The 144,179-nt window shown below is 43.9% G+C and overlaps 1 protein-coding gene, 1 long non-coding RNA gene and 1 other non-coding gene across 3 annotated transcripts; all 3 read right to left on the bottom strand.

The window, feature by feature from the left end:
• Nucleotides 1–14,078: 14,078 nt before the first annotated feature.
• On the bottom strand, nt 14,079–19,396 carry LOC140694517 (uncharacterized). Its single transcript, XR_012070139.1, has 3 exons — nt 19,329–19,396; nt 14,319–14,466; nt 14,079–14,150 (listed from the first exon to the last, which is right to left on the bottom strand). It is a non-coding gene; the product is annotated as an uncharacterized lncRNA (long non-coding RNA).
• Nucleotides 19,397–37,820: 18,424 nt separating this feature from the next.
• On the bottom strand, nt 37,821–37,894 carry TRNAV-AAC (transfer RNA valine (anticodon AAC)). The gene has a single exon. It is a non-coding gene; the product is annotated as a tRNA-Val (tRNA).
• Nucleotides 37,895–60,543: 22,649 nt separating this feature from the next.
• On the bottom strand, nt 60,544–132,457 carry LOC140694412 (serine/threonine-protein kinase Nek7-like). Its single transcript, XM_072957670.1, has 9 exons — nt 132,244–132,457; nt 116,231–116,371; nt 109,612–109,674; nt 108,026–108,136; nt 92,333–92,441; nt 91,325–91,432; nt 78,216–78,310; nt 73,967–74,080; nt 60,544–61,203 (listed from the first exon to the last, which is right to left on the bottom strand). Exons 1-9 carry the CDS (start codon nt 132,298–132,300, stop codon nt 61,093–61,095), a joined length of 909 nt encoding a protein of 302 aa, XP_072813771.1. The 5' UTR covers nt 132,301–132,457; the 3' UTR covers nt 60,544–61,092.
• Nucleotides 132,458–144,179: the final 11,722 nt, after the last annotated feature.

Genomic DNA, 144,179 nt, shown 5'->3' with positions numbered 1-144,179 from the left:
GGAATTCATGAAGATAAATTTCAGTATGAGAATGACTTTTCAACCAGCCACCTAAATAGACCCACTTGGGAGGCAGATGGAAGAAACAGTTGAAGGAAACCCCAATTTTCCAGTGCCTCCTCCCTGCCAACCTTTCCACTACGCAGTAGGGAAATGGCTCTGACTCTGTTTCAGGAACACTGTGGAGATTTTATGAGTATGATTTGGGGCCTCAAGTATACATTAAGAAGCATTTGTGTTGTTCAGAATACGTGATGCCACGTACATAAAAATTTCACCACTGTGCACCTCCTTTGGAAGATGATGTTAGAAGGGCCATGGGCTAAATCTGTTCTGAAGGTGATGCTTGTGTTAAGAGCTGATCTAGTGCCCAAAGGAAAGTTTTCATAGTTCTCAGAAAGTCGGAGACGTGGGGAGGGAGGGGGGGTCCCACATAGCCAAGAGGAACAGAGGCTCCACACAAGGACACTCTGTGACCCCCACCCGAAGGGAACCGTCCTTCACCAACACACTGAACTGACAGGACACCAGGTAGCTGCGGGGTTTCCTCTTTCTCTTTTCCCAGTTTTACTGAGAAATAATTGCCATTCATCACTGTTACATTTGAATATGTGCAGCATGAAGGTTTCATTGGCATTTATGGTGGAATAATGACCATAGAAGGTTTAGTTAACAGGCATTATCTCATGTAGACTCAAAAAAAGAAAAAGAAGAAGAAAAAAGTGTTTCCTGGCAATGAGAAATCTTAGGCTCTGCTCCCTTAACTGCCACATCCTGTGTCACAGGGCAGCGTTAACCGTGGTCACGCTGCGGTCCATCACGTCCCCGTACTGCTTCCCTCACCTCTGGACATTGGTGCCTTTTGACCATCTTCCTCCAATTTCCTTCCCCCACCCCCACCTCTGGTGACCACAGATCTGCTTCCTTTTTCTACCAGGTTGGTGGGTTTTGTTTTTCCTAAGATTCTACCTACAAGTGAGATCACACAGTATTTGTCTTTCTCTGTCTTATTTCACTCAGCAGAATGGATTTTCCACAAAGACCCAGTGATGTTGCAAATGGTAGGATTTCCTTGGTTTTTATGGCTGGATAATATTCCTGTGTGTGTGTGTGTAACATATATGTGTAACTTCTTCATTATCCATTCACCCATCAGTGCACACAGGTTGCCTCCATGCCTTGGTATTGTGAATAGCGCTGCTGTGAGCAAGGGATGCAGGTACATTTTTTTGAGTTGTTTCTTTGTTTGTTTGTTTCTTTTGGATAAATACCCCAAATGGGGTTGCTGGATCACATGGTAGTTTTAACTTTCTAAGGAGCCTCTATATTGAGTTCTGCGGCGGCTGCCCCAGGGAGCTGGTCCTTTCCTGTCCCCTCATGTCCACCCACCCGAGGACAGGGGGACACAAAGGAGGAGCAGAAACAGTGAGGTGTGCCCAGAGACTGCCACGCCTGTCTCCGCCTTCCCGAGAGAGCCCTAGGAGACAAAGGGAAAGGTTTGGAACCAGCTAGCAGACTGAAATTCTATTCAAACTGCAGCTCAGAGAGTTCTCAGTCACTAGCAGCGATCACCACATCAGGAGGCTTCTGGGGACTTGGCAGAGAGCAGGGCCACCAGCATCAGACAGGTGCTAACGAGAGCAATCTTCCAGCCTCTTTCCTGTCCTGGGATCCTGGGTTTGAAGTGCTCTCTGTCGCCCAGGCTGGTGCCCTTCGTGCTGAGGTCTCGGTGAACGTCTGCCTGCCTTGCTGGGAACTTGTAAATGCTCAGCAGCGAAAGGTCCTCTTATTCACTCGAGCATCAACATCAGACCAAATTACACCCATGTGAGCAGAGTCTCCTGATAATTTTGACAAGCTTGTGCAGAGGAGAAGCTGTGTGTGTGTGCGTGCTTTCACACGTTCACATGGCCAAGCCCATGCTCTGGGACACACACGCTCTGCTAAAACATGCTGTCTGCGGAAGAGGGGGGCCACTGCGCCAGCACAAGTGTGTTACGCAGAACATTGGCATCGGCAGAGCTCCCTACCACCCCAAAGCCGTAATCTGCTTGGCAGGCATGAGGGATGCCACACAACCCCAAGGTTAATTGGGAACAAGGTGGTAAGCACTGGCCTCTCCTGGGCACACTTCGTACTTAGAAGCTGTCTGAGAACAAAGTCCACTTCATCATTAACAGATAGAACTGCGATCTGACCTCTGAAAGGTATAGAGAAATGATGACAAGTTGAACAAAATTTTTAGAAAATTGCACAGCCTTTTTATTTTAAAACATTGAAGGATGTAGGGAGTTGGATGGTCAGTCACCCACGACTCCCAAACCGGAGGGAGAGGCGTGAGGTCATGGAGCCACGCAAAGGCCTTTCCGACCGCCCTGACATTGCCCACATCCTGACCCTTGTGGGGTCTCCCTGCCCCTGAAGCTCGTTACAGTCTTAATATGCAGGCTTACCAGCTCTGCTGGGTCCAGGATGGATACACCACATTACACAGATAACCCCCAAGCCAGAGTCAAGAAACAAAGATGCGGGTTGTACACTGAGGATCGCTTCAACTCGTTTCTTAAGTTTGACTTCAGTAAAACAATGCACAGTGGAAAAATAAGAGGAAGGAGGTGGGTGATGGGGGGCAAGTGAAGGAGGAATATAGAAAAGCATTACCACGAGGGACATTTTGCAGCAGCAAATGCGAATGAGGATGATGACTAAGATAAACTGGTGAATAAACAGAGTGAAGATTTAGTCCAGAGCAAACGGGAAATGTTTGAACAGAATGAAATGAGCCCCCAGAAGGGAACTGGGGACGCTGAAAACAACCGAGCCACGAAAAGAGAAAGGACAGGTGATGCAGGGAAGGAAGGAGATTGACGAGGGATCGACAGGAAGGAACAAAATCATTGTAAACCGTAAGAAGACGTGGAAAAGCTTTTCTAATCAGTGGTTGCTGCCTTTGCCCCTAAGAGCTCAAACAAAGGAAGACGAGATGCCCCAAAATGATGATTTATGCATTCCCCTTGCTTTGGTGGGGCTCTCCTGGCGAAGTTCCAGCAGCTTTGCCATTTTAAAGAACAGGGATTTGAGAGTGAGGCTGCTCTGAGGATTTGGCCCTGTAATCTCCTTTAATGTTTCTGTTGCAGCAAAGGTCACTCAATTCAGCTATTTATAAAATTGCCATTAGTCTTGGCGATCGGAAGCCACGGCAGACAGGGGGTGGGGCGGCTGTGACGGAGACCACGCCTGAGACGTAAAGGGCCCCTCCGGGTTCCGTCACCTCTGAAGGTGTGATCACCGCTCGGCTGCACCAGGCCTCCCTCTTCCTTCCGACTCTGGGTGTCCATCCAAACACAAACCAAAATTTCAGTCACAGGCCTTAATGGTTGATTTAAACAAAGCCGTACTCTGCTGGACGTGGTATCAAAGGATGGGGGCAGAAATGTCAGGGCCTGTGCTGGGCCCCCGGTACATTATCTATCATTTCACAATAGCTTAGGCTGCCTCTCTGCCCTGCAACTCATTGCCCCGTGACAGTTCCCGCTGACGGGGCCTCTGCGAGGTCCCAGGTCCTTTCCTGATGGTGATACTGTCTCTCCTGGTGATCCCAGCCCTGCAAGTTGATCTCAGTATCCCCACCTGACGTCTGAGACAGCCGGGCCTCTGAGGGTTTGAACTATCCGAGGACGTACACCTCATAAGTGTCGCGGGTGAGCCCGGAACCCAGGGTGACCCAGGGCCAACTGCCTGCTTGCTTTCAGCCTCACGACATTAGCCAGATCTTGCAAGTTATGTTTCCCATATTTGCAACCTGCTCTAGACTAAACTAGAGGAGACGACTTCAGCAGATTCAGGGTGTTTTACCACATGCTGCGCTATGCCAGGCTCAGGGTAGAGACAGGAGGGAGAGCATGGCCGTTTCTCCCTTGAAGACGCTCGCTGTTAAAGGAAGGCCGCAGACACTGAGTGTCCCCGTGCACTGGGGCCCCGGGGAAGGCCTCCCGGGCCTCCTGAAACTGGTTCACACTGGCCCCTTCAGAGCCAATAAAAACATGTTTGTTTGTTGAATAAAAATTCTTCTTTTTCAAGGAAACTCGAAAGCTGAGCTAGTCTTCCCAGCACCATCCGCACCCCAAATACCAAGCTGCCTCTGCCAAGCCTCTTCCTGGGGCCCCGGGGCCAAGCTGCACGCGGTTCGCTAGACCGAGCCTCAAGTCCTGGCTGCCCCCTTCCCAGCGAGAAGCTCCGTGGAAGCTGCCTCACCCCTCACCGAGGCGGGGGGGGGGGCAACGGCGGGGGGCCCTACCTGCCCAGGCTGCCTTGACCTCAGCGCAGCGGAGGAGGGGCTTTCCGCGAACTTCACTCCCAGCCCAGCCTCTGTCTGTCCCCCCGGGTCCTGTCCCTAGTCCGGCACGGCCATGCAGGGGGACAAGCAGGCGCTGCCCCACCAGGTGACGCACGGGTGCCGACAGGAGCTTTCCTCCCAAAATGCCTCCCTCGCGGGCTGGTCTTGCTGCCAGAAGGGCCACCGTTTGGAGGGACAGGGGACAAGGGTATCTTGTACTGACCTTTGTCATAAATGGATGCCCACGGAATAAAGCATGGAAGGCCCTTTTTGCCATCCTTTCATTCCACACCCACAGGCATCTCCAGAGGCAATCAGCACTGGAGGACTGAAGTGCCCCCTCCCCAGTCTTTTTCAGTGAATTTAGTTAAGCAGTCAGGCTTTTGTAAAAATGGACTCAGTCTCCTGTTGGTGAGCGTTTCATTGGTCTGTGATGTTTACAATTACAGAAAAAGTTGCAACTCACGTGCCAGCATATAAATCCTTAAGCACCTATGGGAGTATTTCTGAAAGATAATTTCTTAAAAATGGAATTGCCAGGTACAAGGACTATGCATTTCAAACACTCAAAGATTCTTGTGGAAATTCTGTAAATCAGGGGGCTGAATTCCAGTGAGTTCACAGAAACTGACTTACCATGAAGCCTGCCTCTCATGCACTCAGTCCAGAAAGATAGCTGGGTACCCCATCCACCAGGCATCCGAACACCGCCTACTGCGTGTGTCCTGTGAGTAAACGGTGGCTGATCACCGTTGCTCTGACTCATTCTCAACCACTTGAAAGTAGGAGCTGGACATAGTCAGTCACAGGAAGTGTTCATTGGAGGGGTCGTGGGACCAGGGTGCGGAGAGGTGGTGGCGTTAGAGGTCTGGGTGCTGGAAGGCAGAGCAGGCGGCACTGACCGCGGGTGACGAAGGGAAGTGTGACAGAAGAGCGATGCCTACAGTCCCCTCACAGGCTGACTGACAGCTACCTGCCCAGAGCCACCTCCCTTGCATTTTCTCCCTGACAGAGATGTTCTCACAAGACCGTGGAGGCGGAGGGGGACAGTCAGACTGGAGGTGGAAGGCCATCACCACAGGAGAGGAAAGCACTGTTTCAGAGCGGTTGTCTCCGCGCTGATGGAATCTCTTAGTGAAGTGCTTCATCCAGTGAGGGTAACTTCCTTTCCGCTCCCTCCCCCAAGCCTTCTGAGAGAGCCTCTGTGCGAAACACAACCAGTGGACCCTTGAAGGCACTGCCCCTCCCTGTCCTTCTGACAGGCCACTGTCACTGCAGCCACCTCCCCGTCCCCGAGTTTAATGCACAGTGAGGGCCAGCCCCCTTTCCAGGTCTGTCCCTTTTCATACCCTGCTCCCTGGGCCAGGAGTGCTGTTCCACCAACCCATCATCCCCACCCCCGGGCCAACGACTCCCATCCCTCGAGTCTGAACGGAAAGGCCAGTCTCCCGGGATGCTGCCCCGATCCCTCCCCAGCGTGGCCGCTCAGCTCCTCCCACCCAGTAGTCTCAGGGCCTCCAACCCCCCTGCTCCAGTGGAGCGCAAGTCACTGTCTGATGATGCCTTGCCCGTCTACCTCCAGATGAAGGAAACCGGGACAGAGGCCGTGTGCCTGCCTTGAGCAGCAGAGCCCCGACAGCAGGGCGCACCACGGGGACAGAGTAGGTCGTGTAGAGTGAGCAGACAGAAGGACGGCTGGAGAGACGCACGGGCAGAAAGCTGAAAACCGGCCATCAGAAACGATGAGCTGTGTCGAAAACGCTGACTAATCCGTAACCAGAAAAATCAGTTTCTGAATATTAGGAGTTTAGCTAACTGGTCTTGAACTAGTTTGGTGAAAAATTATGTAGAAGAACATTCAGAAATCACCATGAGATAAGGAACTCTCACCGGTCAAAAGAAAACCCTGCTTGCACAGCCACACAAAATATTTTAAAAATTAAATGTATCATAATTCAGACACGAGTTGATCAAAAGTATAAATACATTTAAATATATAATAAAACATTAAATCTATGGTGAGGGCAGTTTTATTCTTCAATGGAATTCACAATTAAAACTAAAGAATTAGTTTCATGACAACAAAGGGTTGAAAATATTTTGGGATCTTTCATGTATTAGAGCAAGAAAGCTATTTCAAACTGATTAAATCATAGTCTTCCATTTATAAAGAATTAATTTTAACATTCCTGGAATGACAGAATCTTTGAAACTTTTGATCAAATAAAGTATTAAATAAAATTTAATAATGATTCGAGTTGAGATTTATCTTCATTTTCAACTCTAAGTTTATTTTACAGAAAATCGTTTTATCTAAGACACTCAAACGTATTAATTGTAAATGAAACATTACCTCTCTGATACAAACGCAATTAGCCCTTCCACTTTTTTAGACGTGTGTATTGTATTATTTACCTGAGAAGCTGGAATGACTTAAAACTCTCCATGTAATTACATAAATTGGGTGGTTTCTTTAAATGAGGCTCACTCAAACAAAAAAAATGGCTGTTTTATCATGCCAATATATTATCAAACTGTAGACATTCCAATAAAATTCTGGCCAAGACTCATGTTAAATATACAGAAGATGCCATTTAGGTTTTAGTCTAATAAGAATTTGGTAAACATTACATCAACGAACTTCACTAGCGAAAGACTCACCTAATATTGCATAAATCATAAAGATTATATACTGGGTGATGAAGTAAAAATAAACCTTTTCTCAAAAGCATGAAAAATCAGATCGACCTAAAACATTTAAATTTATGATAGAGTTGCATCTAGCTTCTGGAATTATATTCTAGTCAACATTAAAGTCGTCAGTCACTCTCTTGATCACAATCCAGTTACGGACTTTCCTCTAAGCCATCAAGGGTTGAAATATCTGTAATATTTTTATAAAAGTAGATTTTATAATATCTCCAGCCAAGAATTTCTGTGTGGATAAATAGTCACTTATCCTACCACAGATGGTCCCTTCAAAACCCTTCACCTTTTAACTTAGAATTATAGATGGATACCAGTTGGGTTGATTTTCCAAGAAATAAATCAAAAAGCACTTCAGAGCCTTTAAATAGATCTTTTCTAAAATCAGTTCAAGAGTTTATTTTTATGAGCCACAAAAAGAATGACTGAATCTCACAAGATTTAAAACCTTTTAGACATGCCCTATGGCGAGAGCGACTTGTTTTCATGAGGAGTGGAAACAAAGCACCAAGCAGACAATAGACATTTTTCCCACCAAATGACAGAGTCTGTGTGCTGCTGTCTTCCCGGGTTAAATATGTTCCATGTTCTTTTCACCCTAAACTCATTTGGCTTGAGTTGTTGATCAAAGAAAGTTATGCATGAGAGACCATCCTGTTCAGGAATGAGGGTCTGTCATGCCCTGAAACGTCTCTGTGATTTATAATATATGAACTCTGTGTGAAAAGAGGTAAATAAATTAACGCAATTTCAAAAAAGCAGGAAAACATGCTGTGTGTACAATTTATTGGTCACACAGCCATGGATGTTATATTCTGATCCAATTTTAATTTTTAAAAATGCTTGGATGACACGGGCAGAAACTGTCCTAAATGTAAGAACACACACACACACACACATGTCAAATATAACAGAATCACACTGGAGAAAATTTTTTTCTGCTTATATGCCTTTTAAACATGAATTTGATGCTTTCAGGTTCTTGTTGGTGTAACTAAGCAGCTTGTCCTTAGTTAATATTTTTCACTTTTGGCTTTGATTCCTGCAAGTAATTTGCAGTTCGTCAGTAACTTTGAGACAAAAAATTTTCTCCGCTAAACTAGGAGAAGTTTAAGCCACATCAGTAACAAAGAGAGAGAGAAAAAAAGAGATGTCAGTTCAGTTCAGGATATTCGTGTGCACTGAAAGTCTGGACCATTCCCCTCCTTTGTGGGAAAGAGGAAGGGGCTTGCTAAACCGAGGGCAACAGAAATTACTGGAATAATTTTACAAGTCCTCCTAAGTCAGGGTTGTATAATGGTTTAAAGGTTGTTTTTTGAAATTTTTAAATGAGAACTCAGATGAACTCAGAGTTGTAAGTAAATGGCAATGCCTATTTCCAGCCAAATACAAATAAATTATTTGGGGACTGCTTGTGATTTGAGATATCTTTGTACATTCTTCCTCTCCATTATGATGGAAAATCATGTCAGTTTGAGACAGTGAAATTAAAAATTATTAGGAAGGCTTGAAATAAACTTGCAAGTATTGCAAGTCTTGTATATTATTATTAAGTTAGGAAATTGTCCTAAAAATTAAAATGTTCGATTATTCTTGTGAATTGGGTCACATTTTCTTCAAAGAGAATCTGAGAGAGTTTATTTAAAAATGCAATCAAGACTTAAAAAAAATAACAGTTGGAAAAAGTTGGATAGAAAGAAAATGAAGGTCAAAAAATAAGGTGAAACCAGTGTCAATAATAATAAATGTGGTGAATCACGTAGAGACATACATATTTTCAGAATTACATTGTGAATTTGACCCTGAGCAACCTGGCAGCCAAGGCAACATTGCATCAGCCAAAATCTAGCCAGCAATCCAGGAGGGTAGATTTTGGAAAGGACTAAGAAAAATTCCTTCCCTGAATCTTCATAAAGGAAACACTAAGGGACAGGGTAACATCCACAAATGTCAAAAAGTCCTATTTTTGCAACATCCTCAATAAAAGCCATATATATAGTGTCCAAGTTCCATTCATTAAAGAACTCTTTGTAAGGGCAAGTTTATGTCATCCATGTTGTCACTTTCTAGTAACTTAACTACTGGGGTCCTGAGGGATCCGCCATTCTTCAGCACACATTCTCCAATGGAAATTAAATACCATGATGTCCTCAGTTCAAGACGTCTACAATTCTTCCCACTTTAAATGGAATTTAGAACCTAGTTTCATGTTATTCTCCGTTTGGAGCTCTGTCGCTAATTTAAGCATAGCTCATCACCAGAACCTATTTGCCCAGTGATCAAAGGATGACTTTGGGGTCATTGCTATAGAATTTTCCATTCCTAACTATTCAAACTGCAAGACCCCCAAAATCGGAGGCTCCCTTTCATGCCTTTGAGATACAACTCTTGGGGATATGCCATTTATTGAGAGCTTGAAGTACAGAGCATCAATAAATAAACTGTACTGAAGGACAGATGATTCTGAAAAGACCTCCCCACTCCTGCTTCTTGACATCTAAGTCAGGGTTTGGGGCATAGCGTCCCCCTTGGAAATCTTCAGAACGCTCCCCTTCTCCAGGCTACCCCACTCTGTCTGGACGTAGTGGTGGAGGGTATATGTGGCCACTTCCCCACCAGGCATTAAATATTAATAATAACCTATTCATTTTGGTGAGTTGGGGAACACAATGAGAATTTAATTACTCTGCTAAGAGCAATTCAAATTAGACTATCAAAAGACATTTTATAAGCTTTTCATTTCTACTCCCAAGCTCTTTAGTCTGGCTAATTTAGTCCAAGACTCCAGCTGGAAGGCAAACTTTTAATTTGGAGGTAAGTTGGGCTTTCCAATTGAAGTCCCCCTCCCTCCCTACTTTTTATTACAGCCAAATGCAACATGCTGTTTTAAGATTCTCTGGATTGTAAACATTTATGTCCAATCCTCCTTTAAAATCATTTTTCTTTTCCAAACCGTGAGAGGCTAGACCTATTAAAAAGTTTAAAATTTCCGAGGTCTTAGTTTAGGAGGAAGAACAAAAATGGGTCCTCCTAGTCAACCTTTTGCAAGCACCAATTCAAGGCTCTGTTTTTACCGAAGAACCTTTTTCTAAATTTATTTCCAGCTACTTTTGTTTTCCTTGAGGGACCTTTGAAACACTATATTGCTACTTTTCATGTTTTTTATTTGCCCTGTGGAACAATAAAAGCTCAAAGGTTCATAAATATGCATTCTATAAATGCATTATGCTGACAAAGTGTTGCTCAGATAGCTGTTTTTGCCCTTGGGGAGTGAATGAGTTTACAGCATGCTGAAACAACACTGCGAGGTGGAAAGAGAGGAAAGAGAAAAGGAGAACAGAGGAAATGGAAAAGAGGAGGAAGAGGAAAACCTGCAGAGAAACACAAAGGAGGAGACGGAAATGAGGGAACGCTGAAAAGCCGCAGCAGCCAACGGGGGCCAGAAGGAATCCACGGCGAATGAAAACTGCACAGGAAAAGTCAAGGCAGAAGTGCCGCCATGTTTTATAAACGTTTTGTGATGTCAAGAAAGAGAAAGAGACATTTTTCTACCGAAGATTCACGGTGGCTTCTTTCCCCTGAACGTGAGTTGCATGGAGCAATACGCGGCATTGGGGCTCTAATCTGCGCCAGGCTTTTATTACAATAAAATTGGAACACAAGCTTTTTGTCCTTATTAATCCTGATTCCCTCTGGAATTAATCCAGTTCTGCTTCATTCAATTCAAATTAAGTAAACCATAGGTCCGATGATCAGCACTACGCAGGACCGGAAGGAGAAGCACGTGTCAGCGACAGAGGTGAGAACACCCAGACACACACACCTCCAGTGAAGGGCGGGATGGGCCCCGCGCAGGTGCCAGGGGGCGAACGCTCTGATCTGGATTGAGCTTGTCGGGGGCAGAAGTGGTTACTGGTCAGCTCTGTGCTAATTTCCATCCTCAGGGGAAATCAACAATGAGATTTAGAAAGTCTTTACATTTTTTAAAATAAAAAATTAATTTTTATACCCAAAACAATAAAAATTGGAAAGAAAAGTAAACAAAATAACATTTGCCACCTAAGGAAAAATATGTAAAAAATGGTAAAATTGCCAAAAATATTGAAGATAACAAGATTCATTGGGTAGTTTCCAGTCTGTCAGTGATTATGGCCAGTCGTTTTATGCCACAGACCTTTCTATTAAATGCTCAGTGAAAACACTGAACATAACAGGCATCTCTGACTTGGATTAAAGACAATGAGTGTTTTATGTAAAAGCTATTCACCATCAGCTAAGCATCACGGTTTACCTTCTTGACCTCTTACTCCTCCACAGAATTCTCAACCACTGTTAGCTGGGAAGAAATTCTCTCCCAATCTACTGCCTTAATTATTTTGCTTTCTTCAAGGTTTCCTCAAAATCCCATCATTAGGAAGCCAAAATATCTTTTCTATACTTTATAAGAGTTATCATTTCCTTTGGATTCCTGCTTTGCTGGCGGAGCAGACACTGAGAGCCTGACACAACAGCACAGAGCTCTTCTCCGAGGACAGCCTTCCTGCAGAGAAAGGACACACTAACCATCACGGGAGGCGGTGAGCACTCTGAGAGCGAGAAATCCAAACTGCAACAGGAAGTGCTTAATTCTACCCAAGAGGAACACAGAGAGGTTGATATTTGAACCAGATCCTAAAGGTTCACCAAACAGAGAAATGGGGTAGAGACACCAAGACGTAGAACACGTCCAGGGAGCTGACAGGAGCATAAGGCAGTCAGATCACAGGTTTAAAAGAATGAGGGGCAGGAGGGACAAAGCTGGACGGCAGAGAGGAGGCCACGGGGGAAAAGCTCCATAAGCCACCGGGGTGTGGCCTGCACCCTAAAGGCCAGTGGCTTTCAAATGTCCGACCACAAGGCACAGAAGGACACGCTTCCTACATAGCCCAGCTCAAATGCGTGCGTAATCACTAAAATACAAGTTTTACATGACATAACTTACCCTTTCAATGTGTGAAGCATGGATATTTCTATCCTATTTGATTCTATCCTATTTCATTTTGTGAAGGTCTGTTATAACCCACCCAATGGACTGTGACCTCGATTTGAAAAAAAAATGGCTATAGGCGATGGGCTTTAGAAAGTAAATAATACACTTAATCTGAATTTTGGAAAGAGAGCTAGTGACAGAGGAGGAGTTTGGGAGGTAGGCAGGCTGGTTAGGACAGCCAGGAGAGCGGTCCAGGCAACAGATTCAGAGTTAAGACAGCGAGAAGCAGAGTGTTCTTAATGTCAGATTAAAGAATTCATTCACATGAAGGGTCAGGTGGTTTTCTACACTGCCACTCCCAGGATTATTTACATTTTCAAAGAAGACCTTTAAGAAAGGAGATTCTTAAGACAAAGGAATAGCTCCTCAAGAGGGGATATAACTTAGAAACACACCTTCCTAGAGCTACTCAGCATAAGCTCCCAAGGGGAGCCTCTGTGCGTGATCTGGGCTTTGATTAAGCACAGAAATTGGGGGCAGAAGGACTGTTAATAGAAATGGGTATAAACAAGAAGGATAAATTCATGGTAATACGTGGCTTTGTCTGCAGTTCCATCTCAAGGAATCTCATCTCTCCCATGTCAGGGCTGGGGTTGCCTCTGATGTACTGCAGTCTGAGATACTGTGGTCTGAGAAATCTGTCATTTATGTATTTTCAAACTATGTGTGAAGTGAGGACTTGACAAACTGTAGGAAGAAGACAACCTCTCTGCATCTGAATTTCTGTGTGTCAATTTATCTTTTACTCTAACATTTTTTTAATTGTATGAATTATGTTAAAATGATACAAAGGAAAAAAAACAGTCATTGTCTCTACCATATCAATTATTTCCTCTTTTCTCCTTAGTTGTAGTCATAATATAAGTACAATTTGAATTCCCTTTTTCATGACCTTCAACACGTCCACATTGCTATATGGCCTTTGTAGAACTGAAGCCACAGACATTTTCCAGTTCCCACTTACAAGTGTTTACAAATCTCCCCCCATTTTTCTCAGACTCAGTTTTAAATTCACACTTCCATGCAAGTCCCAATTATCAAAGGAGGGGATGAATTTGAAATGGGAGAAACACGTTGTGATTCGCCTAAGGTCTCTCAGAAAGTTAGTTCTGGAATTTGAATTCAATGCTGCGTTCACATCAGATCCTTTAAACTAGGGTTCAAGGTTGAGCCTTTTCTGGATGGCAGGTGTGAGGAGCGATTTCGAGGTAATGCTGCAATCCACAGACACGAAATAGAGTGGAAATTATTCTTCATTTCACTGCTTCATCTAGTCTAAACGAGTATTTAGATCGAGCGCAAACCCTCTTGTTAAGCAAACAGCCTCCTTCTCTCCAGGTTGCCAGACCCTCTTCAAAGGCCTTTTGTTTTATGTGGTCTTCAGTATTTCCCCATTTCACTCACAGGCTATTCCCTCAGCCCAAATGACATTCCCGTACGTGTGAGCCTTTTATTATAATGCTTTCCCTTCTTTCTTACTTTGATTTCATCCCCTTTTACCTTCTTCCTGCTTTCTGAAGAGCGCCCTTCTCTTCTGAAGCAGTTTCATCTCATCGCTGAGGCTCCTTTAAGGAAAACGTTAAAAGCCGGCTTTCATGTGCTCCCTGCCCACCGTTCCCCGAGCATCCAACATAATCAGGTACTGCGGTAGCTAAAAACAAAGCAAAATAAGGCCCCCGAGTGTACCTTGTTTATTTTTTATATTTATTTATTTATTTGTTATGCTTTGCATTTAGAAGGTTGATTCCGAGAATTTTTCTTGATTCTAGGGCAGTCGTGGGTATGGATACTGAAATAAAATGCTACTAATTGGAGAAAAGGAAGAAAGGTGAACTGTCACGCAGGATTCTCTCAGCCAGGAATCTCCGTTAACAAGGACCTGCACACTCGGCGCGCTGATAATCTGCTACCGTGATGACAGGTCTGGGCTGCGGCGGGCTCGCTGACCCCCAGTGGAGAAGTCAAAGACCATCGCGCGCAGCAGTGCCACGAAGACGCTCCTGATTCCTGGAAAACTGGTTTTCCCCCGACGCAGTAGGTGAGAACTGTACATCAATTCATCATCCACACAGTCAGAAACTTTTGGGAAAATCCAAAAATACCAACATCAAAACATATCACGTATCCCGTGCCCATGGATTTATTCATGAATTAAGTGGTTACGCTTGCGTCTGTTCTCTGCTGAGATTCGTGCTAAAATCTTTAAAGGTAAAGATCTGCATTCTGAGCTCACCCGCATGCTCGTACCTCCAGAGCCGGCAGTTTGCTCTGTGCCCTCAACTCTGGCAGAGTCTCTGTCATCTCCAGGCTGTAGCCTTCATCACCTCTGCCCAGAGCTCCCTTCTGCCACCTCTCCCGCTCCTGCTGTGGGCTCCTGCTCAACTGGATTCCTTCACTGGTAGAAAAAGTATAAATACATATTTTATATAAAATACATGTATGTAAAATTATCTTTCAATATTTTATGAAAAATATTTATATTTTATTATATCTAATTTTAGATGTATTTTATATTACTAAAAATTTATATATACACACGTATCTATGCCATCCTTAGCTTCTCAGAATGGGGACAGGTTCCACTGGGCTTCCTCTATTATTCCTCTCACCACATATCCATTATATAATATATATGCCACTATATATTCCTCTAAGTATAGTGGCATTTTGAACTTCCATTCACAAAGTGTTCACCCATTCCTGCCCCACCCCCACTTTCTCAAAACTGGCCTTAAATTCACGTATCAGTGTAATGCCCATGCCTGAATCACGACACGTGTAACATAATCACTGGCCAAGAAGCACTATGGCATAAAGATTAAGAGCTGAGTCCTAACGTGAGGCCACCATGGTTCAAATCCCAGCTGTGTGATGTTGGGGGAGTTGCTTAACCTCTCTGTGCCTCAGTTTCTTCATGCGGAATAAGGATATGAACAACTCACCTCACGGGGTTGTTGAAAGGACTAGGTGTGTTAACACACGCTGTTTAGAACAGCTCCTGGTACATCATGAGCGCAGTAAATGGCAGCTTTGATTAGAATTTTTTTTCTGGTAAATGGTGAGCCCTGCGAAAGTTGTGATGCTGTCTGTCTGCCCCACCATCCACCGTGTCTGGCCCAGGTCTTGGCGCATGGTATGCTTAATGAAGGAACACAGCTGAACCCCAAACCCCAGAAGCTTACAGCCAGGAGGACCAGAGGAGCAGCTGCAACCAACACGCCGTGGTGGAGAACGTCACCGCTGAGATGGGTGCCCAGGGCCGGGGTCGGGGGGATGGCTAACTCAGGTGAAGACTGAGGGTGGGCTATCTGCGGGCAGGGGGTTGGGGGGATGTTTAGAATACCTCTTCAGCATCACAGACGTTGGGATTTCAACCTCAATTGCCTCCTGGAATCATCCTCCTCAATCCCAAATCCACACAGGTCCCCAGCATGCAGGTCCCCTCCACCCCAGAAATGTTTTTCTTTCAAAATACGTCCCATGCCACAGTCGTCTGAGATGGAGGCAGAGCCAAGGAAAAACAAGCAAAATCTTTCTCAACATGACAGAACCTTAAATATCATCGAGATCAATACTGAATGTTAGTGCTAGAAACATGGCCACCCTCATGGCACCTCCCTGTGACGGCGCCGTTCCCTGCGTGAGTCCGGAGCACACGCATGTCTGCTCCCGTGCAGACTGTGGGGCATTTTTAATTTTAGTATTTAATCGGCTCACAATGTTGTGTTCATTTCTGGTGTCCAGCAAAACGACTCAGTTATTCATACACATATATGTATTCTTTTTCACATTCTTTTTCATTATAGGCTATTATGAGGCATTAATATTGTTCCCCATGCTCTGCTGTAGCCATCATTAAAAAGTCCACAAACAATCAATGCTGGAGAGGCTGTGGAGAAAAGGGAGCCTCCTACGCTGCTGGTGGGGATGCGGTTTGGTGCAGCCGCTGTGGAGAACAGTCTGGAGTTTCCTTAAAAAAGCTAAAAATAGGCTCTATGACCCAGCAATCCCTCTCCTGGGCATAGATCTGCAGGAAACTCTGATTCAAAAAGATACTGACGTTTAGCGTGCCTCCAGGGAACACCAGACACAGAATACGATGTGCACGGGGCCTCTGGAGTTGGGCAGCGAGGAATGCTTGACTGGACCTTCCCCTTCAGTCTTCAAAGAAGAGAAGTTAAAGGGCTCGAGACTTCTTGGGGATTAGAAGTTAATTTTTTTTCCTAAACGCAGCCATCTTCCATTTTTATTCATCACGTCTACGTTTGCCTACAAATCAGACAAGCTGCATATGCTCCACATACTACGTGGAAACCTCACCATGTGAGCCCCACTGTAAAACTGGTGACAGACCCTGCTAAGCACTTATTTTAAGCATAACACTAAACGCGGTGCCAAAGGCTACAAAGAAGCATTGTCTCTTCCTTCGAAATGCCTGTGGTAGGCTGAACACAAGCCCTGAAGACAGCCAGCTCCTAATTCTGGAGCCTGTGACGCTCACATTATGTGACAAAAGGGACTTGACAGGTGTGGCGAAGTTACAGACCTTCAGGTGGGAATATTCCCCTGCGCTATCCGGACGGACACTGAAGGTAATCACCAATGTCCTTGTAAAATGGGGACCAAGAGATTGACTGCAGATCAAAGACAAAGGGCCCAGAAATTGGAGCATGGTGGCCAGAAGCAAAGAAATGCCAGCAGCCACCAGAAGTTCGAAGAGGCAGGGAAGCAGACCCCCTCCCGGGGAAAGCAGCCCTGCCCACACCTTGGCTGAGCCCCGAAGGTGTCAGCCCACATTTCTGGTCTCCGGAAGTAGGAGAGAACACACTTCTGTTCTTAAGAGACACCAAGGTGCCGTGATTTGTTAAAGCAGCAGTGAGAAGGCTCACAGGATGCCGTCCACGTTGAAGGCATCAGACAACAGTCTAGGAGGGAAGCCAACGCGTCCTCCCCAGGAGAGGAACGAGTGATCCCGCTCCTGATATGAGCAAATGAAGAGGCGTGGGAAGCAGAGGGTCCACGAAGCCGCAGGCAGGAGAGAGCATTTAAACTGGGTCTGTTAAACGGGGCCAAGAGGGTGGTGCTGGGAGTGATCTCAAACCAGGGAACGCGGCTTGCAGCCCGCCCAGTCTGGAGGGAGAGAGGTGTTTGCACAGCACCAGCTCACGTGATACTCAACGCAGCTGCTGCCGGCTGGGGGTTGCAGAAGGCTCGCATCAGAGACAACCGGCCACAGATGGAGAACTCGACCTCTGCAGGTATCATTACCATGGTGACCCTGTCTGCATTACCATTATCACAATAAACAATACCAACCTTCTTTTGGAACAGTGCCTTTAGAGCTGGAGAAATGTGGCTTTTAAACGGCTCCCTTCTACACTAGGCTTGTAATTACCAACAAGTCGCTTCACCTGGTTTCCAGACAACGCAAATTTCCAAGGGCTGCTGTGAGGATTACATGACAGGGTAGAGAGCACGCACCTGGGGCGAGGAGCGCCTGTGGCTGGTTCTTAATATTACCCATCCTTCGACAAGCCCATGAGGTAGCTCTACACCGCCAGCCTCAACAGGTCCCCCTTCCCTGCATCACTGGATTGACCACCGCTGCCCACTCCTCTGGCACAAATAAGGACCAGGGCCCAAGGCACACTGCGCACTGGTGGGTAAGCGTGGTGGACATCAGCCCCACGTGGACACTGAACATTCACAACGTGGCCAGTCGGAACCGGGATGGGCCTCAGGTATACAGTACGTACCAGATTGGAAGACTGCATGTGAGAAGGGAATGCAAATACCTCAGTCATTTTATATTGATCACCTAATTGAATGCAATCAATGGAAGATACGTTCGGTTAAATATAAGACATCATTAAATTCATCGCACCTTTTCCTCTTTCCTTTCTAATGTGGTTTCTAGAAAATTTAAAATTACAGCAGCAACTCATCTTTGCAGTTGGGCGGCAGCATGGATCTAGAGTGGGGCCCTTCTGTTCCTAGCAAGGGTGACGTGCCCCGAGCAGGGATCAGCCAGGTTCCTCCACACATTGGCTCGTCACCCATTGCACTTGTATTGTCAAGCATGACGCAACTTGATTAAATATTAAAATGTAAAACAAAAAGAGGCTTTTATTTCTAGGAGATACTTGAAAATGGCAAGTTGCTCAAATAAATTACTACCAAGTTAAGTGTAGATGTGAAGAATGTGAAAGATGGAGACAAATTGGAAGTGTATCAAGGGGCACTGTATTGAGTTTCTTACATGAGGCACTTTGTTATTTCCCACTTGACAAATAAAAACTGGAAGTCTATCTAGTACGTGATAGGCATGATTTAGGTCAGAAAGTTCATGCTAATCAGCAAAACCTATCCAGAAAATTGACACTGGTCTGGCACCAAAAGCTTGTTGAATGAATGCACTATTAGACATTTGAAATAAAATTAAAATTTTGTGTTGCACAGATCTCATTTTTATATTTTCCCACATAAATTACTTTTCTCATTAATTAACAACCAGTCCTAATTAGACTGGGTTAGAGGACTTCTTGGTCCTCTAATTACTGATAATATCTTATTATTTATTAAGAGAAAGAAAACCAAACAGCTGAAGACACTTGTTCAAGATGGCATCGAGCATAAACACTTTGGGGCCAAACTCAGTCACAAATCTCTGTGAACCCAAAGCCAAAGATTCTTCCATTTTGCTGCACAATCTCCTGGTTTATAAAAAACAACTTTGGTCAAGATCTACATTTGAATGAAAATAACCCTGTCATCGTAATTCCCCTAAAACACGATCGCTATGGGATTAATTCACGAGAGCAAAATCAGCCTCCAACCACATTTTCAAAAGAGAGCCTTCATTTGCCATATACCATTAAATTATCCTTAAAGAAAACCCAGCTTACTCCAGGTGCAATTAAATTTTCCCATTTGGCCGTTTCCTGCTCCTTTAGGAAGCCCAAGCGGTCAATACGGAGCATAACGAAGCCCGGCTATTGACCTCTGCCGGTCGATACGGGCGCTCGATATTCGTCAGACAGAGCTCAGCTGTCAGATCTGCACTTGAGGAAAAGATTACTGCTTCAGTCCTCCTCACTCACTCCAGGAACCACCGGACCCCCGGGGGCCTTCTGCGAGGCCCACCTGTCACACTCGAGGCGCCGCGGCCGTCACAGGCAATACTGACCTGCGACGCCGTCCTGCCGGGCCGAGAAGGTGCCCCCGGCCTGAGAGTCTGTGCTCTGGCCCCGGACTTACCCTCATCCTCGCCAGTCGGCTCCCTTGGGAGAACAAGAGACTGCGACGAACGTCCGGGCCGGGCGGGGTGAGTCTGACCAGCGATGGCGTACAGAATCCCACGTTTATCCCGTCATGAAGTCCGAGTAGGCCTCTCGTTCTAAAAGACAATGAATACTTGGCGTTTTCAGTGGCCAAATGGAAAGACGATGGAAGCTATTCAGACAGACCGACGAAAATGCGCCCTCACCCGGTGGCCGCCTCGAGCAGCAGGAAGGGGGCGCTTTCTCTTCCACAGGCACCGTGTTCCCGCTGCGCCGCTCAAAGCAGGAGACAGGGGGGCGCCCTGCGCCCCGACTCGCCAGCACGGGCGAGCTCACGGCCACCGCGCGCAGGCGGGGCCGAGCAACACAACGCAAAGCAAATGTTTAATGGGGAGATCCTGGCAGAAAACTGTGCACAACAAGGTAGCTTCACCTGTGAACTGTAGCAGAGTGATTAAGATCATGTGCCGGGTTTTGATGGAGAAAACAGCTGAGTTCGGGAAGGCACACGTGATGAGAAGGAAACGCAGGTTCTAAGATTTGTGCACCCAGAGATCGCCTTCTCCTCACCTAGCCCTGCAAGTAACCCTGCCTCCCCCAGTCTGCCTCCATCCCGTTCTCCCAGACACGTCAGACGCTCAGCAGCAGCTCAGCCCTACCAGTCAGGACAGGAAAAGGGCCGGGAACACCTCCCCAGGTAAAGTTCCATCATCTCAGGGTCTTTGTGGGACCCTGGTTAAACAATTCCACTTACGTGGGATAGTTATTTAAAAATCAATAATAAAATCATCTTCTCTGTTAGTTAAGCTGTGAAAACACATTTGACAACTGATTGGTTAATAAGTGAAAACAAACTAAATGTCAGTTCATCAAGTCGCTGAGCCCATGTTCGGTTTGTATTGGGCATCTCATATGTGCTAGTGATGAGACAGATATGGGGACACAGAAATGACTGAGAGGCAGCCCCAGGCCCCAGGTGCCTGGTGTCTAACCCAAGTGGTATCGTGTAAATGAAGCATGATGGTGAGAAACAGGCATGAAGCAGGTGGGGAAGTGGGATAGACTTCCACAGGGAAGAGGGAAGCCTGGGTCAGAGGAGAAGTAGAGCTCCATCAGCTGGAGAATCGATGACAAGCACAGAGACTGATCTTTGAAAAGACTGAGAGCGATGGAAGGGCTGGTAAGGGGAGATGCGCCGAAGACTGACCGTGAGGGGAGAGGAAGGAAGGAAGGAACGAACGAAGAAGGCGGAAAAAAGAAAGAAAAAAGTCGGGGCTTAGTCTGAAGACTATCTAGACCACGATGAAGACCCTGACATTGAGCTCGGAGGCTAAGACAACCCACCAGAGGTTTATAAGCTTGGAAAGTGGGAGACACGATCAGACTCATGTGCTAGAAAGGTCATTCTAGCCCAGCGTCTGGCACTGTCGGGCGCTCGGTACGTATGTGATAACGGAGAATGAATGTGAAGTCTGTCCTGGAGGGGAGGTGCGTTTGGAGAAAGAGACTAGTTTTGTAATTATTGAAAGAGAGGTGAGAGGAAGAATGATGTCGCCTGGGCAGGAGCAGGGGGGAGGGACGGGCGGGAGTGGCCGGCACGTGCTAGGGAGTAAAACTGTCTTCTCTAGTTCAGAGGCTGGATGCTAAGGAGAGAGCAAAGAGGCCTGTCTGGGTGGTTCAGCGGTCCTGGGTCCCTCTCGGAGGGAAGGAGGGTAACAGAAGGATGCAGTTTCTGCGGGAGAGTCCTGAGTCTGTTACTTATCTCTGTTGTAACGACGTATGTATTTATGGGATTGTGTGTTTATTTTTTTAAGGTTCTTTTTTTTTCCTTCTTTTTTTAAATGGAGGGACTGGGGATGGGACCCAGGACCTCATGCATGCTAAGCACGCGCTCTACCCCTGAGCTCTACCCTCCCCCCGGAGACTGCACCTTTAATAGGTCTCCCTGTAGGGTTTAAACTGTGTGAACGCCATTTAGCCCGCAGTAGGCTGCCTGGTGCAGAAGCAGCACTCGGCTTTATTTTGGGAATAAAGAAGAGTTGAGGGGGGAGAAGAGAAGTGGAGACAGGGAGGGAGAGATGGAGAGAGGCAAGTGGGTGGCTAGTACAGTGGGTTTAGAGTCCAGGGGAGGCATGTGTGAGTCTGCAAATAGACTCATTCACACGAAACCCAAATTTGATTTCAAAGACATTGAGTTGCTGACGCACACTTGCAGTTTTCCCTCCTCCATCCCAATACAGACTTTCTTTAATTGAAACATAGTTGGTGTACAATGTTGTTAGTTTCTAGCACACAACAAAGTGACTCAGTTATCCCTTTATATATATATTACTTTTCCAGCGTAGATTTTAAACACTGACAAATTGCTTGTCGGCTAAAGGGCATGTTCTGCATGTGCTTATGTCTGTTTCCAGCGAAGCCGCACCTACGTGATTAATTCTAAGTTAGTGTCTGTCACCGAGACATCATCCTCTCTTGCTTTCAAAGCGTCCTGCAAGTGTGGTGGCAAACTGATGATTCTTCATTTGCACTCCTGTGTGGAGCACCACAGCGTCTCCAGGAACACTGTCCCTGCCCCACTTCCAGCAGTGAGGTGCAACTTTTCAGAAAATCTCAGGCGTTCCAACAGGCGCCGTCCGTGCGGGGGCTCCCTGCAGCCAAAGTTGTCAGGACTTACAACAAAAGCACCCAGATTGCGTGACAACAGCAGCCATCACTGTGCCAGTTTGCTGGCCCTGTTGACACTGTCGTCACCCACAGTGTCTAGAAAAAAGGCTGAAAATATTAGTTCATCACAGGCAGGAACCCAAAAGGAAAAATTACAGAAGGCCGGCAGAGTCCGCTTTGCACGTTTTAGCACAAGGAGTCCGACACCCTTTTGCACTAGGCTCAACGTTGCCTCTCATCGAGGCCTGGCTTAACGGCAGCCGACCGGCCTGCTTCCCCTGTTTCATCTATTGTAATGTTCTTCAACCGCCTGAGCAGCCCTTAATCAAAAGAAGAGTTTCTGGCCGCCCTTGGACATCAAAGGCGAAGCTTTCTACAGCTATTGCCCGAACCAGACTTCTCCTTTGGAGAACCCAAGGTGAGACGCTGCAAATCGTTTCGGAGGGCAGATGAAATCTGCCGCGCGCGTGTTCCCCGAGAACCGGTGCCACCGTCAAACGACTCATGAAAACGCAGGCCCACGCCTGCTACGCGTCTTCACACGTCCTGTTCTTCCCTCGCGCGTTCTGGGGGCTCCCGATGTCCTTGTCCCTTCGCTGGCGTGGTGGGAAGGCCTGCCCCCATGAACGAGTCAGGGGAGGCAGTGGCCTCCAAAATGCCTCCCTTTCAACAAACCTTTCATGCTGAGGAGCCCGGCCGGGGCGGGAGAGCCATCCCCACAGTAAAGCAAGAGAGACGCGACCCTCGAACAATAGTAAGACTGCCAGCGTTCAGGCACGTCTTATCTGTGGCCATAATGCCACTGGGTAGAAGTTATTTAATTACTCTGTTCTGGAAACCCACGCCTTTTGGGTTCAAAAGAAGGCATTCAGAAATCCTGCTGGGAATTACGGTCATTAGCACAGACCCCATTATTCAAAAGCTCAGCCCCGTGAGACTAAATGATTACAAAATTCAAGTCAGAAACAACTCGATGTTCTTTATGCTGTGGTTGGCAAATGAAGTCTGTTCTAATTTCTTTCCAAGGTGGAAAGCTACCTATTGGAAAATAGGAGTTGTTAATTTGCCCCTTGAATTTAACATCTGGTAACATTTTCATCTTTCGCAAACTAGTGAAATGTTACAGTACTTCTGACAGTGGGAGTTCAGTGCCAGAAGAAATTTTATCAGTACAAAGAGACTGCTAACTAGGCTGCTCACCGGGCCACGGGGGGCTCTTAATCCTTATCTTATAGCATAAAAAAAAAGCACTGCGGGGAAGGTGCTATTTGCCTGTAATTTCTCTAGGAATTAATTTAGGGAGAACTTAATGGTCAAAAAATGGTGTGCCCCCAATAGTGTGTCAATGCACAGAGTGAAATCTGCTGGTGTTTGAACGTCTTGGCTATAGAAACCCTCAGTGAGTACAGCCATTTCACTGGACTCAAGTTCACCACTTTTTCTATCAATTACATCTATCTTTTTATGGGACCACATTGATCATTCATCAGTTTAGTTTGTAAAACAACCTTAACTTTTATTACCACGTGGTGGTCAAAGACAAACACATTAAATATGAGCAGCAAACTTTTTAAGTGGAAAAATGGAAACACTGGGGCACCGAGCAGAGCCCTCTCCGAGTGTCCCCGGAGCTCTCCGTGCTGTGTGTGCACAATTCCAAATGAGCAGAAATGTTTCACATGGTCATAGGACAGCGTGGTGAACAGAACGCTGGCTGTGGGCGTAGCCAGGGTGCTAGAGTCTGCTCCTGACACCTGTAATTCTAGAGACTTGCTCAAGTCCTTTAATTCCCCGAACCTCCACTTTCTCATCTGCAAAACTGAGGCAATAAGATGTGAGAATTAAAGTCACAGATGAAAAGCAATGATGGCTGTGACTGGCAGTGAGAGGGCTCACTGAGAGTCAGGGCTTTTCCCTGTGATTCCTGTAGAGGGCACTGTATGAAGCTTCAGTTGATCAACTGACGGGATTTTGTTCAGGGGGGTTAATTTTTTATTGAAGTGGAGTTAAGTGTATGGCAAAGTGATTCAGTTATACATATACATTTATATGTTTTTTCTTTTCAGATTCTTTTCCATTACATGTTATTACAAGAAATTGAATAGTGTTCCCTGTGCTGTACAGTAGGTCCTGTTGTTTATCTGTTTTGTATACAGTAATATGTGTCTGTTAATGCCAACCCCTAATTTATCCCTCCCCGTCCTTTCCCCTTTGGTAACCATAGCTTGTTTTCTATGTCCATGAGTCTGTTTTGGGTTAGTAAATAGAATTTGTATCATTGTTTTTTAGATTCCACATATAAGTGGTATCATATAGTATTTGTCTTTCTCTGTCTGACTTACTTCACTCAATATGATAATCTCTAGGTCCGTCCATGTTGGACAGGAATTACTTTAAATTTTCAGCCCCCTTATGATTTGGAGCAGAAAGAAGTTAGAAGCACGTGTGTACACACATACACACACAAACACATACACACACGCACACACTCATCTTGCGTTTACATTTGACCACAGCTATAGAATATAAAAGTGAACCATTTGTCTACTCAATGTTTCGAAGCCTCTGAATACAAATAAATTATTCAGCAAGGACTTGGAAGTGCAATTCCTTCTCTGAGGACAAAGGAGGTCGTGGCCAGTAAATGCTCCAGTTCAAAGGTGCTGGCTGGGTCTGATTTATCTGTGGTTTTATAGAAACAACTCAGAGGTCAGGAAGAGAAGTAGCATCTTTTCAAAAGCAAAACAAAACAAAAATCACTTAAAAACTTGGTTAAGGGAAAAAAAGTGTTACCCTCATCCAAGTGTCCCATGTGGTACTCAGCAGCACTCACAGCAGCGGAAGGGAGGAGCTTAGCAGGTCTACATACAAAGAATATTACTTTGCTGTTATTAAGGTAACATAGTTGCTAATTTTTTTGAACACCTACTGTGTGTCTGGCACATGCTAAATGCTTTTCATGGGTTGTCTTATTGAACAACACTGGAAGGAGATGAAAGCTTAAAAAGATGAATAATTTATCCAAAGCTCAGCTACAGAGAGAAGAGCCCAGTGCTTGCCCCAGTGCTATCTGGTTTCAAAGCTGACCCAGCCTCGGATGGGCCTCTGAGATCACTTTTTTTGAAAGATTTTGTAAGATGAGAACAACTCAGACATCTCCAAAAACCTCTTTTTAGAGAAAAAGGAAAGAGTATCTGGCACTTCCCCATGAAGGGGAGGATGTATGTACACATCCCCACCATGTCATGGACTACAGTCAAAGACGCATGTTCAAGCCGTGAAAAGTGAAACTCTTGGAAATACGCAGTTACGTTTCCACACACGGTAGCCCAGAACGCACGTCCCCAAGGTGGAGAAGGGGGTAAAGTCAAACTCACCTTCAGAATGTCACACCATGAGTGGTAAGATGGATGAAACCCAAAGCTCTATCAAAACCATCCACCTAGAATGATGCATCCCCGACCTGTTTCAGCAGAGGGAACTTCCCTCACCGATTTCACAGCACAAGACAGAAAACGGTGTGCACTTCAAGCCTTGAGCAGAGAGAAGGAGGTGACAAGATTCTTTTTCTGCTGGAAAACTGAGAGGTCACTGCAGCTCTGCGGCTCCTTGCCAGTGACCGCATCCAGGTGAGAAGCAGAGCCTGGCAGCCAGCCGTCGGCCCCTCTGCCCTCAGCAGATGCGTCACCATTGCAGGTTACCTGCTCCTCTTTCTGTGTCAGTTCCATCATTCATGGAATGAAGAAAACCATCTCTACGTATAGATACTAGAAACAGTGTCTACGTCTTGGGGTTTCAATCAGGGTCAAATGATTTGCAGAGCACTTAGAGCAATAATCAGCCCCGGGTAGGTTAGTTTTTTGTTAAACAAATGCTTTTAGGTTCGTATCTAAATAGAAATATTTGACACTAATCGCTAAAATGTATTGATTGCTTACCCCACACCAAGTACTGGAATAAATTCCTTCCACGGATTAATTTATTCAATCCTTGCAATATGGTTTGGAGGTGGGTACTGCTCGGATGAGAAAACTGAAATGAGATAATTTGTTCCAGGTCATGTGACTGATAAACTGTAGAACTAAAGCCAGACCATCTGGCTCGAGTCCCTGATCTTAATTAGAAAGCCGATAATTATTCTCCTAAGTACAGGAAGGACATCTCGTCATTAAAGAACTAAGAATTGGTTAATGATGAGTTCTTAAAGTAGCTTATTTTAAAATTAATCAAAACAGAGACAACATCGGCTATTGTCTTTGTAGAGGAATGGGGGTGTGTTCAACTTGTCAGAGATCATTTCTGGGATTCCAAAATGTTTCTTCAAACACTTACACTTTCAGTATTGATTTAATTCACTACCAACAGACAAAAAAAATAGCCACATAGATTAAGTATGACCCAATTATGTTAGCCTTGCTTTCTACAGGAACATTCCATCTTAATTATCAGCTCTATACTGGACAAAAGACCCCACCTTCTCTCCTTGGTTGTCCTCAAGTTGTCCCCAGAAGTCCACAGATGATGGCTATTGTTTACCCAGATCTGTCCTGTTCCACCTGCTACACCAGCCACCGCTCCCCAAACATGTGAAGGTCAAGGTATTCTGTGGGGAGTCATTAGATGACCCAAGAAAAACGAGGTCCCAAACAAATAAGTTGCTATGTTCAACTGCTAACCAGGTTCCCTCTTCACCACGGAACTTTCAGAGCTGTGAATCCACCTGCCAGTGTGTGTGCTGGAACCCCCGAAGGGGACTTAGCGAAGCCGTGTCCCCCACACGTATCTGACCAGAGAGGCTGTAGCTGTCAGAGCACAGATTTCTGTCTCCTGCAGGAAGTGATCTGCAGGACACCCTCGAGCACGTGGCCCTTGAACATGGTCCGCGTTTCACACCTGACAGTTTTCAAGGTAGGTATTGTTACCTCTGCTATGAGACTGAAGCCAAAGCGAGAGACACCAAGTAGCTCGGCTGAGGTTGTAGTTCTTCCGTGGCTGTGACAGGATTCGAACTCAGGTCGACCTGCTACAGACGGTGCAGCTCTCTCCGCCCACCATGGTGCTCCTCAGGAAGCAGTGCTCCCAAAGGCAGAACCCGGAGCCCACCCCGGCCACCAGCCTGAACCCGACATCTCGATGAGAAGAAAGAAAACCACTCCCTGCGTCCTTGACTTTCTTTCCTCCTATTCCTCATCCTCTAGGGGAAAGCGGGTCTGAGGTGGAAGATTTCTGTAAAAAACAAAATTTTGATCCACCAGAACATGAGTACAAAAATCCCTTTCAAAGACTGCTAGGAGCCCCCAAGCTTCCCAGAAACATCTGAGTGTGGGTTGAATTTCCCTTTGGAGAAATGTAGGTCCTTCAGTCTGTTTGGACCATAACCTTTTTTTTAACTGAAGTAGAGTCAGTTACAATGTGTCAGTTTCTGGCGCACAGCACAACGTCCCAGTCCTGCATATACATACATATATTCATTTTCATTAAAGGTTATTACAAGATATTGAATAGAATTCCCTGTGCTAGACAGAAGAAACTTGTTTTTTTTAATCTATTTTTATATATAGTGGTTAACATTTGCAAATCTCAAACTCCCAAATGTATCCCTTCCACTGGAGTGGGGATAAACTGGGGGGGGGGTGTGCAGAATGCAATCTAAGTTCATTTAGGAGCTCAGGAATCAGATTTTACCTTTCTCAGCTGCAGAAATCTCGCGTATACCTACAGATACAGCGTGTCTCTCCTGGGGAGAAATGAACGTAGCCCCTCCTTCCCCCACAGCACAGCAAGACTTGTCCTAATGTGCTCGTAAGCTGATCTGTTGCGTATACAAGAATCACATAAATGATTTCATTCACTCTGATATTCCCCAAACGTGTCTTCTTTCTACAGCATTCATCCTCCCCTTTAATACGACATTAGCAGTGAATTTATTGAGTTTGTACTGTATGCCTCACTTATTTTCTCTAATCCTCTCTACGAAGCCGTGAGATGCATAAAGAAAAAGGATTTCTTAACCCCTCTGAGTAAACTGGGATTTAACTTACTTGTGAAAACCTGTTCTTGATATTTAATACTTGATACTTAATCTCTTCTACTCCAATTCAGGATCTTTGTGATTGTTGATTACAAAAGAGAAAATACTTCAGATCCTTAAATGATTTGTAAAAATTAAAAACACAGGGTTTTTTTTCCCTGAATGAAGCAAAACTTGCGGTCATTTCTACGCATACAGGTAGTGGTTTGCCTTTCTCGGTAACTGGTGACGTGGCAGGGAATTATTCAGAATTTAAACCATGCACACAGTCCTAATTAAAAGGTCTCCATCCCTTAAACTCCCTCTCAAGTTTTCATCGATGTATTTACATTGGTCAAATCAACATAGTCCTTTCTGAGCTGCAGGGTAACAAAAACCAGACCTGAAACATTATGTAATAAAATAAATCATTTCCTTTGTGTTCGGTTCTGGTCTTGTGCGTCTGACATGGCTTCACCATATAAGGAGGTGGCATTTCTTGTCTCACACCACTGATCTGTCCCCAACTTCTGAAATTTTTGACCGCAAAGCCTCTTGAAATTAGATTGGGAGTAAAAACTGGGAAAACATTTAAGCAAGCCAACTAAAAACAAACCTTTTTTCTAAACGCTTACTTCTGAGTCGTCATCTAAATGTCTCTGGGTCATAATACACAGAAGAAGTTTTAAAAAAACAGAGAGTCTGGACTCCCTGAAAAGTTAACCCTTAAAATATTTTAAAATTTATCCAACAAAATCTAGTACTTTATATTTTACTGTATTTGGATATTTCCACAGGAATCAATCATTCTGTGAATACAGTTAAGGGAGGTACTTTTCATAAAAACTATTGCCAACATCCATGCATTTTTGGTAACTAATAAACATGACCCAAAGAAGCTTCTTTTTTCATTTGCTGATGTCAGGCTTAGAGAATAAAAGATGTTATAAGTCAGGATAGTGTTTGAACTTGCTCAAGTGGGTGGAGAGGGAAGCGGCTGGATTCAGCCACAGTCTGAAGAAAGGTTGGAGCCTGTGTTCCGGATCGTTGAGGTGAAGGATGAATAAAAGTCGTCAGGGGAGCTGGGAGATGGAAGGCTGAGAGAAGGCACAGACTTCAGCCAAGGATGGTTTCAATTCCCACTAAAAGCTCCACATTTAATTAATAAACTCCTCCACTCTCAGACCTAATAAGTCTCGTAGGCAAAATTTTACTTTTAAATAAATTCATGTCCAAATATAAACATGTATCAATTAATGGTAACCGTTTCCTTCATTTCCCCCAAGAAAACATGTGAGCCGTTAATGATAATCTAACTTTAACTTCCTAACTGGTATGTTCCAAACCCAAGAGAGATTTGACATTCTGGCCACTGACGGCAGGAGCAGACGGAACACATTCCTTTCAAGAGCGCCCACTACAGCTCACAGACCCTGGGAGTAAAACCTACGTCTCTGGAAAAATAAAACTGAGGAGCAAGAATTTTCAAATGAAAATTCCTATTTTCTTCACCGGAGGAGATCCAGAAAAAAATGGGACATGGGTAAGCGGTGCTGGGGGTGGTAGGTGAGCAACAGGAAGGGCAGCGTTTACTTTTTTCTGGGATTTGGTGAAATACCACACTGACCCCAGGATGTCACCAAGTTCTGCGATGACAGGTCATGTCCTGGCGCAGTTAACGGGGACACCATCAGCATCTTCTTACAGCAAGTTGACAGTTGAACTCAGCATATGGGAAAAGATCAAACCCAATTCAATAAACAGAGGAGAAGAAGGGACATAAGGCTGAGGTAGGGATGAAATATTTAGGAAAATTAGAAATATATGCTTTCTGGGGTGAAATCCACTGACAAAGATGGTTATACATACAGCTTTAGATTTATCGTGAAGCCCAGGATTAGGGACCCCTCCCTGCACGGACCCTTCCGAGGGCCGGGGTGGTGACTCAGAAGTGTGTTCACAGGGTCATATAATCTTGCAAAATTCACAAAAGCTAGCTGTTTTAAACATAATGGGGTAAGAGTCTGATCATCTCCTACACCAGTGGGTCCCCCCTTCCTGTCAGATGCCGTGGTGGAGCTGTGTACTTCTCTGGGGTGCAGCTGAGGGGACGCAGAGGTGGGGGCACATTAACCTTTCTATTTTATTTTTTTACTGAAGTATAGTCGGTTCACCGTGTTGTGTTAATTTCTTGTGCACAACATGATGATTCAGTTGTACATATATATATATTCCTTTTTATATTCTTTTCATTATAGGCCATTACAAGGTATTGAGTATAGTCCCCTGTGCTGTACAGTAGGACCTTGTTGTTTATCCATGTTATATATAGTAGTGTGTATCTGCAAATCCCAAACTCCCAGTTTATCCCTCCAGCCCCTGTCCTTTCTCCCCCAGTAACTTTAAGTTTATTTTCTATGTGTCTGAGTCTATTTCTGTTTTGTAAATAAGTTCATTTGTATCATTTGTTTAGATTCCACATGTAAGTGATATCATACAACATTTGTCTTTCTCTTCCTCTATCTGACCTACTTCACTTAGTACAACAATCTCTGGGTCCATCCACATTCCTGCAAATGGCATGATTTCATTCTTTTTCATGGCTGCATAGTATTCCTGTGTGTGTGTGTGTGTGTGTGTGTGTGTGTGTGTGTGTGTGTGTGTGTGTGTACACACAACATTTCCTTTATCCAACCATCTGTCGATGGACATTTAGGTGCTTCCATGTCTTGGCTGTTGTAAATACTGCTGCTATAAATACTGTGGTGAATGGACTCTTCAAATTAGAGTTTTCTTCAGATATACACCCAGGAGTGGGATTGCTGGATCATAGGGTAAGCCTATTTTTAGTTTTTTAAGGAATCTCCACTCTGTTTTCCACAGTGGCTGCATGAAACTACATTTGGTGGGAATTCATTTAATTTGGAGTATTGGTGTGAGTCAAATCGGGAGATGAAAATCACAGTAATTTTAGGTGGGAAGACTTAACATAAAGAATTGTTAACTGTGAACGTAGATTGGAGCAAAAAGGGGTTGGCTGGCAAAAAAAAAAAAAAAAAGAGAGAGAGAGAGAGAGAGAGAATGTAAAAAGCACAGGGATGACGGGTATAAGGGACAGCCATGCCCAGGGCTGAGATCAAGTGCCCAGAGGAGGGCCTTCCTTAACAGAGACCCGTCTTGCTGGAAAGGGCATGGCCCTGGTTCCTTGAGGTCCAGAGAAAGCATCTTGGTGCTGTGTTGGTGGATCCTGCAAGAAACTGCCCTCCAGGGAGCCAGGAAGGCTGTTTATGGGGCAGCATCCTGCTGGAAGCACGCCGGGGGTGCAGGCGGGAGAAGCCGCTAGCTGCTTGTGTTGCTGAGCCCTGTGCGCCGCAGGAGGCTGTTTCTGGAGAGGCTGCAGGAGCCGGCGTGGCGAGGTCTCTGAGCTGCAGGAGCTGAGCGCTAAGGAATCCACCCAAGGAGGAAGCAAAGCCCTTCTGTCCTGTGATGTCTCTCCAGCGTCCTCTAATGACAAAGCGTAACATTGCACCAGCTGGCAAAGAAAAAAATATAAATAAGGGGCCCGGGTCCATTCGTATAGAGCAGGCAATGAGTTTGGAACTGAGAAGTGATAAACTGATAACTAGCACGGTCCACCCCTTCGGCTGCCGAGCCTCCATGTGCGCTTTCCTTTGTACACGCACTTGAACTCGTGTACAGCAACGGAACAACTTCCTATCTCCACCTAAAAGGAGCGATCGACCTCATGACAGATCCCTTCCCCCGAATGAGAATGACGGTCCCAGCAGTCACTGTATCCACTGTCGCGTTTATTCGCTACTCCCCGTGCTCAGTCCCCTCCCAGCGCAAACGCTACCACCTTCAGCTGAGTCTTCAGACTCGGCTGGAAAATGAACATCCAGCAACCTGGATATGAAATAAAAATGGGAAGGAGAAAAAAGGAGCAAATGGCACGGACGTGCAGATAAAGCTGCCATGTGAAGAAGGGGAACTGCGGGAGGCTGCTGCGGTCCCCGTGTCTGTGCGGGGCCCCGAGGCAGCGGCCGCCCGGGCTGCTTCCTTCGTTCCCCACCCTAACGCCCCTCAGCTGCTCTGGTCCTTCAGCTGCGGGGTGACGCGTCCCTTCACTGCATGAGGGTCTGAGCACTCCATTGCCCCGTCCTTTGTTGCTGTTTTTGTGTGTTTGTTGGTGAAGGTTTCCATCACCCTTTGCTTGGGTGCGGAAGCGCTAAAGACGCCCCGAGAGTCCCCTGGGCCCCGGTTGTCCTCGTCGCCCCCCCCACCCGCGTTGTAGCAGTAGCCCGAGTCCTTGGTAATCAGGTGCAATCACTTAGCCGGAAAATTAACCCGTTTCCCACGGCCTGTCGGTGCGGTGCGTCGGGAGCCTGGCGTGGCCGCGGGCGGGTCTCCCCGTCCAGCTCAGCGCGGCGCCCCGCGGGGAGCACGTCCCTCTGAGGACCGGGGCCCCGAACCGGCGGAGCTCGAGGCTTCCCCAGTCTGCTCAGGTCGGGCAGCCAGGCGGGCGCCCCTTCAGGCGGGTCGAAGCAGTGCATTCAGACAGGATCCGTAGTGTCGTCGGCGGTGCGAGGCGCAGCCAGGCGTTTCCCACCGTGGGGAGGGCAGAGCGGCAGGCTCCAAACCCGCAGACTTCCCTGACATGGCAGGACCCCGAGTTTTTGTGGAGTTCCACCCTCTCCTCCACCTTGTTTCACTCAGGCTTTGAAAGTACTTACTACCGCCTGCTCGTCGAATCCGGTCCACATAAGGCTTGCTTGCTGCCAGCGCAGTGGGCCAGGTGATGTGTCGTGGAGAAGCCAGATGTGCGTGTGGGTTCCCAGGCACCTCCGTGGAGAGCTGACTCGCCGCCAACGGTGCCTGTGCAGGAATGACTTTCAGGACTCCCTCTGCCTGTTCGTTGAACTCTGTAACACAGAAGGGCATGAACAGATACCCCACATGGTGTGAGTTTTGGCAAGCGGTCCTAGAGGTGCGTGGGCAGTGAAAAGTGAGGCGGAAACAAGGGATGAAGCATTCAAGGCAGAAGCTAATCTGCGGAAATTTCTCAGCAGCCCTCACGTGAGCACACCTGTAGGCAGGGCGCTGGGTCTCCACTCAAAAGAGAACAATGGAGCTTCTCTTTACCATTTGATAATGAAGCATATAAATTACAAAGCACTGTGCTATTTTTTTTTCTTTTTTGATGGGGGAATCAAATGAAATAGAATCAATAAGAACTCCTTTGGTTTGCAGAGCACAGACCCGTAGGGGTGCTACACACAGCACGAATGTTTGTGAAATGCCATGCTTTCCGCATTCCATCTGACAATAATCAGAAACCAGGGTTTATCAACTGTAGGGAAAAGAGACTGAATTCGTTTTCTATTTTCTCTACTAGAATTACAGCAAAATGTTTGTCGTTACAAGAGGAAAACCAAGAGTATGCAAGCAGTTAATTAATAAAAAATATTGTTACTTGTCTGGATTTTGTGATATTTATGGTATTTGTCATTTTTATTTCTTGTAGTTTCTTTACTCATTCTGGACACGTACCCACTTTTGCATTTGACTATATATTGATAATTTTGTACATTTCTATTTAAATTTTCCAAAAGCATGTAAGTATCAAGTTCACCCAAACTTGGATCCACCCCGCGTTGGTGAGACATACAAAGAGTGGCCTTGTAATGCCTAATGCAAATCTGACCACTTAGTATTTACACGTGTCTAAAATCAGGCATTGTTCAGTTACTAATCTGAGACTTGGGCTTTTTTATCCTAAAACGGTAAAAGCACATCTAAGACTTCTAACTTACGAAAATACCGTGTTCTGTCAACAGACTACCCTCTGCCGAGACAAACTCACAGAAACAAAGGTCTTGGCGCTCATTAAGTTCCTCATGTGATGATGTCACATTTCTTAAAAGTAAAATTTAAACTTTATTAAAATCTAAACTAAAACAAGGAAAAAAGTATGTTTTCAGCCTCAGTTCAGGGCCCCAAAAGGTCGTGAGCCGTTTATTGATTTGCATATTGATTTTAATATTTTCCCAGCAGGTGGCAGTAAAGAGTCTGGTTCGAAGTCATTTAGCATATTACAACAATTAATGCCAGGCAAAAATAAAATATCTTGGGGACAGGGATTCTGTCTTTCTGACTTGGACAAAGGTGCTATATGGGCCGGTGGCCCTGCTGAGCTGTTTAAGTTCTATGTGTATATGTATGTGTATTGATTTTGTGTCCTGCACCTCTACCGAATTCACTGATGAGCGCTGGTGGTTCCTGGCAGCGTCCTCCGGATTTTCTGTGTATCGTGTCAAGTCGTCTGCAAATAGGACCGTTTCACTTTTTCCTTTCAACTTGGATCCCTCTTACATTCTTTTCTTCTCTGATTGCTGTGGCCAGGACTTCCGAAACTATGTTGAATAAAAGTAGTGAGAGTGGACATTCCTGACTTGTTCCTGATCTTCAAGGAAATGCTTTCAGCTTCTCACCACTGAGTGTGATGTTGGCCGTGGGTTTGTCATACGTGGCCTTTATCATGTTGAGGCACGTTCCCTCTACACCTGCCTTCTGGAGAGTTTTTAATCGTAAGTGAATGTTGAATTTGATCAAAAACTTCCTCTATGCCTATTGAGATAATGTGGCTTTTATTCTTCAGTGTGATAATGTGGTGCATCACACTGAGTGATTTGCAGATACTGAAACCTCTTTGCACCCCTGGGACAAATCCCACTTGATCACGGTGTCTGATCCTTTCAATACATCGTTGGCTCCGGTTTGCTAGTATTTTGTTGAGAATTTTGCATCTGTGTTCATAAGTGATACTGGCCTGTAATTTGGGGGGGATTGTTTCGGAAGGACAGGCATTAACTCTCGTGTACGTGCCTGGTAGAATCCCCCTGTGAAGCCGCCTGGCCCTGAGATCTTGCTGGCTGGGAGGTTCTAAATGACTGATACAGCGTCATTCCTGGCACTCAGTCTGTTTGTATTTTCTGTTTCTTACCAGCTCAGTCTTCAGGAGCGTGTGTCTTTCTAAGAATTTGTCCATTTCTTCTGGGTTGTCCATTTGATTGATGTACTGATGCTTGCAGCCTCTTCTGATCCTTTGTGTTTCTGAGGGGTCGGCTGTAACTTCTCCACTGTCATTTCTGGTATGATTAATTTGGGCCCTCTCCCTCTGTTTCTTGATGAGTCTGGCTAAAGGTTTATCAATTTTGTTTATCTTTTCAGAAAGCCAGTGTTTAGTTTCACTGACCTTTTCTATTGTTTTGCAGGCTCTATTTTAATGTCTGCTCTGATCTTGATGATTTCTTTCCTTCTACTAACTTTGGGTTTTGTTTGTTCTTCCTTCTCTAGCAGCTTTAGGTGGAAGGTGAGGTTGCTTATTTGAGATTTTTCTTATTTCCTGAGCTAAGCTTGTATTGCTGTAAACTTCCTTCTTAGAACTGCTTTTGCTGCGTTCCGTAAGTTTTGGATTGTCGTGTTTTCGTTTTGATTTGTCTGTAGGTATGTTTTTATTACTTGTTAGATTTCTTCTGTGGTCCGTTGGTTGTTTAGTAGCGTATTGTTTATTTCTAATCTCTTAGCCTTGTGGTTGGAAAAGATGCTTGATATGATCTCCATTTTCTTAAGTTTGCTGAGGCCTGTTTTGTGGCCCAGCATGCGATCCAACCTGGAGAATGTTCCACGTGCACCTGAGAGGAGTGTGTGTTCTGCTGCTTTTGGCTGGAATGCTCTCTAGACATCATTTAGGTCCATCTGGTCTAATGCGTCATTTAAGGCCTGTGTTCCCTTAGTGATTTTCTGTTTGGATGGTCCGTCCATTGATGTAAGTGGGGTGTTAAGGTCCCCCACTATTTTTGTGCTATTGCTAATTCCATCACATTTGAATGAGAGTCTTGCTGGGCAGAGCATCATTGGTTGTCAGTTTCTCCTTTTCATCACCTAAATACATCATGTCACTCCCTCTGGCCTGCAGACTTTCTGCTGAAAAATCTGCTGATAACCTTGTGGGTTATCCACCCACAAGGTTATCAGCAGGTTATATATATTTTGCCTTTCTCTTGTTCTTTTAATATTCCCTGCTCATCTTTAATTTTTGCCATCTTAATCACAATATGCCTAGGGGTGTTCCTCAGGGTTAGTCCTGTACAGCACTCTCTGTGCTTCTGGACTTGGGTGACTGTTTCCTTTCCCAAGTCAGGGAAGTTTTCAGCTATTATCTCATCAAATATTTTCTCACTGGAATTTGACACAACATTGTAAAATGACTATAACTCAATAAAAAGTGTTTAAAAAATATTTTCTGAGGCCCTTTCTCTCTTCTTCTGGGACCCCTAAAATGCAAATATTAATGTGTTTGATGTTGACCCAGAGGTCTCTTAATCTGTCCTCATTTTTTTTCATTCCTTTTTCTTTTTTCTGTTCTGTGTTACTGATTTCCACTGCTCTGCCTTCTAGCTCACTGATCTTCTGCCTCATTTAGTCTACTGTTGGTTCCTTCTAGTATATTTTTCATTTCAGTTATTGTATTCTTCAGCTCTGGTTGTTCCTTATATTTTCTAGCTCTTTGTGCTAACTTCTCACTCTGTGCATCCGTTCTCCTCCCAAGGTCTCTAACCGTCTTCACAATCACCATCCTGGGCCCCTTCTTGGATAGATTGCCCAGCTCCACTTCACTTAGTTCTTCTTTCTGGATTTTACCTTGTTCCCTTGTCTGGAACATGTTCCTCTGCTGCCTCATTTTGTCTTAATTTCCATTTGCATTTTTATGTGTGTGGCAGGTTAATTATGTTTCTTGACCTTAGAGAAGTGGCCCGCTGTAGGAGCCACCTGTACTTCCCAGCAGTGCACTCCCTTCTCATCACCCGAGGGCTGGGGGCCAGCTGATTCCAAGGCAGAGTCCTGCCTGTGTCTGTGGACTTAATCCACAGGCTGTGGGATCATAGTTTTCTAGCTTCTGGCATCTGTCCCCTAGTGGTGATGGCCTGTAGGCTTGTGCAGGCTTTCTGGCAGGAAGGGCCGGAGCCTGCCCACTTGTGGGTAGAGCTGGCGCTTGGCCTTCTGGTGGGCGGAGCCGTGCCTAGCAGCATGTCTAGAGGCAGCTGTGGGCTCAGAAGGTCTCTAGGCAGCCTGTCTGCTGGTGGGTGGAGCCCCACTCGTTGTTTGGCCTGAGGCACCCCAGCACTGGAGCCCACAGGCTGTTTGGTGGAGCCAGGTCCTGGTGCCAAGGATCCAAGTGAGGTGTTAGCCTCAAGGAGAGCTCATGCAGATGACTACTCCCCACTAGTCCACCACCAGCTTTTATGTCCCCAGAATGAGCCACAGCAACCACCCACCTCCCCAGGAGTCCCTCCAGGACCAGCAGGTAGGTCTGGCCAAGGGGCCTGTAAAGTTACTGCCCTTGCCCTTGGTCCTGCCGTGCATGAGAGCCTCTGTGCGCCCTGTAAGAGTGAAGTCCCTGCTTCCCCCAGTCCTGAGGAGCCCTTTCAGCTAAGCCCAGCTGGCCAGCAAAGCCAAATGCCCTGGGGGCTCCTCTTCCTGCTGGTGGATCCCCCCACCCCCTCCCAGGCTGAAGACATGACACTGGGCTCAGAAGTCTCACTCCTGTGGGAGAACCTCTGTAATACAATTACCCTTCAGTTTGTGGGTCACCCACCCAGGGCTGTGGGATTGGACTATATGGCAAATGTGCCCCTCACTGCCTCGCAGTTCTTCCTCCTTTATATCTCTAGATACAGAAGATCTTCTTTGATAGGTTCCAGTCCTGTTTTTTTCCTTCTTCGTTTTTAATGGAGACACTGGGGATTGAACCCAGGACCTCATGCATGTTAAGCATGCGCTCTACCACTGAGCTATTATCCTCCCCTCTTCAGTTTTTTGTTGTTGTTGTCGTTGTTTTTAATCAATGGTTGTTTGGCAGTTGGTTGTGATTTTGTTATGCTCATGAGAGGAGGTGAGCTTAAGGGCCTACTCTGCCATCTTAATCTGATAATCTAGAAATGTCTAACCAAGACTTCTTGACATCATCATCTTTTTCCACTTCAGTTTCCCTTCAGTCATCTTTCATCCCAGGTTGGGGGGTGTTGGGATGTAGCCGAGAGGAAATGGAGTTGGGAATAGACACAGCCTGGGGTCGGTGGGATGCACTCCCATGGGCCTCAGTCACGTGCATTCATAGCTGGGTTGTTGCTGGCCCTGCTCATAGAGGAATGACCTCCAGGAAAACTCCTACCACTCGGTGTCCTCATCCGCCCGAGGTTCTGGCATGAAGGCGTCCAGATGGCATGAGGGCCGGAGGTCATGTCATCACATGAGTGTGTCCTACGTACTCATCACAGAAGGTACACGAATAGTGGTAGAGAAACAGTTTTATTAAATGTTTGGAATCAGAAGCTACGTGTAGAATTTTTCTACCAAATACTATAGCTCATATTTAAAGGAAAATAGGCAGATGACTACCCTCAGATGTACTAGATGTTATTAAAAACAATTCAGTTTTTAGCAATATCAGGCTAAAGAAGGCTTTTCTAAGCTATCGATAATTTTTTAAAAACTGAGAGAACTTACAATATTGAAAAATGAAATACAAAGTCATTGTCATGTAAATTACTGAAGATTATGAAGCAAGAAAATGAAGAAAAAAGTTATAAATGCATATTAAGCAGTTGAGAACAAAATTACATATTTTCCCTGAATTCCAGCGTGTTTGCGGTTTTCATCAGCTCTTTAATTGTCATAATTTGTTGTGATTTCTCTTCTCATGTTGTGTAGGTATTCACTTCCTCATCCAATTTTGCATCCTTTTCCTTAAAGTGGCTCTGCAACATTGTTTCGGTCCGCGGCTCCCATCAGCGGGAACTCCCACTCGCTTGTCCTGTGAAAGCAGCGAGCGCCAGTCAGCGCTAGGGGAGAGGTGACGGTCCACAGAGAAGACCACCAACCTGAGTCCTTCAGGGACACGCGCTGCCTTCCTCCCCGTCCCTCTCCCAGCAGCCGACATCAGGCGGGTTCGCCTTCGGTGAGGAGGATGTGTTCTCCCGCCAGACTGTGTCCTCGCCCCCTTGACCCCGAGGAGCAGCAGTGGGGAGATGACAGAAAGAGAAAACCACGCTCTCTCTCTTCCTTAGATCATCGCTGCGACCTCGCTGGGCCAGCGGCTTTGCACGTCCCACATTTTGCGCTTTCTGAGCAGACCCACGCCTCTTCCTGAAATTCTTCCTCCTTTTCTGTTTCACATACTCACCCTTCATGACTCAGCGAAGTGACTCATCACCTCTGAATAGTCTTCCCAGGACACTCGGGGACCGTTCTTTGTATAGTCAAAGCACCGTGTGATGTGTCTTTGGTACAGCACTTATCTCATTGAATTGTCAACACTTCTTGGCTTTTCTGCCTCTGTTGATTGGCACCGAAGGCTTTCAGATCTGGGACAGAACCTGGTGCTTGGTAATTGCTCAATAAGCATTTATGTGTCAGATGAGCTAGTGTGGGAGCCTGGAGAGCAAAGAAACCAACAGTTAGCCTTTGTGAACGATCCTTGCTTGGGTCCTGGCCCACAGCAATGGCTCAGTGAGACTGGAAAGGTTGCAGAGATACTTCTGAAGGAAGAGGTAAAGTCCATGAAAGGAAATGATGTGGTGCTTAAGAAGAGAGGGAAGTTAGGGATGATGGCATTTTTAGATAAGAAGACTATGAGGGGCGTTGACATCATTAAATGCTACAGACGTAAAAGGCAGAATGCAGGTGTGGGCTTATGACCGATGAGTGTACATCTGGATATGCTGACAAGTTCTTTCATCTTATCTCATTGTCTTCTGGTGGCCTCTGCAGCTTTTTCCAGTCCTTGGTCCTACGATCACTCCCGCTCATTAATCTTTCTTTACTAAACACACCCTCAGTGACTCATGCCCAAAACCTACGCGACGAATGGCCAAAAGGGGACCGCACGCCCAGAAGCACCGGCTGGGCTGCGCTCAGGAGCGCGGAGATTCTACCTGCGCGTTTTGACTTCTCCTCTGAGTCATTAGTTTTATGCTCTGAGGTGACGGCAGTTGTCACCTCCTAAAGTGAATGATGCAGTCATTCCAGCAGAAGCTAAACACCTGGTCAATGTCTATGCTCTGTCTGCTCCCTGAATACTCCAAAACACCAGTCATCCTCGGTGAACGCAATAACCACCCACCGACTGAACCCGAGGTAGTCTGGAGGCCAATGTAGGCAGTTCGCCTGGATGTGGTCCCCAGAATAGTACCTAACAAAGAATTGGGGCGTGCATGGTGGGTTGACTCTGGTCCACATGACCTACCTGGAGAGCAAACAAGTTGCTAGCTTTACCAATGATGCAGCAGCTCCTGTACCAGGGGTCTGATTTTGCCCTCGCAACCTCTCTGTGAGGTAGCGATTTTTTAATCTCTGCTTTAAAGATGAAGAAACTGGGGCTCAGAGTGATGACCCAACCCAGACGGCTCTGGGCGGCAGAGAGAGAAGTGAAGTTCAGGCTCGCCTGAGGCCAAAACCCTCGCTCCTCCTATTACATCCTATTCGAAGTGTTCGGCTGATGATGAAAAGGGCAGAGTTCCCGTGTCAGTGACACTTGGAGAGTACTACTAACCACTTGAGTCAACTGCTTACTTTTACTGATTCACTCTAGTTCTGAAGTCACTCCCAACCATAAAAGTTTTGCTCTAACTTTCCCACTGAACCTATTTATAGAACCCAAAGCATTTTGATGGCACCCACAGCACAGTACAGTCATTGGAGGATGTACGTAAATTATTTTAAAGGCTCGATAGATCTCCAAGGTCATCCTCACAGATTAAGTGTCAGAATGAAATATTACATTTCAGCTCCATAGGCTTTTTGAAGTAGATTTGAAGACAATAACTGAGAGTCCTGAAAAGTGCAATTTGCACTACCGAAATCCCAGAGGCCAGTCATTTTTAGTTGCCATTCAATAAAATGTGTGATTTGGCTTCCTGGAGTGGACTCTGTTTCAGATCTGGCCACCTGATGGTGACACCACAAGCAACCAGACCACATTTGTGAATTTGAAGGATTTACACCAGTGAAATTCACCTCATCGCAAAATCCTCTGTGCTTTAGAAAAAGTGTATAATCTGTAGCAGAGAATTAGGCAAACCACTTGACCTCACCTACGTGAAAGGACATTTTCTCTAGAGACACTGATGCAAAAAAGTGTGGTCAGTAGTAAGGGGGGGTTGGCTCTGGCTCACGGGCTGCTGCTCAGTGTGCCACTCCCCCGCCTAGCCCCGCAGATACAAACAGGTGGGCGCGTCAGAGAAGAAAGCGGGCCGTTCCAGCCGCCACCTAGCAAAGCACATGATGCAGGCCTGCCCGCTCAGCGTCTCTGCATCAGATCAGGCCACAAAGCCCTGCCGTCTCTGGGCAGCGGTGGTCTGTCATTTCCCGCGTCTGCGTGGCTCTGCTCTAGGGGCTGGTGTGTTGAGCTCTGGAATGCTGCTGTTCACCATTTCCTCTACTGCTTCTTAGCTCTTCAAAGAATAAGGAAACCAATAAAGCCTCTTCTGTGTGTTCGCTGCAGTTCAGGGCACGGGCTCCGGGCAGAGGGCACGGGCGGGTGGCGGGCATTCCTTTCTCCCCAGCGTCATGATCTCGGCCCCTATTCCCCGAGGCTGAGGACGGGGTGACTCAGCCAACACCGCACGGTGAGGGGGGGTCCTGACGGCTCCTGACACCCCCTGCCTGGGAGCAGAGCGAGGCCGGGGTCCTGGTGGCCACTGGTCGCATGGGAGAGGGGGCAGGCGAGCCCTCAACACCGGCACTGTGCGCCAGCAAATCTTTGCTTCTTTTGGACTCGGGAAGGTAGCATTTGCAGCAGTAATTTTTCATTTGTCTGTGTAATCAGGCTCTTCAGCCACATAAAGAACCATTTGTGACCGTGGCTGGGTGCTCTGCTGGCCGGGGACCGTCAGGGGCGTCTCAATAAAGCCAAGCAGACGGCTGCTCTTTGTAAAACTAAGCTTTTTTCCCCATAGGATTCTGCTTTAAGTCAGAGTCCCCTTTCCCATTTGAACTTAAAAAAAAAAAAAGGCAAATCTGCTCCTCTGAAGGATTCTTTCTCTGAAAATAACTACATATACTTGTGTTTAACCTCAAGTTAATTTTTCACTAAAAAACAGGGACCAGAGGAGGGACCATTGTTCTGCAGTAAATCTGTAGGAAGAGGCAGAGGTGCTTCCTGGATGCAAGGACATGACACTTTCCACAAAAACAAACAAACAAACAAAAACCCTGCTCCTATATTCAGGGATGGCAGCTAAATGTGAAGAAAAGGAAAGGAAGGGAAGGGAAGGGAAAAGAGAGCAATTATTCCCCAATAATTTAAGGGGTTTGTTTGCAGAGAATAATAACTGAATTTTCTCTGCCATTTCTGAGAAAATATGAAAAAAAATTTAAATTAGTCTTGCCCATTAAAGCAACTTAAATGTCCATCGACAAATGACTGGATAAAGAAGCTGTGGGATATTTATACAATGGAATACTACTCAGCCATAAACAAAAATAAAATAATGCCATTTGCAGCAACATGGATGGACTTGGAGATGATCATACTAAGTGAAGTAAGTCAGAAAGAGAAAGAGATGTCTCATGATATCACTTATATGTGGAACCTAAAATACAACACAAACCTATTTACAAAACAGAAACAGACCCACAGAAATAAAATACAAACTTACGGCTACCAAGGAGGAAAGGGGGCGGGGAGTGATAAACAGGGAGTTTGAGGTTTGCAGATACTACTACTGTACATAAAACACAGAAACAACAAGTTCCTACTGTAGAGCACAGGGAACTATATTCAATATCCTGTAGTAACTTACGGTGAAAAAGAACATGACACGGAGTATATGTCTGTATGTGTATGGCTGAAATGTTCTGCTGGACACCAGAAAGCGACACAGCATTGTAAACTGATTACACTTCAATTTAAAAAAATGAAATAAATCATAATTAGAAAATAAAATAAATAGGATACTCAGAAAAAATATTTATAGATGCAACAGAAAACTTGGAAAAATCAGAGGCAGCAAGAGAAGAGGAGGCACCAGTCTCCCATCCGTCCGTGTCCCCTGAGTGCGGGGCTGCCTTCCAGGGGAAGGTCGTCTACCGTTTTGCTGCCTTTTATAAAGCAAGCCCGAGGAAGCGCCTAGTCAGAGATGCCAGACCGTCTCCCTGTGGGGTGTTGGCTGCTTGCAGGAGTATCTGGGAATGCCAGCTGCCAAGCAACTCAAGAACGCGGGGCTCGTGGGATGTTGCCCCTCTCCTGGGAGGAAGAAGACGATGGAGAGTTGATCTTGGGGCAGCCCTTCTTACCGGGACAAGGTGGGGATGCCCACTGTCAGTTCACAGTCCAGGCAACACAGAAGGCTTCTGGAACCACCTTTGGACAACCCTCTTCCGCCCTGACCCAGGCCAGAGAGCAACTCAGCAGCCAAGCCAAAAAACAACTCTGCACAGTTCTTCCTCCAACGCTAATGACATGTCCTTTGAATCGGTTTTGTCAGCATGTGGCTGGCCCCCTGATCACCTAAAACCCTGTGCTCGATCCAGGCCCCCAAAGTTCTTCACCAACTCTACCAGCCCCATCAGAATTCCTGTTTCTGAAGAGCTTGATGCAGGTTTGGTCCCTTGGTCATTACACACACTGAAATGCGAAACCAGTCCGAGCTTTCTGGAGGGCGTTAACCCTGCTTATCAGACAAAGCCTAACACTGGGCTCTCACTGGAAAATCCCCAAGATTTTTCTCTAAGTTACAAAACGCAGGATCTGTTCTGAATTCTGCAAATATGGGATAATGTAGCATCCACCCACAGACCACAGCGCACAGCACAGATTTCGCAGCCCCGACGAAGCAGCCCCACGTGAGGCCGTGGATGGTGAGACGGGGTCTGGGAGCTGCAGGGCTGCTCGGCTCTTCCTGGTGACAGCCTTCTCTTCCAGAAGCTCCAGCCAACTCTGAGTGGTGGCGCTGAGGGCAGGAGCCAGAACCTAAGGTTCCGTGCAGTTGCAGGGTCTATGGCCGACTTACCATGTCTTCCAACCTCTGGCTGCAGAAGGAAGACAGAAGTGGTTTTTCCACTTACCAATATTTCAGTCTAGTCATACGTAATTAGTAATTACGTAACCTGTTTGTGCTTCAACCAGCACCTAAGCCTCTTCCTGCACTCATCCTCAGTTCCTGAGCCGGGGTCTTCTAAAGCCTCACTCTCCGTCTCTGGGGTTCTCTCTTCCTCCCAGCTTCGATCCCACACTTCTACCCAGTGGGACTGGTCAGGATTTCTAACCTTCTGTCTCTGGTCTTCTATGTAGTTCAGTTAAAATTAATCATGTTTCTTCTGCCTGAAATCACGTTCATTTCTCCAAATGCCCCATCACCCTTGAGGCTCAAGTCAGATGACCTCTCTTTCATGAAGTCTTCCCTGACCTTAACAAGGTTCAATGGCTACGTCCATCCTTCTAAACTTCCAAAGCCTCTCGTTTGACCCCCTGTGACGGCACACACATTCTTCCTCTAAGCGTACGTTCTCAATGTACGGGATTATCTCCTGTGGTGGGAAAAGCCCTTGCCAAACAAAGCCATGCCTTCTCCATGTTTGAAATGTCAGAGCACCGAGAAACATCTCGCCCAGGGCGAGGAGTCAGAAAACGCTGAGTGTCGTTCTATAAGAAGCTTACTTACCCAAGTGTGTCACAAACGAGAAAAAATACGTGGTAGAAACACTGAGCAGAACGTGTGAAATGTAGGCTTCATCATTGTTTGGATGGGGTGAGACCAGCAGATCAGGGCGTGGCTGCTGTGGGAAGGGCAGGGGCGCCCACTCAGGGACTGCCCGGGGACGGCCTAGAGGGAGGCAGGGGGGCTTGCGGGCGAGGAGTTTTACTGTGGCTCTTTCGGGAAAGAACAGTGCCTGATTTGGGTATGTTGAACCATCCTTGTGTCCATGAGTTGAATCCAACCTGATCATAGTGTATATTCTTTTCTATGTGTTGTTGGATTCGATTCGTTAATATTTTGTTGATAATTTTTGCATCTGTATTCATCAAAGATATTGGCCTATAATTTTCTTTTCTGGTGGTGTCCTTGTCTAGTTTTGGTATCAGGGGGATGCTGGCTTCATAGAATGACTTTGGGAGTGTTTCCTCCTCTTCAATCTTTTTGGAAGAGTTTGAGAAGGACTGGGTATAAGTTCTTCATGGTGTGTTGGTAGAAATCCTCAGAGAAGCCATCTGGTCTTGGACTTCTGCTTGCAGGGAATTTTGTTATTGTTGTTGCAGATTCTGTTTCACTTTTACTGATGGATGGATCTGTTCAAATTGTCTGTTTCTTCTTGATTCAGTTTTGGTGGGTTGTATGTTTTTAGAAATGTATCCATGTCTCCTAGGTTGTCCAATTTGTTGTTACATAATTGTTCATGGTATTCCAGTATTCATCATTTTTTGTACAGCTGTAGTATTGGTTGTTATTTCTTCTCTTTCTTATTTTGTTTATGTGAGATTTTTCTTATTTCCTGAAGTAAGCTTGTATCACTATAAACTTCCTTCTTACAACTGCTTTTGCTGTGTCCCATAGGTTTGGAACGTCGCATTTTTATTTTCCTTTGTCTCTTAGTGTTCTTTCATTTCCTCTTTGATGTCTTCAGTAATCCACCAGATGCTTAGTAGCATACTGCTAAGCCTCCACGGGTTTGTGGTTTTTGCAGTTTTTTTTTCTTGTAGTTGATTTCAAATCTCATAGTGTTGTGGTCAGATAAGATGCTTGATAAGATTTTAATTTTCTTAAATTTACCAAGGCATGCTTTGTGGCTCAGCATGCCATCTACCCTGGAGAATGTTCCCTTGCACTTGAGAAGAATGTGTATTCTGCTGCTTTTGGATGGAATGCTCTATAAATATCAATTCATCTGGTCTAATGTGTCATTTAAAGCCCACGTTTCCTTACTGATTTTCTTTCTGGATGGTCTGCCGGGCGGTGTAAGTGGGGTGTTAGGGCCCCTTACTGTTTTGTGTGCTGTCGATTTCCCCTTTATGTCTGTTAATATCTGCCTTAAATACTGAGGTGCTCCCATGTTGGGTGCACATATATTTACGATTATTGTATCTTCTTCTTGGTTGGATCCTTTTACCGTCACGTAGCGTCCTTCTTTGTCTCCTGTAACAGTCTTTATTTTAAAGTCCCTTTGATCTGAGGTAAGTACCACCACTCCAGCTTTCTTTTGACTTCCGTTTGTGTGCAATACCTTTTTCTGTTTCCTCACTTTCAGTCTGTGTGTGTCTCCAGATCTGAAGTGAGTCTCTTGTAAGCAGCAAGTATACAGGTCTTGTTTTTGTATCCATGCAGCCAGTCCGTATCTTTTGGTTGGAGCATTTAATTCCACTTACATGTAAGGTAATTATTGATACGTATGTTCTTACTGCAACTTTGTTAACTGTTTTGGATTTGTTTCTGCAGTCCTTTTCCCCACTCTCTTCTTTTGTTCTGTTCTCTTATGTTTTGGTGGCTATCTTTAGTATTATGTTCAGAATCCTTTTTCTATTCTGCGTGTTATGTATTACGGATTTGGGGTTTGCAGTTACCAGGAAGTTTGGGTATAGCAGTCTATGTATATATGTGATTCCCTTAAGTTGCTGATGTCTTAATTTGAAACACATTTTAAATACTCTGCATTTGTACTCTCCTCCCCTCGTGATTACCAGGTTTGGGGTTTTTTGGCATTATGTTTCACCTCTTTTACTTCACCCTTCAGTGTGATAACAGTAACCTGTTATTAGAAGGCTTCAAAGCCCAGTGATGTCCAATAGGCAGGCGTTGTTAACGATCACCTGAAATTTGGCTACTGGAAACAGAGGTGTGCTGTCAAGTATACCAGAAGTAAAACAGTATAAATAAAAGAATGCAAAATATCTCATTAGTGCTTTTTAAAAAATTTTTGACATTGAAATAATATTATTTTACATTTCAATTAAGTAAAATCCATTATATTAATTTCATCTTTTTAATTTCTTTAACTAGAAAATTGAATACTGAAAAAATTCTTGTTTGCTAAATTTCTTTTTATGTGAAAGGGTATGGAACTTTTATCAAATGCTTTTTCTGCGTCTTTGATGTAATCTTTTATTTTCTTGCATTAATCAGTTATTGTGGTGAGTTACATTGATAGACTTTCCTAAGTGTCAGCTAGCCTTATACTTTTTAAAACCAAAGTATAGTTGTTTTACAATGTGTTAATTTCTGGTGTACAGCACAGTGATTCAGTTATACATATACACCTCTTCCTATTCTTTTTTATTCGAGGCAATTACAAGATACTGGATACAGTTCCCTGTGCTGTACAGTAGGACCTTGTCGTTTGTCTATTTTATATACAGTAGTTAGTATCTGAAAACCCCTAATTCCTAATTTATCCTTCCACCCTCCCCTTTCCCCCCAGTAACCATAAGTTTGTTTTCTATGTCTGTTAGTCTGCTTCTGTTTTATAAATACATTCACTCGTGTAACTTTTTAATATTCTACCTGTAAGTGGTATCACACGGTATTTTTCTTTCTCTTTCTGGCTTCACTTAGTACGATGATCGCTGGTTCTGAGGCTGTAGCTCGCGCTCAGTTGTGGTGTGTGCGCCTCGGCTGCCTGCTGCGGGCACAGGTGGTTTCATCGCTCTGGTCTTTACCCGTCTTCCTCGTTCGTGTGCTGTTGATACCCTGCCTTTACTGCGTGTCTGCCTTTGCCAGTGAGCTTTCCCATCTCATAACTTTCTTGTCTCAAGTTGTGACCTTTCCATTTCTGCCTAGAGAAGGTCCTTTAGCACTTGCTGTAAAGCTGGTTTGGTGGTGCTGAATCCTTTTAGCTTTTGCTTGTCTGTAAAGCTTTCTATTTCTCCATCAGATCTAATGAGAGACTTGCTGGGTAGAGCACTCTTGGTCGCAGGTATTCCCTTTTCATCATTTTAAATATATCACGCTGCTCCCTTCTGGCCTGTAGAGTTTCTGCTGGAAAAAATCAGCTAATGGTCTCATGGGAGTTCCCTTGTATGCTGCCTGTTGCTTTTCCCTTTTTGCTTTTAATATTCTCTTCTTATCTTTAATTTTTTCATTTTAATTGCAATATGTCTAGGGGTGTTCCTCTTAGGGTTAACCCTGTGTCGGACTCTCTGGGCTTCCTGGGCTCGGTGACTATTTCCAAGTTAGGGACGTTTTCAGGTATTATCTCTTCACATATTTTCTCAGGCCCTTTTTGTCTCTCTTCTCCGCTGGGGACCCCTACAGTGTGAATGTTAGTGTGCTTGATGTTTCCCAGGGGTCTCTTAAACTGTCCTCATTTCTTTTCATTCTTTTTTCTTTTCTTTTCTGGTCTGTGGCAGCAATTTCCACCATACGCCCTCAGCCCCGCCCCAGTGGTGGGGAGCAGGCAGGCTGCCCTGCTGTCCCTCACACTGTGCTCTCAGAAGCGCTTGCTGAAGTCAGGCCCCAGGCCCCAGGCCCCACCACAGTTGTTCACAGTCATGTACCTGGGGGACAGCCTGTACTCCAACTCCACCTCCGGGCGTGTGAGCCCACAAAGCCCGCGGCTGCTAGGATCAGACCCGCCCCAACAGGCACCAGTAATCTGCTCAGATATCCCACAGGTGCTCGGCTCACAAAGACACCAGTGGCATTAAAAACCTCCAAAGCTGCCTGGGACATAGCTCAGGTTTCAGCCTTGCTTCTGAAGTCGCTGGGCCCTGGGGAGTGGGCTCTGATTTAAGCCCCACCTCTGCTTGGGGGCGACCCACCAGGCCTTGCACACTCCCAGAGCGCGAAGCGGCCGTAAGCTCACCGAGGAAGAGGCTGCCATGGTGGCTTCCCGCCCCTCCCTTCTCACATGTTAATAGTGGGGCTTTGGTTGCACACATGGGCTCCGTCACACACTCAGCTGTGGCCTGTACCACACTCCAGCCCCTTTATGCTGTCTCTGGACTTTTTGGCAGAGGACATATTGGAGAGAAAAGGCTCGAGTGTAGAACGCCCAAGGTGAGCTGGCATGGCAGTCCCACTGTTGTAGCAAGGTGTCCTGGATGCATCGCAAATAAGATTAGTTTCTAGATTTCTAATCATTTTTGGAGTCTCACAGCATAAAGTTGGGGAAAATGTCATTTATCGAAAATTTTATTGAAAGAAATGAGCATCCTAGGTTGACAACTTGGCAGAAGTACAGGTTTTTAAAAAGTCATCCCTAGAGAGGAGGGTACCGCTCAGTGGCAGAGTGTGTGCTTAGCACACTTGAGGTCCTGGGTTCCAGTGCGCCATTAAATCACTCAATCATTCAGCCAACCAACCAACCTAATTACCTCCTCCCCCCAAAAAATAATTTAAAAAAAATTTTTTAATCATCCTTCTCCACACTTCTCCAAATACACAAAAAGGGGAACACAGTCTTCTGTAATGACATGGCTCAAATTGAAGCTTGTTCATCTTATGCCCCTGACGTTAGATGTGTGATCCCGGATTTCAGGGTATAATAGGATGTGTAAAGAATGCTAATCTCACTTCTAAAGGGTGAGTACATTTTGAATTCCTCGTTTTTAAGTTACCAGTTGAATTCCTGTGGTTTAACCTATGGGAAGGTTGGATCTTAGCACACAGTGCGCACACCACACACACAGACACACACACAATCAGGCTACACGTTCTTTTTGCCCTTAGGAGACTGAAATTTGATTTGCTAACCTAGGGGACAGGTTGGCAGTTGAAAGCAAACTGCTCTCTGCTTCTCAAAGCGCCAGTCATGAGGGCCGTTTCTTCTGACTGGCTCTCCCTGGAGAGAAGTGAAGCGCAGAGGGGGGGATACGGCGGCCACATGCACCTGCGCGGGCTGCAGGATCAACGGTCAGCATCAGCAGGGCTCTGTTTAATGAACCCTCCAGCGGTGTCACCGCCTTGCTGACAACAGCACCAGTGCTGGGGAAGTGAAATCTATTGGAAGACAAAATAATTGCTTCATTTCCTGGTACAAAGACAGAAACCTGATTTTTGTGTGCATAAGAGCGAGCTTTCAATCCTCCACTGGAAGAGAGCCTCGCACAGAGCGCAGAGCGAAACACGGACAGACCGCGACTGGGTGAGGCAGCCTGGTTCCCGGGACTCCAGGAAAGCAGCTCAGGGCTCTCTAGGCTCTGGAGGCGAACACCCAGCCCAAAGGGGGCTGTCTCAGTCAGAGAGAGAAAACAGTTATTTTCATTTGTGCTTTTCCATGATAAAGTGTTTTGACAAATCAATAGGAGCAGGGAAAAACCCCACTGATGTGATTCACACCTAATTTATCTCATTATTGCCTCATTATTACGGGGCGGCAGGGCAGCTCTCCCAAATGCTGTGTCTGGCACACCCTTGAGAGTTAAGAGGAAAACGAAAGTGACACACAGAACTCAGAATATTCATGTCACACGTACGTTTTCTTCAATTTCCTTGAACTGTCGGTGCTGGTGAGTAAGATTATGAGGCGGGCGTCCTTTTAAAGGTGTTTCTGAACGTTGCTAAGGTTAAAAGTAAAGCTCACTTTCTCTGAAACATGAACACAGTGCAGCCTAAAATTAAGGCATTCGGGTTGTATCTGTAGCATTCAAGTGTATTCTCAGATTTCTGCATCATAGTCCACCTTGTGTCTGATTTAAAAATGCATGATGCTTGTTTACAAGCACTAAAATAAATTAGTCCTTCACTAGGTACCTGGCAACTCACAAAACAGACGCGAAGAGCTGTGAGACAACATTTGCAATAAGCAGAACAGTGCCGGAGAATTCTATCTGCTTCCACATTCTCAGCAGAACGGAACGCGAATGCCAGTCGACGGCCACCCGAGCTGTCCAGCCGCAACGCTGAGGCCCAGCTGGCACATAGAGCCATTCTTCCTTTAAATGAACCACTTCCCTTGAATTTCGGCCAACTTCCCAGTATTCTTTCTCAAATTTCTTTTTGGCCCTTGTCTTCCTAACATTTTTCTCATCCACTGATTTTCCACACGAATATTTAGGGTGTATCTCGGCATGGAGATATTTCCTCCCACCACTTCCAGGCTGTGTGACTCTGAGGCAGTCAACACTGCAGGTTAATTTGTCTAATCTTGTTCAAAATGGACATAATATAAACAGCTGCTTCATGAAATAATTATGGCAATTTACAAAAAAAAAAAACCCTAAAAAACAAAGGTGGGGATCTGTCTCGGCATCACGGCTAGAACTTTGTGCCCCACTGAACACAAATTAGATCTAAGTACACTCCATCTATCTCGACCACCGTGAACAGAGATCTTCCAGGATGCTGAAGAAGGGTCTTCGTGGGCCTCCCTGTCATCCATCCCCAGCCCCATCCATCCCATGCTGCTGGCTCAGCACTGAGGGCCCCCCCCCATCATTCATTCATCAGTTTGTTTTTGCTGAGTTTACCCATCAGCAAAGCACAACGGGAGAGAGACAGTAAAACAACGTCTTAACTTACTGATGTTTTAGTTCTTCAATGGACAGGTGCATCCTGGAAACAGAAAAGAGCCTCAGTGCAGCTGCAGCAAAGTGAATGGGAGAGAACCAGATGCATTTTCAGGCCATGATAGAGTTTGGATTTTATTCTAAGGGCAACAGGAAGTACCGAAGGATTTTGAGCAGAGAAAGTGACATGATGTGATTGGTATGATAAACAGTTCGTGCCGACTGTTGCAAAGAAAACTCTGGGGGCAGGTAAAGCAGTTGGGAGATTAGGGTTATTGACAATTGATGAACCAGGCAATATTCGAATTTAAAAAATCAAGCTTAATGTGATGTCCTGCTGGTTGGATGTGATGGCACATCAGTCTCTGGCTAGGGAGAGCCCAGGGTCCTTTCCCTGCGCTGGGGTTGCCTGCTCCATAGGTATCCCTCTTTGGAAAGATGGCAGGTTCTTAGTTCAGGATGTGTTGCTCATGAAATAGTCTAGTCTTATTAAGGTGCCCTGCTCGCAGCAGCAGGGCGGGGATGCCCACCGATCTGCGGGAGACAGAAAGAAGGATGTTTTCTTGAGAAGACAGTGACAGGAGTTTTATGAACTAGCCAGTAGGCAATGTTAGATGAAAAAAGAGCACAGAGGTGACATTTTAACTTTACAGAAGATAACAGAACAAGAATCAAGAATCACTGATACAAGAGGTGGGAACAACTCTCTTGGAGTATTTGTTGCATGTTGGCAGATGACTAAAAAACTAGCTACTTACTGATGTTAAGGGGAAATATTTGAGAGCAGCAACTTCTGGTCACATATTAGGGATATTACTGAAAGAGAAGCTACCTGTTTAATCGATGCTGGGAAAAGCTTCCAATTTAAGTGACTAGTTCTCCTTGCTGATTTCAGCTGAGCTGTGCACACATGTGGGTTGTTGGTTGATCATTTCACCTCTGTTATATGTTTGAGTCTAAATGTTTATTTTACAAACATTTAACATATCTTTTTCCTTTTCCTTTTCTGTCTTCTAAAAAACTATATATTGTTTCATTTTCCTTCCACTGAGACAGACGGGGCCGGAGGGGCCCGCAGGGTGGGACATGGAGGCAGACTGAGCCAGGGAGGGGTCGGTGGGATCAGGAGACTGGTTACAAACTGTGGGAATGAGCAAAATATTGATAGTGAGAGACAGGTTTCCCACTGCCAGATAAGAGTTAAAATTTGGGGAAAAAAAAACAAGTGGTGTTGGATTAGAACTGGGAGCACTGGTGGGACCTCCTAATCTTTAAAATACTGGCAGATAGATACAGAAACAGATGTGCGTGCGCACGGGCCGACCTTGTTTTATCCTGCTTTGCTTCACGGTGCTGCGCAGACACCACGCCTTTTACTGAAAGATTGCGCCACCTCCGTGCCAAGCAAGTCTTCCAGCGCCACTTTCCCAGCGCCATTTCCTCATTTCTTGTCTCCGTGTCACATTTTGGTAACTCTCATAATATTTAAAATCCTCCACCAGCAAAAAGATTATGAATCACTGAAGGCTCAGGTAATGGTTAGCATTTTTTAGTGGCAAAGTGTTTTATAATTAAGATGTGTATATTGTCCTTTAAGACAACATGCTATTGCGCTTAGTAGACTGAAGTAGACTGTCAACCATTTTTGTGCGCACTGGGAAAACAAAGCATTCATGTGGATTGCTTCGTTGCACTACTCGCTTTATTACAGTCGTCTGCAACTGAACCTACAACGTCTCTGGGGCGTGTGTGTGTGTGTGTGTGTGAGCTCGGACGTACATCACCAGCTCTGTCTACTGGAAGGGCTCAGAAGCAAGGCCATCCCAAAGAAATGAGTACACTTAGCGCCCACATCCTGATTTCTGAATACCATTATCCAATTTAAAAAATCCCAGTGCCCCCGGAAGAAGGGACTGTTTCTAGAACCAGAGAAGGGAAAACACAAGCTGAACATTTAATACCTTTTTGTGCCACAAAGGAAGGAAGTACTAAAAAATGATGAGGATTTACCAAAAAGACACAGGAATCAGTTTGCAGGGGCTCCTACTAAGCAAATACAGGACAACTTGTGCTTCAAAATAAATGATGCTAACAGATTACGACCCACTGAGTAATATAGGAATGTATGTCCATCCTGACCTAAATCATGAAGGAACAAGAGACAAACAGAAGAAAAAGAGAAAGTTATTCCTTACAATACCATGCCGACTAATAAACACAGAAGAAGTAACAACTGGAAAGTCACCATTTGGGAACCATAATAGTAATAATTAAAACAGGCAAGAAGGATCACTTAATGCTAAAACCAGCAAAAGTCTGTTGAGAAACATGATTTTTTAAGTTGAAGCCTGGTTCATTTACAAGGTTGTGTTAGTGTCAGGGGCACAGCATCGTGATCAGTTATACACACATGTACGTACACGTTCATACTCTTTTTCATTATAGGCCATTACAACGTGCTGAATAGAGTTCCCTGTGCTGTACAGTAAGGCCTTGTTGTTTACCAACTTTATATGTCGCAGTTTGCACCTATAAATCCCAAACTCCTGATTCATCTCCCCTTTCTCTGTGGGTAACTGTAGTTTGTTTTCTATGTCTATGAGTCTGTGTTTTTAAAATGTTCGTGTCAGTTTCTTTCTCAGATTCCACATGTAAGTGATAGCGTACACCATCTTGTTCATTTTTATGACTGAGTAGTATTCCATTCAACTTTTCAGCCTTGAGTATTATGTTGACGATGGGTTTGTCATTAATAGCTTTTATTACATTGAAATATGTTCCCTCTATACCTGTTTTGGTAAGACTTTTTATCATGAATAGATGCTGAATTTTATCAAGTACTTTTTCTGCACTTACTGAGATGACCATGTGGACTTTGTCTTTCCTTTTGTTGCTGTGGTGCATCCCACTGGCTGATCTCTGTGAGTGGAGCCTCCTTGTGACCCTGGGAGGAATCCAACTTGATGATGGTGTATGATCTTTTTTATGTGTCATTGGCTTTGGTTTGCTAATATTTTGTTTAGAATTTTTGTATCTATATTCTTCAAAGATACTGGCCTATAATTTTCATTTTTGGTGGTGTCTTTGGTTTTGGTATCAGGGTGATGGCGTCTTCATAGAATGACTTTGGGAGTGTTCCCTCCTCTTCAAACTTTTGGAAAAGTTTGAGAAGGATCAGTGTAAGTTTTCCTTTGTATGATTGGTAGATTTCCCCAGCGAAGCCATCCAGTCTTAGACTTGTTTGCAGAGAGTTTTTTATTTTTTAATTATGGATTCTATTTCCTTTTAGTGGCTGGTCTGTGCAAATTGTCTATTTCTTCTTGATTCAGTTTTGGTGGACTCTATGTTTCTAGAAGCTTGTCCATTCCTCCAGGCTGTCCAGTTTGTTGGCATATAACTGCTCATAGTATTCTTTTTTTTTTTCCTTCTGTGGTATTGGTTACTATTTCTCCTCTTTCATTTCTTATTTGATACAGACTGGCTGAATGGACACAAAAATAAGACTAATATATTTGTTGCCTGTAAGAGACTCACTTCAGATCTTGAGACACATACACATGGAAAGTGAGGGAATGGAAAAGGTATTCCACACAAGTGGAAATCAAAAGAAAGCTGGAATAGCAATTCTTGTATCAGACAAAACAGACATTAAATTAAAGACTGTTACAAGGGATAAAGAAGGACACTAAATAATGGTTAAAGGATCAATCTAGTAAGAAAATACAACAACTGTAAGTATGTATGCACCCAGCACAGGAGCATCTCAATACATAAGGCAAATGTTAAGAGACATCAAGGGAGAAATTGACAATGACACAAAAATAGTGGGATTTCAATGGACAGACCATCAGGACAGAAAATCACCAAGGAAACACAGGCCTTAAATGCCACATTAGACCAGGTGGGCCTAACTGACAATTCCACAGCATCCCATCCAAAAGCAGCAGAACGCGCGTTCTCCTCAAGTGTATCTTCCGGTCGGAGCATTTATTCGTTTATGTTTAAGGTGTTTATTGACATGTATGTTCTTACTGCCATTGTGTTAATGGTCTTGGGCTTGTCTTTGTAGGTTCTTTTTTCCTCCTTTTGGTCTCTCTTGATTTCGTGACGATCTATAGCGTTACGTTTGGACTTCGTTTCCTTTTGTGTGTGTGTATCTGTTACAGATTTCTGGTTTGCAGTCACCACGAGGTTTTGGCCTAGCAGTCTGCATAAACACATGACTGCTTTAGGCTGCTGATCTCTTAACTTCACATGCATTTTAGACTGTCTGCATCTGTATTCTCCCCTCGTGATGACTATTTTTGGTATCGGATTTTAAATTTACTTGTTTTGTGTGTCCCTTACCTGCTCATTGCGGATACCGGTGATTTTACTACTTCGCCCTTAACCTTTCCTCCTCGCGTGCGTGTGGATGGTGTCCTGCCTTTACTCTGCTTGCCTTTACCGGTGAGCTTCTCTGTTTCGTAGTTTCCTCGTTCCTAGTTGTGGCCTTTCCTTTTCTGCCTGTAGAAGTTCCTCTAGTATTTTTTGTAGAGCTGGTTTGGTGGTGCTAAATCCTTTAAGCTCTTGCTTGTCTGTAAAGCTTTGACTGCTCCATCAAGTCTGAGCAAGAGCCTTGCTGGATACAGTTTTCTTTGCTGTAGCCTTTTCCCTTTCATTACCCTAAATGTATCATGCCCCACTCCCTGCTGGCCTGTCGTTTCTGCTGAAAAATCAGCAAACAGTCCACGGAGCTCCATTGTATGTTATCTGTTGCTCTTCTCTTGTTGCTTTTCATATTTTCTCCTGATATCTAGTTTTTGTCACTTTGATCGCAGTATGTCTCGGCGTGCTCCTCTCAGGGCTAACTCTGCATGGTCTTTCTGTGCCTCCTGCACTTGGGGACTGTCTTCCTCCACGTGCATCACCCCTGCTTGTCCCCCAGCTTGTTTTCTACTCGTCTCCTCCTGAAACGGCCACCTTGAACATTGCCGTGACGTCTACTAGGTCCAAGGTTCCAACCTTAATCCTTGTTAACTTCAATTTCTTTGTAACTTATGGTGACTGGTAACTTCACATTTTTCTTCTGGTTTAGCTTCTTTCAGTTTTTGATTCTTTTCCCTCCTTACTTGTCCTTCCTTCCCTGACTGCTGTCTCTGCATCCATGCACGGTCTCCGGGAGCACTCAGCTCCACTCATGGTACCACAAGCACCATGTTACTTACTAATTTGAGAAAAGTAAACTGCGTGACTCCCCTGTGGGGGGCACTGTGTTAGGTGCAGACCAGCACACTGAACACAGGATGTACTTGTCCTACTAGAGCCTGGGGTCTAGTCTGATTAGACTGTGAGTAAACAAAGGACCACACAAGTAATCATTAGGGTGCAGTGCAGTGAGCACCAAAGGAAAAGTGAAGGGGGCCATCTGAATGGCTCCTGAAGAAGTGTGTTTAACGTCAGCCATGGAAAGGTTGTAGGACTATTTCTGACCTAAAGGGAAGAGCTGTTTAAGATGAACTGGCCCTAAGGTGAGAAAGAGCTTGGGGCCCCTGAAAAACCATTCCCATCAGGCTACAAAGGGGAGAATTAGGCAGAAGTAGATGAGGCTGGAGCCAGAAGAGAGACACATGGTGTAACCACAGCTCCATGTAGCACACCCTCACTTGGTCCCTGGCATTGCACCCAACCCTTCATAAAATGTATCGGCATTCAATTCTCTTGTAGAGTTAGGGATTTACATCATGACTTTACACTTGAGAAAATGAGGATTAGAGACACAATTTATGAGCAGGATTATGCTTCTAGAAAGGAGTGAAAAAAACTATTTTCTATGCATTGTAATACAGTGCAAATAATTTACTTAAAAACCCCTGGTTACAAATCTTACAACTTAAAAGTTTTCTTTTACTTTGTTTTCACCTGTTAAGGATTCAAATTAGATTAACGAGATCCAAGTGAACAATGAAATGGATGTGTAAGAAGACCAGAAAGGGACTCCCTCAGATAAACCTCCCAATTAATGTCATTGTTTTGATTTTAATAGGTTATTCTGTCCGTTTGGCGGTAACTACAGCTGCACCAATACATTTAATCACGTGTGTCTGGTCATGACCGTTCTGATTAACGTACTTCTGAAATGAAGCGCTAACTAGTCCAGCACTATCTCGTACCTGAGATCTCCTGCTACTTACAGTCACGCAAGCATGCACACGATCAGGCTGCGGCTGCTCCAGTGTCCGCTGCAGGCTGTAAAGGAGCGGTGCTCCACCACAGCCTCCCGGAATGTGACTCTGCTGCGTACGGTGTACCCGACCCTCCAGCGCCAGCCTGGCAGCCTCCACCCCGTCAAGATCCTGCAGCCTCCGAGCTTCCAGGCAGAGCAGCCATCTTCAGTTACCACGTGAAAAGAACATTCAGGCCACCTGCCCTGTCACCACTAGCATATTACAGTGACAGGAACTGAACCTGTGGCCTGAATATTTCACTTTTCAGGAACTTTTCTTATTCGAAGACAGCAAGTGATGGCCTGAATAGAACAGGGACATGCGAAGCAGCACACTTCAGCGCCCACTCCTAGGGTCTGTCAGCCCTCCATTACCATCTCGGCGGTCTCCAATCCTAGGCTTCTGCAGGACGGCAAGCTTACGGAAGTAAGAGCTGCTTCTGCAGGCTAAGTGAAAGAACCCACGGTGGACCTGAGGGGACAAATCACAGACGCACAGCATTTTTTGTTGTACTCATTTTTTTAATTTTATACTTTTATTTATACTGGGATATTATACAATTTTCAAAGCTAACAACAGATTCTTTTTAGTATGTGTATTTGAAGCGTAACAAAATAAAAGTATTTCACAAAAGAAGTCCATATTACAGTACTGCTGAAATATGAGGCACAGGATAATTATGCATTTGTGGGTTATAAACGTAACACGTTCATTTTAAAGAAAGACATTAATATGAATAACATTTTGGTTAAAATAAGTATGTGAATGTTAACAGCAACACCTGCAGGGCTGTGACACAAGAGTGCTGTTTCGTGACAGACACCGCGTAGACGGTCAGCGTCCAGGAAGCAGCTGTCACGTCTCACCGAATTCGCCATCGCTGCACGTCGCTGAGCACTTATATACACAGGGACACACTTCGCCACTATTCCCAAACCTCAGCGTACAGAACAGTCACCCCTCCCCGCTGCGCCCGGGGGAGCTGGACCAAAGTATGAATAAAGTTTAGAACCACATGTCCCTTACATTTTGCTGTTCTTCAGATCAACTCAAATGTCTCACTTAATCAATACAAAATTTACTTATAAACAGAAATATAAAGGGAACATTTTATAGGCGATTATACAAGTTAAAACTCCTAATCATCTTCATAATTCACTGAAATGATTCTGTTCAAAATTAAAATTTGTCTTTTGCACAGCAGTTTCTTCAAGAAAAATATAAACACTTCGATTAAAACAAGATTATCCCAAAGTTTCCACATGTAGAAAATAACCATGGATTTCCCTGATCATCAAATTCTTCCCAGCTGTTTCTTCCTAGCAGACAGATTCCCCGAAAAGAAACATTTAAATCTTTGCTCAAATGCCTGTGATGAGTCAAGCTAATGAATTTGAACCATGTAGGTTTTAAAATTGCAAGAAAAAGGAGCATATCCGTTCCAGATGGAGAACAGTGCATCTCACTCAATTATATTACATTAAAATGGACACGAGACGAGTGGTCAACACAAACAATCCACTCATCACCCTGGAGACACGTGCGGGCGCCGAGGGCACAGGGAGGTCTCCAGGATCCGGAAGCAACAGCGCAGCATCTCACACCTAGAACAACCAGCTCTCCTTGGCTGATCCCAAGATAAAATTATCCTAAATTCAGAACTGATTAAGATACTAAAGCTGATCAAATTTAGGGGGGAAAAGTTGACACTTCTGCCCTTTGTACATCTTTAAAGTTTACAAATGACTTGAAAGTACTCAAATGACTGTAAGAAAAGTACTTTATGAAAAAACAAAACCAGCAGTTCTAAAGCAGCTAAAGGTAGGTGTTCTCCAAGCATGAGGTGTTCCCTCTGGCAGGACTGTGGATCCCAAGGTTACAGGGCGGCGCGGAGTCCTCACACAGTGACCGCCGCCCAGCCTTCTGGCTTCACAAGTCTGTGAGGCGCTGGTCACCACGAACACGAGGGCCTTCAGAGCAAACATCTCCACAACAGCACTGACTGAACCCTGCATTCCCTTAAGCCAACCCAAGTGTTACCAGCTCTGTCACCGTCACGTGTGCATACAGCACTTTGCCAAAAAGCTTCTCAATAGAAATGTTAATCTCATAAAAATGCTGGCTGTGGCCCTGGCCAGTTTTCACGTCTTTATAAACATATTCTGAAATTACAACCTTCAATGAATTGAAACAGTGTCAACATTCACAGGTACCATACAACTCACCTCCCTTCTTCCTCCCTGACAAGACTAAGTCCATGCACACGGGGTGGCCCAGGTTTTAGAAAGTTAAACAAGAAAGTATTCAATCCAGGAAAAGTGTTGGTACACCAGGCATTTTTTAAGGCTATTAGGTTGTCAGAAAATCTGAAACAATAATGGATAAAATGCATATACAATATAAATAGGAAAGGAACTTGAAGAATATAAAAAAATTTCTAAAGGGGACCAACCAGAACTTCAATAAAATCTATGAATAAAAACCTATGCTTACACTACAGTGTGCAGTCAGGTGCAGAGCACTGAAACTCACAGAGGCACTGAGACATAGCACTACAAGATTATTCAAAGAATATTTTTCAAATGTACAAACAATAGTAAAAACACACACACAAAAGCCTTGGGCAATGTGCAACTTTCAAAATTACTATCAAACCAGCCAAACAAATCCTTAACCACTTTTTAAATGGATTCATTTATACCATGTTACTGCAAGGAGAATATCAAAGATATTAAAACAAAACAAACCAAAAAAAAAATTCTTCCGTGTCAGACTCACATTTTGTCCCCAAATTTTTTAACATTTAATAGTCGCATTTTGAATGTAAAAGCTAAGAATTTTAAATGCTTCTCAAATAGTTTACATTTATCTTAAGTCTATTTGAAAGCTGCAATGCTAAGAACTAGAAACACATACTTCAAACTTTTAAAAATAAAATAATCACAAAAATTCACAATTGTGTTCATCTCAAATGTCCACAAATGAGTGCAAAGCACACAAGTCACCTGCTCAGACACGTCCCAGCAGGTTGAGGGTGTCTGGCTGAGGCCAAGCTGCACTTCCGACGTTTGGCGCTGAATCTACCTGAACACAACTTATCGGCACAGAACTCTAAATACTTCTAAAAATCTTGAGCCATTAAAAACCATCATGTTCCGTTTGCTCTGCTAACATGCAATTTGCTTATCCGAAGTCATTTGGGGGTTGCGAGCAGGTGACTTAAACTGGTACAAAATGAAGCTTACATGAAAACTGGTTAAGGATTCAAAGCACATTAGCTCTGAAATACTAATCTTAACACCCACATCGGGGAGGTATGATCTGCACAGAAACACTGCCGCGCGTGCGCGGCCGGCGCTCAGCTGCTGGCAGTGCAGGTGTGCATCCTCTTCGCCATGTCGTACACGTAGGTGATGTCCGGCCGCTTCTCCGGGTCCGGGTTGATGCACGTGTTCACCAGCTGCCGCAGCTGCAGAGACACACGACACAGCGACTGAGCCCCGCCGCCGGGGCGAGCCGGTCGCGGGGGCGCCGCGGGCGGCTGCGCGCTCCCGGGACGGCGCGCGCGCTGCTGCGCGTCTGTCTGCGCGTCTGGGAACGCGCGCGACCCGGTCAGCGACTTCACAGGAGTCGGCCGCTCTGAGGGGCAAGTTCACTGGTGAGCGTTCATGTCAAACAAGCAGTTTTCTCCACAGTCACAACCAGAGGCTTTAAAGGGATCTTACGATTGTTCAGAGAAGTTTAATCAGAAGACAGCAGTCAGTAAAGACGGTAAGTTTTAAACCAAAGACTCCAAATGAACTGCCACCTATATACCTACATTTATTTGACCTAGAATTTACTATGACAGCCTTGACTGTAAGGTGAAATTTTCACACTTAGCTTACTATATATCTAAATCTGCAGGAGAAAATTAGGGTAAACAGCTATCACACACATTTATCATAAACCAATTTATATATGTATATCATAAACCATTATATAAACCAATTTATCTACACAGTTTTTATTAGTTTTGTATTAGAGTAGAAGCCTCCTCCAAACTAAGAATGACACACGACAAACAGGCTCAGCGACAAGCAGGATTGTGATCCTCAACTGTAAGAAATATTTATGTCCTCATTTTATAGACGAGAGGGCTGAGGTTTACTCACTGACGTCACAGCAAAAAGTACATTTTAATAAACTAAGAAAATATCTTCCCATCTAGTCCTGGAGCCACTGAGTGGATGAGTGGGGAATTTCATCTTTAATGCTAACTGCCACACGCCCGCGAAGCCACGCATGTTCATGACCTGGTCTTCCACAGATGATGGGCAAATCACGGGGAAGAACCGATTTTTCAGCCGTTAAGTCTTTCTTTAGAAATGACTCAGATACTCTGAAAACTTGCATTAACTCTGGCCACTAGATTAGCACTTGGTTTAATTCTCTAATTACTATAATTTCTTCACAGTCCTCGACCTCTCCCATAAAAATTTTTCATCTAGAGGATAAAGAAGCTGGTGATAGAATCTGTGAGCTGCTTCTAGTAACAGCGCAAGGGAGAGGCTACCGCCAGCAAGAAAGTCAAGTGGGAGAGGAGGAGGGGAGGGCGGGTGAGGAGCCGGACGGGGCTGTGGAAACCAGGCCTGTCCAAGGTCGAGGCACCCGCAGCCCTGGGCCCGGAGGTCAGTCACTGCCAGGGGAGGTTGATTTCTTTATCCATTCAAGGAGGGGGCAGGAGCAGGTGACCTGTAAGGTCTGTCCTAGCTCTCATCCCTCAGATTACATGATGCTACCAGAATGAAACTGAATGATTCACCTTCCCGTCTGGAAAGTCAGCAACGACAGTAATGTCAGACCTCCCCCGGCTCCACCCCTCACCTGCCACTGCATCTGCCTGCACTGACAGCAGCAGCACAAGTTCCACGTGTTCAGAACCAGGTCTTGCTCCTTCTTTCCCCAGACCCGGCCTTCCCCTCGTGGGCAGCACCTCTCGTATCTGGGCCAGACGTCTGACACGCATTCAGACACTTCCTGCCCAAGTGCCCAACCATCACCAGCCGAGTCCCATTGCTTCCCGACGGCAACGAGGTGCACTGTCCTTCCGCTCGGGCTCCACCGCGATAGTCCTGCCTCCAGTTCCATCCCCCTTGTGCTGCTGAACCCCAAGCTGACCACCCGCCAACATCAAGCATTTCAATGGCCCCGCTGCCTTGCCTCTCCGGTGCTGTACCAGGGCTTCCCAAACCCGGCCCCCGCCTACATTCCCAGCCCCTTCCCAGCCGCACGGCCCCTCCTCCGTCCTGCCCACCTGGCGCTGCAAGGCACTGCCGCGCCCAGAGCTCTGTGCTCGCCTCCGGCGTCAGGCCCCTCAGCCTTATTTATGCTGCTGCTCTGCTCTGCTCTGTCCTGCACCCTCACACCGCGACCCGCCTGCTGTCGGGGCATCACCCGCCTGCTGCACCGCGCACCCTCCCTGCAGCCTCCCTAGCCGCCCTGCTGCGGGGAGGGCTTCAGCCTGCCCCCCCTGCTGAGGGCTCACTTCCTTTCACGGACGTGGCCTTTCAGTTTGAGCTCCTCACGATGCCTCATACAGCTCTGCACGCACCACGATCATTCGGTGACGCTCCCTGGTTTAATTTCAGATCAGCACCGCTACAAGGGGATGTCACCTGGGTTAAGGTGTTACTGTGTTCCCATCGAGAGAGAGGAGTTACCGGGATCTGACAGAGCATGGTGGCTACTGGGTGCTGATGGGGGTCATCACAGAGTGGAGGGACTAACGTCTCAGGCACTTGGAGGCTGGTCTGACTTCCAACCGGTGGGCACAGTGGTGAGACGCCTCTGCTTTGATCAAAGGTGTCAACCCGCTCGCTGTTTGTATTCCCTTAAGCAAATCAGCAGAACAGAATCTACCACTGCAGCTCCCTGTCCAGGAACAATCAGCGGTGCGTTCAGTACTCAAAGATTTGAATTTTCAGAAACTGGAATTCAAAGAAAACCCATAGGTGGGTCACACGGCTCCCCTCAAACTTGGGCTAAGAAAATGGACATTCAGGGGAGGCAAGTCAGAGGAATGCAGCTCACACAGCTTGGATGATCTGTGTCCCCCGTTTTAATCAAATCGGGCCCCCAGAAGGCCGCACCCTGGAGCACACTGGTCTGTCCCGCTGCCCAATCACCTTTCTAACACCATGCCTGAATGCCCGCTTTTGGCTTTTACCAAAATCACTCAGGCATCTGCTGTACGGCTGCTGTGCAGACAGCGCCTGGTGTTACTCACAGGCCTGAATGGGAGCTGTCTCAATCCCAGTTTAGCAGAAGGAAAATTTGCCATCTCTGAGGAGCAGGCACACTTCCTCCTTAAAGGCAGAAGGGTTTGTTCACTGTCTCGCTTGGAGCCATGGAGCCACGAGACCATGACAGACACACCGAGAGGAAGGGGAATCTACATCCCCTTCTCTCCTTGGTCCTGAATTCGACCTGCTTCTAGTTAATAACCTGCAAGTCACATCTTTTACTGTAAGTTATCTCAAACCCTTTTTGAAAGGTGGAATGCAAACACATTATGGGAGATTTACACAGGCCTGAACTCTTAACTTGATGTAAGTTCCTTGGTAAGTATGACTATGAGCCGTTTCAAAGAAGCATTTAAATAGACCTCACAACCTAGTAGGGGAGCGGCAGCGGCAGCAGTCTCGGCAAAATGAGGGGGGAAAATCACACTTGCTACTCATCTACTACATACAGCCACGGACCAAGGTTTATGCCTTTAACAAATAATTTGATTAAAAAACGCAAATTCATGTGGCCCTGAGAAGAGTCCCCCGTCACACCAGATACCAATATAGGTTCCACCAATAAGGTCACACCCACCCCTCTGTCAACGTACACGGAAGCTCAGTAGCTCTTTTGGGCGGCAGAGCGACCCGTGCTCCCGACGTGATGAACAGGAGGCTAAGACACGGGAGGTTCAGGCATAACCGTAAGGGATGGCAGAGGGGGCTGAGGTCACGAACGAGAGGGAGGGAGGAAACTCAGCTTCGCTAGAGACGCCCCCAGCTTCTTAGCCGTTAAACAGCCAAAGGTGACGGGCTGGCTCGCGTGGCCACCGTGGCGCACTTTTGGCAGCCGGGGGACAAATCTAAGGGCCACATGGCTGGGACTGAGATGCTCCTGGCAGCAGCAGATACTTTTCCCCAAGGTTCCAGCGGACCACGGAATACGGTCTCCTGAGCACCACACGTGAGGAGGCGTCTCCTCGTGCCCCGTGAGGTACCTCCAGCTTCAATGCCATTTCCGCGGCCAGGGCAGAGAGGAAGCCACGTCCTACGGGCCGGGGCCTGTTCCAGCTCTCGCTGTGAGCCAGGCACCACCAGGCACCCTCGCGTCTTCCTCAGCTTCAGGACCCTGGGTGAGGCGGTCTGCGGAGGCCACACTTAGCAGAAGCGGGACGGCCCTCAGGTCACAGGGCAGCACGGGCCCCGCCTGGGTCTGAACCCAAGCGCTCCGGCTTCCGACACCGGCCTTCAGTCACCGCGTGGCACTGCCCGAGGGAACTCCAGCCTGGTCTGCGGGTTCCCGCGGCCACCCCGCACCAACGCCTGACCCTCCACGGAGCCAGAGAGAGGCGTTAGGGCATTTGATTCTCAAAAGAAGCCAGCTCTAACACTGGCTCGTTGGTTTCTACAATTAATGGATCTGCCCTCACATTTCACAGACCAACTCTGATCAAAAAACAAGCCAAAAAGTCTTCTCTAGGGCTCTACATAACCACGAGAGAGAGGCCTACTCTCCCCGAGAAATGAAGACACAGAAACGTTCACACTGGCATTCTGACTAGAGTGACCATTTCAGTGTCTTTTCTAACCTGACTCATTCATCCAAGTGACCGTGACTCCCTCCAAAGAAAATGCACTTGAATTTTAACACGGAGCAATTTCTTTACACTGTATCATGAATTTGCAGTGATGTGATGAATCAAAAAAAAAGGCCTCTTAAGTTTTTGATCCATCAGACATTATGTAATCAGAAAGAAATAATTATTGCAGTGCTCTCCCTCAATGCTAGTCTTACATTAAAAGTTCCCGCAAATCTCTGGGAAAGAAATTACTGAAAACATCCTTAACAATTATCCAAAACTTGGAGACGATTCTAAATGCTACACTATTAACCACGTTCAAGAAGAACGTGTGTCCATATGGTAACTAACAATTCTACGTATGTTCCCGTAAGTCAGGCTCTAACTCCTAGTAGTACTGGCGGGCAATCACTCGCTCAAAAAAGTTTGTGTTTAAATGGAATTAGCTTTCTACTTATTACTTTAAATTACAGAAACAGTTCCAAAATCAATAGATGTTATTACAGTCATAAAAACAAACAGGAACAAGTAGAGAGACATTTCATGTTTGTCATTATCTCGAGAAACCTGTTTAGTCTGAATTACTTTACTCATGTTTGTAAAAACACGTACTTCGGTTTGTTTTAAAGTTGTTTTTTAGAACAAGCTGAAAATAAGGCAAAAATAAAGGTCTGAATATGTAAGAGCCTTTACAAAACCAAAGAAAAAACTGTTGAATTCAGATGTTTAAGAGAAATTTAAAAAGCAACACAGAAACATTTAAATGAGAAAAAAAGCATATAAAGTAAAAATAAAATGAGTCCTCTGTAACATTTCTAAAGGATTATGACATCGTGAGTCATACAGAAATTGACTATTTTCAGTAAAGCGGAAAAAATGCTAATATACTCTGATGTATGTATTTCTAAAGAAACACCAAAGCATATAGGTTTGTACCAAAAATATGAGAAAGAAGAGGGTGCTGACAGTCACAGCTGTCAGTGCAATCACCCAGTTTTGGGTCGAGTGCAGTCACGTGCAGGTGATGCCATCGGCTCCTCGGGCATCCCGGCATCAGGTCACTAACACAGCCCTGCGCAGGACAGTGAAGGCCGGGCTGTCGGCACTGGTTCTGCTCCACCCCCACCTCAATCCCTCTGAGACCAGTTAGGTCACATCAGCTCCCAGGTACACCCACTTTCCACCCACCCAAGGACGCACTTCAGCACCCACAGTGGGTCTGACGCATTAAAGCACACTACAGGTTGATGCTTCAGATGTTTACACAAAATGATGAGGCGCATCCAACCCGCACACCAAAGTGCCACCAGTGGCTGACTTGGGGTAGAGGGAAAGCGAGGAGGAAGCCCCCTGCATAGGCAGGAGGGGACGCCAGGTCTGCCTTCGCAGCTGAAGCTCATCCAGTGAGAACTGTGGGAGTCTGACAGAAAGTCACGTGGCTTACAGGAGCCCACCGGACGCGTGTGCTACAGGGCACCGTCCCGGACTCACGTCTTCAAGGAGCAAGTCACTTCAGCAGTGTAAGTGAACAGAGCGCCTACTTACACATATTTTTAAACAAAAATGAAACATTTAAAGCCTGAAGATCTAATCTTACATGGCGACTTTAGGAAGGAAAATCCAATGTTATTAACAGAGTTTGAGATGACAGTGTTAACTTTAATAAATAATGGCGCAGTTATATATTTAATATTATTAGATATCTCTTCCTACATTTTACAGTAAAATATTCTCATCTCATTTAGCACTGGGTTACATAAATATAAGGACTAGAAAAACATCTCTGGAAAGGTTTACCTCTAAACATTACTTGTGCCATAGGCCATAGAGTCCCTCATTTAAATATTCTTGGGCCAGGGTATTAGGAATAATCTTCCAACATCAATTTAAGTAACAATGGTTAATTTCCAGTGACAACTCCAAGAAATTTATGTGGTTCTATTAAAATCTGTGAATCCAGCAACAGTAATATGGAACTATTTAGATGCTCAAGTGAATAAAAAGTTTTATAAACTAAGTTTAACTACAAAATATGCAAAAAAATCTGTAGCTGACACTTTCATCTTATTTTTTCTTCTTATTTACATAAAGTAGCTCTTTTATGAGCTAAAACAAAGGTCATGTTTTTTGTTACCGATTCAACTTTCTTAAAAAGCTTCTTTAAACATATTCTGAATTTAAATATAAACAGAAATTACTTGTAAATGTTAGGTTAAAAAGCCAGTTATCATTTTTACATCTTTCATTTAGTATTTTCCTTTCCCTAAGGGTAACCATTGGGAAAAATAAAAGTATTAGTAAAATTACAACAAACTAACATTTTCGGTTAGCATGTTATGAATCAACGCACCTGGTGTCTTTCTTGAATTATACGTAGTAGTCTGTGCATACCCTGGTATGTAAACTTCATTCCCATCCTTCTGCAAAGTCTCCCCATCCTTTCCCTTCAGGGGTACGTGGTCCCTAAGTCACAACCGGGCAGAAGGGGTTCTGAGCAGCTCTGACCGGCCCTGCCCGTGCACACGGCGCCCCACGGAGGGAGAGCCCAGACGGCAGGTGGGGCAGGAGGCAGGAAGAGCCCAGGGGTCTGGGGAGAAGGCACGGAGCCCCTCACACCGCCCCCGGGCGTGGCCCCTCTGCTCCAGGAGCACAAGCGGAGGGGTGTCCTGAGGGGCCGTGCCCAGGAGTCTAGCATTTGCTCTGATGCTTCTGGGTCTCTGTCTGCTCATATGTAAAATGGGAGTAATGCCACAGACCTTTTCTCTTTAACAGGAAAGTGTGGATATGAATGAAAGAAAATGGTGATTTCAGAAACTGAAAAAAATTCAGTATTCCAATTTTATTTAAAGCCATGTAAATATATTTAGACTCCATAATAACCAATAAATATCTGAAATCAGTTTAATTCAACTAAAATTTATTACTATTTTGTTATTCATATATATTCAAGCTTAGAAAGGATCAAACTTTTTAATCCTTGTATTTTAAATATGCTGGAAGAATCAATACTTATCTAGTCTCAAGAATAGTGAAAATGCCATGTGAGGTGTCAGCCTATCACCAAGCAGTCTACAATAATAAGTGGTAAAGAGGCTGTGGAGAAAAAGGAGCCCTCCTATACTGCTGGTGGGAATGCAGTTTGGTGCAGCCACTATGGAGAACAGTATGGAGATTGCTCAAAAAACTAAAAATAGACTTATGATCCAGCAACACCACTCTTGGGCAGATATCCAGAGGGAACTCAAATTTGAAAAGATACATGCACCCCAATGTTCACAGCAGCACCATTTATAATAGCCAAGACATGGAAGCAACCTAAGTGTCCGGTGGCAGATGAATGGATAAAGATGTCACATATATATATATATAAAATATATATACATGCAAATGGAACACTACTCAGCCATGAAAAGAATAAAATAATGCCATCTGCAGCAACATGGATGGACCTAGAGGATATTATACTTAATGAAGTAAGTCAGACAAAGAAAGACAAATATTATATGATATCACTTACACGTGGAATTTAAAAAACAATACCAATGAATCTATATACAGAACACAAACAGACTCACAGAGAGAAACAAACTTATGGTTACCAAAGGGGAAAGGGAGGGAGGGATAAATTAGGAATATGGGATTAACAGATAAAAACTACTATGCATAAATTAGATAACCAACAAAGATTCACTGTGTAGCACAGGGAGCTATATTCAGTATCTTGTAATAACCTATAATGAAAAACAATCTGAAAATATATACCTGAATCACTTTGCTGTACAACTGAAACACAACGTTATAAATCAACTATACTTTGATTGGGAAAAAAAATGGAAATGCTGCTGGAATTCTTACACATTTGAGTGAAGCGGCTGGGAAGACAGCGGCCATTCCTGGAAAGGCTGAAAGGGATGGAAAACCCTCCTCTCCTGCCTTCCATTTCTCTAACTTAAAAAAAGATTAAAAAAAGAGGCGGCATTATGATATTGTCTAAGAAAGGGATAAAAAGCAATGGAGGCAATAAAGTGAAAAAAAGATACTATCATTTAATAAAGTAAAAAAAAAAAGATGGTCATTTTGGAAGTGAAAGTTTCTAAGATTTCATCCATTCGCCATTAGTTCTTTGGGTGTGACCATTTAGGTTGGTATTTTAAAAGACAACTGTATATTTTCTTAGATTCTCCTGAGATAGCCTCGATAACCTTTTCAACAGTGAACATGCCTAATTCTGGTGACTACTCCAGCATCTCCCAAAGAAATTAAACACCGAAGCTGGAGGGAAAACATCCACTTGTCTTCCTTCCTAGTGGATGGATGCTGGACACCCGATACGATGCTGCCTGCTCGTGAGCATGAGCAAGATCACACAGCAGGTAACCTTGTTAAGAGAAATCATCATCGCTGACCTGCCTTTCGAGTACTTTCCTGCCTCACTAGGTAGAGTTCTTTGAGAACATTCTCTCATTCAGTTGACATTTATTGTTTCATTCTTTTTTCCATTTATTCCTTTAATCTCACTCCCTCATTCCCTCAACTGGTTGATCAATCAATCAATGAATTATTCCCTAAACCTCCTTTAACGCGCCAGGCCCCAGAGACACACAGACGAAAGGCAGCTACAGCTCCTCGGGACAGGAGGGGACGGTCCAGAGGGGCCCCGCGTGGGAGAAGGCGCGGTGTGTGGGCAGTGGAGAACTAGGCAGCTGGACAAAGAAAGGGACGGGCCACGTGCAGCAGCACGGGTGGACGTGGATTATGCTTAGCGAGGCGAGTCAGACAGGGAAAGACAAAAGTCCCCTTCTTTGTGGACTCTGAAGCATATGTGAATATAATAAAACAGAAGCAGACTGCAGATACAGAGAACAAGCTAGTGGTCTCCAGTGGGGAGAGGGCAGTGGGGAGGGGCAGGGGAGGGACAGGGGATTCAGAGGTATAAACTTCTATGTACAGAACAGACAAGTTGTAAGGATACACTGTACAGCACAGGGAGTGTAGCCAATATTTTATGATATTTATAAGTTGAGTATGACCTTTAAAAATTGTGAATCACTATGTTGTACACCTGAGACGCATCTAATACTGTAAATCCACTACACCTCAATTAAACAAAGGAACAATTACACTACAGTGTGATCGCCAAGGGAGGAGGGTAACTTCATGCATGAGGTGAAGTCCATGCTTTGTTTTAAAGTGAGTAAGTCCGCCTGATAGAGAACAAGGAGAGGGGGCGTTTCAAAATGAGGAGATGGCATCCATAAAAAGACGGTAATTCACGGGCCTGCCGGTAGAGCCCGCGTGGGTGGCGCTGGGGGAGAGGAGAGTGCGCTGGGACCCGCACGTCTGGAGGGGTCAGCCCGCGCCCGGGCACGAGGGGCCTCGGGGATCCGCACTCCTTGTACACAGTAAGTGCTCAGTAAATGCCTGCTTCACTGATGCCAATTGCTTTATCACAACAATACTGAGTTTGGTTAAACCCGAGAGCTGCTGCAGGGGCGATGTGCGTCTTTTCAATCCCATGCTTTTATTAAGTCTAATAATTCCCTACTGAGACATGGATGAGATCATTACTAGAAAAGGAAAGAATATTGAATACTAGAAGTCTTAAATAAAAGTATTTTAGCAAGCTATAAAACACACACCCCTAATACCACTCGTGTGCGGCTGAGGTGTCTTGTCTAGAATCCTCATCAGCTGAACATCATGACAAGAAGCATGAGTCAAAGGAAAGCTCTGACATACAAGTTTATTTTTCCCAAGGACACTATTCCTCAGTTTTCGGTTTTTGATGCTTAAGTGTATCAATGTCTTAGATTATAATAAATTTTAAAATCCCCAACTTTTAAACTCTGAGTTCCAAAGGCAATGACTGTCTCTAGAACGGATCCTGCAGGTTCTCAGGAATCCTGAGGCCGAGGCTGACTGGCAAGCACAGTTTTCATTCTGCGCATCCTCTCTGGTCAGTAGCCTTAAATACTGAGCAGCAGCTAAATCAATTTGGTGAACTTTTAAATACACATTTGGTGGGAAATTAATCTGCTTAAAATTTTTAGTTTTCAAGCAGATTCAGAGTCCGTTATCATTTGAGTTACAAAATTGACACCTAATGAATTGGTCTTTTAATTAAAAGTTTACTGTTTAAAAATTTTATACTTCACTCTTCATTGTTTCCTAAATTTTGCCATACTGAAAAACCAAATAGTGATTTGGACTTTAAGAAGATCTAAAAAGCTTACTATATAAAGGAATATTTAGGGTGCCGTTAAAGCATGGCAGCATGAAATCTGTTCAGGTTTTTTGCTGCCATGTATTCTGGGTAATTATTTTCCAAACAAACTGAGTTCCTACTTAAGGAGAGAAAATATTTATTAGCACATCTGCATTTCAAAGCTCCTGTTCTGAGAACTTTTCTACATAACTGAACAGATTAAAGTAAGATCATTAGTCTGTATTTTTTGAATCTCATTTCTTCAGTAAGAATTAGTTTCCTTGTTTACCTACATAGTGCAGCTCTCTATTTATCTCGGCATAACAGCAGATTTTCACCCACGTGAGGGACCGTACTATCTTTTTTGGAAAGTACATCATATAACGTGTTTTGCTTTATATCTCTTTCCTAAACTGGTAACTATACAGAGTGAAGTAAAAAGTGGAATCTATTTTCCTTTCCTGGCTGTAAGACCTTCTTCTATCTGGGCCAGACTTTGATATTTGCCCCTTGGCTGAGAATCCGCAAATCCAACTTCACACTTAGCTGCAGCGAAGTAGCCCTGCAGGCAGGCCGACTTCAACGAGCCACTAGAGTGGTATCATCATTAAAATCCTGCTGAAGGTCACCATGGTAACCGCCTGCTGAGGCTTCACTGCTGCACCCGGCATCCCCTCATCAGCTACCATGTGAAATGCAAATCCAGACAGTCTGAAAATTAGTCAAGAAGAATAGGGGATGAGGATGCAGATACGTGCAATATTCATGCGCTTCGTGGAAAAGAGCAGACAGCATGAATGACACAACAAAGAGCGGCCGGGCAGCCCCGCCATCCTGTGGCACCGCTGCTCACCCCTCTGGTCTCCAGGCCCAGGATTCTGAAGGTGGTTTTGTGAAACACCATGTTTATATTCTACACCCCAAACAGTAATTAAAAATGGGTAACACAGTAGCATTAACATCAAATAATGATGAGACTTCCAAATTACCATCCCTGCCTTGTAAGAGTTTATTCTAATTACCTGAAGACAAATGCTATGAAACAAAAAACCAAGCATCGTTGATTATCAGTATCAAAACTACTAGAAAAAAGGTACTTTTAACGTCCTCAGGCCACAAGTGCTTCACAGACGTAAAGACTCTTCACTTACCACTCACGTTGCACGACTCAGGCTTCCTCACACAGAACTACAGCCAACCGTATTTATTTCAGAATAGAAACAGCAACAAGACTGCCTAAAAGGTGAACATCGTACTTGTTTTCATATTTTATCCTACTCTTTTCCATTTTCCTTGGGCGAAAACCCTGTTGCTCGTGAGAAGGTGAGGTGCCCGAACTCAAAACGGTGTTTCCTCTGGGTGGGTCCCCAGTGAGCTTTTCAGAGTTACGTGAACACATCTAGTTAACCTGGGACACTGCTATTCTGTGTATCTCCTTCTGAAATATCGGTAAAATCATGATGCATTAGGCAAGAACGGGAGACGCTTCGTCCAACGCAAAACCGGATGTTGGGTGGAGCCCAGCCACTCATTTCAGTGGGCTGCCAAAGCGAGCCAGGGTCCAGGCTCAGATCTGAATAAGGTGAAGTCTTCTAAAACTGTCAATCCCATCCGACACACTTTTTACACGTCTACCATGACAGCCTCAGACACTTCCCACAGAAGCTGACGGCGGCAGTGAGGGCTGACGGGGCAGGTCTTGTAAGAGGACGGAGGACAAAGCTGAAAGAACAAGGCTGAGGGACAAGGAGTTCAGAGAGTTTGTTTCAATTTGGGGAAAACAGGGGCAGGAGGGAAGCTCTGCCAGGAAGAAAGTCCTACTGTGTGTCGGTCTGAGGCTGTGAGGGCAGGGGCGGATGCCGGATGTGCTGATGACTGGGGCCTGGGCCTGAGTCCCGCCCTCGGCCGTGTTCCTGCGCTCTGAGGGCAGCCACCGTGCCCGTCACACCCAGGACGTGGCCAGCCTCCCTCCGCGCGCGCGCGCGCTGGGCTGTGGCCCACCCCCCATGATGAAGCACGAGTCCGCTCTCTGAGCGCCAAGCCTCCCTCCACGAGAATGAAGCAGAGCGCAAGTGCCCTGCACTCAGCACCCGTATTACTGGAAAAGGAAAGTTTCTTGGCAGAATGCAGACGTCAGCACAACGAATGACGAACGAACACCCGGACTGAAAAGTGACTTACTTCCTCCGAGTAGTGACCTGAGGGAAGAGGCGGGTAGTCACACTGCTCTATCTTCTTACACAGCGAGTACAGGTTCATTTTGTCACCGTAGAACGGACTCTGGAGCGCAGCCATCTGTAAAATGCTCCCAGTGAGACTGACACAGTTACAGGTTAGCTTTGCAGGCGACCTCACAAGACTCTTGCACGGGGGTGGAGTAAGCAGAGACTGTAAATGAAGCCACCCAGGCACTTTGACTTTTGCCAAAATCCTTTGTAGAGAATTATTTAGCAAGTCCTAGAAATCTTACTTCAATTTTTGGTTATTATTTCCAACATTTAAACTTCCCTAAAAGGGAGAAATGATTAGCATGTAATTATTCATATATATATATATATGCCACATAAAACAGCATTAAGAAAAAGAACATAAAATAACTTAAAACTCTTTGTAAATATAATGCCATAAAGACAGCTAATTTATTTCATGACTCAGCAGGCATCAACGGTCTACATCAAGCAGATAGTGGTCAAAATACAACAAAAATGAAACTTAAGTTAAAACTGAATTACCATCTAGCAATGCTTTAGGACCAGAATGCACAGCATTTTAGGTTGCACGATAGTTTCCATCTGCAGGGAAAGGTTATTTTGAGTGGAAAAAAAAAGTCTCCTCAATCTGAATGTCGTAACTGATCCTCAAGCAGTTCATAAAAGCATGAGGACTCCTCTCCTCTGATGGGGTCGCAGAAGCACGAACTGTGCGCCAAGGTTTTACAAGTCATGGCCGCTACTTGGAGGCGCATCCAAATGAGATTTTTACGCAGAAAAAGACGACTCAAAGGGTGAACCAATTTAAAAAGGACATTATTGAATTTAACTTTAAGACCAGGTTCTAACCTGACATTTAAAGTGTGAGCAAGGACTGTAGGAAGCCGGGTTACAAACTAAAAATTCAATTTAAAATGTTCGCCTCCTGTTCGAACCTTCTGAACCTCTGAACTGCGGCAGCCAGGATACCGCACAGAGCGCAGGGCTGCCCCAAGTCAGTCACCCTTTTCTACATGTGCTAATAAGTCTGATTTTGGAAGGCCAATGTGTACATCCCCAGACAGGCCGCGCGCGTGTGAAACACGCCGGCCGTGCTGTGCTCCGCAGCGGGTGCCGGCGGCGGGGATGGGACCAGCTGAAAACGCTCTCATCTGTCTGGCGGCTCCCGCCTGGGCTTAACTCCTTCCCGGCCTGGACGGGAGCCGGCCCTGCAGGGGACGCACCTCGCACCAACCGCCTCAGGACCAGGTGCTCCCCACGAAGAGAAAAGGGCAAAAAACAGTGTCCATGTCCCTAAACATACAAAGCACTCCATCTGCAAGGAAATTTCTAGAAGAGAAGCTCCAATGATGATGACCATGGCTTTTTGCTTTTTTTTTTTTTTTTGGTTAAAATGGGAGGACACTTTAGGATGAAATAGGGTCTTTAAAATGCCACCCTGAAATATAGGCTGTGTATGTAAATGACAGTCTCCATGTTTGCAGAAACCCTAAGTAAACGTGCATATATTCATTATCGTGTGCCAGGAGTTCATTACAGCACTTTTGTCTCAATACTGCAGAGCGTTAAAAAAAAATCCGAACGTCCCCTAAGGAGTTAAACAGGAATAGTATATTTTCATGCACCTTCTGCTTTTGACAGATGAAAAATGTCAACTGTCCTGTTTTTATTTTCAAGCTTTTGCACTATTCATCTGGTTCATTAGTGCATCTCGATGCTGCCCCTGACAGCTGCTCGCCCTCTCCTCCCAGCAGCTGAATTTTTCAGGCTAATTTGATCCTCCACACTGAGACGATCGCTAGAATGATTGACTTGCTCCCTGACCTCCAGGGTCCGACTCTCCTGATTAGTATTCTGGGGGTGTCGGAGGGACGAAAGCCCACTGTCTGTCTTCGGGGCTGGTGGCAGCTCTTTTTTTTTGAACTGTAAGCCACCAACCTACAACCCTGGAAGGATGCAATTGCTGCACTGAACAATAAAGGAAATGTGTAAAGCCTACTTTTCCATGTAAAGGTCCGTGTAGCCAAAGCACAGCATCTTGATTTTAATTAGTAAAGTCTACTTTGTTGCATATCAATTAAAACTGTACTGCTAGGTTTTTTTTTTTTTTGAGGTTTCAGGAATATTTGAAAGTCTAATTTTCTGAGTTAAAAATACGTTTTCAAAAAGGGCTTCCCACTCTTCCGTTGTTAGCAGTAAATTCTTAGTGGGATACAATATAACATACCTATGTGACGCTGTGGCCAGTTTTTTAAAGCTAAATTACTGGGCATTTTTATTAATATTATACTAAGACATAACCAGAAGGAGATACAACATCGAGGTAAATTAAAGCTTTAGACAGCCAATTGTTTAAAGCTAAATTACTGAGTATTTTGATTAACATTATACTAAAACATAACTGGAAAGAGACATAACATCGAGGTAAATTAAATCCTGAGAAAAATTCTAGTTCTTCCAAATGACTTGCATGGAGGAACTGAAAAAATGCATTGAGATGAAAACTAATATTAACATATTAAATATTTTTAACTCAAAGTCATCCACAACACATAAAATGCATGAATGTAGGCATGTCCAAGAAATAATTTTTATTTTGGTGATCATTTTAACTATACACAGAAATGGGACACTGCTTCTCAAAAGCAATTCAGAATGTGAAGAGTTATTTCAGTTCTGACATGGGAGTCTCTTGGTCCTAAAAGAATTATGCAAACTTCCACCAAAACACTATTTCTTCAACTGAACTTTTTTTAATTGACAAATTTGATCTCGCTAGTGGAAACCAATGTGCTGCTCACTTGTAGGTGTTTAAAGGGAAGATGTTGCTTTGACAATATTAGACTATGGCCTGAAGGGGTCTAAGGTTACCTAAACAGATACAAAATATTTTAAATGTACAAAGTGACTTTTAAACATTATAGTAACTTAATCAAATCAGTTCAACACTGTACCAAATTATCGACAGAATATAATACAGTGAGCATAAATCTCTTTTAATCTCATGTGCATACATACAAACGTGTATTTTGTTATATCACTAATTCATAACTTTTCTTAATAAAAATTATACTAGGGATGTTGTTTAAGAACACTTAAAAAAATCCTTTCTTTTTAAGTGGCCATTAGTTACTTCAGTAGGAAGAACAAAATAAACAATCTCAGATTCCTTAAATTAAGGAAATTTGAACCTGCAATCAGTAAAATAATAATTAAAGATTATGATATACATTTTAAAAAACCCTCTGTACTTGTGGAAAAATGAAAATAGATGATCTCATCATGCATTTCATTTAAATCAAGAAGACAAGGAACACAAAACACAGAGCAAGGAGTACAATGGTCCCCTCCTGTCCACTTCAGACTTCCTTTGTATACATTAAACTGTGAAAATGACTCCATGTATTATTTTCCTTCACTTTATTTTATTAAAAGAGTTACTGAGAGGTAGGCTAATTTTTAGTTAACAGCTTTGACCAAAAGCCTACATTCCTAGGAAAATTACCATTCGATTAAAGAATAAAATCACAGAAGTCACTAGCTCGCATGTTGTCTGACACCACTGCTCTGTAACATGAACATAAAAGGTGCTCAGCACAGGCCTCTCCTCACCCAAACCACAGCGCTGTGGTATCTGCTAGAGGATCTCCCTGCACAATTCTGTCTTCCTCTGATGCATTATCACCAGCAGAACAGGGGAGAGAGAGCATTTCACTGAGCGTTACCCACACAAATTGTTACTCACGGAAACTAAGTGAAAACCGAGAAGAATTATCTGTTTACAAACTATCCTTAAAGCTGAACTACTCTATGTAAAAGTGAAAAAAAAAACTGATAAAGGTATTTACTATGCTTTCATATTTTAAATTCCATTATACCTTTCCTGCTACACATGGCATTTTTTTAAATACATGTATATTTTTATAAATAAGATTATGCAGAAAACATTAACATAACATTTAAACAATAAAACTCATCAAAAGGAAACAGTCGAGAATACATTACAGGAAGCAAATGCAGAAATGCGTAGTTACTATATTGCCTCAGAGAAACAGTTACGAAGTCAGTTAATGAACTCTTCACAAGTAAAAAGCTAATTCATCATAATTATAAAGCTTAAACATCATCCAGAAAAAACCAAGTGTGTGCTAAAAGGACAGGGGAACGTAGCCCAGCACGTACGGTCACCACCCTGAACGGGCCCCGCTAGCACTACCCACCTCGTACAGCAGACAGCCCAGCGACCAGATGTCGGACTTGAAGTTGTACCCATTCTCATGTATCCTCTCTGGAGACATGTAATAAGGTGTCCCCACTGCAAAATACAAACCAAAGGAAACGGGAGGAGTGAAAAAATGAAGCTGCAGCTGTGATAAGAAATTGCATACAAAATCCTCGATTAACAAATGTCATCAAAACAATGCATTAGGATAAGAAGACTGTTTTGGGGGAATACTCAAAACTTCAAAATTTCCTCTTCACTCCATGACCCTAAACCAGCATATTACATCTATCCCCACATTAAAAAAGGGTGCAGAGGGTTAAACTTTATTTGCTTTTGATCAATTCGGGGAGAATTGAGGGAACACAACTAAAGAAAAAAAAATAAAAGGAATTCTAACAAGAAAACCTACTGAATGATTCACATTGGTTTCATTTCTTAATGTTTTAAAACATGGCTTGCATATCCCAAATAATTAAGCATGATAATATAGTAACTTATTTAAAAATAAATATTAATACATAACAATTGGGTGGCGTGTATATAAATAAATTATTAACTTTTACAGAAACATCCCTTAGAACATGGCTGTGACTTATGATTAGAAACGATAAAATCATTAGCCTTCAGTACTTTACTTACTCCCACTTTAGAGAGGATAAGACAGACTTTTGCTCATCAGAGGTTTATATAATAACATGTATGAAAGGTCACGGCCATCTCTAGAAAAATGAGGCTCTTACCACTGAGACCTGCATAGAGAGACACCCTGGATAATTTTTGGTCTTGTTTGAGTTGAAGTGTGAATACTTTTTTCTCTTTTTTAATGACCATTTTAGAAAATGCTAACATAATGTGGTAAGTGCTGATACAATACATTAGTATGTATTAAGTATGTTAAAATAAATAAGACATATACATTATATGTTGAAGTCAACATTTAGTTGACTTTCAAAGTGAGTATCTTTAATTTCAAACTTGGATGGCTGTTATTTCACTGTTATTAGCCTAAGGGTTTTTGCTAAACAGAAATTCAAGTTTGAGAACAATATTCAGAAATTTTACTTGCTTGAGGCAACAGCTACCAAAACTAGGCTGCTAGTCACAGGGAAAAGCACACTTTTCTTTTTCTATTATTTTCCAAGAACCCCCTGGGTGTTTACAGTAAATCTTAATGAGACTGCAACTCAGGATGCTGCACCGGGCTGTCTGCTCAGCGGCAACAGGAAGAGGCATGCCAACCAGCACAGCGGCATCCTCCGAGGCAGGGGTCTCCCTTCCAAAAGAAAGAACTTACAACCCAATGGCTGCACGTGGAATGTGCACGGGGCCAAAAGCTGACCCATCATGAACCATCTACTCACAAGAAATCCTGCCTATCCTGGAACCCATTCTTGCTAATAACGATGGTCCTAGTCAGAGCGGGTGAAGGGAGGTATGTGTGAAAGTGAAGAAGTGGAAAAGTATGTGAAGAGGCGGATAAAGGGGATTTAAGTAAAGCGTGGGTAGGACATTAATGAGACAAACTTGAAGAAATAAATAACGTAACTGCAGCAGCCCCTCTGAAGACAAAGGAGTCAATTTGCCAACTTCTCTCAGGGTGAGAAAGGCCAAGAAACTTTTAGAAACAGCTGGGTTTAAAGAATCTGCATGATTACCGGGTCAAACAAGCACAGCCCCCCGACCCTGGGAGGCGCGAGCCCTCTCACGTGCGGGTCTCCCTGCGGCAAGGATTACTGGGAGTACTGAAGGCGCTCTCAGCCGGAGAGCAGGGCTCTGCCCCGGCTCCTGGTTTCAGGACATAAAGCCAGCGACTGGCATTGAGGGATGTGCAGAGAGCGGCTTCGCGGAATCCACAGGGGGCAGCTGAAAACACTGAGGCTTGAAGGTTCAGAGTTTACCAAAAGCAAAGGTAATTTTAACCAGTAGCTCTGGGAAACCTGCTGATACATTAGGGGTTTGATGTGAGTGTGAAAGATTGATGATAGGGAAAAAGAAGAACAAATGCTAGCATTTTACAGAGATTAGCCCTAGCATCGCACCTTAACTGCCATAGGAACCCGACTGGCTGCCGCCGCCCGCAAGCAAAGGAGCCAGAGAAACAGGATGATGAGGAATCCACCAAACTAAACTTAAACGTGAAAAATTCAGTGTACAAAAGGGCCTCTTGTAGAAGCTGCTGGAGGTCAGGACAGAAAGTTACTGAGTTAACTGCCGCTTTCAACTCACGTGCTGGTTCTGCTTCATATTATAAACAACAAACGTCTTTATGCTGAATATGTGTGTTTCAGTACTTAAATTATGTATACCTCGCATATATATTAAAATGTAAATCTGAGTACGCTACTCACCTCATTGACCGACACGTGTCCAAGAGTCACCATGTGGGAGAGGAGAAAGTGTGCGTCCTGCACTGCGATTACTGATCAGGCATGGGGGGTCCCGCTGCCACACCCCCCGCCCCCCGAAGTGCGCCTCCATCAGGACACGGCTGGGCCCTGACTGACACCGAGCACAGGCTGAGCCCCTCCCGGCCGGGCCCATCCTGTCCCCTCTCTACCAGCAGAGCCCGCAAAGTTTAAATGCTCAGGAAAATGTGAGACACATTTAAAAGCAGTGATACGTGTTCCACATTTCAAACTTGATGAATATATAATTATTTCCTAAAAATCTTTTTTTTTTAATTCATGACATCTGTGTCTGTTATCGCTGCTGCCTCAAGGACGCTGTGACTACTTTTAACAGCTGCACCAGAAAAGGGAGAGCTGTGGAGTGACCCGATCAGACACAAAACTGATCACGCCAGTCGCTAGGCGCTGAGGAGCTCAGGACCGTGGGGCGCGTGATTCTGCTAATGTTTCAAGATTTGGGACTGCAGGTGAAATAGGAATATATTTTACTACAGTAGATACTTCTGTCATTTTAACCTCCTGACATGAATAAAAGTGAGTAAGAAATGGGTGGTAACATTATAAAAACCAGAGAGAGGCTGATACTAGGGGAAAACTGTTAACAACTGAAAATGCTACCTGATTTTTCTTTAAAATATAAGACAGTCATTCAAATACCAAAAAAATTTCATCACATTAACAGACTCACTCTAGCTCTACGAGAAATGTTTTACACGAGATGTACTCTATTAACAACGATTGCATTCCAAAATTTATCCTGAACAAAAGGAAGACTGGTTTTTGCAAGTTCTACAATGTGTGTAAGAAAGCCAAAAAATTCTGGTAACCAGAACAACTTACATACAGACTTCTCCCTATAGTTTAGGTAAACATTTAGGACTGCAATTTCTGCAAAGACTTGAATGAGAACAAAAATAGAATCACTGAAGCATCTTTTTCTATGGTTAGATATGGCTTGCTATTTTTATTTTGTTTTGTTTCTTAAGGAAGGAAGGAAGGGCAAAAATTGGTCAAAGATCAGGAAGCCCCTTTCACATCTTACCTTCCCACCAGCTACGAGGACCATTTAACTTCTATTCCCTTTCCTCATCTGTAAGACGCGGTGGCGCGATCATTTCTAAGATCTCTCTGCTTTAAAATTTGAAAGCCCTACAGATGCCCACATGGAAAGTAAAATAGAAAAAAGTAATACAGTTCCTGTTTTAAACCTAGGACAGATGAATAAAATGTTTTAAGTCAGAGGGTACAAACAAGCAAATTTAGTTTAGCAATGTTGCTTCTTTCCCTTAGAACAAACTACAGAAAAGAAAGCTTTGAACGCTCCTTACTGAGAAAGCTGAAAGGACTTCATTTATTTTAAAACTCAGTTTGATTAAAAAAAAAAGAAACACACACACACAGACACACACACACACACACACACAACTTCAGGGAACAGGAATTCATTTTCATTCTTTCCTCATACTCTTAAGTCAGCCCAGAAATTATGTCGGAGACTAACGGAGAGAGGCCAAGTTTACTTAATTGAAAGGAGTGTTATCCAAGGTCGATATGGAATGGCTGAGTGGTAGATCAATATGTCTTCCATGAAAGACATTTATTAAGTACATTTTCCTTTGTTTAGGTGTAACTGCTAACATGTAAACCCCAGGAAACGTCGCCGACCCTGCTACTCTGACCCGGGCCTGGGCTCGGTGTGCTACTCGCGCCGTCCTGCTGACCCTGCGCCCGCGCTGAGCAGGCCCGTCCCGGGGCAGACCGCCAGGGTGCTGGGGGGCAGGCGTAGACAGGGTGAGCCCCGTCCCCCTGGGGCTAGTGAAACGGGCACTGTTGTGAGATAGCTCTTAGCCTCTTTGGAGAGGAGGCATAAGGAAGTCAGGAAACTTGCCAAAGATCACAAAACTAGTAAGGTGTGGACCTAGAGTTCAGAGCGGGGAGTTCTGGCCCTTGTATTTAAGGAGACATTTATTTCATTAATTGTGGCCACTGTGAAATAGGACGGGAAAAAAGAAACCTGTGTCTTTCCAAATTAAGAGGCAGAGAACTCTTCCAAAAGTCCCGATGTACAGATGAAAGGCCGGGAGTGGGGTCAGGGTCCCACGGACTACATGTAAAACTCATGCCACGCTGCAGCCACTCGGCTTTAAATACATACTTGTTGTGGTAGTCGAGAGGTTGAATGTGCAGAGTTTACAATTAGATAACAGCTTCTTCCCAGAACGATTATTTAAGTCAAGAAAGGACTGAAAGTTAAAAATAAATCAGCAAAAGCGGCCGTTAATACTGACCAGACATACGCTGCCTTCCTGGCTCCAAACCAGGCTGAGCCCTGCAGGGGCACCAGCCCGAGGAAGCCCCACAGAGAGGTGCTGGGGAAGGAGTGGGAAAACCAGTGTGTGACCGCAGGTGGCACTGGGTTCCAAACATCAGACTGTTTTAAGGCCTGGTTCAAGGACACTAATTTTCCAAGTTGCAATCCAAGGATACAGCACACTTGGAAGTGGTGTGGGGAACACGGATCGTGCCCTCGGGAAAGCCAAGTGTAAAAGCTCTGATGCTGGTCCGCACGGCGGCCGTGGGGGCGCTCCGCTGGCCGTCCCAGGAAACCCAAGGGCCACTGTCTCACCGCGAGGGAGAGAGAGGAGGCAAACAACCCTACAACGGAAACAAGAACAGCAGCACCGTTTCCCCCTAAAGGGGCTTCAGACCCTGCCCAGCACGAGGTCGGCATGAGAACGCGCCGGCCAGCTCCGTGTAATAAAACCTACTCCATCCGCCGCAGCAATGACTACACTCACACGCAAAAGGAAAGCTCCATCTCTGCTCTTCAGGGAGACATTATGAAAGCCAGTAAAATGCCACAGTCGAATGTGATTAAGCTGGTTTTCTTTTCTTTTTACTAGAGAGTGCAGTCAGACAGGAAACATTTTACTGTACATAATAAATGCAACTTTGGTGCACACAGACTTGCCTGAATAGCAGGTAACTGCCCCGAAGCACGCACAGACACCGCAGTCGTGTATCGTGCGGCTGTGTTTAACGGCACTTTAATTCTTCTGATTAAGTTTTTTTAGGATTATCTTTTATCTCCTCGTACATTCCAGTCCACGAGGAGTGAGCCACACAGAAGCAGGATTAGTACTAAGGAGACACTTCCCTTGAAGATTAAACACACTTTTGCAAATAATTTCAAAAAATACAGAACTGTTAATAAACTAACAGTAATGACTGAAACCGACTTGCTTGTACTATGCTGAGTGTGGCATTTTCTCCTTTGAAAAGTATATGTGCACCACCTGTGAAGGTCCGTGACAATACTGTGACATTTTAACGTCAAAACATCTGTCTGAAAAAGAAAGTGCTCAATTTCTGTAATGTAAGTGTCCACTAAAGCCTCTGACTTTTAAACCATTTCACCTTCCCAGGCTGCAGAGAGGGAATGGCAGGCCCTCTGCCGAGTGTACCCCGGCGCGGCTGGCGGGCCTGGGCCCTCACGACCTCTGCCCCTGCTGTGTGTTATGCTGTGTTACGTCCCACGGCAAAGGGGCTTTGTGGATGGAGGGTAACAGACCTCGCAATGGGGGGTTACCTGGATTAGCAGTGAGAGATGCGGTGGCAGGAACGGGGGAGGCGCCGAGTGACAGTGCTGGCCTTGAGGACTCAGGAAGGAGGCAAAAGCCAAGCCAAGAGGGCAGCTTCTAGGAGCTGAGAAGTGCCCTCAGCCACCACAGGAAGGGAGCAGGGGCCTCAGCCTGACCACACCAAGGACCTGGATTCTGCAGCAACCTTATGTCTCCCCTTGAAGCTCCAGAAAAAGCCCAGTTCTGCAGATGACTTGATTTTAGCCTGGTGAGAGCCATGGTGGGATTGTGACCCACAGCATGACTAAAATAATAGATTCTGTTCTTCTAAGCCACCACATTTGTGGGAACTTGCTAGGGCAGCAATAGGAAACCGGTACAAATGTGCTGATGATTCACGCATCACACGGAGAGCAGAACGTGGGAGCCCACGGGCGGAGCCAGGCGCTGGGGGATGGCTCGCAGCAGGCTCCACGCTGAGAGCTCACTGGCAGTTCTGGCAAGGGATGTGGTGCACTCTTTGAGGGTTTTTTTTGTGGGGGGGGACTGGTACTTTTACCGTAAGTAGAATAAATTGGTGATGGTCTTTTGTAGTTTAAACGAGCTCTCGTTGTTCTCTGATAAGGACTCTGAACTGGGAAACTGTAACCACCTGCAAGACTCAGACACAGAACAGAACACAGTTCAGGTGCTACATGGCACTAAGCCCATCGCCGGTGCTCGACGTTTGTAAGCAGTAATTTTTACTATAAAAGTTTTAAACTGTTTACAACAAGGTCCCCATCGTGAGCACACCCAGGAGGGAGAGTGACAGACCACCGATCAAGAGGAGACCACCAGGGACCGGTGCTCTGCAGCACCTCATGAGTCTTTCTGGATTTCAAAATAATCTCTGCTCAGCATTTCCTGACTTAGAATGACAGACATTCCCTGAGCTATATACGGCCCTCTCTTCCTTCACCACCACGAGGTCCCACAAGGTGCCATCAAGGGGCACAATTACCCTTCAGGTGCAACAGCTACAAATATGTCACAAAGATAAACAAGCAGAGAAAGAAGAACTAATGGGCACTTTCCCTTTATCGCACGGCCATGGACAAGGCTCACACTCACCCTTTCTGGTTCTCCCCTTCCTAGACCTGTGGGAGGGTTACTCTCTCCACCCCGTAAGATGGGCCTGGCCACAAGACTTGTTTTGGCCAAGAAAACGTGAAGGGAGTCATCTGTGTTACACTGGCCGGAAAGGTTTCACCAAGAGCCCGAAAGTGATTCTCCACGATCTCTCCCCCGCGGGAGCTCCCAAGAATGCATGCAGACGTACAGATCGCACAGGCTGACGCTGCTGAAGTGCCAGCGACCACCTGGACGGGGGCAGCCACCCTGGACCCACGTGAGGACCACAGCTGGCTCCGGGTCAGCAGGGAGACACCGTGCGTCAGCGCTGAGCAAGGGGGTGCTGCCGCTGCCTCTTCCCGCCGCATGACCTAACCCATACTCGCTGACGTAGCTGGCTGGCTCCATTCTCGGGGGTGGGGGGAGCCTGTCTCTAAGGCCGTTCATTTAATCAGTAGGCACTGAGCATCTACGACGTGCAACACCCTCCCCTAGGCATCTGGGACACTTCGGGGAACCGAAAAACATGAAGATCCCTGTCCTCACGCAGCTGACACACGGCTGAGGGAGACAGACCCAGTGCTAAGCGTAACAAGCAAGCTACATAGCACATCCAAGACAGTGAGTTGTAAGGCGAAAGATGAAGCATTAAAACTAGGACACGGATCAGGAATTCTAGGGTTGGAATCCCACGTGCCAGGCTTGCGTCTGACCAGCGGAACTGGCCAGAGAGCAAGTTAGGAGGGTGTCTGAAAACAGGGAAATCTGTCTTCAGGTAAGTGGAACGGCATGAAAGGACTGTAAACACAGACTAACGTCTTCCAAACTGCAGGTTATAACCCATTAATGAGTTGTGAAATCAATTTAGTGGATTGAGAATAACATTATTTTTAGTAACGGGAAACAGGACAGAACAGGCAGTATGAGAAAGCACTGCAGCTGTAACAGGGACACCGTCACACGGGGCTTCTGCTTCGGTCTCACACGGCGACACTCCTGTGGGTCCAGTCAAGAAACCTGAGAGCCACTTATCTTGACTGTCAAAAAGCTTGATTCAAGGGAGATTCACCTTCATCATAAATTTTAAAGACATAGATATCTACATATAACACATTTTCTAATATCTGCTACATTTATAAGGTTGACAAACAATATGCAAGGGAATAGCGCAAATCACAGGGATCCGCGTTATCCTACAGTCAGCCTCCCAGCCGCGCCTGCGACCAAATCAGCACAAACGCACTGAAGGAGGACCTGATTAACACAAGTGCCTGTAGAAAACAAGAGGGGAGGGACAAACACCAAGGAACCGCCTAGATCCCAGATCTCAGAGGGATAAACTCTGTGGCTGATGAGCAACTGGGCTCAGTTCCACGCAGCACGCCCTAAAGGCCGTTTAAGAGCAGAAGAGGGAAGTCCCAGGACTGAGCAGCACCGGAGGAGAGCAGACAACGCTGGGCGTGAAGACCCCCCAGGGCGACAGAGGCTGGCTCTGCCTTCAGCGCACAGACCCGTCGTCATGACAACCCCGCACAGCCGGCCCCAGCACCCGGAGCCAGGGTGAGCTCCTCCCACCCTGGGCGGGGCGCGCCCTCCCCCGCCCCTTCACACCTCCTGCACGAGCTCATCCCGCAGCCGCCCGCGGTACAAACTGCTGCTGGTGCCGGGAGTGTTCCCCCGTCCTTTCGCATCCTGCCAATCTTCATTCAGACACCACCTCGTCACAGGGGCGTCGTCCACACACCCTTTCGAGCATACTTCCCGCAAGTCACCCTACTTCTGTGTTTGTTTTTCACTACCCACTCCCTCCCCGCAGACGGCGAGACCCACGAGGACGAGGCCTGTCCCACTCAGCCACACTCCTGGTCCTCGGAGCAGCACCTGCGCTACAAAGGCACTAAAACTATTGTTTTGAATGAATCAACTCAGGTATTTTAACAGAATAAATAAAATCGCACACGAACTCCCTCTCCTCTTCCCTTTTCTTTCTCTGTATCTCCCCCAACCCCCTCCACTGTCATGTAAACACAAGCAATCTAACATTTACACAGCACGCTGCAGTGTTCAGAAAGCACCTTCACAGCGTTTTATTATCCGGTTCGGGACCGGTTAGAGGTTAACGGACAACTTAGGATGGCGATTACTCACATTTCTATTTTTAGAAACGTGGAAACTGAACCTTAGAAAAGTCAGTAAATGGCTTGATCAAGGTCCTCCAGAAGAATGGGCATAAAATCCAAGCACCCCCCTTCTCTCCAGACAGTCTTCTGTCTCACGTTCCAGAAAGGAAAAGGCAAACCATGGAGGCACACAACGAGGTGGGAGTGTGTCGTCAAGGACCAGAGTGGGTCAGAGGACACTGGTGCCAAGAGGACCCTGGATGCTGAGCCAGGGCTTTGCATGACAGCCTTTAGGCAACAGGGAACCATCAAAGATTTGGAGCAAGTAATAAAATCAGATAATGCTTTTAGGAAGGAAAGTCTGCTGGGAATAAACAGAACTGATTAAAAAAGAGGATATTAGAAACCAGGGAGGGTAGTTTCCTAGTGGAAACATGAAGCAGTTATGGATTACCAAGGAGGACAGAAGAGCTGCCAGAGAGGCTGGGAGGCCAAGTGTGCGGCAGGGACGGAAGAGACACCAAAGGCCTCTGCACCGAGCTCATCCCGCAGCATCAGAAGTGAACATGGCTGGAACATCCCGCAACATCAGGTTTAGCACATGTAACTTTAACCCTGAATTCAAAGACTTACTATCATCCTGTGTTAACATACTTTTAAGTGTAACACTGGTTCTGAAAACTGATTGGAAATACAACCACCTATACAACTTTATTAGCTACAGAAAATGTGACAGAGCTGGAGATTTTATTCCATGCTGACATGTTATCATGGAATCAAATGATACGAGTAAGAGATACAAACTGAACAGACAACTGAAAAATTCAAAGACTTGCCAATCTCTTGAGGAATGTTAAATATGAAAAATTCTGGAAGCATGTGCTTCTTACTGATGATCAAGTGAATCAAAGTAAGTGGAAGTAAGTGGAAAAATCTCCGATTTTTGAACAAAAAATGTATTTTGGAATAAACAAAGTATAAATGCATAAATACAAGATATTTTAACAATCCGAGGTATTTTTGCCTTTTTGAATTAAATTCCTGAAAAAATTTCCTTTACAAAAGTAAATGAAATTTGGCTCCAGGACAGACTTCATTTAAAGTCAACTTACTCGAATTCTCCTTTATGAACTACTAGCGGCCTCACTTATTTGTAGTTTCACTAATATTTAGGGCTACACTGTGAATAATCATGCTCTATGGATTTTATCTACAGCGAAATCACAAAAACATCAACATGCAATAAAACATATGGTTTATCATATTTTCTGTGAGCAAAATAAATGTGTACAGGTGGCCACATTTTCAAGCACTTTTGGAACCAACTCTTGAAAACAATCTTTTATTTTTTTAAATTGAAGTATAGTTGATTTATATTAGTTTCAGGTGTATAGCAAAGTGATTCAATATTTGTATTGATTATATTTCATTTAATATTATTACACAATAATGGCTAACTTTCCCTGTGTTGTAGCGTATATCCTTATTGCTTAAGCCAATATTCTAAATTTGCTCTTAAAACTAAAAAATATACATCAGTAACACAAGAGAGTAACAATTCTCTAAAAGTAAAAATTAGGGTCAAGTTGTCAACAAGTGTAAGTCTATGTCAGGATTTCCATCTGTTTATTTTACACATATTCTTTGTTAGCAAAGATCTTTTCCTGATCCTTCTACATAGCATTTTTACTGGGTTCAGACAGCCTTGGTTGGCTACACTTCAGACTTTAATTCCTGATGTTCAATGTACTTTGTTTAGTGAACGTCAGTCTCAAATCATCAAAATCTTTACTTTGCAGAGAAGACAGGCACGATTAAGAGAAGTTTTCTTATGTAAGCACATTTTTCTCAAAATAATATGGAAACAAAAACGCTTGTGAAAGAAATTATTTTCCTATTGATTCACTCATCAGAGAAACAGTCTTGCTGCCACATCCTCGCTGGCTGTACCACAGGTTTGTCTCAGGATGTCCTGCCATCACAGCATCCCCATTTACTCGTGTGTGTGTGTGTGTGTGTGTGTGTGTGTGTGTTATGTGTATATAACTACAAGACCCTCAGTGAATTGATTCAGATTAACACTGACATTATAAATTCTTAATGAATTATTAAATCTACAGCACATAATTTGGGCTACCACAGCACCTCAATCTGGGGGTGGGTATACATTTGTAAACCCCGTTGAGAACTTTCATAAGAGGCAGTGGCAGGCGAGCTGAAGAAGTCAATTTCCAAAACTGTTCAAGTCTGGGTTCCACACAATATGCTGGATCCTTAGGGTCAGGGGACCCGGTACACTCAGAGCGACAGTCTGCACAGCACCTGTGACCCACACATATGCGTGTGCAGGAGCCTGCTTCATGCAGCTGTGCCTGTGCGCACGCGTGTATGTGTAACCTAGCATTTCTAAGCAGACTCATGACAGGTGCTGTGAGGACATTCCGTTCGAGTGAGTAACAAAGTGAAACGTGTTATCTCTCCTAATGATGAATGGCACTGGCTTGGAACAGTCTACGGTTTTCCCCACAGAAACCCTCTCCTATTTGCACTGTAAGAGGTGGACCTTCCAAACATTAAAACTTTACTAAAGTGCTCTGCAAATTTATGCATTTCTTAAGGCATTTCATACCAAATTTTATCCAGAAAAAACTGTAACGCTCTGTAAGAATAAATGTAAAATGAAAGAAGAAATAAAAACAGTATTACTTGGTTATCATTTGAAATTATATTTTCTTAAACGTACTTGACAAAATTTAAAACTCAGTGTAAAAGGTGAAGTACTATCTTTCCACCACTCCTTAACCTAGGATCCACTATTTTGTCATTCAGTAAACACTGATTTCTTGATTAGGTGCCTACTTACTGTTCTAGACATATTTAGAATTAAATGACAGGTTTAAGGCCACACAGAACCTTAGTAATAAAGCTATAAAATCTTTAAAAATATCTAGTCAATTCATTCAGATGCTTGTTCTACTATTTTGTTATTTAGTGCAACTTACTTATTCCTTATCAGGCCATTCAAATTTTTTTTTATTTTGCATTTAAAAACAATAATTTTACCCCTCAAATGAACTGTTTTCAGTGAAATTATAACACCAAAAATAGGGCACCATTAAATTAAAGCCAACTTACTTTTAGCTTAACTCTTATTTTATTTTGGCTGTTACCATTTTGTCTGTCTTATATTTACAAGGAGAAAATATGGTTTGAAGAGTTTTAAGGAAGCTCTATCACTGGCTATAAGTGATTAAATTTAAAAAATTATTTCTTCCTAGTAATTTCTGTTGTTTCTAAACTGGACAACTTTCTTTCCATTAATATAATGTTGGAACAGCTGCATTCAGTTCTGTTTTTGGCATAAAGGATGCCGGGACAGCACCAGCTCTAGAATGAATCAAGCACAAGTATCTTCTACTTTGTAATTTGGGGAAATACACTCCTCATTAGCCACCGATCACCTGCAGGTTCCTCCTCCGCAGTCACCACAGCTACGTATGTTACATTTACATTCACAAACTGCTACAGTATGTTTAAATGGTCAGTTTTAATTCAAGATACGGTTTATTCTTCATATAATCTTAATATTACTAAATGTAAAAAAGGAAAAAAAAAAGGACAGATCCATAGCAATAGCTAAAACCTCAATCTGCTCATTAGCATTTTCTCTTGCTAAGTGCCTGCCTGAGGTCAAATGAACAGAAGATCCAACTGTCAGGTGAAGGGACGCATTACACCGGATAGGTTTCAGCTCAGGACCTGATGATAACAGTTTTATTAGAATATAAGAGCAGGTATATAATTGGTACATCCCCTATATTTTTAACCACGGGGGAGGGGAGGGGGGTAGGTAACTGAATGAAATTATATTGTGTCTCTTACCTAAAGAATGTGCAGCTGTGGTTTTGGAGCTAAAAAACCGGCCAAGCCCAAGATCTCCAAGTTTGACCACCCCAGTGGCTGTAATGAACACATTAGCTGGTTTTATATCTGTGAATAAATGGGATCAGGTGAAAGATGATGTCAGTTTAGGTGAAATATTCAAGGGTTTAAAAACCACTTTTCATCACAGAATTTAAAACATATCTTAAAAATGGAAGTCAGTTTGAATTTTGAACCAATTATTTTGAGAAATTTTCATATATCCTAATACTTCTGAGTTCTCAGTCCTCTGACAGAAAACCATCCATCAATGCAGGATTTAAAATGCACCTTGCTTTCCACTTTCAAATACACTTCTGTGAAATTCAAAGTATAAAATAAATCTGTGCCTTTCTTATATCAATTTTAAATAAGCTATCTTACTAATTAGTGATTTATTGATATGTTTACATAAAATAGAAAATCTTAACTTCATTATTATTTACTTACCAAAATTATGTTATTATTTACTTAGATGACCTTAGAAATTTTAATTGCTTAAATAAATTTAAGCTGAAGTTTTTCACACCCTAAAAATCAACGGATCAATTCCTTCATGATGTAACCTTCATACATTTTGCCCTACCATTTGACTAATACTCAAGAATATATTAAGAGTGAATGCTGATAATTAAAAATCTAAGTAGCTATAATGTATGCTGTTCATAAAAAAAGAAAACCTCTTCCTTATGTATATTCAACTGCTTCCTGCATCTATTTTTTTTCCTTTACTAACATAGTCAGTAAAAAAAAAAAAGTCAAACAGAAAAATAACTAATTCTCATTCTTATTTAAAACCAAGCAGGGCTTCACTTAAAAGCTTATCATTCTAGTAAAATTACAATTTGGAAATACATTACTTAGGAAAGCACAGTAATATGCAGTGACTGGAAGGCATTTACTCTCAGACGGCCTGGTAACGTGTGTTGTTTAGAACTGCGCTAAGTGGCCCGTGGCTTACTGACTCACCTCGGTGCATGACCCGCCGAGAATGCATGTGCTCCGGCGCACTGCAGAGCTGGACAAAGTACTTCCAAACGGTTCTTTCAGGAATTAGCCTCTTTTGTTTCTTAAAATGCTGTTCGATAAATTAAAAATAAGATTTAAAAAACCTAAAATACCTTCACACTAGATTCTGATGTGCAAAAGCCTTAAATCAGAAAAACACCTACTTTTATCTACCTGCCCTCATCTTAAAAACATGAATTTCCACATTGAAATGATTCTAAGATTTTTACCTGACATAATGCTTAAATTTCTCCCAGCATATCTCAAGTTAGCACAGGTCATATCACTACATCTCTGTGATGTCCACCTATTTCAAAACAATTAACATCCATGTAAAATAATTTCTTATCCTAAAAGTAGGAGGTCAAATTTTATTGTAAGAAAAGCCAGAATGAAAAAGTCTAGATCTGAAGATAATTATTTTCATTGCAAGACAGTTCTTCTCTTGACAAAAGGCTTCACTATGAATTCCTTTTAAATGCTGAACCCTGGTGATATGAAATATCACTTAATTTATTAAAAATTAAACAAATAAAAGGGATTTATGTGAAAAATTTTCATGAATATTCACTGCATATTACAAGTCAAACTTTGCCTTGAATGAATGAAACTAAACTTCATGGAAGAAAAACGTCACAGGAAGACCGGTGCAAAAAGCAGAGCACAGAAAGGCTGCACTGGAGAGGGGTGGCACCTTGTACAAAGGGGAGATACCTCGTACAAAAGGGCGAGACCTAAAATAAACTGCAAAACCAAAGGGCTGTATTCAGGCCTGCTCTCCTACAGGGCACTGGCTGGAAGGGGACACCAGTAATACGCTCATTCAAGAGCAACGCTCTTGGCTTCATGAGATCTATAATGATTCTTTACGTAAAAATTATTTTTCAAAAATAAAAATGTAACTGGTTTCCTACTTGGCAAAATTTCTAAATAACCAAAATGAAGTACTGTATCAGATAATTTTAACTTTATTATTGATAGATAGATAGACAGACAGACAGACATATATCAACATTTAAAGATGTGCTTTAATGTGTTTTATCTGCATTTTTGGAAGTTTTACTAATTTGATTTCTGGATTACTGAATACGGTACTTCAGCCATTTCAGCAAAACAACAGGCTCAGTTTCCACCCTCGTGAGCAGGTGAAGGCAGCTGAAAGGGAAACAGAAAGGGGCAGCCTGCTGCCGCCCCTCCTTCATCCCCAGCAAAGGAGCAGATCTGCTGTCTCACATGCGCTCAACACATCAAAGGACAAAGCTTTAAGGAAAGATGAGTAACTTTTGGTTAATCTTTACTGTAACACACACTATAGAAATGAATTTACTGGCAATTTCAATGGCTATTATATTAGTAGCAAAAACCAAGTAACAATAAGGTGACCAGGTAATTAAAAAGCAAATCAGGGCTATTACTGAAATGGTGGAAACCTCCCATATCATGTTTCAATATTAAGTCTTATTAATTGCAGGCTGTGTCGGCATCAGTTTTCTTTCTGTGGGGGCAGAGCTGCAAAATCAGCTCTTACACATAATTTTCTCTCAGACTTGGAATGAGTCCAAATCAAGCCTGTCTCTCCCTGACGCTGGATTAGCATATCAGAAGACTGTTTGATGTCAACACAAGATGGGGACCAGGTTGCTTTCCAGTTAAAAATAAATACACCATATCATGTAAGTATCAGACCATGAAAGAAAATTTTATGCTTTAATATAGATTCTGAAATCATCATAATTATAATTAACTTCACAGTTTAAAGTCCCATCATTAAAAAATAAATCATATATAAAGGAAAGGGCAGAATGAAAAGACTGCCTCAAAATGGAAGTCGTGAACAGGCCAAGATGGCCTGATTGTTTTCATGTCTTCATATTCTTCTCTCAGATTGTTTCTATCAACAAATTAAAGATGGTAACAATAAACTGTATCAATACAAGGCTACCTAGACAGAACACTTGGCAAAATGTAAGTATCCAAATTAGTAACACGTTTTTGAAGAATGATTTTATGAATTTGATTTGATCAAAAGCAGTTTCATTATGTCATTGATAGCTCCCAATATTTTTTATGTGTCTGTTTAAACATACGCTGTTTTCCAACCATCCTTGAGTGGAGGCTTTTTTGAGAAAACCAATGCTTATGATGAGACAAGTCTGTCTGTTCTGATGGTGGCACTGTTGACCATCTCTTAAAAAGAGAATGAACAGGAAAAAGGCAGTGAAAATTTGAATTCTTTTTACTACTGATAAAATGTATGTTAGCACTACAAAGGAGGAAATTTCATAATGCCACAGTATTAAAAAAAAAGAACAACTTTCTCTTAACTTATTCTAATATATACACATCTTTTAAAAGTTAATTATCTAGTCAAGTGACACTGCAAAAATCCTATTTTTCTCTGAAAAAAAAAAGACAGCCCCACATATTCAGGTCTAGAGTCAGAAAAAAAAAATCTAATGCGAACATATAGAAATAAAAAATATACATTTACTTGTCATGTGATAAGTTTCTAATAAAGCAATAATTTTTTAAAGGTTGGTATCAAAGACTTATGTGAAAAAACATGGGATATGGCATTTTTACTATATATTATAAAATAGAAATTAAACTTTTTACATCTGAAAATAAAATATCTAAAAAGTCATGAAAATGCAGAAATCAGCACTGAGGAATACCTGACCACTTGGACAGAATTTTTATTTAGTCTTCTTTTAAAGTAGGTTCATCTTTTTTCCATGCAAAGCTTCAAGTGTTGTTTATTTTAGAAACATATTTTCTACCTCCATCAACATTATTCAAAAAAAACTGAACATTATTCACATCACAAAATAGACATAACAAAAAGCTAGTCGATGTACATATAAAATGTATATACAAACATCAGATTATAGCTTATCCTCACTTGTGAAATTCAGCATATCTGGTAAAGCACACGTGCAGGGTCACTGAAGTCGTGTGTATTAATATAGAAGAGGCTAGCTGATGCAAGCTGCTTCCACTCAAAGATTTTTGGAAAATAGTCACATCACTTTTTTTTTTTAATTGTCAAACATCCTCCTACAAATTAAACGCCCAAACCGAATTACACGGTGGATACTGATTATCAAGTACCAGTTTTTGGACTCAGCTGGGTCGCCTGGTGCCTGAATCTAGACACCTCTACTCCACGCAGAACACACATTTCTCGTTTCTATGTTTTGCGATTCTGGCATTCCTCCTCCAGAAATCTCGGGAAAAGTGTCAGTGATACTAACTAGCATAAACTCAGCCACAAAGAGAACAGGAAATTCTGTTTTGTAAATAAGTTTGTCCTTTTTTTTTAGATTTCACATATAAGTGGTGTCATCTGTTATTTTTCTATGACTGAAGCATTACGCTGTACATCAGAAATTGACACAACATTGTAAACTGACTATACCTCAATAAATATATACACATATATGCGCACACAAAAAAGAAAATTATCTTCTTGTTTGATTAAAAAATTAATCTCCATAGTGTATCAAAACATTTAAGCCCACAGTTTGATATGTTAATCTTTAAAGAAGAAAGTTTCAGACAAAACATCCAGAACCACCGGGCCGGCTTCATGGGCGTGCAGCCTGGACAGTCACGCAGGAGTGACTTGGTGTGATGCTCTGTTCTGCCATCTAGAAATCCTTCACCATTTGTTCACAAGGGGACCCACAATTATGTAGCTGGTCCTGGGAACCATATACCAAGCATCCTTTGGAAGTGCGCTGCTGTAGTTAAAAACAGAACCAGAAAAACAACAACAAATACAATCCTGGCAGACAAGTCATCTCTGAAGAAGATTAGGAGAAATGGTAATTAAATAATGAGAAATGACGAAGGCAAGGAGAACCGGAGCTGCAGGCACCAGCTGCTCCATCCCTTCCAGACGTCTGACCAGAGGGAGTCGTTCATGTTCAACACGAGGAAACACTTCCTGCTCGGGAGTGCTGGCAAGTGCTTAATGTGCCACACACATAATCCACAGTCACCTTTTAATAGCAGACCTGCTGGTGAGGCTTGACAGGCATGGCTGTGTGACCTTGAACAAATCACTTAATCTTGCTGGGCCTCGGTGTCCTCACTATACTGAGCAGAGTTTGGGGGTGATCTGTGTGGTCCCCACCACTATGGTGCCACCATCTCAGTTATTTGTAATTATGTCTGATGGGCACTATTTTTCACACTTAAAAATAATAAATTTTACTGGCATGTCCTGTCTTTAAATCTCCAGTTAACAGAAACAAGGGAAAAAACTAACAGTATCTCAAAGATCCCCACAGGTCTAGTTAATACTATATCCAGTCGCCACAGGAGATGACAGGTTGTCAGAGTGCTTCGTGACATTCGTCATCAGAAAGGATGTTGTGTTGCCAAACATTTCTGTGATCACAATGTACCTTCATAAGACTACATTTTGCAATGGTTATTTCAAAGAATTAAATTTACAGAGATTGGGTGATGGAAAAGATAGAATGCTTCTAAAAGTGTAACTTGACAGTTCTAAGTGTGATTTTTATTATACATAGATCTTTCTCTGGAAACACTTTCCCTGTGAAGGTATAAGCAGGTCTCAACAGACTAAACCGTACAAGCACTTGCTGCAGACAATTTGGGGAATTACATAAACGCATAAAATAGTTACGCCTCAAGTAGGACTTGGTCCTGTAATGCTAATTTGCATTTAGGCACCTTAAAGTGCTTTAGGAGATGTGAGTAGAATGGGCCTGGCGGCCAGGAGCTCACTAAAAATACTTATCACCTGAGTCTCATTTTATCCCCTTTGATAAAATATTTCCCATGCAAGAGCTACTAGTCTTCCTTCCCTATAATGCTTGAAAAATCTGCTGAGAGTACTCAGCTGTTTCTAGATAATAATTTAATAGAATATCAACATAATCTATCCACAAAGCAAAATCACATGGCTAATAATGGGAGTGGAAATTTTACTTTATTTTATGATATAAAATATGAAACAGATAAAGATTATTTTTCTGAGCAATTAAACCCCGGGGGAAAAAAGAGAAAGTTATTCAACAAACAAGAATAATAAGCTCCTACAACGTCACAATGTTCTCCCCCACCCCAAAAGCTGTCCTCTGAGAGTTGGTACATCAATATCAAGGAGACTTAGGATTTTTCTGAAAATCAGTGAAAAACATAAGAATGCACCATAACTACTACAGGGAATGGTGCCTGTGTTGCTGCCATGCGGATAATTCTTAAGGGGAGCCTCCATGTTCCTAAAACTGAAGGGAAAATCCTTGCAAATACTGGCGATGTCTTCTCTGCTGCATCAGCGCACTAGAGACAGGGGGGTGGGGGGGTGAGACAGCAAAGCAGAGCGCCAGCCTTCCGGAAGACACAGACGGTCACGAAGATAAACGGAAGCACTGCCTCTTCAATGAACTCTTTCTGGTTATGTTAAACCAGACAGCAGTGAGACAGCTGGAAAGATATTTCAATATCCTTAATGAACAAGGAAAACAAAGTCTCCCGGTAGAAATCTGAATGAAAAATAATGGGGCGGGGGCTGGACCTCTTCTCCCTACTCGACTGTCCACAGACCTGCAGGTTGGGGTGGTAAATGGGTTTCAAAAGGCAGCTTTCAGTCCATATTAAACTTCAAATAAAAGGAGCAGAAAGTTCCTTGAAAGTTATGTTTTAACTTTTCCCAGGTAAACACAGTTCCAAGCTTACCCATCACTGTTTCATTATGCTCACGGAGCTCCATACTGGTCACGATGGGACATCATTTTTGACACTCTAAGTTTGACACTATTTAGGGACTTTAATAAAGTGAAATACTGCTACCAGACTTCTTAGGTGTGAAAGAAAACCCAAGTGGTATTTTATCAGTAACACTGCTTCTATAAAAACGCTGCTGTATGACACACCTGCACACACATGTCACAGAGACAGAAACCTACGTGCATGCACAGAGGTGTGCACGCTTGTGCAGCAGCCTACGTCCACAGGTGCAATTCTGTGTGGTTTTTCAGATACAGACACTCACTTGTAACCTTAAGACTTCTGAATGACTCTAAAGTCATATACAGTACACGGCAGACAACAATCTTATACAAGAGGCTCAGTTCGGCAGGAAACAGACCGCATCTGGCATTACGGGCAGGTCTCACCGCTGCCCGGCTTGGGCTGCACACTTTGTGCTGAGACGGAACGTGCACATCTCCCAATAACTGTAAATCAGGGTGAGCAGAGACAGATGGCACTGCTGGGAAGATTTTATTGCTTTAAAGATCCAAAGGTCAAGACTGTAAAAGACATTTCAAAGCGATTTTATTTCCAGTACAGCCTCTAAATTTGGGCAAGTACAAATAAAAACATGTCTGCAAATGTGAAAAACAACCACACCACGAAGGTGAACAAGATTTACAAGTTACGATATTTGAAGATAATAATTATCTCCAAAACACTGTTGATACTTTAGCTAGCTTATCAAAGTCTGTGGTAAGCAGAATTCTACGACACATCTCACCCCTCGAAATTCTCTGGTTCTGGGAACCGCCCCCAACCTTGAGTGTGAGCTGGGTGCGCTTATGATGAACTAGCAGCCCCACGTTATGTTTTCTGTGTGGCAGGAAGGATTTACAGATGCAGTTGAGGTTCTAAACAGGCTGTTTTTGGAAAGCAGGAAATTGTCTTGGGTAGACATGACCTAGTCGGGTAAATCCGTCGAAGTCAGAGAGATTCAAAGCCAGAGACTCTCCTGGGGCCCCGAGGGAGCAAACTGCCAGGCCGTGGAGAGGCCACATGGCAGGAAGAGCAGGCAGGCTCGAGGACCAGGGGTCGGCACCCCTTGGCAAGCAGGAGAGTGGGGACTTCAGTCACACAACCACAAGGAGCTGAATTCTCCCAACAGTCAGTGAACAGGAAAGAAAACCCCAAACCTCGGATAAGATCAATTCTGAGACCCTGAGCAGAGAACTCACTAACCACTATGTGAAGTCACTCACCCTCCAAAATTGTGAAATACTAAATTTTTGTTGTTTTAAGCTGCTAAGTTTGTGGTAATTGGCAAAAACTAACACAAAGTGCATGTCTAAACACAGTAAAAGTCAATGTAAAAAATTAACACTATGTCTCTACAAAAGACTCTTAAGGCGCCTACCAAGTTTAAAAGGAAAGACACACAGGTGGTAACGATGTAGAAAATACAAAGCTGACAATCCAAGAAAACAGTCCTACATCTCAAAATATTAGTAGGAAGAGACAGCAGGAGGAGACAGCCTAGCTCAGGAACAAGACAAGGATGCCCATGCTCCCCACCCCTGATACCACAGATGGGGAGAACCTTCCCCAGCAATCAGGCAAGAAAATAAACAAATAAAAGGCATCAGAACTGGGTAGGAAGAAGCAAAATTGTCTCTGTGTGAAGCTGACATGATTTTATACATACAAAATCCTCAACACCCCCCTAAAAACTGTTAGTTCTAATCAAGAAATTCAGTAGAGCTGCAGAATATAAAATTAACATACAAAAATCAGCAGCATTTCTATACTACTGAGTAATAATGAATTATCTGCAAAAGAAATAAAGAATAATAATAAAATAAAAACAATTTCATTTACAGTAGCATCAAAAACAATAAAGTACTTAGGAGTAAACTTAACCAAGGAGATGAAAAATCTCTACTCAGAAAACTACTAGATATTAATGAAACTAATAAAAGAAGACACAAATAAATGGAAAAGAATCCCATGTTCATGATCGGAAAAATTAATATTATTAAAATACCAGTACTACCAAAAGGTATCTATAGATTCAACACAATCCCTATTATGATCACAATGGCATTTTTTAAAGAATTTTACAGAAATTTTAAAATTTATATAGAGCCACAAAAGACCCCAAATAGCCAAAGCAATCCTGAGAAAGAAGGACAAAGCAGGAGGCATGATATGTCCTGATTTCAAACTATACTACAAAGCTACAGTAATCAAAACAGAACAGTACTGGCATAAAAACAGACACACAGATCAATGGAACAGAATCAAGAGCTCAGAATTAAACCCCAGCACTTACAGTCAACTAATATTTGACAAGGGAGCCAAGAATACTCAAGGGAGAATTCAAAAATTCAGTCTCTTCAATAATTGGTGCTGGGAAAATTGGACATCCACATGTAAAAGAATAAAATTAGACCCTTATTTTACATCACTCACAAAAGTTAACTTGAAATGAATTAAAGATTTAAGTGTGAGGCCAGCAACCATGAAAATCCTAGAGAAAACACAGGAACAAAGCAACCTGACATGGGTCTTGGCAATGACTTTTTTGGATATGACACCTAAAGCATAAGCAACGAAATAAAAAAATACACAAGTAGGACTACATCAAATAAAGAGCTTCTGCACAGCAAAAGAAACATCAACAAAGTGAAAAGACAACTTACAGAATGGAAAAAAATATTTGCAAACAAAATAGCTGATGAGGGGTTAATATCCAAAATATACAAAGAACTCATATAACTCAACAGCAAAAACCCACAAATAATCCAATTAACCAGTAGGCAAAAGACCTGAGAGACATTTTTCCAAAGAAGATATATGAATAGCCTACAGGTACGTGAAAAGATGCTCAACATCATTAGCCATTAGGGAAATGCAAATCAAGCATACACTGAGATACCACTTCATGCCTGTTAGAATGGTCATTAAAAAAAAAAAGTCAAGAGATAAATGGTGGCAAGGATATGGAGAAAAGGAACATTTCTGCACCACTGGTGAGACTGTATACTGGTGCAGCCACCATGGAAAAGAGTACAGAGGACCCTCAAAAATTAAAAATAGGACTACCATATGATCTAGCAATTCCACTTCTGGGTATCTATTCAAAGGAAACAAAAACACTAACTCAAAAACATATCTGCCCCCAACCTTCACTGCAGCATTATTTACAACAGCCAAGATATGGAAGCAAACTAAGTGTCCACTGATGAATGAATGGATAAAGAAGTTGTGGCATATATACAGTGGAATATTATTCAGCCATAAAAATGAGAAAATTCTGCCATTTGCAAAAATATGGATGGACTTGAGGGCATTATGCAAAGTGAAATAAGTCAGAGAGAGAGAAATATTGTATGGTGTCCCTTACATGTGGAATCTAAAATACACAAATCTCATAGAAAAAAGAGATTCAATTTGTAGCTATCAGAGGAAGAGGGAAGGAGGCAGGAGGAACTGGAGGACAGTGGTCAAAAGGTACAAACTTTCAGCAGTAAGATAAATAGTGGGGGAGGGTATAGCTCAGTGGTAGAGTTTGTGCTTAGCATGCTCTGGCTAAGGTCCTGGGTTCAAACCTCAGTACTTCCACTTTAAAAAAAATTAATAAAATAAAATGAAAAATACATAAATAAACCTAGTTTCCTCCCCCCAAAAAACAAATAAAAGGTAAGTAAGTACTAGAGATGCAACGTACAGCATGAAGGCTACAGTCAACACTGCCATACGATACAGTGGAGAGCTGTTAAGGGACTAAATCCTCAAAGTCCTCACCACAAGGGAAAAAAAGACTTTTTTTCTTTTTTTGCATTTTCTTTTTATTGTAGGTTTATTTTTGTATATTTTATATGAGATGATGGATGCGAACTAAACTTGCTTCAATATTCATTTCACAATATATTACATGTAAGGCAAATCATTATGCTGCACCCCTTAAACTTATACAGTGATGTATCCCAATTACATCTCGATAAAATGGGGGGGGCACTTAACTAATTATTTGAAATTGTGCCAAACTCTTGGCACAAAATAGATACCCATTTAAATTATTTATATTGCATATTTCACTATGAAAGATTTGTAAGAATAATATTCACTTCCCTCTTAGCCAGTGTGGTGTGGTATGACAATTTTTTGGCAGATAACAAACCTCTAAGTTTCCCCTTAAGAGATTTATTGCATTGGGTTATATTTTGTTTTACTGGTATTTCAGTAAAATATAGCTTTTAAAAAATATAGTGCTAAATACATGCACTTGTATTTTCTTCTACCTCTCTCAAATTGACTTTCTAATGGGCCATTATAAATATAGGAATTTAGAAATAGTTCAGTGAATAAACCGTATTTTAGCAAAATGGGCTATGAAGATTTTAAAATATTTTAGCAATATTTCTATTGACAAATTAAAATAAACAAAGCTCTTGTTAATATATTTCTGAGACTAATCTCTCATCTCCTCTACACTAAGTCTCCATCACCAGATATGTTTCTTGGAAACAGAAGAGTGAAATAAACTGGATTAATAAGGCATCCTACAAAATGGAATATGTACTGGTCCAATTTAGGGTACAATAAAGAAAATATATAGCATATATATATAACAAATTGATAAACTGCAACCTAACTTTTCTAAGAGTCTTTTTCTTTAAATTTCTGACTACTGTTGATAAAGAAATATATGATGAAAAATTCTGGATTTCCTTTTATCCTAAAACTCATCTGGGAAGAATTTCATCTGACCACAGCCTCAGGTATTCCTCTGTCACTAATTAGAGAAATACTGAATATTTCAACTATAAATTACTTAATTATATTTGTCAGTCTGCTCTAAACCAATTAATTATTTACTTGTAAAAATCTTTGATGCAACGCTATCCAGAGGTTCTTTTCTGGAATACAGACCAGGAGCTATATTTCCTCTTCTACCCCAATTAAGCTGAAGAGTTGAGACAGTGAAATATATTACTGAGATGAACAATGATCTGTAACATTACTCACTATAAAGAAATGAAGCATGTTCCTCAGAATCCAAGTATCTACTGCTGTCCTTTATAAGCATTAAGTCACTGCCACATTCCTTCCTAAAAGAAGTTCCTATGATTTTTTCATAATGTAGTCTCTTCTATAAAGAACAGCTTTTAGCACAAATTAGAGTGTTTAGAAAACAATTTTAGAATCTTAGGGCAAAAAAAAAAACCCTTCCTGTATCAGGAAAAGATCATGTTATACCACTACCATTGTTTACCAAAGGGCCCCTGGAACAGGGGAGATAAAGGAAGTGAAACAAGAACATTCTAGCAGCTGTCGGACAGATGGAACATATTCAGAGAGGCACATATAATTACATGTGTGTGCGCATATATTTGTATATATCCCTATAAAAATAGAATACATATATACATACATATTTATCATTCAGCCCTCATAATGACACTCCAAGGCAGGTATTAACCCAATTTCATAGATAAGGAAACAGAATCTCAATCATTAAGATGAAGTAGCTAACTCAAGGTCATGTAGCATCACCTTCTATTGCCCTCAGAGTTCCCAGTAAGGATTTGGCCGTCCTGTTACAAACTACAATTAGACCCTATCTTACTCCTTTATAAAACTTACTACAACTCCAGTTATACAGTTTCCTATGAGTTTTAGTTAAATGCCTCTCGCTCCCACTAGACAATGAGTTTCAAGAAGGCATGAACCATGAATACAGCACGAGGTAAATATCCAATAAATAAATTAAAGAGTGCTGTTTTGAAAGGCCACAAATTGGTATATTTATTTGAAAGAATAATTTGGCAGTATCTGTCATGATTTAAGGGGCACATACCCTATTACCCAGCAGCATTATTTATAGAAATGGATGTAACTCTCCCTTGAATAGAGTGTGTGTGATGCTGTTGTATTGAAATATACAAGGCCTGGTCCTGGAGCTTTCTCTGTAAGGATTAAAAACAACGGAAACAGCGCAAGTGTCTCTCAATAAAGCAACCACTTAGTACACTGCGCTGTGTCTGAGAAAGAATACACACACCAGTACATGTTCTTTCATTTGTGTGTGTCTGAGTGTAAAGATACAAAATGAAGTCAGGAAGGGTTCTGCACGTGCAAGTCAGTGGTCACCTCTGGGGGATGGGAATGCAGGCGGACAGTGAAGGATCTTCATCACTTATATTAAAAAAATTACAAACATTAAGCTTACTAAGTCAACAGAGAGAAAAGCCATTAACTCTGTGTTCTGTTAAAATGCATCCATCTGTGATCATATTAATCCTATTAGATGAAGGGCCAGAAGGGATCTCACAGGTCAGATCCTTCCAAGTGATTAAAATTCATCACTCCCTCCCAATATAACTGGGTATTTGGTCAGGTCTAAAATACCACACTGCAGGAGACATACGTGAATGCAGCCAGGAAATGAGGCTATTCCACCCAAGTGAAACTGCTTGGTCAAACTCTCTACTCTGGGTACTGGGAGAACTTGCTGTGACGGCCGATATGCTGAGACTACTGTAAGGTCTGTAAGTGCAGACTCCAAGAGGATCTGGAAAGCCAGACCCGGAATGTCTTATGTCTTGACTCGGCAGACTGACGGTAAAGGACAAGGTCGTTAAAGGCATACACGATAAAGCCTCCTGGAGAGGGAGGACTGATGTCACTAACCCTTCACAGAGGAGCCGCCCCAGTGCCCTACCAAAGCACAGTAAGCTGCTCTAGAAGCTTCCAACTCACTAGGAATCAGCTGCCACCTTTTATTAAAAAAAAAAAAGTGCCTTAAATAGTCTTTTACATGACAGATACCTTTAAATTTAGTCAGAAGCCCCCAGGGTGTTTTAAGGGTACAGCCATCAATTTTATAATGGCAAGTTACTACTTGTTACCAAACAGAATTCTGTTGTTCTGAATCTTACTGGGGCCACTGGGGCAGCTGATAAAAAATTTCCTTGATGATGTCAATGGACGGCAAGTCTGTTTAAACAGGAAGCTGAGTTCATCACCACAGTAAATATAAGATCACACTGACAAATTTTTCCTCCGTCACTGGCCGGGGAAATCTGAATCTGCTGGGGATGGAGGTAACAGGGCTTCTAGAAGGCACCCTGGCCTTGCGCCAGTTTTCCCAGGCGGGGAAGGGTCAGCGGTGCACTCCTCCAGGTGCCCCGGTGTCTGCCCAGGCACAGCGCCCTAAGTGTGACGTAGGAGCAGCAAAGAAAGAAAACCCGATGGAGAGAGAGCGAGAAACCCTAAAATCAAAATCCTAAACCATCAACTTCTCAATCGACAGCAAGACTTTATAACTGAAGCGGTTTCCTTTACCTGTGTTCAGCGGGGATTTGAGGTACTTCCCCATAGGGGTCTGCCCTCTTCTCCTTCCACTATAAGAATTAAATAGCTCTTATACCTAAAGAAAGGTCTCAGCCAAGAATTTTACACTCATTGTCCCTCTGGCAAGGATAATTTACACTTGCTTTTATATGTCTCATCTTGACAGATAGCTGTTTTGTAAAATTCTGCATTTGTGTATTTGCATTTTTTTAATTTTTAGTTTTTATTTTTTGGGGGGAAGGTAATTAGGAGATTGAACCCAGGACCTCCTGTATGCTAAGCATGTGCTCTACCACTCTAGCTATAACCTCCCCTCATTTGCATTTCTTTTTAAAATTAATACTGTATTTTTAAAAATTGTTAATTAATTTGCAAAGACACATTTTGTTGGTGGTTAGCTGTTTGTGCCACTGGTGGGAAGTCCCTACAACAGAAAGTTAGGTAACTGATTAGAAGTGAGTCATCTTACATGGGACTTAAAACATAAACAGAGTCAGCTTGATAGCATTCTGTGAAAGGATACTCCTTCCTTTTATGCAGTGTTTTTATCATTTAAAAAGCAATTCCTAAACTGTCTCCATCTTACAGATGAGGAAACTGAGCCTAAGAGAAGTTATGTGCATAAGAGTTGAAGCGGCTGACGCTGAACTCACACTAGAGAGCAGGGTTCTTAACCTTCTTAACCGACGCTAGCCAACCCACAAATGCCTTAATCAGAGAGCCTGCAAAGGCTTGTAGTGGAATGCAAATTGTGTATGCACCAGCATTTTCCTGCAAGAAGGTCAAGGGTTTTATTTGATTTTTCAAAGAAGTTTTGTGATACAAAAATCTTTAGGGGTCACTGAAGTAAAATGCATGGATTTTTGCATCAGACAAGCCTAATTTCAAATACCAGTTTTTCTATTTACTAGTAATGATCTTCTCTAAGTGTCAAAATCACCTCCCAGGATCCTTGTGAAGAGTAAACAAGATAATGCCTATCACGCACCTAGCACTGTTTTAAAAAACCCCTTACAGTAACTGCAGGCAGGAGATGACTGGCTGTGCCCCAGTATCTCCTGAGAGACTGAATACACAGACAGACAACGGCCAGACCATGTATAAAAACAGAGCTTTGAGCCACCGTCCTCAGCAAGCCGACCAGGAAGCCAGCCTTTTATCTTTCACAAACTGCCTAGGAAGCCTGCCTGCTCTGCTCTGTCAGACTTGCAGGAGGCCGGGCTGCTCTCACTAGTGGTGATCCAGCAACTTCTGTAACAATCAGCCAGAATGGCCAGGACTTGATTGGTAACTGACAGCTTCCCCAATTTTTGTCCCCGCTTCCAACTTAGGACCAACCAGAGAAAGCCAGCTCACGGGGGAGGATTAGTGAGCTTGCCCACGGCTCCTTCATGCCTGCGGCCTCCAACCTGAAGCCTCCCCTCCTACCCACTATAAATATTTCCTGCTCTTCCATCCGCCTGAGATCTCTGCCAACACGCACACGGCAGTGGTCGATTCCCTTGCTCCGGCAAGCTCACAATTCACAACCCTTGCTTTTCATCTTGTTGGCCTTCACTGACTTCCAGACTGCTGAATTCGTCTTCCAGAGTAATGGAGTCTAGCTGGCACTTGACAGACAGATGAAGACTAGAGACGCCAGCCTCCCTTGCAGGTGGACACGATCAGGACTAAATTCTGGCTAGCAGGTTGGAACGCTGTGTGGCCAGCGTCCGGGGATGTGCCTTGGATACAGCAGCAAATACGCCCAGACCAGCTGTAAACAGGCCTGGTCTCTGAGAATCTGAGATCAGAACTGTCATATTAGCCCCAGAATTTTATGTAGCAGAAAAATACACATAATAACATTAATAATATGGCGACAGCTTCCATTTACATAGCCTTACTAAGTGGGAGGCACTCTTCTAAGCTCTTAGCAAGTATCAATCAATCAATCATTTAAAATAACCCTAGGAAACAGGTTCTCTTCTTACTTTGTTTTGGAGGAGATGTGGCACACAGAAGAAGTGAAGCAGGTTACGAAGTTAAGCCCAAGGATAAGCAGTTTTTAGGCTAGTTTTGGGGGGTTCCTATAATTTGTGGCTCAACTTAAACCCAATGAATGTGCCCTTAGAAAAGAACGTTAATCAACTTTTAAGTCGTCGAATCGGGGTTGGATGCGCAAGTCTGAATTCAAGGCCCACTTTCTCCTTCCATGACTCCCTCCCAAAGCAGGGGCAGCCCAGGTCAGACTGCTCCAGCACCTCCCTCCGCCCCCTGCCTGCTGTCCAGAGATGCAGGATCCAGGGTGATCTGCTGGGTGAAGTCAGCTTTAGCTTACAGAAGACAAGTCCTCGGTCTACTTCCAGGCTGGTGCTGGAGTGTTCATACGTCTAAGTGGACCAGCATCAACCTCCCCAGGCAAACCAGCCTCATAATCAGACCATCACTCTGCCTACCATTTACTACACGCCTACCCCATGTTAAGCAGCATTCTGAGGTCTTTAAAGAATCTCACAAGCCTAAACGTTGAACATACAACTCTATTAGAAAAAACAAATCTTTAGTTTAAAAAAAAAAACAACTTACCTTTATCATTCTGGATAGGTCACCAGCATCTCCTAGTTCCAAAACTATGTTTAGTTCATTATCCTCAATGAATGATGCATAATATTTAATTACATTTGGGTGGTTGAGTTGCTGAGAAAAAAAAACAGGCACCAAAATTTTTCTTACTGTACATTCCCAAGAGTCACTTACAGTTTCATAACTTAAGAATAAACTTAGTTAAAATGCCTTTCAAGTTACAGAAATCTTAATATGACTGTATTTTTCTTTAACCTAGTGAATTTTTAAACAAGTATTATAGTTATTGAAAGTAAAACTAGATAACAATGAACTTTAATATTCTTTACTAGAAATAATAAATTACACACTTAAAATTTTAAAAAGTATTGCTATGCCCAATAAATATACACATATGCGTATAAATGACAGAATTAAATCACTAACCATCAAAAAGTATATCCTTCAAAATGGTAACTGTCATTTAAGGGCACTCAATAGCAAATGAAGTATCCCTTTTCACTCCTACTTTGACGTTAAGGCTGAGCCAAGGATAACTCCAACCAGCGGTAAAAATCTAGCATCTACTATCTTGTATCTAAATACAGCTTTTACATCAAATAATACAAACAGTCTGAATTTATCTATGTGGTTGATTCATAAAATCCTAAGAAAAATTTCAGAAATATATGCATCAAGCTATACACATTTACAATCTTTTTGTTTAATCTTTAAGCGAGTTAACATATAAGACAAATAGTTTCTCAAAGAAACTTACTCAAGAATTACCCTAGCGAGTATGTGCATGATTATCTTCTCTTCTTTATACTTACAGGTTTTCCCCCCACATTTTCTATGATGATATATTATTTCTCTAACAAAGGTTTATTAAAGCAATGACTTCATGTAGCAAGAAATAACTACAACTTACAGAAAAGTGGAAAGCATGGTTCATTTTGATCTTACTCTTATCTTTTTGAATAAATCTGATTCATTTCAGGCACAAACAAAATTGGCATAAAAAAACCAAGTCTTATCTAAAAATTAAAAATATATTTCTCAAAAGAAATTTCACTACAATAAATGCAGTATGAAGATGACTAAAATTTCAGTCATATTCTCTGAGTGGATGAGAAACTGAAAAGATAATTCCGACATTCTCTTTACATCATCCTTTCTAAATCTGAAAAAAAGATACAGAAATATTATTTTTAAAATGGGAGCCATTTGATTCAGTCCACATTCTCAATATATCACATCTTGTGATATATGCGTTTATATTACTTAACATTTAGAACATGTCTAACTGGGATGGTCAAGAAAAACTTTCTTCAATGTTTTATGTCTTTTTTATTAATTTCCTAGTTTGAAATGGGAAAAAAAGCTAATCCTACCAAATGTTCCATTTAAATTATTTTATAATGAATTCAAAAGGTAACTGCATTCTTCAATATTCTGACTTCAAATTTATATATAATGTTATCTGAAATCAGTGTGGCCTATGTTATGTCTCAAAAATCTTTTTGCTTATAAGTGGATATTTTAATAAATCACTTTTATTTACATATTCAGTTCTGTACAAAACAGTCAACAGTACATTTGTTATTTACCTTAAGGAGATCTATTTCTTTGATACAATCAGCACGTGCTTTGGCATCCATTAAATCAAATATCTAAAAACAGAATCCAGAATTACTTAATAAAATAGCAACCTATGGTTCAAGCTAGCATGTAAGTCCACTGTAACATGTCACACATCATCACACACACTAGGAAGTGCTCTTCCCAATCAGCTTTGAGAAGCTGTGGAGGCCTTAGGTGTTTAATCTCACGTCACCACTAGTGCTTACATTTTTCCATCCAAAATATTAAAAATGGAAAAAGAGAACAGCTGGATATACAAAATCTTAAGTTCAAACAGAGCAGAATGGAAGTTGTGAGATTGTGATATGTTAATATAATCAATAGTTAAAATACTGAACAACGTGCTAAGTACACTGCATGAACTTACTCACTGAATTCTCATTTAATCCTTATGAGGACAGTATTAGCAGCATCCTCACTTTACAGATGAAGAGAAGCAGGCTTAGGGAGCTAAAGTTCACACAGCTAACTGATGGAGCGGCCAGAGGTCATCCTCCAGGTTGTCCCTCTGGAACCAGACACGTCCAAGCCCTCAACCACTGACCATCAACGTATACGCTCAGACTGGGTCTGAAAGGTCTAACGCACGCATCCTTGACAGGGCTGCTAACACTCCAAGGAGGTGAAAATTGGTTCTTCGGAGAGAGGGCTGACAAAGCCTTGCTCTTTTTAAGCACAGATTTACATATAACACATGAACAGGTATATCATATCTATGGAGTTCAAATTGCACGAGTGGGCTGATTAGGAAAAAATGTCCCAAAAGGCTCCTTAAAGGTGATAATAAAGGCAAGGTTGAGGAACGCTGATCGACTGTAAAAAACATGAAAATAAATTATATAGTCAAAGGGCTCTTTAGTATGTCTCTGAAAACAAAGAAGTGTCTCAATTGTTCAAGTGTGTGGAAAAGTAAATAAAAAAGCAATATGCTAAATACTGCAGAAAATACCTTAATAAGTCAATACTCCAAGCATAAATGAGGATAACATGTTCCTGCCCCTGCTCTTCCATCACTCACAAAACTGTGCTGAATGTCAACCGATTATTAGGTTTCATTATACACACAAGCAAGGAAGCAGCCTGCCGCCCTCAGGACGCACACCATCCGAGGCGGGCTGCAGACAGGGCCCGAGAACCAGACCCGAGCCGGCCGGCCGCAGGCGCTGCTGCGCAGACTGACGTGAGGGCCTCGGGGTTGGGGGGGGGCTGCCGGGAGGGAGGGGGGCTGGCAGGGGCCCCACACTTGACTTACACCTGCAGGACAGTGTAATGCCCCTCACAAGGCTCCTCACAGAAGTAGGTAAAAATGAAAAGTTCACTACTGAAAGCAGTAAACTTCAACAATTTCACACAGAATAGCCCCTCATTCCCCAAACTGCCAAAAGATGCCAGAAGAATGGTGTTGCTGTACAGCAAGTTAAACAACAATGGCCAATATTTACATCAACAGAAAGTTTTGAACTTGATGTTAGTTACCAGCATGAAATACACACACACACAACACACACACACACACACACACCACTTATGCTTAAAAACCAACGAAGCGAGAGAAGTAACTGACTCGCCGACTCGTGAAGGAGGACATCACTCTTGGGAACTACCGCTCACAGGGCACTTGGGATAACTCAAAGAAATTTGGGGTCTTGGACCTTGAAGGAATTCCTGGAAAATTTAAGGTGACAAAGGACAATTCTGGTATGAGCGATTAAAATGAAAAAATCGCCAACTTGGAGACACATGTAGAACTAACCTCCCAGTAATCAACATCTCTATGATGGGAAAAACGTTAAAGCACAGAAGACAGCGAGCAAGACGAGAATAAGATGTGCTATGACAGTTTTAGGAACTCCTCCCTGGACACAAAATACCAAGACAGAAGTGTGCCACACAGAAATCACGAATCTTTAATTCAACTTAGAGTTAAATTAATTTACAATTACAAATTAACTTTTATTTTAAATTAATTTACAATTACAAATTAACTTTTATTTTTAACTGAATCTCGATATGAAGTCACCTCTCAAACACTAAGGAAAGAAGCACTGGTGGCCATTTAAGGCAAAACTAAATTCTGAACCAAAAACATTTCATTGGAAATTCACAAGTATCTTGCTTTTTCTCTTAGCCATCATGTCAAGACAAAAATAAAAGCTGAATCTTTAGATTAAATCATTCCCAGACATAGATTCAAAGCTATCTGACTCCATGAGCAAGATAAGGCAATATATACAGAAAAAAATCTGGATTTTATAAAAATATTTTTCATTAACTACTTACAAGCTAGTCTTCAGAAAGCATCTTTTTCCAATTCTACCAAAGTTTCTTTGAATTTTTAAACTGATTTTATACTTGCTAAGAACAAAGTTAGCAGTAGTGTTTTGGCAAGTACTGGCTGATAAATTCTTGATATTCTCTGAATCCTTTAAAATGTCTACTTTGATCGTCTTCCAATTTTACCAAAACTCTGAGAAGAGGAACAATGACTGGGGACAAGCAAGACGGGGTAGGGGGTGGCGTCTGAAGGGGAAATGCCAGCGCTGCTCGGAGAGCTGACAAAGCCCAAGAAAGTCAACCGTGGAAGCCAGACCTTCAATCAGAGTTCAGAGAGGGCGGGAGAGCGGCTGTGGAAGACCAGGACGGGGTGGAAGTACGGGAGAGAGAGGAGAGCTGAGTCCCACGAGTCCCTCACTCTGTTTCTCTTCCTCCCTAAGCCTCCAGCACTGACCGCGGAGCCCAGGTGACCAGTGACACTGCAGGCACGAGCTGAGGGAGGGAAGCAGGGAGACAGGGAAGCGTATCTGCACGTGGAATTTCGAAACTGTCACAGTAGTCACATCTTAATTGTGGCAAAGGAATCATAGTGGGATGCGAGCAAATTTTCCTAAAGACTGGGGGGCGCAGCCGGGCACCATGGGCTCTCCGTCCCGGAGGGGCCATGCGTCCGGCCCACGCTCTCTGCCCCCGACACGGCTAGCAGCAAACACCCAGGGCATCACCAGTGCTTACAGGCCGCGGAGCCGTGACCCTGGACTTGGGGGACAAGGCGGAGCAGTGCCTTGAGAAGTGAGCTGAGGAGTCTGGGCGCTGCTTCTCAAGAGTCTCATGAAAGATTTGTGAGCAGAGAAGTGAGTTATAAATGCAGACTTTCAACACATGAACTCAACCAGCCTATCGAGGGCAGATTCTGGAAGCGCTGGGAACAGTGACACAGCCCTTTAGACAGGTAACACAGCCCTAAAATAACAAGTCTCACGAGGAAATCCAGTATCTGAGTCTTCATGGAGTTTCTGAAGAGGTGCTAGGAGTCTTCAGAAAAGAAGTGTCTGGTCAACAATGTTTTAGTAAACACTTTCCCACTAAGCTGCAGAGATGGCTTTTTAAAAGGAAGAACCATGGTCTTTACTGCTCAGCACAAGTGCCATACATCACAAAAATCAGTAACAGCTCTGAAATGCAAACAGATTTCTCCTCTTAAAGGTTTAAGAGACTGTCTCCTAATTAAATAAGCTAAGAATATCTTTGCAACACCACTTCTCTCTTGCATAAATTAGCAGATGTCCTAACATCTACACTAAAAAGCACAGGGGAACAGCAAAACCCAAGAGGGCAAACTGAACTTGGCACAGCGGGCAACACGTGTCCAAGGGTCATCACGGCGGGAAATGGGGGCAGCTGGAGGGGCGCACATCTACCCGACACAGACGGGAACCACGACTGGGCAGATTAACTCAGGTCCATTCCAACGTCCAGTCAAAGGGAAGAAACGTACGGGCAACATGAAGCGATACAGACGGAGTTATAAGAGGCCTGGAAGAGCTTCTGTTCTTCCTCCCCCCCCCTTCTTCCCTTCTTTTCTTTCTAAGTCACTTCGAAAGACAAGGCTCTGTGATTTAAAATGCAACCACATGAGAACAGCACTCTGCCTCTGTCCACACTCAGAGTGGAGGAGGGGGCTAGGGAGGCCGCAGGGGCCTCCGGCCAGTTTCTCAGCACCCCCCAACCCCGCCCTGCCGCAGACCAGCAGCTGTCTTCTCTCTGGTCCGTGCTGTGTGTTCTGCTGGTACTTTATTTTGAAAATAACCAATTTGGCAGATTATTGCCCCCCTGGAGAATCCATGGTGAGTCCTTACTCTCCTCCTATTCAAACTCCTGTTCCTGGTTTCAACGTTCCGCAGAACCCGGTCTCGCCTCGACAGCCTGGCTTTCGCTCAATTCCACCAACTCCAACAGCTCCAACTGACATCCCCATTCCACCAAGTATTTACATCAGGAAGCCACGCCCAGGGTTCAGCAGTTACTTGTTCTAGATACCTCTCTCTCCGAGAGGGTAGAAAGAGAATCACTAGTTTCTTCTTCCCTACTTTGGTGCCCAGAGATACTCTGCAGAATTCGATACCTTTTAAAAACGGATCAAAGAGTTCTTTTGTAAGGAAATAATCATTCTTAAAGCCATCTGTGTCATAACACTAATACTTGCATTTTAGGCTGTATTTTCTCACTAAAAGTGGCATGTGGCGAGAGGGAAGATGGCCGCCCTCACATGCTGCCAGTGAGGCGGTCAAAGGGTGCGAGTGTAGGGTAACTTGGTACTAACTCACAGCGCCAACCACGCATCCCTGCGCTCATCACTTCCCTTCTCAGGCACACAAGCAGGGACGTTCTTGCACATGTGCTCCGGGAAACACACGTGTGAACACCATGGAAGGGCTGTTTGTAACAGCAAACAACTGTGCACAACCTAAACAGCAGGCAGACGTAACAAAAACTGAGCACCAGACACATGTAAACGAATCCTAGACACACACGCATATGCGCGCACTGTGTGTGTAATACGCACAAAGAATAAAGAACCGCCACACGCACCAGCACGTGACTACATCTATTAAACAGATTTACTCAGAAACGTACACAGATAGAAGGGGGGAAGCTCCAAAGAAAAAGAAAGGAATGATCAACACACAATTCCGGACAGGGACGGGAGAGGCAGGCTTGCATCAAGTTACTTTTGAGGTTTTACTTTGCGAGCTGAGCGCTGCAGACGAGAGGTTCTTCACATCTATCACATACGCCCATAAACCTTTCATAAATATTTACTGTTTCCTTAAAGATGTAAGTGAAAACTGTTCATCTCTGTAATGGCTGTCACAAACATACTGGTCCTTCACCAAGTTTATATATTATATATACTTGTAAGAGGACACTGAGGTTCCACAGGTCTCAACCAAGAAGAGAACCCAGGGCTGCAGAGTAAAACGTGAAGCCCACAGGCAGGTGTGAACAAAAACCACCTTCCCTGGAAAAGGTGAGGAAGACTGTCAAGCACATTCTGAGGCAGAAAGGCAAGGGCTTTCTAGACCAGAGGGCAGGTGGACGGAGACTTGCTAGACTCCGGGGGCAGTGAGCCGCCCGGGACTGTGGCTCAGCGGGACGAGTCCACAGGGGCGGGGGCAGGACTTGGTCAGTGGGGACAGGCTGGGACCTGGGACCTGGGACCTGGGACGCAAGGCTGCAATGCTTGCACCCGACTGAGCAACAGAACACACAGAAACTGGAAGGGACTGAAAAGAATTGCGTGCCTGTGTGGTGGGGGCAAGTGATGAACAGTGATACAAAAAAACCAAAGATCCAACTGCCACTTCGGAGGTGTGGGGAGCAGCGGTGGGGGGGGGACTGTGGCCCCTGGGCACAGCAGCAGCAGTGGGGTGGCGATCACCTAAGCCACCCACCCCGACCCCATCGCCCCACCCCCACCCTCATTCCAGATCCCGGACCCCCGGACCCCCCAGGCAGCAAGCAAGGGCACCTGCTCCTTGTCCTCGCCCCTTTCTGCTGCAGCACGAGCCCCAGTAAAGCCTCCCTGGGTCCCTCCTCTGCCCTCTTATCAGTTTCTACAGATTGTGGAGCCAGAGAATCCTGGTCGGTAACAAGAGGAGCGGGAGAAAGACACACGCACCCGAGGACAAGCGGAAGGAGTCGGCGCCGCAGCGCAAGGCTGACCCCAGAACCGCACAGACGTAGCACGCGGTTTTCAGCAGGGCCGCAATCCTCTCATTTTACCAACTTCATTTTTTAAAAATTTTCCAGTAAATAAAGTTCACTCCAGTTTTCCTTTATTGACAGTGTGGTTCTCTCCGCAAGCTTCATCCCCGCCCTCCCCGCCCACCCCAAGCCCTGCCGGCCGCGCGCCGCCCTCACGCAGCTCAGGCTCTAAGTCCCTCCCCTCCTGCGGGGCCCACGGCCACTGGGCCTGGCGGGGGACACCGCTCCCGCTCACGTGTCCAGCTGGAGCAATGGTGACAACTCAGATCCGCCTCCCAAAATCTAGAGCTGTCTAAGGTCATTCCACTCGTTATTCAATCTGGGTGAACAAAGCCAGTGAAATTTTAAAAGTAATATTAAAACCAAACATTAATTTCCACCATGTCCTACACTCAATTCCAGCTTTTAAAGCACAATTTTTATTCTTTCCCATCATTCTCAACTTCAGACTGTCATCACCCAATCATTCAGGACATACTTTTCTCTATTCACTATTCACACAGTATAATTTTACACTGATTTAGATAATTAAAGTCATCTTACCTGCACTTTTTTTAAAGCTACTGGAACTCCATCCAAGAGACAGGCTGCTCTGTAAACTTCACTAAATTGCCCGCGACGATTTTTTTTTTCTATTCGAAAGTTGGCTAACGTATTATAGCCCATATCGGGTCGTAAGGCCTTCTGTAATTAAAAAAGTCAGAAAAGTTTTCAGTCACATAGTGTACACACAATAGTGGATTGTTTTCACATAAGCAGGTGATTCCTATGGTAAACCTGCAGACATCCATTCACCCAACATGTATTTACTGAACCATTCACATATATAAAAAAATACACACATACATTCATTTAGTCCAATCTGCCACCTAATGCATGAAAATCTTCTCAACTTCCTGAAAATTATTTAACTTCTGCCAAGAACAGTTCCAGCAGCAGGGAGTTTACCACCTCCTCATCACTTTTTTTAAAAAAGACTTACTTTTTTTTAAGGCACTTCTAAGGTTCACAGCAAAACTACGAGGAAGGCACAGAGACTCCCGACACACCCCGAGCCCACAGATGCACTGCTTTCCCAGGATCAGCGCCCCCACCAGAATGGGCCCGTGCCACCGACATGCCACCACCACCCCGAGTCCATTGTTCACACTAGGTGTGTGCACTCTCTGGGTCTGGGCACACGTATCACGACGTGTGTCCACAACGACGGTACCGGAGTCTGCTCTGAAAATCCTGTGCCCCGCCCTTGCATCACCCCCCACACACACTGGGCTTTTCACTTCTTCCAGAACGTTGCATGGCTAGACTCTTACAGGACGGAGCTTTTCAGACTGGCTTCTTTCACTTAGTACATAGTTACATTTTTAAACAATTTTTTCTATTGTTTGTGGACAAAGTCATTTCTTTTTAAAACTAACACTTTTCAGTACTTCCTAAGTGCCAGGCGCTGTACCAGCTGCTAGGGAAAGAGGTGCATGGGAGATGCGTCTGCTCTGACAGAGATGGCCCAAGTACATAGAAGAGGCTCTCAGCGGTGCTGGGAGAGAAATAATTACAGGGTGTGGAGGGAGCACAGCACCCATTCCCATTTTGAGGCAAAACTCAACATCTGACACATTTCACCCATTGTTTATGGACTCATTCATTCATTCAATCAGTCGCAGGATAAACATTAACTCAACACCCACTGCAGTCGGACCCTGTCTACTACTGGGGTTACTACCTACACCCAGGGAACAGTGACTTTTAAGCTTCCACTGACACTCAATATCCATACCTGTAAAAAATATAACAGAATAGTCTAGTTAGCTATCATATGCACTTACAGCATCTCTTTTTTGGCTAAAAATGCATGGGCCTTTTCAGGATCCCTGGATTGCTGGCAAGTACACTCCTGTAGGCCTTTTAGCCCGCTGCTCTCATCCTTCTGGACTTCCTTTGCTCTCTGAGCCAACTCGGTGTAAACAAAACACTCTTGTGGGCCCTGACTGTGCACCCTCTAGTAAGAATGAACATTAAATACCTATTAATGCAGCCGAAGAGCATGCTGGTTCCTAAACACACTAAAGTCAATGTGAACGTGCAGCCCCCCAGACAAACTCTGGTTAAGGCTGACAACTCCATGACTTACACAGAGGGCCATGGGCTATTCTGACATATGGGCAGTACATTACCCCCCCACCCCCGTACATGTTATCTTGTTGATTTCACTACCTCTGTCAAGCTAGCAAAAATGTTACAAAATTCTACTAAAGTTTCACTGTCATTCAAATGCAGTGTTTCTCAAAAAGAGAAAAAAAAGTAATAATTTCTGTTATCATATTTTTCTTTCTTCTGAAAGCCCAAAATATTGTCAAGAAAAATACCATTCTTCCTTTAAGACATACAAAGCAACCAGAATACAGCAGATTTCACAAATTCATTTTACAGATATAAAACCATAAATAATCATTATAATAAAATAAAAGTAACAACTACCACAGTAATGGAAGGTTCCATTTTGGCATCTACAACTTAACAGGGCCTATATATTAAGGCTTTATATGCCACGCACTTCAATTTTCATGACAATCCTATAATGTAGATGTCATCAAACCAAACCTATGTCTATCTGATCCCAAGTACGCCCTTTGCTGACTGTCACAGTTACTGAACAGTCACCTACAACAGGAAACCAAGATGCTCTGCAGATATTTTCAATTTCAGGTCTTTTCATGGAAAAACAAAACAAAGCTGGGAATAGAGACGTATGCTGAAAACAAAAAAATAAAAGAAAAATAAAATTACAAAATAAAGGGAAACAAAACAATTTACCTTGCTGCTTGTTTATATGATTTCTTTTCGTAGTTGCTGAGATCCATTTATAACTGTGTGACGGTGACCAAACAGCACCCATTTAACAAAGGAAACTTACAACAAGTCTGCTTCTCAGATCAACTGATATTAGCAACTTTTTTAGTTTTCTTAACTTCAAATGAAAGTTTCATTTCAAGAGGAGAGACATTTTTCAATTGTCCATGCTTTTCTAAGAAATCTTAAAAAAAAATTTTTTTTTTGAATTGACCCACTGGGGTAGTCTGTAGCATTTAAGAAATAGATTTCCTTCCTCTCCCCAAAATGCACAGACCATCTTTCTCCTGATGAACACTCGTCATTCTCAACAGTGAAATACAGCTTCATCATTAGGGCTGCTATCACACAATCCACACCCTTTAGATCTGACTGGGAATTCCATCTTCTGCCTGCACAATAACTGACAAATATTAGCATGAACTGCTAAGGCAGTGTGACAACCGCATGCTGAGAGCAGAGCCTCACTAATGTGTTTTGGCATGCAGGTTTGTAATCACACATTTACATATGCAATGACCTATATTTGCATGTCAGATCACACACTGTCTTGGTTTATTAAGGCTGGGCACCTCCCTGTGCTTGGCGGCCAGAGTGGCGAGAGAGGGCCAGAGGGCGGTGTTTTTTGGCAGTTGAGGGATGAACTGCCACCGAGGATTAGGCTGATATGGCCTGAGCATTAGACACTTCATTAGACGTAATCTGTTTAACAGTGGGCAGTGTATGTAAACTTCACAGCCCATTTGAGGCACCTTTTCCCCCCATGGCCTTTCTTCAAAGGGCAGTGTGGGTGAGTGACAGCTTGTCTCATCTGCTCCCATGTCCTGTCAGCCAGTGTAGATGTGCAGAGTTGACATGAGAAGGAGCATAGCTGCACATCCCAGCCATCCCGGTCCCTGTGCCATACTGCAGTTTATATAAAAACAAGCCTGTGCGGGATGAGGTCTCCTTTAGGAGCTCATGGGACAGGCAACACACACACTGCGGTAATGAGTCTGGGATACTGCATCCGATGCCGTACTTCATTCTGATGAGTTATGTCCCATCCTAAGTCGCCAGTATTAGGTGCTTAAAATAAAAAGGTGTTATCATCAAATGAGTGCCCACTCAAGTAGAGGACTATTCTGAGGAAAAGCTATATTCTCTTATTTTGGATAATGTCCAATTCCCCATATTTTTAATTTAATATTAGAGTTATACTGGGAAGAAAATAACTCAGCAAAGTAATGAGATTCAAATGAGCAGAAAATAAAAACCAAATAAAATCCCTTAAATTGCCTTCCCCTGTTCTCATTTTGGCGGATAAACTGGGTCTCAGCCCCGCAGTCCCTTAATGATCAGGGTATTTTCTGAGCCGCACAAAATGGCTTTTGGATTTGACGTGAGTCATTTAAAGGATTTTCAACTTTTACGGAAGAAAGAACCTACTCTGTTCCACCTCCAACAGAGGGCTCTTGTGTTACCTGCGCATCCACCCTGGGCCTCCACACCAGCCACACCACTTGTCCCCTAGCACACGTGAGCTCTGGCCGCTCAGCGCAAGGCATCGGCATGTCCCACGTCTTCTGAAGAACTGTGCTTCTCACCCTAAAAACTCAGAGGCTCAGCTGCCAGCCTGTCTGGGGACCACCCTCCGCCCACCCGGGCTCCAGCCTCTGCTCCAGCCTCCGCTCCCACACGACAGCAGTCAGCTCTGCCAACAAATCCTCAGTGCAGGCACCACGCTGGGTTCCGCACCGAACTGGATTCTAATCATTTGTTTACACGATGTATTTCTCCCTCCACTCATAGAGTTTCTCAAAGGCAGAAACCAAGTTTTATCCTTGTACCCAGATGCCAGGAAGGCAGCCTGACATGAAACAGACAATAGATATTTACTAAGTGAATGTCCCTGGAAGAACTCAGTGCCAGTGAGAAGACCCACAACTGCCTCTCACAGCTTCCCAGCAGAGGGAACGGACTCCCCATGAACCCCCAGCATTTAAGGACACTGAGTAACCCCCACTGACCCAGGGCAATGCGATGTGGACACTGAGCGCCGGGCGCCAGACGCACCCAAGACGCCCCACAGAAAATGCACAGGGTCCTCACTGAGTGTGCAAGGCCTGGGCTCCACGCCCGGACTCAGTGCTCAGTATCTCAGAACCTTTCTCAGCCAGGCAGCCACCCAGATCTGGCTTCCTCCTTTTCTCAGGTAGGGCAAGCAGACCCAGGCCCGGCATTGGAGTGTCAACCGGACAGCCAGGTGCGTGGCACCAGCTCACTGTCACCTACAGCTCCCCTCCCAGGTGGGGCGGCATCCTTCCCCCCACCCTCTCCTCACAGGGCACTGGGGTGCTCGAGTTTTTAGGACTGTCATTCTTTAGTCTCTACTTCAGTGTCCTTTTTGGGTCCGTCTTCCTCGAGGCCCCAACTGGAGTCTATCTCTATCCTGCTAGACCCCTGTGCCAGCAGCTTCCTCACTGGGAGCAGGTGCCACCCGGGCCTGGGCTCCGTCTTCTAGCGAGTGTCCCCCAGTTACCACGTGGATTGCCTTCCTGGTTCATGGAAGGGCAGAGCCTAACCCCTGGGTCCCAGGCTCCATGGTGACACACACCAACTACATCTAACTAAAATTACTTTGCCCAAAGGCCTCCTAATTACCGTGGGGGGCCACCTCATTTATAAAATCACGTCTGGTGGCAGTTCAGCTACCTGGTTGGAACATGCTTAAATGAAGTTTAAAGTCACAGGCAAACGGAAGAGAGTAATTGTCTGAAAGCCCATGAACCCTACGAGTTTGACACTGCAAGCTCTTCGTGACAGAAGAAACCGAGAAAGGGCACGGCTAACTCAGCACAAGGGATCTTCCAAAATTACTAAATAAAGACTACACACTCCATCAAGAAATTTTAAACAGATTCATTTATGGAATAAGTCTCAAAATGGAACTAATTAACATGGATAACGTAATTATAAGCCTACATAGGTTTTTTTATTATTATTGTTACTGGCTTTTTGTTGTTATTTCTTAATTACTAACTATAAGACACTTACAACTCCTTAAATAAAGGACATAATTAAAACTGATATTGGCAGCATTTGTATTACATTTTTGTGGTAAAGTACCATGTTTAGCCTCTTGAGATATGTGAATATGTGTCCTAACAAGTTATCCTATAGAAGAGTCCTGAAATATAGAAACACAAAATAAACATTCAAAATCATATGTGACAACTAAAAACAAAAAAAATCAAACCCTAGAGTGAAGGAAGCTTTATACAACACCTGAAATGTTCTGCAGTCTCACTAACGAATCTCTTGTCGATCTGCACTTTAATCACATACCACCAGATCCCGCTACCTGATCAGGATTCTACATGCCAGCCTGTGTTAACTGCTTCCTTCACAGAAATACTCCTCATTCTACAATAAAATTCATTCTGCTGTGCCACGGGCTCATATCCTCACAGGTGCAAACTTGTTAAACAATTAATTTCCTAGGACTAAATTAATTTCCTTAATTTACTTTAAATGTGATGGCAAGGACATTTAATGAGCAGTAAGACAATTCAGGACAACGCTACGATGGTAATTCTCTCTGGGGATTAGAAGCATCACAGCACGGCCTCCACAGACTCCCCAGAGAGAAAGCGACGTCCTGGTAACTCCTAGAGGTGCTGTTATCAGTGATCTAACAGACAAGCCACTGCTAATTACAGTATTTAACACCATTAATAAGGTTTATATTGTTATTGCACTTTTATCTCTTACTGGTGATTTTCATATTACCAACTATGTGATTTTAAAAGTCTTATTTTATATTAATATTCCTAAATTTCTCCAAAATTAAAAAGTAACAAAACTTCAAAATGCTTTTCTATTTTATTTGGCAATAAAGCTCATGCTACGTACGATCATTAAAAAGAGATTACTCATCTCCAAACTACACAAACTAGAATATCTTTTTGACAATATCTAACAACTCTGTTATGTATTACTTTCTACAAACCTCACTGAAAATAAAAAAAATGAAACAACACTTTTTTTTAAAAAAAACCACATGTGCCAGCAGAGTCTAATTAGTCATGCTTCTTTCCATCTGAGAAATGACTTCCCTAAAATTTCTTGAACTACTTCAGCAGTAACCTATTCCTAAAGATACTAAGGGTGGGAGATTTACGTCAGTTGGAACAATACGTCATTAATCATTATTACTGGCTTTATATCAAACAAAGGAGACAATTCATTGTAGCATAAGAAAAATGAGTGATCAAATATAACCAATTACCTGATTAAACATTTATAAGACCCTGGTGTTTGTATCATTTAAGCATCATTAGTTACACCACACAGCATAATAATCACTATATCCAAATTACGTAACCAAAAATACTGATTACCTTTCCCAGCATACCATGAGCAGGATAGTTAATTAATGACAAAGACATTCCCACCCGCCAGGAGCACCATCAGCTATACCCGTAAAATTAAATAGGGCAGGCAAAAGGCTCAGGGAGACAGAGACGGACGGAGACAAATAGAGGGAAGAGGTTTCCACAATTTATTCATTTATTCCACAATTATTAATAGAGGAGGGGGCAAACAAATACAAAAACAATAAAAAGACAGTAAGCAAATACACAGTAATATCTAATATTTAAGTACTATGCAGAGAAATACAATGGAGCGATACAGTGGAAAATGAGTGGATGGTTATTTTAAACTGGATAACTCTGGGAGGACCCTGCTGAGGGGGTGACCTTTATGTTGAGATTGAAAAACCAGAAGGAAAAGGAAGAGCAGAAAGAACCCCTGGAGAAAATGTCCTCGGGAAGGAATGAGCTCGTGTGCTCAAGGAAGACGGGCTGGCGCGCGGGGAGCAGGGTGGAGGCGGGACGCGCGGGCGGCCACGCCGTGCGCCGCAGCAAGAGGAAGGACCCCAGCTGCCGGCAGGGAAGCGCTGCGCCGTGATCTCACGCACACTCACAGGGAGAACTCACTCAGGACGCTGCGTGCACAAGGAAGTGGGGCGGAGGAGGAGGAGGATTGCAGGAGTGGGAGCAGGGAGCCTGGACAGAAAGGTAGTGGGCCTGACCTGACAGTTATAGTGAGACGCAGCAGCAGATGGAATCAGGATGTGACCGTGAGGCAGAGGCAGAGAAGACGCTGAGGAGTGGGGACAGAGCGGGTAAGTCATAGATGTGGGCTTGTGCACCTCGATGGACAGTGATACCAGTTACTGAGATAAACAAGGCTAAAGAAGCAGTGTGGGCAGAAAGCGGTAATAAAAACCCATAAAGGACGTAATACGATGCAGAAGCAGGCCATGGGCAGAGGAACCTGTGTGCCTAGGTCATCGTGTAGAATGCAGTCACTGCCGCCATCACCATCGCCACCCTCTAATGAGGGTTAACCATCAGCAGCATCGTCATCCAACCAGCACTAACTACTGGCCCTGCCATCATCATCCAACGAGTGCCGTCTCTGTGCCCAGCACCACAGTGAAAGCTCCGTATCTGCTGGAGGTAAAAACTGCTGTTTCTCTAACTTACTGATGAGACAAGTGAGGCTTATAGATGTTAAATAACCTGCCCTCCCTCACACAGCTAGACAGTCGGGGCTGGAGGGTCCCAGACACTCATGCCAGGCAATCTGACTTCAGAGCTCATGCTCTTAGCCACCACACCAACCAGCCCTCCCGCCTCCTCCAGCTCCTCCACAGCCTCCTCCCCGCGGATGCTGGTGTTCCACAGAGTACCATCCTCCGCCTTCCCTTCTCGCTCTGCTCTCTCTGGCCAGTGTCATCCACTGTCCAACCTCCCCCACCGCTGGCTCTGGAAGGTAGTGTTGAGTTACACTGATTCCTGGTGCTCTCCTCACCCTCCACTGGATGCCCACCTCACGGTAACTCTTCTAAAACCTCCTCCTCCACCACCCTCTTGTCCTCCTGCACCAAATGAGGTCCAGTCAAGGGAAAAACAAAAAGAATGCATCATTAAATTTATTTTATGCAAGTGCTCTTAGAAAAAGAAATGTATCAAAATTTCTAAATTTGGGGAATATTTGTTTTATGAATATTTAGTGAGAAATCTGTCAAACATAACCAAGGCCATACGAAAGTCATGTAATAGTCACATAATAATGATATAAAGGGAGACAAAATATAAAGGTATCCCAAATGTAAAATGATACAATCGAATTCTAACAAACACATTAGAATCTATGCACTGAACGCTGCTCTTCAAACCTGCACCACGGGAGGACATGCACTTACTCCAGGAAGGCTTCCAACGCCGAACATGTATTCATAACCCCTCCTGTGGAACTGTCATCAGCTTGTGAACCATATGAAAATCACTGGCCTCATTTAAGAAGACAGCTCATTTTGATCAAAGGAAGAATGAATACCAAGATTATACTTTTTTCACCAAGTACGTGTTTGGCTCCAAAGGATTTTTAAATTATCTCCAAATATCAAATTCACCCTCAAAAATGGAACTACTTTCATCACTGTATTTCTTAAAACTATATGTCAGGCTCTGAATGCAGTTCCAGGTGGAGTTTGGAAACTATTCGATTCATGTCGACCTCATCTTTGCCCACTCCACTCTCAATGGACTATTCAAAAAGAAATTTCCAAGAGAGAAGATGAGAGAATCCTTTCTGTAGCCCCATTTTTTCAATCATCTAAATCCCTCAAGGTACTTCCTCTAAAATTTGAGAAACACTTATCCCTAAATATGTAAATATGAACAATCAATCTAAATCCAGAGCTCAGCCAGGCTCTAAACATTCTGATACCACTTCTCATCTGACAGATCTCTTATACTATATGGCCCCATAGTCACTTCCTAAAATAACTCTAAAGTAACTAAAATCTATACGATATTAACATAGTACAGTTAGACTGATTACTGTTTTGCTTTCATTTAGAGATCAATCCATTCATTCAGCATGGATTTATGGAGCACCCGTTACCTACTATTCACTGATACAAAACACGACCTACAGACCTCGTGAGCACTGCACTCCTGGTGGAATGTATTCTCATTTACTAGAAGCACACCCGTGTATGAAATGACCCAAAAACGAGTCATCTTTTTGTTGTCTTCTTAATTTCACATTTCCTCTCAGAGAACTTTCCTCAGGGTCTCTTCATGTAGTTCACATACATTATAATGAGCCCTTATGCTTATTACCTTCTGCTGGAGACTAAATCTCCCCGAACAGCTCCTGACACCATCACCCTGGCACCCGAGATCCTGGAGCCCAAAGAGAGTGCAATGTAAGCAAGACAAGGCTGAACCCGAGTCCAAAGCAGGGAGTGACACGAGGTGCAGCTGGAGAGGAGAAAGGAGACCAGGGGATGCAAGACCCTTCCCGGCACACGTGAAAATGCAGAATCCATCCCAAAAGTCAAAGAAAGTAACGCATCAAAAGGTACACTTTGGAAACATGACTCTTGCTACAATGTAAAGAATGAACTAGAAACGGTAACACGAGAGGTAAAGAGACCAGATCCGAAGCTTCTGCAACAAGCTAGACAAGAGGTGGCAGTAATCTAAAGGGGAGCGGTCACCGTCAGGATGTGAAGACTCAGCAGGTTCACTAGCTAGTGAGGGAGTCCAATCAAGGGGGCAGGAAAACTGGCTGAACGCAAAGCATGAGGCCCGCCTGCCTGCGGTCCGGACAACCAGGCGGGCAGGGCTACCCGACACAGGGAGGACAGGCCGGGCCAGAACACGCCTCGAAGACGAGGAGCCGGAGGTGCCCGGAAACACGAAGGGTCACGAGGACTGAGGCGGTGAGACTGGCCAGGAAGTGTGTGAGGAGCGTCTGCCGGGAAGCGAGCGAGCCGGCCGACAGCCCCACCCCAGGGCCGCGTGCGACCTGGGCCGGGCGAGCCCGGGCCTCCCCGTGTGCGAGGTGTGCGCGGCGGCCTGGTGTCGGGGGTGACGGACATGCAAACCGCTCGGCGCGGGGCGGCCGCGCTGTGAGAACCAAGCAGCAGCGGCACTGCGCCCGGGACGAAGGCGAGACGCAGGTGACGGCGAGGCAGGGAGCCTGGGGCCACCGGGAGGCCGAGACGGAGCCTCCACGCGGCGGGGCTCACCAGCCCCCCTCCCAAGAAGGAGCGGGTGGGGTCTGGAAGAGGCTCTGCGGATGCGGAGGGTGAGCCTCTGCCGCTGACCCTCCCGGCGCGGGGACCAGAGAGCGAGCCGCCCCATGTGCCAGGTGACGGGGACAGCGACCACGGGGGGAGGAGGCTCGCTCCGGGTACAGCAAGGAGGTGGAAAGAAAGTCAGTAAGAAGTGCAGGCTGTACGTGGTTTTCTCTAATAAACCATTTACTATATATATATATTTACATTTGCACACAGGCTTTACCAAAAAAAAAGAGTAAAACGGTACATTAAGAGCTCAGACATCTCAGACAACGTACGTGAGTCCTGGGCTCAGAGAGCTGTGGAAGCTCTTCCTGGAGGAAGTTCTCTCTCTCTCTCTCTCTCTCTCTCTCTCTCTCTCTCTCTCAGCTTTCTTCCTTGCTGCGATGCAGGCTCGTTCCTCACGTCTAGTCTAACAAAGCGATGCCAAGAATGGCTTCCTACCATCCCTCTGATGGGGGCACCGAGGTATGCGCCACTGCTTGAACTTGTGCCTAAAAATTCTAGAGATACTGATATATTTTAATATTCATTTAAAAAGTGGTGCTTGAGAAGAAAGAGAATGGGTTGACTTGACACCACGTTTGTCTTCAGCAAGTGTTTACTGAATGCCTACCATGTGCTCCAGGTACTGTTCTGGAGACTGGGAATGAAGTTTATACTCTGGAGAAAGAGGAAAGACAGTGAGCAAAATAGAAGGGATAAGTGGCTTAATGGGTGGGTGTGAAGGGTCGGCTTTCATGGGACGGCCGAGGAAGGTGGCGTCTGCACACACACTGGAAGAAGATGAGTGGGGGGAGCCACGATGAGGAAGGATGAGAAACTACTAGATTTTAAAGAGATATGATTTGACTGAAATTGTATATTTTATATTTAAATGTTAAATAATTTTGCCCTGACTTACATGCTGACAGTAGACTGAAGTGAGGACAGGACAGAAACAGAGACCAACTGGGGAGTGACTCCAGTAAGTTACAGGGAAAATGAAAATAACTGAGCAGAGTGACAGCAGCAAATGAGGCAAGAAGTATTCCCACCCGAAGTGTATGCAGAAGGGGGCGCTGCGGGACCTGTCAGCGGTGAGACAGGACATGCGAGAGATGGGGGGTCGGGGACGTCTCCAGGAGCTTTGGCCTGGGCAGATCAAAGGAGGGACATGCCGCCAACTGTGACAGAGAGGCCTGCACACAGACAGTTTGTGGGAACATTCACAGTTCAGTTTCACATGTGCCCAGTTTGAGACACGCAAATTTGATGACAAGTAGGTGACTGGCTGCTCGCGTCTGGGATCAGGAGGTAGATCCAGTCTAAAGTAGAGAGGCCACCAGCACGTGGACCATACTCAGGATCATGAACCTGGAAGGGATCTCCAAGCAGCGCACATAGGGCAAGACGCTCTGGGCCGCAGAGTGCTCCGCTGCGAAGAGTCCAGGAGGGGAGGGAAGTCAGCAAAGGACAGACCAGTAAGCCGAGAAGGAAACAAGGCTCTCGGAAGCAGAGCAATGAACAGGTTTCAAAGAACAGAATGCGGCCGACTCTCTCAAGTGTAGCTGACGACCAAGGAAGACAAGGTCTAAGGGTGGCGCAGGGACTGAGCACAGGAGGCCCCGGGGACCGGGGCGAGAGCAGCCGCGGCGGCACGGAGGGGAGAAAGCCCCCCCCCCCGAGCACACCTAAGAGAGCGAAGGGGGAACAGGACACAGACCTACACAGCTAAGGACTCAGCAGCAAAAGGCAACAGAGAGAGAGGTGAACGGCTGGAGAAAAGAAGGACTTTGAAAGCCGTTTTCTGGTTGGGGTTTGTTCTGGTTCGCCGTTTAGATGGGAGACCTCGCAGCACACAGCGCCACGCAGAGCCCACCGGGCGTGGGGCTGCACACGGCTCTGGTGGCCCGGGCAGGGCTGGCGCAGCTGACAGGGCAGATGAGGCCGACCGCGCGCTGCAGGTCCCGGGGAAGTCCTCGTCTGACTGCTTCCGTCTGTCGGTGAAACAGGAAGCAAGGGCACAGCAGCTGAGAAAGAGGACAGGGAGTGGGGGTTCTGAGGAGGGGGGACAGGAGACGCCGCTGGGGAGCGGGCAGCGCGGGGACCAACGACAGGACTGCTGGCAGCACTGAGCCTCACTGGAGGTTCAAGGGCATCAGCTCTAACTACAGCAGGTCTCTTCCCTCGGAGCAGCCGCCACTCCATCCCCCAGACCTGCAGCAATAAAGCGGCTGGATGAGGCTGTTAGGCGGAGAACGTCACCTCAACTTCTGCAGAGGCTTCTGAAAACGGAGGCTGTGCTCAATGCCATAGGACAAAACCTTGGCAAACTCAACTTAGCAAAAGAAGCAAACGACACAATGACCTTTATTTCACAAAGAAAGTAGTTCTGTAAGACGGGCTAAAGAGAGGGGGAGGTGACCCACTCAACCCAGCCGGCCCCCTGTCCGCCCTGCTCGCTCCCAGAGGCGCGCGAGCTCGGGGCGGCAGGCCGGGCCGCCGGCCAGCCTGAGGGGAGGCTCGGGTTGGAAGACTCCCAGATGAGACTCTTATCCCTTCCAAGCCGTTAAAAGGAGGAGCACCAACTCTCCTGCCTGTAGATCTGGGCTGCTTTCCCTCCTTCGCAGGGAGCCAGTGTCACACTGGGCATCTTCAAACTACAGATAATAATTATACCCTAGGTCCTGACGACTATTCCAACTAAAACTAATTCTCCCTTGAGTCGCTCCCACAAAGTCTTTACGCTGCATGCTGATTGTAATCGTTTTATATTTATCTTTATGATAAAAATTGAATGTATCATAGCTCTCTTCACTCAATGACCAGAAATTAAAAACTCACAAATTGTTAGCTGTAAATATCCATTGTTTAAAATTTGTCTTATACTAAAAAGCAGACATTTTACTATTTCTGTCACCATCTTTTATACAGTTTGCATTTTAAAAAATTTAGCCAAATCCACTGTTCTACAAACTAGAGTCCAAAAGCAATGTGAATATATAGGACACAAATCCAGTCAAATAAATCCTTTCAGTACTTTCCAGGCTTCAATGAAAGGAATCAAAGAAAGAAAAAGGGAAGGAAAGGGAAGCTGATAGGAAAAAAAAAAAAAAAACTAAGTTCAAAAGAATGACAATAATACAAAAAAATAGATACATAAATCTCACATTCTAAGGCTTAAAAAAAAGGAACTCACACTGTACTAAAAATGAAACCACATATTATGCATTATGGGGTCAGAGTATTCATCTCAGAACAAGGAAAAGACAGATATGCCAAGAATACACATCACTTGTCATAACACAGGGAATTGGTCTCTGACACCTAGAAAGCTGACTTCCTCCGTTTGCTGCTTCTGTCCAGACATGCACTAGCATCTCAAAAGCGGAAGCAGTCACTCAGCTAACCATATGTTGCTGCATCACCCCGTTATTCAGGCCAGTGGTGTGGAACAAAACAAAAGCAGGCTGCCAACCCCGAGCAGAGGCTGTCCTTTGCCAGCCTTTTAAAATAATGCTACTGAGAGCAGGAACATTTTTCAGAGACTTAATAGGCAGTAACGCCTGTAAACTCTTGTCGGGTAACCTCACACCATCAGTCTGGATGCAGAGGCAGAAGACCCTCCCTCCCCCCAACACTTGCCACAGGCAGTGAGAACCTGGGGTGACACTTGCTGATTTCCACGTGGGAGCAGCGGCAGGAGGAAGAGAGGAATGGAACCACGTGAAAGAGACGCAGAACCACGTGTGTGATTTTGACATTTATGCCGCGTGGTAGCCCGTGGGTCCCAGGGAACCAGGACTCTCATTTTCGCCTCCTACTGCCACTCTGACCTTCCCTGATCGGTGAGTCAGTAGGAGGCAGAAATTACAGTGCTCATTCTTTTTTTCCTTTGAAATTTAGGGCTGTTCAAAACCAAACATTTCAAAATCATAAGACAAACTCCCTAATCTGAGAGCTGCTTCTTTCACTGTCTTCACTGGAGACAACGAATATGAAACAAGAGTATCCATGCATGTCTGTAAAAATAGCACTAAGATAATGTTTGTATCTAACAGAAAGAAGCTGCCTACTATAACCTTGACAAATTTATGATCGTAGCACAAAATATAAATGGTAGATTTTAAAAAAAATCATCTTGAAATTAAAATACTGGCCTTACTCTAAGCTAAAAGGTGTCTCTTCCAAACACAGTACAGAGAATTCAGAAAGGCATAACAAAGCAACTGAAAGTGCAATTAAGTAAAGGGATAATTTAAACACGTTCACGTGAAGAAGCGCTGGTTGGTTTCAATCGCACAACCGTGCTGAGCCCCGGCTCCACGCGCAGAGCTGCGGGACCACGGGGCAGCCGCGGTAGGGCACAGCCCGAATCCTTACGGAGAGTTTGACCCAACAGGAAAGATAAGGACAATGTCCATATGAAATGACCCCAAGACCTCAGAAACAGCAGAAGAGACATACGAAGAATGTATCATCAAGTTTCCAAGAAAAAAATACTACGTCCACAAAATCGGAAAAACCTTCAGAGTGGAGGTGGCATTTTAGATGCTCCTTGAAGGATGGGCAGGATTTCAAACATTGGAGAGGGAGGTGAAGGGTGAAAAACGAATAAAGTACAGAGGCAGAAAAGATAGTTTACTCTGAGGCAGTATTTCCCGAGCTGCGCTTCACAGACACTGATTCGAGAGAAGCCAACAGATGTGCTCTAAAAAAGGGTGCTGCAGTCAAATTAGTTTGGAAAACACCACACCCTGCAAGGGCCCCCGGACCTCCCAGCGCACAGTAATACAGCGGAGGCTCTGAGGGCCGCTGCAACAGGGCAGCTGTTCGACCCGAGGCCCCACACTTCTCTGCTCCAGAGCTCATGTGAAAGAACACCTATGGATTCCTCATTGCCAGAATCACTACCAAGCAAATCTGGGCCAAGGCTCGCAGAGCAACTCTGAGACACCGCGGAGGCCGCACAGCCGCGGGCATGAGGAACCACGAGACCGAGGTGCCGCCCCGCACGTGGCGGGGACGGCATTTCGGACACGCCACGTGTCTGGACTCCGTGGCAAGCATCCACGGTGCGCACTGGAGGCCAAACAATCAATTTCAATAGTGCGTGTAAACATTCCTTTAACTGCGTTTTATGTTGCAGAAAACAAGCAACTCCAGAACAGGAGAAACACACCCCTAGTCAGAGGGAGCGAGCAAAGGGGCAGTACCGGAAGGCGTCCCGGCGAAAGCGGAGGCGGGCACGAAACACGCAGGCACTGCCCCCGTTTCTGTTTTCCTCCCTAAGCCTGATGTCAACTCTCAGTCTACAGGTCATCCACTTCAAGTTACAGCTACAGCTGCCCTTTTTTCCATGTCTGTCCATATTTCTAAAACAGTATTTGAAAATATAAACAACGCAGATTTAAACTTGTAAGTGCATAATTAGCACTTCCAGCTACCTCAGTTCCTAAAGGAACTGTGAATGCACTACTTCCTCCTTCACTGTATCTCTATTTCTCTGCGCACACACACGCGTGCACACACACACTCTCTCTCTCTCTCTCATGGCGGCAGCATCAGAACCAATTACCTGTGGCTGGAACTGAGGTACAGGTGGCCCCTGCATTCCTTGTGATTGCTCATCCATTGTCTAATGCAACAGGAACTTCAGAACTCTGCAAAAAATGTAAAGTTGAAATGTAAATAATGCAATCATTAACAATCTGAGTTGCTCATCATACACCTGATATTTGTGAATGTTAATTTCACCTAATCTTTCAAAAGTGCCCAGTAAGACATCCCATACTTTTATCTGCCATCTGCTAAATCCAAGCTCTGTTTGGCTAATACAAATATTCACTGTCTCAACTAATTCTTCTCAATAGTAGCATTTTACGCTTAGAAAATCCTGCTTCATGAGATGAAATTCTCCCTTCTCCGTTATGTCTTACAGAGCACAAAAGCTTCCCCTCACCCTCCTCAGTACAAGATGATCATCGCCGTGGTCAGCTTCATGTAATCACGGCCAGTGCTTCACATTCCTAAAATGCACCTCTTCTTTATATTCTGAAAGTGTTAGTACTTCTGTTCTTTATGTCCAACTACAATGCTTCCTGTGATTTTTTAGGTTTAAACTGAAAAGGTCGGTCCTCATATGAGTGTTTACTCTTTTTTGCACACTTTGTTTGTAATTATAAAACACCATCCATTAATTCAGCAAACACAGTAGGCTGAAGCCAGTCATGTGCCAAGTACTGCACAAAGCTCACAGACCGAACTACAAAGGAAACAAATGCCAAGTATCTCTAGGCTCTTCCTAAGAGTAATTTTATAACTAAAATCTTGTGGGTTAAAAAGTTAGGGTCCACTTAAACAGGATCAACAGATGGAGAAACTAAAACACATCTTCACTTCATCATACTCTTTAAAAAGCAGTAAAAATACTCTAGACATGGGTCATGTGTATTACAAATATTTTCTTCTATCCTATGACTTGTCGTTCTTTAAAAAAATCTTCCCAATGCCGTCTTTTAATTAACTTATGAACAGAGATTCATAAATGGCCTACTTAATCAATCTTTCTCTTTATGATTAATGATTTGGGGTACTCTTTAAGAATTATTTCCTTTACCCTAAATTCTCGTGTTATCTTCTAATGTAAGCTTTACTGTTTTTGCCTTTCATATTTAGATCTGCAATTGACCTGGAATTAAATGTTTGTCTTTATGGTGAAGTCAATATTTAGTTTCTTTTTCCATATATGCCTATCCAGTAGCCTTCAGATCACATGATGAAAAGATGACCCTTTACCCCACACCCCACTGCAGCACTGCTCTATCATCCTTGTCATATACATCAAACAACTGCACAGACATACACTAAATTAACTGGTGTATAGTGCAGCTTTGCTATGGACATACATTTAATCATATCTGATATTAATATAAATTTTAGAACCATCCTGTTTCTACTTTTTTTTAAAAGCCTATTGGGATCCTGATTAGGATTACATCAACTCTATAGATCAATATGGGAAGAACTGACATTTTAATACTGGGTTTTCAAATCCAGGACACAGGATATCTCATTTATTTCAGGTTTAACTTCTTTCAATAATGGTTTTCAGTTTCAGTACTCATCTTTCACATTTGTTTCCAAGTTATTTCCTAAGTATATTATATTTTTTATACTATTATAAATAGTGGGTGCTTTTTATTTCCATTTTATTATAGTGTACAGAAACACAACTAATTTCTATATATTGGCCCTTTATCTTGCAAGTGTGCTAAACTCACTTATTAGGTCAAGCAGATTTCTTACAGATTCTTGCCTTACTGCAATGGCTAGAACCTCCAGCACAATGAACAGAAGTAGAGACACCCTCTTTTTGTTCTTACCTCAGGAGAAGAGTATTCAGTCATTTACTATTACATTTAATGTAAGATGCACGTTTTCCCCATATGCCCTAATTTATCAGGCTGAAAGATTTTATAAAGATGTTAGATTTTTGTCAAATGCTGCTTCTGTATATGAGCTGACCATATATTTTTTACTTTGTTAAAATGTTGAATTTTGAACATTCACTTTGGTGAATGTTAAGCCAGTATTCATTTCTGGGATGAACCCCACTTAGTCATGATACATAATCATATTTGTACATTGTTGGATTCATTTTGTTTTAATTGAAGTATAGTTGATTTACAATGTTAATTGCTGGTGCACAGCACAGTGATTCTGTTGTACATATATATATATGTATTCCTTTTCATATTTTTTTCTTTATGGGTTAGTATAAGGTATTGAATATAATTCCCAGTAGGACCTTGTTGTTTATCTATTTTATATATAGTAGTGTGTATCTGCTAATCCCAACCTCCCAATTTACCCCTCCCCACTTCTTTTCCCCCCAGTAACCATAAGTTTGTTTTCTATGTCTGTGAGTCTATTTCTATTTTGTAAATAAATTCATTTGTCTTTTTTTTTTTTTAGATTCCACATATGAGTGATATCATATGGTATTTTTCTTTCTCTTTCTGGCTTATTCCACTTAGTACGACAATCTCCAGCATTTATCGTTTATGGACTTTTTAATGATGGCCATTCTGACTGGTGTGAGGTGATACCTCATTGTAGTTTTGATTTGCATTGTTCTGGTAATTAGTGATATTGCGCATTTTCATCTGCTATTAGCCATTTGTATGTCTTCACTGGAGAAATGTTTGCATTTTTTCATTGGGGTGTTTGCCTTTTTGTTACTGAGTTGTATGAGCTGTTTGTATATTCTGGAAATGAAGTCCTTCTCAGTTGCATCGTTTGCAAATGTTTTTCTCCCATTCCGTACGTTGCCTTTTTGTTTTGTTTATAGTTTCCTTTGCTATGCAAAAGCTTATAAATTTGATTAGGTCTTATTTTTTAATTTTTGCTTTTATTTCCATTTTATTTATATAGTGTTGGATTTGGGGAGGGAGGAGAGGCAAGGAGAAAGAGAATCCCAGTAATGAATTAGAATACCTTTCAGTGTGAAATATAAATCATTAGCATCAACACTTCACCTCTAGTGTCCCTCAGACAGTTTTCACAAGACACTCCATGAAAAAAAGGGCTTCCTGGTCAAAGACCTCTATGGAGTACTACTTGCTGTATCAGTCTCTCTCAGAAAGTCATGGTCAACATCAACAAACTAAAGCACTGAAGCAGCCCAGCAGTTTTTTAAAAAAAAACTTTACTTACATCTAACTCATTTAATCACAAAATGCTTTCTTTGTATAACAGATTTTAATATCCCCCAGTCTGACTACCCTAAGAAGCGACTATGAGAAGCCGTGTGCTGGGTTACAGCAAGGAGGGCTCCACCATGCCTGCTGATACGAGATAACGTCTAAGCAGATAAAACAATGAAGAAAAGAAGCCAAAGTTTAAGAAAAAAGAAAAGGAAACATAAAAATCAAAGAAATCTTAGAAGTGATTTAATCTAACGATCCGCCTGACAGGAAAGCCCCTTCTACAGCGTCCCAGACAGAGGTCAAAGGCCCCCTGCTCAGAAGACACAGGTCTGTGCGACTCCCTCACGCTGCATGTAAGCTTAGTAACACAATGAACAAAAAGAAATTTGTCTTTACATAATATCTAACATGACTCCTTGTGTCACCGGAGTCTTAATGCTTTTACAGAATGTTTGTATACTGATTTAAAACCATTATTTATCATATTTCTAAAGGTCAAAGATATTTATATGTAATACTTTCCCACTAATCACCTCATAAATAAAATTAAAACACATTTTAATATATAAATATGTTAACTATGCATTCAGTCTTCCAGATCATAAACTCCACGTTGCAGGGACCTACCTGTGTCATCCACAGCTGCACCCCCAGGGCTTAGGTCAATGCTTGGCACAAAATGGGTGCTGAGCGAATATTTATTTAATGAACGAATGCATGTATCTCTGTCATAAAAGCATCAAATAATTACTGCTACAGTTTAGTAAGCCTAAAGTCAATCATGAGTACAATTATGATCAAATTAAATAAATTCGGCACCCAATCTTCAATCCATAAAGGCTTCCCAAAGATGGAGCTGCCCGAATTGGCTTTTAAATAAGAAAGACACACTCACAAGGTCCAGAAGAGGCAAGGAGGAGAGGGAATCTGGGAAAAGGAAGGAACACACTGAAATACTCAAAAGCGGAGCTCAACATCTTATAAGTAATTTAAAATTGAAGCTGGCTTGCGGTGAGAGAGAGGACGTGGGGAGTTAATGTGAGAAGGTTAGGCTAACAACACAGGCAGGTGTCAGCTCATGAAAAAACTTTTATGATATTTACTTATGCAGTTGGTATCAAAGAGCTTATGTTGGGTTTCAAGCAGCTAAGACAGAAGTTCACTATTTTTCAAATACAACCTTTCCTGCCATGTGACAGAGGAGAGGTGCTCACAGCCACAAGCAAGACCAGTCAAGAAGCTACTGCAACAGTCCAGACAAGAGATGACAATCCTCCCCCACCCTCCCCGGGCCTCTACTTGACCTCAACCAGCTTTCAGCACAACCGTCTCCCCTTCTAGAAGTTCCCCTGGCCTTTCTCCCACACTGCAGCCACTTTTTCTATTGAACGTGTAAGCTGGAGTGCTCTAAGACATGTTTCTTCACTGTTTTTTAAAAACCTTCGTTCTCTTAAATTATCCCATTTGGTCCCAGGACTTTGATCACTAGCCATATATGATTCCTCTCAAACTTACCACTCCACTAGAGGCACCTGTTCTGAGCTCTGAGCCACAAACACCAATATCCAAATGACCACCTGATGTCTTCAGAATTCTTCAGTAGAAGACTCCATCTCCCATTCCTCCAAAAAAATTAAAAAAAAAAAAACAACTTCTCCTCTAATCATTTTTATCTCATTACATGTATCTCCATCTACTCAGTTGGTCCAGCCCAAAATTCCCATTTTGGGGTCTCAGGATCTCTTTATCTGAGAACCCCAAAGCCCTTTTGTTCAGTGGGTCCTGGCTATCAATATTTCCCATATTAGAAATTAAAACTGAGAAACACATACTAATTCACTTACAAATAACAGCAATTTACTTTAACAGCAAGCTATTTCCTGCTACTCATTACAATAACTTTTTTAAAGTATTCTCAGCAAAGGAACAAGTTAAAAATGGAAATCCAAGTATAAAATAATAAAACTGCAGCACTGAAAAAGAAGTAGTAGAAGATCTAATTCTAGTTTAAAACTAGTCCTGCAGTTTCATTCATAAAGCAGAGGGTTCTGTCTTAATTTTATAAACAGTCTTAAAGGCACAAAGAAATGGACATCAGGAATAAATACAAAACATGTTGAGTATCACTGATTAAGAAACACAAATCTAAGCAACAAAGAAATATTACATAACTGATAGCCTTTCAAAATGACACATACTTTTAAATTATATGCAACGCTTATGATATGTATTAATAACCTTTCTAGAAAGCAATGTGACAATGAACATTAATAATTATTCATACACTTTTACTCACGACTCTTAATCCCACAACTCCATCCTATAGAAATAAATCAGTGACTGAATGTTGGATTACATACAAGAATGTATATTAAAAACCATTTATCATAAAGGAAAACTAGAAACAACATAAAGGTCCAACAATATAAAAATGTCTAAATAAATTACAGTAAGTACACAAAATGGAACACTAGACTGACCCAATGTTTATTAAAAATTTTAATGATATTTAAAGATGTACCCAGTATAATGTGAAGTGAAAAAGGCAAGATGCAGAGACAAACTTCCATGTTATATGTACTCAAAGGACACTGCTCTTATCTTATCCCTGTCGGTTAGATAATTGTGTCGTTGTTTGTTTAAGGTAACTATCTTGCCAAAGTATCAGCCAAATAAGGGTAGGAAATTATCTGTTTTATACATCACTGCACTCCCACAGTGCCTGGCACAGAGTTAAACATACAACAAACACATAGTCACCTATGATTGTAATATGAATTCATCATATACTAAATCAAAAACAGCAAGTTGCATAATAGAATAAAAATGTCTTAACACATCAGTTTTTAAGAAAAGCACATTTGTATACATGTATGGGAATTAAAAATAGTATGGGCAGCCTCTGCTTCCATAATGGCACAGAATAATTCAGACCAATCCTCTCCTCCAAGGACAATTAATAACACAAAAGAAATATTTTTCACTCTGCTTTAATGCAACACAGAGATATGGAAATATCAAAGACTTAAAGCACCAGTATCTGAGGAAGGAGGGAAGCCTAGGAGAAGTGGCTCTAACGTCCAGGCCTCTTTTTCCACGAAGTGTGGCACTGGCTGCGAGGGCACAGCCACGATGCTGAGAGGCTATACAGCACTGTCACCTGCTTGGGGCGAGAGACACAAACTACAGTCCACAGCTCCACAAAGGGTTGTGGTGACACCCTCACGATTTCCGTTAAGACCTTGAAAGCCTCAGCCCTGGTTGACAAATCTCAGCATTAAATCATTTGAAATCTTGAAACTGGATTGAGGTCATCTCTGATAGCTAACATCCCAAGCTCCTGGCAAAAACAAGTAAAAATACATTCTGAAGAAAGAGAACAGCTTCGGCTTCAAATTATTTCTACATGCAATTCTGCACATATCATCTCCAGCACATAATAAAAAACTAGACACTCTAGCAAATAAGGACACATGAACAAAAATCAGCAGAGGGAACAGACAGAATAAAAATGCTCTCAGACAGAAGGCTAAAGACGCAGGAAGGAATCATAAAAAAAGGCAAACAGGGCCATTCAAATATATAAGAGATAAAACTGATTGTAAAATTAAAAATGAATCTACAGTTGAACACACGAAAACCAATATACAAGGAGAAGGGTAAATGGAATTAAAGCCGTTTAAGGCTCCTATTGAACGTCTGGGAAAAGAAAAAGTACAAACTAGCGCGCTCTTTGTTTTTCTAGTCTACGTTATCTTTTATAAAATTCATTCAGCACTTCTTATGGTAAATTTTATATACAGAAAAATTGCCATTATTCCTGTGCAATTTCTATACATTTTGACAAATTTAGCCTTGTAACTACCACCAGTTCCATCGGCCCATACCATGCCCCGTGTCCCATTATAGTCAAGTCCTCCCCCAATGCCTGGCAATCCCGCTCTGCCCTTTGTCCCGTTAGTTCCCTCTCCAGGAGATGATACAAACGGAGCCGCACAGACTGCAGCCTTCTAAGCGTGGCCTCCTTCACGCATCAGGGCGCACCTGAGACTCACCCATGTTGCCGCGTGCAGCATGTTCACTGACGCGCCATCCTCCAGCTGAGGGACATCTGCGTTGCTTCCAGTTAGGACTACTACAAATAAGGCCACTACAAACACCTGCACACAGGCTCACACCTCAGTTTCACCTCGCATGGGTATGTAGGAATGGGACTGCTCAGGTCATGTTAGATTTTAATAAGTGAAGGATGCATTTAAAATAGAAGGTCTTCGTTTGCTACGATAAGAAATGAGAAAGCGAAAAGCACCTCAAGCCATCCCACTTCTCATACTTGCTCCTTGTGGTCTCAGGTTCTCCGCCCTCACTCTGTTTACTCTAATAAGGTCATCACAAAGGAATGGATATCATATATGCCTACAGGATTTGAATTTTTGTTAAGCCCCTAGTTCGGAAATTAGTAAACCTTTCAATTTTGTGGAAAGACAGACATTACCATCCTCTGGCTGTTCAATGAACTAGAATTGTCTAAAATAAAACAGATAACCAGATGCTGAAAAAAATGCAAGTGCCATATTTTCACTGGACAGTTAAGTCCTCCATGAGGACAGCTGTTTAGGAATCCCTACTCCGATTCCTATAAAATGCATATAGTTCCTGACTAGTCAACAGGGGTGGAAAAGCGAAAGAAGTAGAATACAGATGACCAGAGAAATATTTAAACTGTTAAATATAAACTTTTTGATAAAAAATAATTTATGTGGAATTTTTGCAAGAGACTGGAGTGAGGAAAAGTTCACAGCACTTGGCAAAGATCTTTCTTTGAACTAAACCTTTTTAGAGCCGTTGCTATACTTCAGACATGTTCCCTAAAACGTCTGCAAGAACACAGGCAAGTGTCCACGGAAACACCATTCTAAGGTTGCTCAATGTTACAGCATCATCACTGAAAAGTAACAAAATAAAGGTTGATATAATCAGGACCAATGTTTTTATTATGGTTCTTGCTGACATCTGCTGGCTCAGTTTTACCTTCCTCCTTAACATACATCGACCTGTAAGATGTAAGCATCTTAGACACCAAAGGTTGCAGCACATGAAGGGACCAACGATGCAAATACTAAATGAGCACATGTCAGCCAACTGATCACTTCCCGAAATCGGTGCTGTGGCTTCACTGTAACTCGCTTCCCAGGGAATCAATTAATACAAACTGTCTGTGATCTAAGGTTTTCATTCTGTATTATTATTTAACTCTGAGACTAAAGTTACATTTTTTTAACTTAAACTGCAAAAGCCATGTTATTAGAACTCAAAAGTGCCAAAAAGCGGATGTCTTTAAAAATATTACGTGGGGTAATTTTCTGGTTTGTTGTAGCAAACCGAAAATTCTACACTTGAAAACTAAGATAGTAACACATGTCCCTTCCTAGGCCCTCACACCGCCACACCGCCCCTCTCCGCCCGACGCCAGCGCAAAGGGGCGCGCGGCGGCGCGGCACTTGCTTCTTCCTAGAAACGGCACTGCTTCGTGTTCCCCACAGTAAACTTTTTTCCCCAGTGTTTCATAAGAAAAAGAAATGCGACAGTGAGCTGCTGTTCTGCTTGTCTTTTTCCTCACTTGCACTCCTTCCCTAGTTCGGAAACCTAACAAGAAACCGCCCGCCCAGCGCCGGCCGCAGGCGGAGGGGCAGCGCGAAGCGGCGCGCCGCCGTCACCTCCTCTCTGCGCCCCAGCACGCTTCTCCCACAGCGAACAGCTGTTCAGACCCAAGAAGGAGATCTTTTCTAACACGTCACCCTGAACAAAGTGAGCCCTGAGAGCACCTTGCGAGTCAGCGGTTCTCGGCCTGGGTGACCCCGCCCGGACTCGGGGCGCAGGTCCGGGGCGGGGCCCACCGCTCCCCACTGCAGGACACGCGCACCACACGGCACACGGGGCAGGCCGGGGCGCGCTCGGGGCGCAGCAGCAGCGGTTCAGCCTGCTCCCCGCGTGGCTCGTGTGTCCGGGGGCATCGCCGTCACCGCGGCGCAGGCCTGCCCCTCGGGCCGCCCGCGAACGGTGCAGCCCCAGACACAGGCCGAGACCCGAGGGCAGCAGCCCGCGCCCAGCACCTGAGTCTCAGCGGGACCCTGACGGGTGACCCGGAGGGGGGGGAGGGGCCGCTGCAGCCAGAGCCCCAGGCTCTCCTGAGGAATTTGCTACCATGTTGTTGTTGTTGTTGTTATTATTATTATTGAGAGAGAGAAAATTAGAAGGAACACATCTCTCAGCACACACAGAAGTCTCCCCTGAATACCTCCCCACTCCTTGTTTAAAACAGACCTAAAGTCATCCATTCGTTTCGAATCCATATATAATCTGATTGACTCCCTAAATTACAGTGTTTGGAATAGTTATTTCAGACAATATCTATAAATGAAACATTTGAGTTTGATTTTTAAAATAACAACATATGGGTCTAAGCTACTGAATTTGGTCAAGCACCGCAGTCAAGCATCCTATGACCTGCCAGCTGAGGGGGTGCCAGCCGAGCAAGGTCTCAGCACAGCGACAGCAAGTGCTAATAAGGTGCTCTCAACTCCAGGGCCCTCTACCGTGTCATCAAAGTACAAACACTACTACTTGCCCGGAAAGGATTTTTGAAAAGAATTTTATAGGAAGAAAACTGGAAGGAAGGAAGAGGAGGAGGGAGGGAAACCAAGGGGAGTCCCATGAGTTCAACCTTAGTCACTTTCTGGCCGCAGATTAAAGGAATGCCTCTCTCCGAGCTGTCATGCCCAGCAGCCTGATTTGGGCACGGGGGTGCGGTTCATTCTTCCCTATTTCTGCCCCACTACTCCTGCCACAGGACTATCCTGATGAGGAAGTGTCTTCATAAGCATGATGGTCCTCACCTCCTCCTGACAGTCCCCAGTCACCAAACTGGGCTGTTATCTGGGGACTGAACCCAGGACAGTGTGCATGCTAAACACATGCTCTACCCCTGAGCTTACACCCTCCCTTCCGACCCCCTTGATATATCACTGCTTTTGAGACAGAGAAAATCCTTTCCAGAAGCCCCCTAAAGAGCTGGGTTCTGTTCCCATGTCCACAATACGAGAGGCTGAAAGTGAACATCTGATATTGTCAGTCTCAACAATGGGAGATGGGCCCTGCCAGCTGTAAAAAAAAAAAAAAAAAAAAATTAATACCCTGAAACCTCAATTAAATATTAGGGCTGGGAGACCAGAAAAGGATATTCTCATGCCCTGTGATGACATCAGAACATCAGAGCCCAACAGGAAGAAGGAGGACCCCTCTTCTTTCCTGGTGAGGACAGGACTCAGCCAGTGAAAAGCCATGGACACTGTTTACTGTAGCCTTCCCCACTTCCTTTTCTTCTCTGCAAAAGCCTTCTCTTTCCCTTGCCCTGCGGGGACCTGCACATGGCTCACATGGTTCCAGACCCCAAATTGCAGTCCTCTGCTGATCCTGAGTAAACCCATCTTTACTGGAGAAATATCTCACCATCTATTTGTTTTAGGTCAACACAGCAGAGAAGAGGTGGGTATGGGTGGGAAATAATCACCAAGCAGGCAATCAATGGCGTCTGCTGGAGCTAGATAGCCAGACACTCTTCCCTGCCCAAGGGAACTCAGGCTTTCTCTGGATATTTTGTACAATAGACACTCAGGTATGAGTTGACTAAGGGTGGACAGTGGTAGAAGTGATGTTCTTTCCACAGTGATATACAGGGACCTGAGTGGTAGTCCCTTCATCCCTTTGTGACCTGAAGTATCAGGTTTAATTGAAGAGTTGTCCTTTCCTCAGACAAGGATACAATTTTGCCATCAAGGGCACTTGATACATTGGTCCCTTTTCCATCTCAATAAAGGGCTAAGACAGAGACCAACCAGATAAGTTGGGAGCTTACGGCAGGGAGAGGTTATTCCTCAGACTTTGTTCAGCCTCAGAGACTAGACTTCAGATCCCCAACTGCCCAGGAGGGTTTAGGAAAAATAATAGATGAATTCAGGAGGATAGAAACAGTTATTTTCAAGCATGTTTCTTAACATGGAATACCTTCTTCAAATAGAAGTTTACAGAGAAGCTCAATATATAAAATATATTTCAGCTGAGCTATTCTGGTTGGAACAGGGTTGGCTGGGAGACCCAGGCCTCATGTGTTTACCCTATTCATTTGCAGGGTCCTTAGCGACTCAGCCACCCAGGTGTTCAGAGACCACCGGGTTCAGCGTTCATTGGTGGCAATGCTATTTCCAACCCAGCTCCATCATGTTGACATCTGATTTTAAGTATGAGGAAGGAGACTGGAACCTCTCTAAAGCAGCAGGGAGCCCACAGGCCAGCTCTCAAGGTCCTGCAGACCTGTGGGCAGCCTCCTTCTCTGTGATTTCTTCGGAATTCTACAGGGCTCCCTGATGGAGAGGGCTCCCTGTGTTCAGTGAGACCGCCATGTTTCCCCCAGGCATTGAATCAGTCGCAGACCCTGATACTGACTTCAGGGTACAGAAGATTTCTTGGCCTTTTGGTACAAAGCTTCTAGAACCTACATGGTTCAGTTTTCCTACAATGCCCCCAAGGTATACAGAGGGAACCAGCCTTCTCCATAGCATTGCTTAGGATCACAGGCAAGCATTCAGATCCTTGCAACATCTGAATGTGTATTCAGATCATAGTCTGGCACAAATCTGGTTGTGTGCCAATGTAGGCCAGAAGTAAAACCCTACACCTGCCACACTGATTTTCAACCTGTCTTTGCATCTTTCTAGCTGTACAAACTTGGATCAATTGCTTCTCT

Source organism: Vicugna pacos, unplaced genomic scaffold (genome assembly GCF_048564905.1).
Source record: "Vicugna pacos unplaced genomic scaffold, VicPac4 scaffold_21, whole genome shotgun sequence".
Classification (NCBI taxonomy): Eukaryota; Metazoa; Chordata; class Mammalia; order Artiodactyla; family Camelidae; genus Vicugna; species Vicugna pacos.
This window is presented reverse-complemented; position numbering and strand designations above follow the sequence as displayed.

Bases quoted from the DNA above. Each gene is read 5' to 3' on its own strand.
- LOC140694412 (XM_072957670.1), bottom strand. From the start codon at position 132,300: ATGGATGAGCAATCACAAGGAATGCAGGGGCCACCTGTACCTCAGTTC. The intron at 78,311-91,324 runs GTAAGAGACACA...TGTATTTTGCAG, and splicing joins CACAGCTGCACATTCTTTAG to TGGGGACACCTTATTACATG. The intron at 61,204-73,966 runs GTAAGTCACTTT...GTGTCTCTGCAG, and splicing joins CAGGTCACTACTCGGAGGAA to CTGCGGCAGCTGGTGAACAC.